The sequence below is a fragment of the Danio rerio genome, chromosome 11, assembly GCF_049306965.1.
Source record: "Danio rerio strain Tuebingen ecotype United States chromosome 11, GRCz12tu, whole genome shotgun sequence".
NCBI classification, from domain to species: domain Eukaryota; kingdom Metazoa; phylum Chordata; class Actinopteri; order Cypriniformes; family Danionidae; genus Danio; species Danio rerio.
Window position 1 is genome coordinate 13513188 of NC_133186.1, and position 144179 is coordinate 13657366.

Here is a 144179-nt window from a genome sequence, read left to right on the forward strand (position 1 = left end):
ATTATAACGTTTTTCCAGAACTGGGTTGTGGCTGGAAGGGCATCCTCTACATAAAACATATGCCTGAGTAAGTTGGCTGTTCATTCCGCTGTGGTGACCCTTGATAAATCAGGAACTAAGCCAAAAGAAAATGAATAATTAAATGAAGCTAAAAGTTTAAAATGTTTACTTCACCCAAAATGAAAATAGCCTTACTCGTCGTTAGGACGTGTACGACTGGTTGGCTTTCAATAAAATTGGAGTCAAATTTAAGCTCTACAATGTCAACAGGTGGGTCTTTCTCTTCAACACCCCAAAGCAATTATGATAAAGTTCATCCATCCACAGTAAAAAAAGTTCCTCATATAGCTGCATGGGATAAATAAAGTTCCCTTGTAGCAGACCGATGTGTTTCTATAAGCAAAATATCCACATTTAAGACTTTATAAACGGTTTTGTAGAACTTCTGCTAGCTGTTGTACTATACGCACATTCACTAAAGACTGAACATAACTACTACTGAGGTTAACATAACTACTGTACACATATTTATCTTACATCATCCACCAGACGTCTTTCAGTAATGTGTGTTTGACAGTTTCACGAATCAGTTGAATCATTGTTTAACGAAAGAAGCAGACAGCAAATCAGTGGATGTTTAAAAATACTTCATTCAATAAAATCAACAAAACAAACAAGCGTTTCTGTTTTCTCATTCTTTACTTTCTTTATTGTCCACAAGTGGAAACTTATCTTTGGCTTCATCACACAACTATTTCTATATTTACATAATACTTTCAGCGTATTATAACAGTTTGTCACCCAGTAATAAGCATAGTAATTTGGCAAAATTAATGTTAAAGTCAGCAGCTTTTTTCTGACAGGTCCATTTGCGATAACACCCTCTCAATGGATATATAAGATGAAATGGCCAAGCATCCAGCCCGAAATATACAACTTTCATGAAACTCCAAGTGATTTTACAAGAGAGAAGTTAAAGGCCTACAAGTCTTTGGATGCTAACAATTTTGTTTGTCTGCGTGGTCATGTGCAAGAAATAATGTTCCATGATTACCAGATTTAAACTTTGTAGTGCTAAAAACGGAGGTTCTGCCTAGCCAAAGTCAAGGAAAGAAGACAGAACAAGGTCTTTGTTTCTGCTGAAATCATTGCTGCAATATGTACGATTCAGCATAGCATGAACTTTCCTGATACGAAATGAGAGTTGAGCATTTTAATTAGGTCCTCACTCCATTCAGCTCTTCTGATGGCTGTTAGCCAAAGACGTCTGCGGTTAAAAGCAGTGTGGTGTACGGTAAATGTAAGTTTTTAAATTTAAAAGTCAAATTTATGCTTTTTTAGAATTAAATGCATTAAAAGCATTGGATGCAGCTCAGATGGCACTGTACTAGATCTGCATCCAGACCCCTCTCCTTTTTTTAACAACCATTGTGCGCGGTTGAACGTGTGTGGCATCATGTGTGACGTAGGTTGGTAATTACCCCATACATAGTTAGAACCCAGTATTTAAAATTGTGATGGCAGTCGGCACAAAGGACATTTTAAACACATTTTTCTTAACTTGAGGTTGCCTAAAAGGTCTTTTTATGGCAAGTTCTGACATTTTATATTTAAAGGACGGGAACAATCTTCAATAATGACATGTGCTTTCTGTTTAATTCTCATTGAATGAATTCATCTGGTTCATTCAATCATTTGGTTGTCTTTGTGCTTTACCTATAATTGCACTGGCAATTTCTTACTATTCTATACACAGTTTTTGCTATTCCTTAATTTGCGATTGTCCATACTATGCAATCATGTTAAAACTCACAACAGTTTCAACAAAGTTTTTGAATACCATCTCCAGAATATCTTTACTAACACCAAAATGTTGTAACCTCCTAATAAGATATAATTTCTGCACTGTATTTTGAAAAATGCACTCTGCATTTGCAGCATGTCAGTCCACTATCAATACATGTTCCTAAATATTTAAAAACATCTAACAGTCTCTATTTCATGTCCCTCAAGACCAGAGGTTTCAAACCTTGACAAAGAACTAGTTTATTTCTACTAATTATCATCTCCTTCCGACCCCATACATCCCCCCTCCAGAAATACCACAGAGCATTGAGTAGAGAAGCAGAAAAACCCAATGAATTATGATGGAAACAGGGCTCAACGGTTGCTGGTCGGCAGTACTAGAGCTTGGAAAAACCAAACACCACAAAAATACTCCATTTTCCCTTTTTTAAAATCGGAACAAAAAGTAATGCAGCACATTTCAGTGTGTACTTTTGCACAGAGATTTTTTCTGACCTGCCCTGACAAAGATGTCCTCGCTACATTACACACTAAAGAGACACGCTCTTCATTCTCACTTACACAACCCGAAGATGTTCAGGTCATAATTCATTTTAGCATTACAAATCTCTGCTAGGGCGCAAGTATATGTTCTCTTTTCAGCCATTATCATAGTGCAAATCTGTGCTAGACATCTTTATTCCAGGGCCAGGGTTTCTTTATTGTCTGATATTCCCAGCCTCTTTTAAATTGACTTATTTATTCTATTTTTAGTCCTCACTGATTTTTTTTTCCTGCAGTCAAGCCAATAATTTACTTTCTTCACTTTCACAAGATTACAGGCCTCCGTATATCATTATATTCTGTTTTGGATTATTTTTCGTACACATTTAGAAGCCTTTTCCATTAAACAATCTGCCACAAGTGAAATGTATTACCCATCCTAACATTTTATATGAGTTTGTCCTTCTTTAAACCCTGGCCTGCTATCTTTATGAAGCCATTAAAACAATTTGCACCACAGGTTCCTCCAGCCTAATCACACAAATTTGGTGCAATTATGTTTTCGATTTTAGACTTTGATTCAGGTTGTTTTCTTTAAAAGCTGAGGTGACACAGACTTGAAGCGTGGGGTTAAACAACTTTGCTTTTTTCATGTGGACAAAATGGTACACGCTGTGTCCGTGGATACACTTGTTGTTCTAGAGGTCACCAAATGACTTTTCAAACATTTGTTCATGTTCTGTTTTTCTTATCTTGAATAAATGAATAGAAAAGGGCTTAAACAACATTTACATTCTCATGATATTGGTAGTAATAAAATAAAAAAGCATTACCTATGGTGGTTGTCTACCTTTCAGACCACTGATTTAAAACCACCAAATGTATAGCTGCAGTATTATGGAACAAAATGAGAAAGAGAAAGAATGAGAAGGGATGATGGCTCAGTGGTTAACACTGTTGCCTCACAGCAAGAAGGTCTCTGGTTTGAGTCCTTGCTGGGCCAGTTGGCATTTCTGTGTGGAGTTTGAATTTTCTCCCCGTGTTCCTGTGGGTTTTCTGTAGGTGCTTCAAATTCCCCCACAGTCCAAAGATATGTGCTATACAGTAGGTGAATTGTGAAACAACATTGGCCGTAGTTTATGTGTGTGAATACAAGAGTGTTTGGGTGTTTCCCAGTACTGGGTTGTGGCTGGAAGGGCACCCCCTGCGTAAAACATATGCTGGAATAGTTCAAATCAAATCAAATCACTTTTATTGTCACATCATCAGCAGCACGTTTTCTGTGATGAGTGAAAAGCTAGGTGTGTACATCCAGCAAGAAAAACGACAAAAATACAAGTAAAACACACAAAACACAACAAAGATTGCTGGGAGCTCGCATCGCGGCGGCCATGCTCAGCGCCATCTTGATGACGTGTTGGTTCATTCCTCTTTGGTGACCTCTGATAAATCTGAGACTAAGGCAAAGGAAAATGAATGAATGAGTAAGAGTACAGAACATTATAAATCCATTTTTTTATTTTGTCTTATTCTGAATTACTACCTTCAAAAATGTAATATTCTTAATTTCTTTAATCTGTCTGATCAATTCCTGCTGCACATTAGCCCAGTACCCAGTAACGCTTCAAACCCCTAAACGATAAGGCTTGTTCTCATTACTATATCAGACACATCAGCCAAAAACATCAGTCAGCGTTCACACTATTCAGTCATAGTTAAATTCAGGGAAATATAATACTTATAATATGAATACATATCAGTTTGGAACCACTTGAGGGTACAGTACACTCTCCGAAAAAGGTACATGGTGGTACAAATAATGTTCCAAAAAGAACAGATATGTACCTTTGTAAAAGTTATACCTTATATGGTACAGAAAAAAAACCTTATATGGTACAGAAAAGATATGGTATATGGTACTCTTATGATGCTGCTCTGTACCTTTTGTGGTACAGTTGAAATGAAGGTACACAATTGTTCTCATGAAAAGGTACATAAGTGTTGGAAAACTGCTTCTTTATTACAATGTCTATGAAAATAAATATGACTGGAAAGGCAAATTAATTTATGAATAATTTCCATATTCAAACATGAATCATCATTTAAAAGCACATGTTTAAGAAATTCATAAACTTTACTGTTAAGTTCTGTAATACAAAATAACAGGTAAAAGAAAACTATATGTATTGTAAACTTAACATTTAAGGCATTTTAATAAACATTTGGAAAGCATTTTTTGATCAATACATTTTCATTATTGATATCCGCAAACCACGTTTGCTTTTCACTACACACGTGAACTGGCAAAAGTCCTGCATATGCAAAGTGTTTGTGCAGACATTTTAATATTGTGAAAGTAATTAAACATTGTGCATATCTCCTTGCAATACTTTTGCATAATTCTATTTCTATTTTAAAAATAAAGTCAATTAAATTAACTTTTAAGTGATTACATAGGTCTTGTGTAAAAATTGGAGAAAACCTTTTTTTTATATGGGTACATGAAAGAATGTATTTAACATTTGTGTAAAAAGTGTTGTTAAATGTTTAGCAAAAAGAGGTGCATTTAAAAAAGATCCATTTACACAAACAGAAACTTTAAAAATATATTTGATGTTTGAAGAATGTAATGAAGCAAAATACATGTAAATAGTTCTTGAAGGAACACATTTTACATTGTTAAGTTACAAAGTGTCTTGTCACTGTAGTGTTACATTTATGAATCAGATTTGTACCTTTGATGAAGGTACAATATTGTATCTGCAGGTTTTAAAAAACAAAAGTACATTTTGGTTTCCCATTATGTCCTTAAATGTACAAACTGCAATGGTACAGCATTGTTTCTTTGTCTTAAGGTACGATTCTCATCTCATTTTCATCCGCTTATCTGGGGCCGGTATAATTCTGTTCCATAAAAAGGTACTGCCCCAGTGACAAGGGTTTGTACATGTTCCTTCTTTGGTGCAACATTGTGCCATTTTTTCTGAGAGTGTAGGTAAATAGTGAGTAAATTGTAAATTTTGGATGATTGGTTGAATAATTTTATTATTCATTTTATTGTTATTGTCAAACTTTTTTTTTACTAAATGCATTTAAGGAGTTTTGTTTTTCTTTTGAACTGAAAAAAGAGTTGTGGAAACCATGTTAGCCAATTACATCCATATAGGAAAAAGACGTGGCTGGAAGTCAGGGGCAACTGGCTTCCAAGGAAGTACTCAATAAGGTCTGAAATAAACGTAAGGTATAAAGGATTTTTTGCGGTGGGTTTCCTCTGGGTGCTCCGATTTCCTCCACAGTCCAAAGACATGCAGTACAGGTGAATTGGGTTAGCTAAATTGTTTGTAGTGTGTGTGTGTGAATGAGTGTGTATGGAAGTTTCCCAGAGATGGGTTGCAGCTGGAAGGGCATCTGCGTAAAACATATGCTGGATAAGTTGGCGGTCCATTCCGCTGTGGCGACCCCAGAATAATAAAGGGACTAAGCCGAAAGGAAAATGAATGAATGAATGAATGAATGAATGAATGAATGAATGAATGAATGAATGAACGAAAATTGGATGAACATTGGTAACACTTTACTTTAGGTCACAATTCATGCTATTAACTACTGGCTTAGTGCCTGCCACTTATTAAGATATTAACTGTTCATTAATAGATATAAAGTAATTAAGATATTAATATTGATTTAACTGACACAAAACAGCTGTATTAATTCATGCGTAATGTTGTTTTTGCATTATAAAGTTTTTTTAAGCTATAACACAATAATATTGTTGTTATTTTTTCATTAAATTAGCTCTCCGTGTTGTCTTTTTTATATCCATTTCACCAGCCAAAAGCATTTTTAGAAGTGTTTGGATGTGCTTAAAATGTGTTGTACATTGTGGACACTGAGTGAAGCCTGCTGCAGCTGCAGGACAGTCTCTACAGCACACAGAACTCCATATTCTGCTCCATTAACACATGATTTTCTGTCTGCACAGTTTATAACTGTCTGTACTTTGTTCTGTATCTTCATTGTTTGTGATTCTTGATTTATTTTAATAAAAGTGTCTGGAACTAAAATGTAATGGAAACAAAGCATTTTCAATATTTTTGAAAACTGAATGTCAATTATTTTTACAGTCAAAGTTATAAAATTAATAGAACAGTAGCAATAGTAATACCAGAATGTAATTGGGCAATGTATTTGGTATATAACCCAATGCATTGAGTTAAAATAGTTGGGAAGGTGTTATGATAACCTATAGTTGGGTTATATGTTGCGGTATTTTTAACTCAACTATTTTAACAGAGTAGTAGTTGGGTTTAGGTCAGTGCTTAATTTGAGCCAGATTCTATTCTAGAAAATATCAGATTTTCTTGTTTTGCTTTCCGGTATTTGTTTTAATCGATTTGGCATTAACTGGAGACTATCTGCGTGTTTGTGAGAATAAGTGCATGTGAAAAACAGCAAGCGAGGCTATATGTTTCGTATGGACATTTAGATATTACGTTTAGCTGTCATATTCAGCATTATATTTTTAATAATCACACAGCATCACTTGCTCTGGATTACTCATGGGATGTTTTTTCTTTATGCGCACATCATTTGTGCCAGTGGCGATAACTGTTTATTCATTCATTCATTCATTTTCTTTTCAGCCTCATCACTTTATTCATTTGGGGTCACCGCAGTGGAATTAACGCTCTCATTCACACATACACTACGGACAATTACCCAATTCACCTATAGTGCATGTCTTTGGACTTGTGGGGGAAACCAGAGTACCCGGAGGAACGTGAACATGAGGAGAACACGCAAACTCCATACAGAAAAACCAACTGACCCTGCTGAGGCTCAAACCAGCGACCTTCTTGCTGGGAGGTGACAGCGCTATACCACAGTGCCACTGCGCCGCCACTGGCAGGTTTTAAACTAGTATTTAATAGTGTGGATTGGTTCTTAAGCTAAAATATTACAACCTGTTGCACCCTAAATAAACAATATTTGCATAACTGGTTGTCGCTGCAGAGTTTTGTTAAGAATATTTAGAATTGTCTCTCCACCAGTACCATCAGAACTGTCTTACATAAAGCTGCACGTTTGTATGTGTCAGTTATAGATACTGACTAAGAACTAAAAAAATGACCATAAAAAATACTTAAATCATTCACATAGATCTATCATTCAAATTGTATTTTTTAACATTCGTTATAATTAAAATAAATTATTTAAGATTACAAATGCCCGTTACTTGTTATTTAATGTGTTTCAAATGCAAATATAATCTGAAATCAATTGTCTAAAACTCAATGATTAGCCTATAAGGCATGGAGACATGGTCAAGAATAGGACAATATGAATACATATCAGTTTGGAACCACTTTAAATTATTAACGCTTAAACAAGGTTTGAGGGGGGAAATGCTCTAATTTTATTAAAATGGCATTGCTTAATGGTTTGATTTCGCATGATGATAGTCTACTGTAATCTGAGTGATGGAGTATGTAATCAGACGAAAAAATCACCCCGCCACCCCCATACCCTCAAAAAATCAAAAAAAAAAAAAAAAAAAAAAAATCATATCTCCAGCAGCTATGCCAGTTTGTTTTGTTGTGGTAATTTTCGAGCGCGCGCATCACAGGCTGATATTCAGCAGTGCAGCAGTCAGTGTTGCTGGATTTCAGTGTTGCTGGATTTTCTCAGCTGCTGTAGGCTAAATCAAACTGTTGGAGCGAATGAACCTGGATTTATAGACTCGTCAGATTGATTACGGTGTCGGTGAGTAAATCTGGAGGAAAATGTTGTTGATGGTTGTAATTTGTATTTGGTTGTGATTATAATTTTGATTGTAAATATGAAAATATTTTCAATATAAATCTGATTCCTGAACTTAATTATGTTAAGGCGAATTTAAAAGGTTTCGTTTCAGTTGCCGAAAGTAAAAAAAAAGTTGTCAAAGTTTCTGGTAAGCTTTAGATTGGTCTTACATTTGTTAAGTTTATTATAGCATGTTTAAGCAGACCATTTTATTCCTTAATAATGCTCGACTGTAAACCTGTAGCTTACATTGCAACACAGTGTTGACTAAACAATGAATATTAATCTTACAGTAATACTCTCTCTCTCTCTCTTACTCTCTCTCTCTCTCTCAATACACTATTAACGAGCCTACTTTTTTCTTCTTAATTTCAACGTCGATATTACTCTTCCTCAAGTGGTTTCCTACCTTTATTTTCCTTTTGCTGTTGAACACAGAAGACATTTTGAAAAACGTTAAAAACCTATAAACTCTTTAATAATAGAAAATAAATATACCATTGAAGTCAATGGTTGCAGGTTACCAACATTTTTCAAAACAACTTATCTTATGAAAAAACTCAAGCAAGTTTGTGAAAGGTGAAGGGTGAATAAATAATGGTAGAATGTTCAGTTTTAGGTGAACTGCCTCTTTTAGATTTGTTTCCCCAGATTGGCTAAGGAAACCACTATTATACACTGACCTGCCTGATCTGACCTGATTAACCTGTTTAAGCCTTTAAATTACACGTTAAGCATTGTAAAATATTATGTACTGGCATCATTTTAAAGACAAAAAAAATTAGTAATTAAAACGTTGCTTAAAAGTGTGTTGAACAATATCTCAGTTAAACAGTACTTGGATATTTGAAAAACAATTTCAATTTAACACAAGGACTAGTGATTTTGAAACTGGAAAATGAAACAGAATGCCTGGTTTTAGATCACAATAATTCATTAGAATGGTGTGGGGCCTCCTTTTGCAGCATCATTTATTCTTGGGAATCACATACAAGTCCTGCACAATGGCCAGAGGGATTTTGAGCCATTCTTTTTGCAGAATAGTGGCCAGGTCACTATATGATGCTGGTGGAGGAAAACATTTCATGACTCCTCCAAAACACCCCAAAGTGGCTCGATAATATTTAGCTCTGGTAACTGAGCAGGTCATGGAAGATGTTCAATTTCACTTTCATGTTCATCAAACTACTATGTCACTAGTCCTGCTGTGTGTTTTGATGCATTATTACTGTATCTTGATTCATGGCATAGCTTTTAGGATACAATGTTTGAACATTTGGGTGCACATGGTCCTCTAGAATGGTTTGGTGGTCTTTGGCAGTAATAACTCTTCTGGATGTGGGAAAGACAGTGAATGTAGACTCATCAGAGAAAAATACTTTTCAGAAAAAAAGATTTCACTGCTGGCACCATTGAATCTGACATTTGGCATTGGCACGAATGACCAATTTTTTTTGCTATAGCGACCCAGCCATGTATACTGACCCTGTGGAGCTCCCGACAAACTGGAAACAGGAAAGTTGAGCTGTACATTTAATTCTGCAGTGAGTTGGCAGCTGGGCGACGCAGTGGCGCAGTAGGTAGTGCTGTCGCCTCGCAGCAAGAAGGTCGCTGGTTCGAGCCTCGGCTGGGTTAGTTGGCGTTTCTTTGTGGAGTTTGCATGTTCTCCCTGCGTTCGCGTGGGTTTTCTTCGGGTGCTCCGGTTTCCCCCACATTCCCAAGACATGTGTATACAGGTGAATTGGGTAGGCTAAATTGACCATAGTGTATGTATGTGTGCGAATGAGTGTGTGTGGGTTTCCCAGTGATGGGTTGCGGCTGGAAGGGCATCCGCTACGTAAAACATATGCTGGTAAAGTTGGCAGTTAATTCCGCTGTCAGATTAATAAACCTCAGATTAATAAAGAGACTAAGCCGAAAAGAAAATGAATGAATGAATGAATGAATGAGTTGGCAGCTGTGATTTTATGTTTTTTTTTTTCTTTGTATATAATCAGTGTTAGCACTTGGACATCCTTTTCAGACAGCTCCCTCTTGCATCAACAGCTACTCCTGTTAGATGTTATTTGTCCATATTGGTGGTATGCTGACATTACCATGGATATCGTGGTTCTTGATACATCACAAAGACTTGCTGTCTTGGTAACAGATGCATCAGCGAGACCAACAATTTGTCCTCATTAAAAAGAAAGAAAGAAAGAAAGAAAAAAAAAAACAGTACTATTGCTCTGCCAATTAAACCTTCACGCCCTGCTCTTAGCGGTGGAATGTGCAATCAATAAATGAAGATTGGCTACCAGGCTGGTCAAATTTAGCCATGAAACCTCCAACACTAAATTGGCCAGAGCTTCTGTTTCATTGTCCAACCCCTTAATATATATATATATATATATATATATATATATATATATATATATATATATATATATATATATATATATATATATATATTTTTTTTTTTTTTTTTTTTTTTTTTTTTTTTTGTGGGAAGCAAAATTTTTATTATTCTTTTATGTTTAATATTGTTCTCTTTTTTTTATGTGCTTTTAGCATTTTATAAAAGTACAAAAAAAACTACAGCAAAATCTCCAATACAATTCAAAAATAATATAAATAACTTTATAATTATTATACATATAAAATGTAATACATAAAAACAGTAATCTATGACAGAACAACAGAACACAAGAGGAACAAATGCACATGAGAGCAAAATATAATTTAGCTGATCAGGAAATGTATAAAACATAAATATGAATTAACATTGTTCTCATATTACAAAAAAAGGCATTATCCTGACCATAGTTTTATTGTCAAACAATAGTTTGGGCACATTTTTAAAAACATTATAGATTATGAATAGAGAATATCGTTTATACTCAATCTTTAATTACGATGTTACTGACAGGGGTGATTGGTTATGCTTGCATTTCTTCCAGTGCATTAGGTGTTCTAATATCTGTCCCCATGTTGTATCAAATATCTTCAATTTATCATTATTGATATATCTCAACCTCTCCAAAGCAAGCTTGTTATCATAACTTTACCCCACATACCAAATTTTGGTACAAATTCAATTTTCCACATTCTCAAAATTACCCTTTTGGCTGTTACCATACGGAATAACATGGCTTGTCTTTCATATTTATTAAACATCTCTAAGTTACTAAATATGCCAAGAACAGCTATAAGTGGACTTGGTTCAAGACTCATCTTCTTTTTTTGTATTTTTTCTTGTTCAATGTTATTCTTGGTTATGGTTGTTTTTTCCTTATATCTTCTGTGTATTGTGCTCATGGTTGGTTATTTTGTAATGTTTAGTGAACTCAAAGACCAGTGCAGAATGAACAAAACTGGTAGTAAAACAGAGAAGCATACAGTGCATTCTGAAAGTATTCATAGCGCTTTACTTTTTTCACTTTTTTTTTTACATTACAGCCTTATTCCAAAATTGATTAAATTAGTGCGCCTCTCAGTGCGCCTCAGAACGGCCTCCTTTTTAGACCAGAACGCCTATGGGCGCACATATGAGCGCTAATGCATTTGCTATTTAAACAGCGTAGCGCAACGCCTCAAAACGACTCTTGCGCCAAGCTGAAACTAGCAAAAGACTATTGCGCCGCGCCTTGCGCCACATTGCACCGGGTGTATGATAGGGTCCTATGTCTTGTTTTTAGCTTGAAAAAATCAGATACTCTTATAGAGGATCAATTAAAATTTCTATAAAATATGGCAGCCCTTTATTGATTATGTTGACCATATTAAGTAATACCCAAAATATTTATGTAAATATAATTTATTTATTTTTATATTTTTTATTATTATTATTGTTAATTTTTTTTACCAATTTATTTTTTTATTATTGTTACTTTTTTGTTTTGTACTTTTGTTTTTATCTTAGTTATTTATTTTATATTATTGTTTTTTTGTTATTATTATTATTATTATTATTATTATTATTATTATTATTATTATTACTAACATTGCTATGTTTCTCCAAACTCTTTTAATTGTAGGTTGAAGAGATTGACAGTTATGTTTTGTTCTATTCTATGTAAGGGTTATAGGGTTTGTAAATGGATATGTTTGAAAATTAATAAAAAATATTTAAACAAAAAGGGAATGGGCAAAAAATCCCAAAGACAGGTGTGCCAAGCTTGTGGCAACATATTCAAAAAGACTCGAGGCTGTAATTGTTGCTAAAGGTGCATCAACACATTATTCAAAGTATTGAGGCTGTGAATCCTTATGTACATGTGATTTTTCAGCTTTTTTATTTTTAATTAATTTTCAACAATTTCAAAAAATCATTATTATCATCATTGTCATTATGGGGTATTGTGTGTAGAATTTTGAGGAAATTAATGAATCCATTTTGCAATAAGACTGTAACAAAAAATGTGGAAAAAGTGAAGCGCTATGAATACTTTCTGGATGCACTACATACACAAAAAGATCACAAAACTGAAAAATTGTTCATCATGATTATTATTATTATGTTATTTCATTTTTTTTTGCAGTACCGAACATGTCTCATAACAGATCAGCTGGATGTTTGATGTCAAGCAATGTGTGTAACGGGAGCTGTCCCAAAAGAGAAGTGTCTGTTACTTCAACTGGCATCTCAATGACAGTGGGCATCGTTTCCAACACACTGGCTCTCTTCATCCTGATCAAAGCCTACCACAGGTTCCGATACAAGTCTAAAGCCGCGTTCCTCCTGTTTGCTAGCGGTCTGGTGATCACCGACTTTTTGGGACACCTGATCAATGGCTCTCTGGCTCTCTACGTGTACGTGTCCCAGAAAGAATGGGAAACATTTGACAATCACAAGTCTTTGTGCGACTTTTTTGGAGTTTGCATGGCTTTTTTCGGCTTGACTCCTCTGCTGCTGGGGTGTCTGATGGCAGTGGAGCGTTGTATCGGAGTGACCCGTCCCCTTTTCCACACCACAGCTCTGGGGTCCCATCATGTCAAGAGGCTGCTGGGTGTCACCTGGCTCCTTGGTCTGCTGGTGGCCCTACTGCCCGTCCTGTTTCAGCGCTCATACCAGGTGCAGCGCTCGAGGAGCTGGTGCTTCTTCCGTTTGCAGGGCCCGCGTGACTGGATGGATACGCTTCTGCCCATATTATTCTCTGCTCTGGGTTTGCTGGCTCTCCTCGTCTCACTATTGTGCAATACTATGACTTTTCTCACTCTCCTGCGGAGTAGGGTACAACTTGACCGAAATAATCATCGCCATAGTCGTAAGGCATCACACCATTCGGAGATGGTCTGTCAGCTTTTGGCAATCATGCTGGTTTCCTGTGTGTGCTGGGGACCAATTTTGGTGAGAAAGCGCTTCTTATTTCGCACACTGGCTGGTAGAATTACTAAAATGAGGAAATAAAGTCATTTACAGTATTTTTTGCAATTAAATTAAAAGGGAGAAAATGTTCTTATTTTCTGGATTCACCTCAGTCAAAGTTAAAGATTTAAAGAGCTTTTTTTAATGGTTATGATTCACAGAGTAGAACAATATATCAATAATGTCTCAAAAGAATTATAATGTTTAGTTACTTACTGGTTTATTAATTTGATTAATTTTGTATATGAATGCTGGATTCATCCTGGGCAGTAGTTCAGAACATGGAAGCACAATTACAGGAAAGATACTGATTTGCCATGGCAACTGCATTTGTCCAGATAATGTTTTGAGATACTGAATTTATTCAAGGATGTAGGTCATAAGATGTAATAATCTATTCAAAGATGATACTGATATTTATTCAATGATGTAATACTGTATAATATAATATAATATAATATAATATAATATAATATAATATAATATAATATAATATAATATAATATAATATAATATAATATGTTCTCCCAGTGTTCGCATGGATTTACTCTGGGTGTTTCAGTTTCCCCCACAAGTCCAAAGACATGCACTATAGGTGAATTGTCCTGTATGTGTGTTAATGAGAGTGTATGGGTGTTTTCCAGTGATGGGTTGTAGCTGGAAGGGCATTCGCTGCGTAAAACATATGCTGGATAAGTTGGCGGTTCATTCTGCTGTGGTGACCCCAGATTAATAAAGGGACAAAGGCGAAAATAAAATAAATGAATGCATGAATAATATAATATGGCACAGTCGTTAGCACTGTCACCTCACAGCAAGAAGGTCACTGGTTCAAGTCCTGGCTGGGTCAATTGACATTCCTGAGTAGAATTTGCATGTTCTGCCCGTGTTTGCGTAAGTTTCCTCCTGAAGTTCCAGTTTTTACCACAGTCCAAAGACACGCACTATACTGTAGGTGAATTAAATAAACTAAATTGTCTATAGTGTATGAGTGTGTCTGTGTGTGTGAGAATGAGAATGAGTGTGTATACAGTAGGTGTTTCCCAACACTGGGTTGCGATTAGAAGGGCATCCACTGTGTAAAACATATGCTGGAATAGTTGGCGATTCATTCAGCTGTACGCCACCTCTAAAATAGAGATTAGCTGAAGGAAAATGAATAAATTAATATAATATAATAATATATATAATATAATATAATATATTATAATATAATATAATATAATATAATATAATATAATATAATATAATATAATATAATATAATATAATATAATATAATATGTCTCTCTGGAATACTTTATTTTGTATCTTGTGACTGAATAATATTACAGTTTATCTCAGTGGCTTTCGTGCATTTCTCACAACAATATTTACATTTGCACAAAAGTTAATCCAACAATTAGTCATTTGTGCACCTCATTAGTAGCAGTGGCAGTTTCTCATTCCTTCCAAATTGCAAACGCTTTTGGACATGCATCATCTGCTTTCATACAACTCTCTGCTGTTTTATAACATTGTCATTTGCTTTTGTATTGTCAGTCAAAATGAACTAAACTTGTGAATGCTGAATAGTCATTCCATATAAAAATAAAAGTCCTTATTTTATTACTTGAGTATTTACATACACAAATGTTGAACTTGTTATCAAAATCTGACAAATGTAAATTTTATAAAAATGTTTCAATCTTTTTTTCCTAAAATGTCTTTTTAATTGAACAATTTTGACAAAGAAAAACTGTAATTTAAGGTATCCGGATAAACGACTTCAAAATTCATTTTACACATATAGTGCTGAAACACCCAATTTCCTCTGATTGGTCAACCAAATCTGAGCTTGTGATGTAGCCCTCAACATAAGAGCCCTCTGTGGACCTGCACCCAGGCTTTTAATTATATATATATATATATATATATATATATATATATATATATATATATATATATATATATATATATATATATATATATATATATATATATATATATATATATATAGTTTATATTCTGTTATTTGATCAGTTAGCAGGCTTACATTCATTTCACATGCATAAATTAAATAAAAAATTAAATTAGCAGTATTATTAGACATTTGTCATTAAAATAAGGTCATAGTTCGCTACCAAATGTCCTGCAGCTGTGCACCTGATACTGAGATAGCCATTTCCGAGCAGCACCTGGTTTGCATGATTGTTTCCGAGCTACTGTAGGCCTAAAAATTATTATTATTAATAATAATAATAACAATATTAATAATAATAATCATCATTCATTCATTTTCTTTTTAGCTTAGTCCCTTTATTGTTTGCTCAGCTGCAACCCATCCCTGGGAAACATCCATACACATTCATTCACACTCATACACTGCGGACAATTTAGCCTACCCAATTTACCTGTAACGCATGTCTTTGGACTGTGGGGGAAACCAGAGCACCCGGAGGAAACCCCACAAACTCCACAACTCCGCCATCTGACCCAGCCGAGGCTCGAACCAGCGACCTTCTTGCTGTGAGGTGAGGTGACAGCACTACCTACTGCGCCACTGTGTTGCCCTAATAATAATAATAGGCTGATATTAATAATAATTCATATTGTTCACGCAATATATATAAAATTTATTAGCCTTGCCCATGGCAGGCTACGCTGAATATTTTATATAAGTGGGTTTAAATAAAATACAATATGATCGGTGGCTGTGCACAAGCAACATCTCCAGGTTGCCAACTTATTTAAGAGCCGAACTAAAAGAAGTTTAAGGGCAAAAAACCTTTACAATGCGGTCAGTCACAATGCCTATTTCTCATGCGTTTACTCAAACAAGACTTGAGACATTGTAAAACACTGGATTATTGAACAAATTTTCAAAGGAACTAATTAAACACATACTTATAATTCATATTGAATAATGTCTTGTAGTTCAGACTAACATATGAGCTGGCTGTCTGTGCGTTGCGCTAACAGTGAACTTGACATTTGCTCTTCGTGAGAAAATTATGTTAAAGTGCTACAGCTGTCCCAGTTCCACATTGCACATATAAATATTGCATATGGGCTACAAATTGGTGCTGCCAACTGTCTGCATTTCATTTTATGCATTTACTACTGCATGAGATGGGTTTGTAAAGCGCGTGATTCCCACAAAAATCCATGCACTATGCCAAATTCAGTTTTCTTTAACCTAATTCTGCTTAAATTGTAGAAAATCTTTAAAATGACAGGCCTTTTTCATTTGGAGAATTACAGTTATTAATAGCTTAGTCTTTATTAATTATCAGTTTATAAAATACATCATTTACAGATCTACTGAAGAATAAAATGAATGTGAAATAACTATAATATTTTTATACTTTATAGCTTTACAGCGTGTGCGTCAAAGATGTAGTTATTGATGCAAGCCTGCTAACTGATCAAACTGTGTGTGTGTGTGCCTGTGTGTGTGTGTGTGTGTGTGTGGTGTGTGTTTGTATGTTTCCCAGAGATGTGTTATGGCTGGAAGGGGATCCGCTGCGTAAAAATGTGCTGGATAAGTTGGCGGGTTATTCCGCTGTGGCGACCCCGACTAAGCCAACAAGAAAATGAATAAATGAAAAGCCAGGATGCTGGTCCACAGAGGGCTATTATTTTGAGGGCTACCTCAAAAGTTCAGATTTGGATGACTAATCAGAGGAAAATGGGTGTTTCAGCACCGCCTACATGTGTAAAATGGATTTTGAAGTTGTTTATAAGTTTTCCTACCCTAAATTAAAAAAAAGAAAATCGAGCCAAAATTTCTATTTTTCGTTTTTTTGTGAGCAAATGAAAAACGGAAAAATGGCTGTTTTCTTTATTTTCCATTTTTTTTGTTTGAAACGGATATGGATTGGACGGAAGATACCCTGATTGTAGTGCTGTCTTGAGCATTTTTAGCAAGTGTCACCAAAATCTGAGTTTTTGCATTGGAAAAAAATTAACAGAGTAAACTATCATAATAAAAAACATGACAAAGCCATTTGACTATCTTGTTCATATACAATGGTGTCAGGACTTTCATCTTGATGACACTGACACTTTCACTGACATGAATACTTGCTTTTGAGCAATGAGCTATCCATTTTGAGCAAGTGACACACTTTTGCAGGTTATCAGCTAGGTTTTGCAGTTTGTACTAATTGTTTTGACAAATGCATTAACTGTTGTGCAAATGTAAATAGTGTTGTGAGAAATGCACCAAAGTGACTGAGAAAAACTGTATTCTGAGGTCGCCACAGCGGAATGAAACGCCAACTTATTCAGCATATGTTTTATGCAGCAGATACCCTTCCAGCTGCAAACCATCTCTGGGAAAAATCCATACACACTCATACACTACATATAATTTAGCCTACCCAATTCACCTGTACCGCATGTCTTTGGACTGTGGGGGAAACCCACGCGAACGCAGGAAGAACATGCAAACTCCACACAGAAATGCCAACTGACCACCCGAGGCTCGAACCAGCGACCTTCTTGCTGTGAGGCGACCGCACTACCTACTGCGCCACTGCGTCACCCGTGTTTATAATAGAAAATAATATAATATAATATAATATAATATAATATAATATAATATAATATAATATAATATAAATCTTATACAATACCTCATACCTTCCCACTAATTCATCCCTTTATATGATTTGTTTCCCAGATAACAGCCATCATTTTCAGCCTGCAGGATCGCGGTGAGGATCAGACATCATACACCCATATGCTGCTGGTTGTACGTATGGCGACATGGAACCAGATTCTCGATCCGTGGGTCTACATCCTTCTACGCAAGGCTGTTTTGAGGAGACTTTTTAAGGTGGCGTTGAGACTTTGCAGTCGTCACTTGAAATTTACATTCCAGTGGCAGAGCAGCAATCTAGGGAGCTCCACCATGGAGGCCAGTAGTTCGGTGATCAGCAGACCAGACTTCACCCCCCTGGATGGAACATTCCTACCAGACACTGCCATTAAGTTAGCTCACCTCCCCCGAGCCTCACTGGGGGATACGAGATCTCAATTCACAGATATTTGATAATTACATTACATTTTGATAATTTATAATTATTAGCAGAAAAAAACCCCCAAAAAACATGCAATGTCTCTTGTGGTGAAATTTTCTATTCATTCTAAAATTCAGAAAGATAAAAAAAAATGAATGGATACCAATCCAAAGCTTACTGACATGCAATAAGTCTAAGACATTTGTTCAAATTAACAACAGTATTTATATGCTTTAAAAGCACCGACGGGGAGACAAAATATGTACTCAATTGAAAGTAGAAGTACTAGAAGTAGAAAATGATACTTAAAAGATACTTGAGTACAAGTAAAAAAGGTATAAGATAAAAACAATACTCAAGTAGCTACTACATTGTAAAAAATTATTTGATCAATTAGTCTAAGTTAATCGTGCTCTAACTTAATTTTATACGTTTTGCAAACTGTTTTTAGTCGGTTTGACAAAATATAAATGGACTGTAATTTATATTATTTTAAATGGAAGTTTAATTTGATTCACCTTAAAAATTAAAGGTGGCAAGAATGTTTTACAGCGTTGTTACATTTAATGTGATGAAGCGAAAACCCATACATTTCAAACTATTTGGCTTAGCTTTTACATACCTCTTTCATGTATAATGGCCACATTAACATCCCATAAGCCAGTCATTTGCAAGAGTCTTTTCTACATTCTCGTCGCAAATTTGTCAAGATCTGCATTTAAACAAGATAAAAGAGAGCAAAGAAGTGTAAATTTGTCTTCGTGTTTGTGCTTTAGTATATTAATATTTATTTGGTTATGTTTTCTTGAACAGTTTTACAGTATTTTACAGTTTAAAGTGATAGTTCACGAAAAACTGAAAATTCTGTCATCATTTCCTCACCCAATTTAAAAAAAAAAACTTTATAAATTTTTTACATCTGTTAAACACAAGAGAAGATATTTTGATATATTTTGAAATAGTGAAAACTTGTAACCATCGAAGTCCATAGTATTTTTTGTCCAACTACGCAAGTCAATGATTACCAGTTTTCAACATTCTATAAAATATCTTCTTTATGTTTAACAGAAGAAAGAAAGACATAAAGGTTTGAAATCCCTTTTGGAATCACTTTCATCGCATACATTTTTGGGTGAAAAATCCCTTTAACTTAATTTGGCTCCTTTTATGAGCATTTCCTTTAAAAACATACAATAAAAAATCCCAAATGCAGCCAAATGTAACAGAGGAAAAGTGATGTTTTTTTTCTAAAAATGTACTTTAAAAAGTACAAGTACACACCTTTAAATGTATTCTTAAAGTACAAGTTACCTAAAATGTTTACTCAAGTAAATGTAACAAAAGGTCATTTGTTATCACCCACTTCTTAAAAAAGGTTTGGTTGTAGTCTTTAAAACTATTGTGTAAAAACAAATAAAAAAATTGTTGCTTATCAGAAAATAAAAAAATGATCATGATTAAAAGCTTTAAACATGTGAAGAGTGCAATTTCCAGGATCTCTAATGTAGAATATACTGTACATAGCCAATTTTGTTAAGTTTTGTTGTTCTGTGATTGTTTAAATGTTGTCAGCAGTGTTGGGGTTAATGCATTAAAAGTAACACAAGTTACATAATAATTACTTTTCTAAGTAATGAGAAAAGTAACACATTACTTTAAAAATTTAATAATATACGAGTTAAACATGCAACATAAGTTACTTTTTAGTTTAATTAATTAGCTTTTAAAAAATGAATTGCTGAATTAAAATTAATGTTCAATGCCGCAATCAATGAGAATTCTCTCCCTGCATAAATAAACAGAAACCATGATGAGGACCTTACATTTCTGCACTATTCTAATTATTCTTAATGCATGGAAGAAAAGTCAAAAGGGTATTGTCTCAATGCTAATTTTACTTCACTAATAAGACAAAAAGTACAAATGCATCAAACACATTGCTTTAAACTTTCATTAATCTGTATATACGGCAAGTAGAGCTGTGGCTCAGGAAGTTCATCAGATAATATTATCCTAAACTATTTTTATTTGATGTGTTACTTATGGGTAAATAAATGTTATACTGTGTGTTGTTGATTGCAGAGCTCCTCTATTGAAAAAAAGCTTTTAAAAAAGGTAAGAAAGAATAACGCAAAAAAGTAACATCACGCACTACTTGCTATAAAAAGTAACTAAGTAACGCAACTAGTTACTTTTTTGGGGAGTAACTCAATATAATGCATTACTTTCAAAAGTAACTTTCCCCAACACTGTGTCAGGTGTTTTCATATGAGTAATATGAACATGTGATATTTGTATTTTATAATAATTAGAATGAATGTGAACATTTTACTTGGTTCCTGTAAATAGTTATAGTTATTGACAAATGTTATTTAAAGCAAATAGTTTGTGTCAAAGCGCTATAGAATATATAAATATCTTAATAAATCTACAGTAACCATGTCTGGGTCATATGACCTATCACTAAATAAAAATTATGATAATGTTTTGCAAGTGAATATGTCATTTGTCACATTTGTGAGCAGTAGGATAAGAAAAATAATATATATTTTATTGTGTTGTCTTTTACTTCATGTACAATAAAAGATGATGTTGTTAAAATATTACTTGATAGTCACATTTTCTATCGACAATATTTTGTCCATGCAGGAAAAAATACATGTTTTAAGGAAGGCATTTTGTTTTCTAGGCCATTCATTAATTCATTTTCTTTTCAGCCATTTATTTTCAGGGGTCGCCACAGCAGAATGAACCAACTTACCTATATGTTTTACGCACGGGATGCCCTTCCAGCTGCAACCCATCACTGTGAAACACCCATACACTCTCATTCGCACATACAGTACAAACAATTAAGCTTACCAAATTCACTTACAGCACGTCTTCGGACTTGTTTGGGAAACCAAGTCACCCGGAGGAACCACGTTAACACGGGGTGAACATGCAACCTCTACACAGAAATGCCAACTGAACAAGACGAGGCTCGAACCAGCGACCATCTTTCTGTGCGGCGACAGCGCTACTCACCGCGCCGCATAGGCTATATTCATCAATAAACATTTTTTCTGCATTCGTACCATCAACAGGTGCATAATTATATGTCTATTTAAGCTCGAGCCGCTTGGTGGCAGTATCACAGTTGTTCACCAAGAAAAGCAACAAAAACAACGTGACGTCTTTCTCCAGTAGTCGGACCACTTCCGCCTTGTTCATTCAACGCATGCTTCTCTGAGCAGCTGTGTTTATCAGGTCAGTAATGGATACCATAACGGGTTCACTTTAAATACATTACAACAATAACAACTCAAATGTAAGCTCGACGCGTGTTGTCGTGGGCTGTGTGTTTGTTATGATGGGATTGTGAGATGTGTGCGCATGTGTGTTATGGTGGAGTGATGCACTCACTCAGATTATGCACCGTCAGGATTTTTGTCTTTATTCTCCATCAATGCATGTGGCTTCACGTCATATGTTATTGAAGAAGCAATATTAAAGACAAAGAAGCCTAATAAAGCGATGACTTGGTAGTTTTAATATGACCCTCCAAATATATGCGGTATTTTCCATCTTATCTGAGGGTTTGTTGGCTCCTGACAGGCGCATCGACAGTGCTTCTGTCTGTGAGGAATGTCACGGTGCAAATCTAAAAGGACATTCAATTTCACAATACATTATGAGAGGGTGTGTGGTTATAGTTAGAATGTAGAGGTTTGTTGTGTAATACCAGACTCAGTTGAGGTACTTATCATATTTATTGAATTGTTGTTAAATATGGTTATTTTCTTAATTTTAAAGTGATGAAAGTAACTATATTGAATCTTCTTTCAATTCCACATATTAAAGGCACAATATGAAATTTTTTTTTTAATAAAAAAAATCAAATCACTATAACCGTGGTTTATGTTTGCTGATTTGCACTTACATTATCTGAAATATTGTAAAGAATGTTCAAACTAGCAGTTTTAAATAGTTAAATGCAAAGTTCCTGTGTCACCATCGAGTCACCATTACTTAAGTAAAAAACAAAAACTTCTCTTTTGAACACAGTATATTTTATTTTGAGAAACGTTTAAAATATTTTGGAGCGATAACGTGTCAGGCTAAATGAATCATTGACTTCTGCTGTCTTCATTTGTTTCGAAAACAGTTTTTTTTTAACTAATTAAAATGGCGTCTTTGCATATGTTTTCTGCTGGAGATACTGATGTCCTAAAAAAAACGTAAATAAAAAATATTACTCATAGGAACATTATTGCAGAAAAGTTTGAGTTTTAAAACCTTGACTTTTGACTTTTCCAAACCACGGTTATCGTATACACACATATATACATTTACACCGCTTCATTAATGAATTACAATACATAATGTTGTATCATTAGTAACCATCATAAATTAATAGTAATCACCATAGTATATTTTAGCCTTTACCACAGTAAATATAAATATCTCCTCCTCCTAAGTCATCTTTCTATCAAGCAAATTTCTCTTGTGTTAGCATAATTGGTTGGTGACGTCACCAACCAGAGCGAGAGGTGGCAGTAACGCTCCAAAAAGTTTGTTGTTGACCACCATAAAACAGGAAGAAGAAGAAATCATTATTGTCACCATCATATGGATTTACTTTCATCGGCTTGACACTGGACTTGCAGCTCTGTGAATGTCAGTGCCGTCACTTATTGATACGCGATCTGTAAATATAGCTTGTGTGGAGGCTACTGCGCTACTGGACAAAAAAAAAATAGCTTCGCTAATGAAAAGCTATTTGATTTAGAATGTAGCGACGCTACTGCCACGCTGCTGAGAAATGAAGTCACTACTTGTAGCGTTGCTACTGCCAACGCCCGTATTACGCTACTTTGAATAATCTAAATGACTTTGGCTCTGTGCACTAAGGCTGGGTGATTGATCTAAATCGACATTCAGAACTATAATCAATCAAATTTTTTTAAATTAATTTCCCTACCGCGTGTGGAGTCACGTGACCCCAATCTGTTAAGGCTGAATTACACGTATTATATTATGATTTATACTTATTATATTATTTTGATATTATACTTCTGCCATAGGCACATGTACAGTCTGGTGCAGCCTTCGCATACCCATGCACCAGTAAAAAAAAATTACTTATTTGTCACAACAACGAGTAGCATAAGCTTTGTGATTGGTCAGTTCGATAGCGGTGACAACAATGGCCATGTGTTTTGATTTCAGTTGTTCAGCTTTGATGTTCAATAAGCATAGATAGTATAGTAATGTGTGTTTACTTCAGTTATTTAAATATAAAGTAACCCATCCTACATTCAAAATTTTTTCAATTGTAATATTTTAGCACATTTACTGTACAAAACTTGTCAGTGAATTATCAGGGCAAAAACATAAAATAAATAAATAAATAAACGTTCATTAGTAGAGTCAAAATGTTCAATTTGTTGAGATTTTGATTTTAGGCCAAATCGCCCAGCCCTAATACTGTACCACAGTTGTACTTTTGATATTCATTGGATGCTAATCTGATTTCACTCTTAAAAATTGGCAAAGAACAGTATTCTGAAATTTATATTATGATGGAGAAAGTCTAAATGTGCAAATATAAAACCAGCAATAACACCATGCTAATGACATCATACATGCTTCATTTCCAGGCTAGGTTTTATAGAAAACGGGGAAATACCAAAGACACTTTAATGTTGTGCATTTTACTAGACTGCGCGTCTTTTCCCCCACTTTTCACAACTGTGGGCTGTGGCATAATAAAAGTTCTGCTGCTTTCGTGAGCCGCCATCCTCATCTCTCATCAGCAATTGCTTTAGATCATTTTGCGGCAATGGCTTTCAGCCTTACTCTGCTTCATTCTACCATAATAAGTTTTGAATAATTTAGCTTATCCTTGAACATGATTCCCTAAGGATGTAATGAAGACGACAGCTCCCATGATTCCAAACTTAGTCACGAAAGATACACACTGTGCCTTTAATTCTAAGTCATTGACATTAAAGTCTTAAAAGTCATAGAGCTTTCCATTAAAAAGTAAAGCTTTTCTGTTTTTGACAAATATGGAACCTGTTTTTCACCATCTGAATAAAAAAATAAAATCCTTTAAAATAGTTATTAAAGATAATTAAGCTTAGTATACATCATTTTCTTTGTGAATGGCTATTATGATTATGTGAAACTTTTTGAGTGAGTGCGAATAAGTTAGGAAATTAGTATTAATATCAAGTGTGCAGATGTCTGGTTAATATGTTTAGCTGAAAATTATTTATTTGAAGGAATCAATAGTTGGTGCTCTTTTCTAGAAAACACATGGTTAAAAAGAGACAAGTAAAATTAATTTAGTATAACTCTATGTATGGTATGTTAGTCTAATGATACTTATTACTAGGTATTTAATAGGGCTGGGTGATTTGGCAAAAAAATTTAAATCTCGATTAATTGAAAACTTGATTACGATTATTTAATTTATTTATTTTATGTTTTTTCACTGATAGTTTACTGACAAGTTTTGTACAGTAAATATGCTCACATATTACAAATGAGAGATTTTTGAATGTAGGGTGCATTGCTTGATTTTAAAATAATTGAAGTAAAGACACACTATTTACTATCTGTGATTATTTATTGAACATCAATGCTGAGCAACTATTAAAACATATTAAAACATTTTTTTAAAAATGAAAACACACATTGCCTAAAACGTGGATCTCCACACCACCCACACTCATCACCGTTACCAAACCGACTAGTCACAAAGCTTATGCTTCGCATCGTTGTGACGTTTAGTTACATTTTTTTGAGTGGTGCGCTGGTATGCGAAGGCTGCATCGGATTGTATGTGTGCGCTTAGCAGGAATAGAATATTAGAATAATATAATAAATTTAAATCAGCCATTCGATAGGGCGTTGCAGGCCGGAGGGGGAGGAGGGCAGGCCATAAATGGAGACTCCTGAATTTGAGACTTCTGACTTACACACTCAACAGCATTGTATATGTATTTTGTTGTGTCGTCCCAAATGGAACACTAATGTTTTTTTTTAAATGAGTGGAAATACAAACCATATCTCTGATAAGGTTTGATGGTTGCTAAATTATTACATTTTATGACCAAAGTACCAAATAATACCGGCTATAAGTATAACCGCATTCACCATCGGGAGGCGCTATAATCACTCTCGTAGGAGAATTTTGATTTCACAATCCAAAATAGCAATCCAACATGTGTGCCCGATAGCTCCGCCCCTTTCGCTATGTGAGCAAAACTGCAGTCGTTGAGTGTGTGAAGTGTCCATCATTCCACACTTCATTTTTACGAGTGAATGAGTGCATCAATTAATTAAAGTGCAATTATTATTTTTAGAGTTTTCAGTGTAAGCGCACTACTTACACTATTTATACTACAAAATGGCATAGAATGGTGCATAAGTATGCGATTTGGGACACACCTTGTGTATTTTATTTGAAGTGATAATTCATCCAAAACTGAAAAGTGCCATCATCTACTCACAATTCACCTATTCCAAACCTATTTGAGTTTCTTTTTTCTGTTTAACATAAAGTTTTTGGTAAAAAAAAAAAAAAAAAGTTGAAATCTATTGACTTTGAGTCAATAGTTACCGGTTTCTAACATTTTTCAAAATATCTTTTTTAGCCTACATCAGAAAAAAATCACTCATAAAGGTTTGGAACCACTTGAGGATGACTATATTGAATACCGTTTTTGGGTAAACCATCCCTTTAATTCTAGTTGTATGGATTCAAAAGTCTTTAAATTAAGAAGCATCTGTTTGTTTCAGAAGTCAATACAGTATGAATCAAGAGAAATTGGCTAAACTGCAAGCGCAGGTCCGGATAGGGGGCAAGGTAAGAACAAGCATAAGTATTATGGATTTTTGATGTTTATTATGGTGTTCCTGTTATAAATGACTTGTATTTGTTTTCATTAGGGCACTGCACGCAGGAAGAAGAAGGTCGTGCACAGAACGGCAACAGCCGATGACAAGAAACTCCAGAGTTCATTAAAAAAACTTGTGGTTAATAACATAGCTGGCATTGAAGAGGTAGACTGGTATCTCTTCAAATGTTTCTTTTTTTTGTCTTATTCTGTTCTTTCTTAGAGGGTGATGAGAATGGGATCTTGTTTTTCAGGTGAATATGATTAAAGATGATGGCACAGTCATTCATTTCAATAACCCCAAAGTTCAGGCATCCTTGTCTGCAAATACGTTTGCCATCACTGGCCACGCAGAGACCAAACAGCTCACGGAAATGCTCCCGGGAATCCTCAGTCAGCTTGGTGCTGACAGTCTCACAAGTCTGCGCAAACTTGCAGAGCAGTTCCCTAGACAGGGTGAGTTGCATGCTTTCAAAATACACGGGAATCAAGCAACGCAATCTCAAAGCAATTTGTATCTTTTTTGATTTAGTGGCTAATTCGTCCTAATCTCATTCGTACATTTTAGTACGTTTTGTTCATCACCCAATTAGGGGTAGGGTTTGGGGTGGACTTTGGGGTCATGCCTTTTAAAAAAATTTGTATACTTTCATACGAATGAAATTGTATGAATTCGCACAAACTAGGCACTTTTTCGGACAACACAAAGTTGTTTCCTCATGAAATCAAGATGTAATATACAGTTCAATGCAATGCAATTCAATGTTGACATTTTATTTATGTAATAATAATAAAAATAATAAGCTTTATAATGAACTTAACAATAAAAATATTTTTATTTATACAACAGTTCTGTCTGGTTCTCGAATCAGATCAGCTGATAGCTGTGTGATATTCTGCAATATCAGAACTCATACAGCTTCCTTACCCTTCTGTATTACTCTGCCCACATAGTGACAGCAGATCAGTAAACTCACTACAGTTTGACAAATATTGCAGCTGTTGGACAACATAATGTACTTTTGAGGCTTTTTAAGCAAATATGTATGTTTTAGATTGCAACTATGCAGTTTATTTATAAGGATAGTGCCTATTTTAAATATTTATAATTGCTGAAATCCAACACATTGGCATCCATTAGCCTGTCATAGAGTTTATGCTGAAGTGTGCTATAGGACTTTGTCAGTAACCTGGGTCAAGTGCTTCAGATGAACTGTATGCCATTACAAAATTGGCACGTTTAAGGTCTGTTTTTAAAAATCAGTTTTCTGTTTTCTTTAAATATTTTAATTACATTACAACATCGATGCTGTAAAAGGAACCTTATAAAATGGAAAAAAGTAACATTAACTGTTTACTGAAAGTTTATCAGTATGAGAATAAACACTAGCTCCTGTTTTCGTTAGTGCAGACTAGTTCAGTAAAAAGAAAGAAAGAAGAAATCCCCGAAATGCAAAAGCGTTTTTCTTTCTCAGACGCAACAGTAATCTGGTAGTGTTTGCGCTGCTTTTGCTTTTTCGGGGTTAATTATTGTGCTCTCCCAATTGCAAAAGAGAAATACTGGGAATTCTATGTAGACTGATGGCATTTCATGCCGTTCAGCCTTATAATCTAAAAATGTCAGCAAAATCTTTGTCTTCACTTTAGACATTATGCTAGAGAATCAATCAAACACTACCTCTAAAGTGACATTGGTAAATTACATGAGTTTTCCGGGTGACAGAACAATATAGGAGATGGGTCTGAAATGCAGGAGACTGCTACAAGAGTGATATTGCTCATATAGCACTTTTAAAAGTAACATCTCTTAGCACTTTACAGACATAAAAAGTGCTGCAGTAAAACATACAAGGATAAATGCAAAAAATTAAAACCAATAAAAAATTTTAAAATACCTAAAATAATAATAATAGTAATACATCTAAAAGTCAAATAGAACAAACGATTAAAGAAATTTTAAGAAATGATTTAACAATACTCAGGGATTCCGCATTGTGAATATTAGAAGGTAAAGAGTTCCACAATTTAGGTGCCAGTGAAGAGAATGCTTGGTCTCCCATAGATTTTAGCTGCGTTGCCTGAGCAGTTAAAAAAACTGCATCAGATGAGCATAAAGCACGTCTAGGAGTGTATGGGATAAAAATCTTAGATAAATATTGTGGCGCTAGACTATTTAAGGCCTTGCATGCAAGCATGAGGATTTTAAAATCAATTTGAAAAACTGACAAAAAGCCAGTGCAGATTTTTCAAAATATGGGTTATGTGCTCTCTTGCACTGGTCCTAGTCAGAATTTTGTATTTTGTTTGGGGTAACTTTAGGAACTCCAGCCAGCAAAGCATTACAATAGTCAATATGGGAAATACATTGTTTTTAATGAATTTGTCAGAAACAGAAAAAAGTTTGGCAGAACTGAAATCAAATGTAAGGTTAGAATCATACCACACCTAGATTTTTTTGTTTTGTTTGAAACTCTAAAGCAGAAAGCTTGGAAGTTACTTCTATAAGTTTACTAAATATCGGTAATGTGACCACACTTTTGCCTAAGCACCATTAGTAGACAGCTACTGCTATGTGAATATTGACATTTGCCACTTCAATAATCTTTGTTTATGATTGTCTTTCAAGTTCTGGACAACAAAGCTCCGAAGGCAGAAGATATCGATGAAGAAGATGATGATGTCCCAGGTATGTCCTTTTAAATGTTTTCTTTTGTACAATCTGTAAAATGTACCATTCACAATTTGTGTTTTTATTTTTTTTCTTCACAGATCTTGTTGAGAACTTCGACGAAGCATCAAAGAACGAGGCCAACTGATCATCAGACCTCCAGTAACGGCTATTCAGGACGAAATCTCCTGCAGTATTTTTAAATTAGAGTGACCAGACATATCATTTCAACACTATTCAGTGAATCCAGAGACTTTTATATCACAAATTGGCTGTTCCAGATCAGATCCATTCCTGAGCTTTCGCCTGCATTTATACAGAAAGAGACGGACGGTTACATTGAATGCTTCACGGTTGTAATTCTTAATCACAGTGCTAGTTGAAATACTAGTTTTGACAACTGCGGCAATGAAGATCAGTCTTAATTTTTTGTTTTCTGTTAATTAAATAAAAATAAAACTCAAACCTTTTATGTATGGTGCTTTGGTTTTTCTGCTATGTGGTCAGAAGTGTAATTAATAAGCGAATATTATATTATAAGAGAATTGATAATTGAGAAATAGTGAAAGATTTAAATGCTAACCAGCTATAAACACTGGTCTGATACAACTTTGGGCTGAAAATAGCAATTTACCATCTATTTAAAACTCATGATTTTGATGACTTTTGGTTTGCATGGCAGACTCCTTCAAACTGAACAAACTTGTCTGTTATCAGGTCTTAAACTGAGAACAAAGATTATTAAAATGACAAATGTCAATATTCACATAATAGTAGCTGTGTGATCACATTACAAGTATTCAGTAAGTCTTGTTTTACACAAGTAACTTCAATCCAAGCTTTTTGCTGCTCAGTGCAAATCATTTGTTTAACTAAACCAAAATTTGTGTGCAGAAATAGTTTACCATTACACAAAATTCCGTATCAGATGGATTCATAAAGAAGTGAATTGATTTTACTAGTGCAAATATACGGAAAGTCTAACTTGGGCTTACTTGCATATCTATTGATTAGTGAGAAATATCTTAATCTTCAGAACATTACAAACTTAAAGGGTTTAGTTCACCTAAAAATGCAAAAAAAAAATAAATAAATAAGTAATCACCCTCATATTGTTACAATCCACTGAGATCTTCATCAGGGTCTCTGCTGGATCTTAAAAGTCTTAAAATGTCTTAAATCTCAAAAACTAAATGTTAGACTTCAAAAAGTCTTAAATTTACTGAAATATTGTGTTGAAGGTCTTAAATCTTTTTAAACGGGTCTTAATTTTCCTTTGGTCATGTATAGCTGCCCAATCTGGCCAACGCTGATCCATTAATTACTGTTAATAATAAAACTTTAAAAGAATTATATATAGGAATGTACTTTTTAGCTCTATATACCATAATGGTTTTACTATTTTCCTTACTATAACATTTGTTCCTGGAAAGATTGCTGTGCATACTTTTAGTTTGTTACAGTTTTTAAAAACCTTTAAATTTTTTATTTTTAAGGAAGGTTATGTTGAAAAAAGTGTTCAGTTAAATAAAAAATATGTTTTTATTTAATATATATAATTATTGAATTATTATTATTGTATTATTAAATTTATTAAACTATTAAAAAAAAGTTTGATAGGGCAAATACTTTTTTTCCAACTGGGACATTCAATAAACTCCCTAGCTTTTAGCCTTGTATGAGTCTAAAATGTCATTCATAATGGTCTTAAAGTCTTAAATTAAACTTGTTGAAACCTGCAGAAATCCTGTTCAGTCATCTTCCTAACACGTATTATCAAAGATATTGATAAAATGAGCGCTCTCTGATTCATCAAAATCCATGAAAAGGAGATATTTTGTGTGACTTAAATGGTTTCAATCATGCAAAACATCAAAAAAAGGCTTTGTTAAGCTTTTGTCTGCTGCGTCAGATTAGGGTGCGTGTTTACTATAGTATACAAGCAATCTAATGCTTCTGTATTGCACTACTGACTCCAATAAAAAAATACTTCATACATCCTGTAGGAAACGTCCACCCTGAGCTGATGGGTAATAGACGAAAAAGGCGAACAAATAATTCTTACAGTTTGCTATTGACGTACAGAAGTTTTCTTGGAGATTTGTATGATTACAGTTGACCCACTAAAGCCACACATAATATTTTGACAATGTTTTTTGGTTCCTTTTCAGGACTTTAAATGTCTTTGAACTGTTGCTGAGTTATTAATAACTGAGGTTTCATTTAGGGGTGAACTAACACCTTTACGTTTTTTCATGACCATTTTTATTGACCAGCTCTATTTTATTTATAATAATCTGAATGCATACTAAGTCTGTGTATATGAATTGGTGATTTGAGATGGGTGGAATCCACAAATATTCGCAATCATTGTAGTTGATGAGATTTCCCTGAAATATTTTACAACCCTCTCAAATGCAGAGGTTCAAGAAACACTGAAATAATGTCTGCAAAATTGTTGAATTTAAACAAACAAATTAAATTTAGTAATGTTCAACTCAGGGACATAGCGGACATTGTAAAAGTGTGGAGGACAGTATGAGATCCAAAAGTTTACGTTCGTATAATTATTAATCATCTGTTTCTAAATGGTCTTTCTCTATAAGTGAGGGGGACATATCCCCCTGTCCCCTGGTAGCTACGCCCATGGTTCAAATTAATTTGTTTGTTTGAATTCAGCCCAAATAAATTTTCAACCACTTAACTTCAGAAAAAATAAATAAATAAATAAATAGTAAATTCAAAGAATCATCTTAAAATCATTAATTTTTCAATAAACACTGAAGTTAACTTGACACATAATAGGACCTTTTTGGTTCCCAAAGAACCGTTTAGTTTTAAAATGTTCTGTAATTATGAAAAATTTAGAAAATATGAAATTTTACGAAAAAGTTTATACTGGGAAGAAACCTATAGCTACAATGATTCTACATAGACCGTCATTGCAACCAAACATATTTAAGACGGAACAAATTCAAGTTGCTCAGGAAATTTGCATACTAACAGAAAGCTATAAAAAGTCCATTTCCAATGCGAAATGACGAAACTTCAATATAGTATACTGTGGCCGCACCTTTTTCAAGATTTACCTGCAAGTAGTGACATGACATAAGATGACAATAATTAAAATGAACTGAGACTTGGTCAGTTAATAAACGTTGACAAGAATTGGTCGTAACATTGTGTCCCTCAGACTTCTCAAGCTACTGCGACGCCCCCGTGAACGCGCGTTCATCTCAAGCGCCGCTGTGCAGCCGCGCGCAGACTCTGATGACGAGCACAAGTCAACAGTGCAGCGGCGAAGATGGGATGCAGAGATCGTGGTAATGTACTTTAATTACATTTATTTATGCAGCATGTCAGTGTCGACGGCAAATTTAATCTTTAATTCCTGAGGGAGTTTTCGGGGGCTTTATTCTCAGTCAATGACTGTATGTGAGGATGCTGTAATTGGCTCTTGTTGACGGTACTCTGTCGCATTGCTGTAGTCACAGCAGCCACAGGCGAGAGTGCTGTGCATCAGCCATATATGAACACACATGTGTTTCCAGCGCAGATGTGATGCTAAACTGGAGTGATGCTGAATCACCACAGGAACGCGTGTCCATGTTAACTGCATATAGCGGTGATGTTTTCTTGTTTGAAGGTTGCGGGAGCTCGTCTGCAATGCAGTGTTGAGATAACCAAACGCTTATTCAGTGAACCCCTGCGGTAACAGATGCTACACTACAAACTTTTGGGTTAACATTTTTGGAATAGACAAAGAATAGAAAATAGCTGTAACGTTTTTACTCTAAAGTGCGACGCTCAGACTTGAACGCTTCGTTACGGGTGCGCGACGCATTCTTTGTCGCGTCGCTGGCATTGGAGATGTGGTGAGGCGACAAACTCGGGCTCTTAATAAGAATCAATCTTCATAAGCACGTTTGTGGATCTATCGTTTGTTTCTGTGCATTTTAATTAGTATGTTTCATAAATAGTTACATGCGTTGTTTGGATCAAATGCACCATTATGATTATTTGCATCTGCATATACACCCATGCAGACGAGTTATTCTGCACACTCAGCAAATCCTCTGTGAAATAGTGATGCTGGACTAGACTCTGTCTAAAACTGTGGCACAGCAGTGATTACAGTTCATATCTCTGAAAAATAGTTAAAATGTTTAAATGAATGTGTATGCTTATTGATTGATTGACTTCTATATGCGTTATATCATGCAACAAATACCATGGTGTACAGAAGATCTGAAATCTCTCCAAGGCAGTGCACCCTATAGATATAGAAATAGAGAAACGGAGCAGCAATTGTAGATTATATTTAAACCTTTAATATAAAAGAAGTTTCTTATAAGATTCAAGATCTCATTTTAAACTTTTATCATTTTACTTTCTTTTTACTATATATTTATTTAGGCTATTAAGTTTAATTGGGAATACAAACCTTAAATTTAGCTGAAATTAACTTAAATTTAAGCTAATATTTATGTTAAGTAAAATGTCATCCCTTCTATCTTCTAAATGCATGACACCTCATATTCAATAATAAACTGTATATAATCTCCATTTTAAAAAGATAAAGGAAGGCAAGTTTATTCATATAGACGTACACAGTGGTAATTCAAAGTGCATTACATAAACAAGAATATAAATTAAGAAAATAAAAATGATTAAAACAGATAAAAATGTGTTAAAACAGGTTATAAAAGAATGAAAAAGAAAAGAAAGACATAATAGTGTGATCTGTCAGACAGCACAGTTCAGCAAAGGCACAGCTAAACAGACATGTTTTAAGTCTTTATTTGAATGTACTTAATGTTGGAGCACATCTGATCATTTCTGGAAACTGATTCCACATTGTTCATAACCTGGAAAAGTCATGGAATTTTGACATGGCATTTTCCAGACCTAGAAAAGTTTTGGAAAAACAGAAAAACCCATGGTTTTGGAAAAGTCATGGAAATTACATTTCCATTAGTCATTTAGCAAAGGTGTTTGTCTAAAGCGACTTAAGCTGCGGTCACACCAGAGCTTGTGCTTGCTAAATTCTGTCGCATGGTGCTGCGAAAAGGTTTGGTAATAAATTATATGATTAGACGTTAATAAAAGTGAGCAATTGCTCCATATTTTAAATTTCTTATTTTAAATGGTCTTCTATTAATCTAACGTAATCACCTGATGCAATTTCGCTGGGAAGAATTCACCAAGCTTGAACTTTCGAATGCAGTGAAATGCGAAACTTGTCGCGCGTGTTTGTGTTTTTGGTCTGCCACATTCCCATGCCTATGAATGGAAGTCTATGGAAAGAAAAGTGCAGTGTGATTGTGGCTTTACAATAGAAGTGTTTTTATCTACTATTACTAGTTTAACAAACTATTAACATCATCTAAAAATAGTTTGCTGGAATACTAGAATGGGCGTTAGATGTTTTTACTTTCTCACACAATTAGTGCTGTGTAAGCATCATCTATTTTACATAGATATAAAAATAAATTGAAACTAAAGAGATTGTTTTGTGTTTTCTCATATGCTGTAATAAATTTCAACTTTCATTGTGTTTCCTATGATTTACCACATGCACGTAGACATTACATGAAACATTAGATCATGATAATTGACTTGAAAGTCCTGGAAAAGTTTTGGAATTTTTGTAGTAAAAATGTGTATGAACCCTGATTCCAGCAGCGAGGGGCACAGTACGATCTAAATATTGTTTAAAAATGTGGATTTGGATCAATTTGACTTGCCTTGAATATTGACTGTTTATTAGCACCTACAAACCCATACGAATGCCTTATTCTGCATGACCGTATTCTACATCCCTTAACCAGAAGATTTTTGTCACTGTGGATATTTAAAAGGCTAAGAAGAAAGATAAACCATAATCTGATTCAGTGATGAACGATGACGTATTTACATTCATTAACTATCAACAGAAATATACCACAATATTGTAGAACTATATTAAACTCTCGCTAAACTGTCAGTTAAACGACACACTGTAAAACCTAACAGTCAAATTTATCACATGAAATGAGGGTAGTTAACTCAAAATTTACTGAAAGTTAAATCCACTCATTTAAAAAGAGTTTTGATCTCAGTTTTGAAGATAATGAGTTAATTAAATACCTCATTACTTCAACTTAAATGAAGTAAGTTCACAGTATTCATATAGATTTTTTTTTTTTTTTTAACTCAGATGGTTTGTTGCATTCAATTTCCTCAAACTGTTTGAATTGCCTTAACTTACTGGGTACTCAACTGGTTTGAGTTCTCTTTATTTATTGGGTTTTACTGTGCTCAAATAGCTTCATTTACTCAAATTGATTAAGTTCACAGTACTTATTAGGATTTGTTTTTAAACTTAAATGGTTTCTTACAATTGGTTTCCTCAAATGGTTTGAGTTACCTTAACTTTTTGGGTTTTACAGTGCAGAACATTCAGCTGAAAATACAGTGGTTTTCTATGCAGAATCTTTTCATTTTTATAACTTATAATTGTGTGCAGGAAATGTGATACAGTAGGCCATTTTGGGTTAAAACAAACACAGCCAAACAGTCCTGACAAATCTACCGGGCTGCTGGGAATTAATATCTGACTCATCTTTTGGCAGGGCTTTGCGTGGGCCATGTTGTGATGGTCTGAAGGTAAAACAAAGCTTAGGCTGGGCTAAAATATGATCAGTAATCCTCTGGCATTGAGCTCTCTCCACTGAGGCAATGAGGCAAGCGGTAACCGCCACTCTGTCAGTGTGGGGCGAGAGGCGTTTCGGCTACTCCACCCTCAAGGACTCCAGCGAATCTCTGCTGGACGAGCGCAAGCTGAGGCCTGGCCTGAAAGAAGACTCTGTTATTGAAGAGAAGGAGAGAGCAGAGAATGAGCAGGAGCAGGTGGAGGCCGTGCTGGGACCTCCATCGTCCCCTGTGGAGGACACCCACCAATCAGGCACCACAGAGCCCTCAGATGCCATGCTGGAGTCATGCCAGGACCAGAAGACGAGTGATGGGATGGAGGCGTCTCTAGTGTCTGGCCCCAAGAACATTGATTCTGGGAGGAAGGGGTCTCTTGGTGCTTTGCCAGTGCAGCGCTGCAGTTCCCTGGGCACTACGGCCCCTCAATGGGTCCCTGATTCCCAGGCACCAGCATGCATGAAATGTGGATCCAAATTCTCCTTCACTAAAAGACGTCATCACTGCAGAGCATGTGGGAAGGTGAGAAATGCGTGTGCTTGTGTTTTATTTCATTTTTTGAAACCACAGTTGTTGTTTTTTAAAGTATGAAATGTTTTTTGTAGGTTTTTTGTGTGGTGTGCTGTGATCTGAGATACAAACTCACTCATCTGGGTGGGAAAGAGGGTCGCGTTTGTGTCACCTGTCATTCAACTTTGATTAATCGTGAGTGTTGTGCTGTATTCACATACACTTTAAAAAAAATGATGGATTGATTTTCATCCTATTTTGGGTACAATATTGGGTGAGTTATATATAAATTACTCACCTTCATGTTGTTCTAAACCCCTGAGACCTTTGTTCATCTTCAGAAAACAAATTTTAGATGAAATCCAAGACCTCCCTCATCCTCCACAAACTTGTTAAAAGTCCAGAAAAATTCAAATCAAAACCCAGATAATATGCCTTCAGTGATTCAATTGGAATATTATCAAACGACAAGAATACTTTTTGGGCTCACATGCTTGTGAAAGCGCGCCCTATACTGACACTGAAGAGAAGAAACGGTTGTTATTTTTTATTGCTAATTATTGTTATTTTATTTATTACTGTCATTTATTGCACGTCTCATAAAAGAGTAGGGGTGTGACCCCGGTGTCCTGGTCAAATTCCCTCCATCGGCTCTTACGATCATGGCATTCCAATCTTCCCCATCTACTGAATTGGCTCTATGACAGTCTCTCCACTCCACCTATAGTTAGTGTGTAATGAGTGCACTGGCGCTGTTGTCCTGTGGCTGCCGTCGCATCATCCAAGTGCATGCTGCACACTGGTGGTGGTGTGAAGAGACCCCCCCTATGATTGTGAAGTATGGCCATACACAATTAATGCGCTATATAAATACACATTACATTGTTAAACGGCAGTCATAATTATTCGATTTAAGCCCTGAAGGCATTCGGTCTGTTTTGGTAGCTTTCTGGTTTTTGAGTGTGTCTGGACAGTTGCTGTCCATGTGGGACAAGTGACCTAAAATAAATCTAAAATATGGGTTATTGACATGACGTTGCATTTTCATTTAAAAATGAATAGAATTACTATTGAAATCTTTTAAAATGCAGTAAATGGTTAAACATTTATTTGTCTTCGACGGACCTCTTGTTATAAAAGCTGCTGTTATTACATTTTGTATACATTTTTAGGCAAATATCCTAATAACACAATGACAAGCAAAAACAGACGCAACAAACTTTTAAATACCAGCCACTGCTCTCCTAATGAAATGGTAAAGGTTTTTAATCTAGTTAATACCTATTAAACTTCCTTAACATAATAGGCAACTGAGTGACTGATGTTGTTGGTTTTCACTGAATCTCAGTTGTGACTTTAATTTTCAAACATCTGCTAGTTATTTTATTTTCAAAATATGGTGAACCATAATATTAATAGTAATAATAATAAATCCTTACATATAGTGCTTTTCTGGACACTCAAAGCGCTTTACACATAGGGGGGAATCTCCTCATCCACCACCAGCGTGCAGCATCCACCTGGATGATGTGACGGCAGCCATTTTGCACCAGACCTCAACCACACACCAGCTGATTGGTGGAGAGGAGACAGAGTGATGAAGCCAATTATGATATGGGGAGGGTTAGTTGGCCATGATTGACAGAGGGCTGTGGGCAGATATGGCCAGGATGCTGGGGTTAAACCCCTACTCTTTTTCGAAGGACATCCTGGGAGTTTTAATTTCCACTAAGAGTCAGGACATCGGTTTAGAGTCCCCGTCACTATACTGGGGCATTAGGGCCCACAAACCGCAGGTTGGGTGCCCCCTGGTGGTCTCACTTATACCACTTCCGGCAGCAACCTAGCTTTCCCATGTGTTGCTGCTTTCAGTACTATGGCAATAAATGTCAAAACTCACATTGGGAGCATTTAACTCTAAATAATGCACATCATCTGTACCTGAAGTGTTCTTTGTCATAGTAGTGTATGCTGTCTGCTGCAATGTCATTGAAATAGAGTTTCTAAAATAGACATTTAATGCATCGCCGTCTCAGATGTTTGGGACAAAAACACCTTTTAACATGGATAAAACAGGATTTATAGCATGTCGCAGAGCCGTGTCGTATGTAGTCAGGACACGCTGTTATAGTGTGACTGTCCCAAATATAGTTCAATAAATTAAAACTCTTACAAATAAAAATCGTGAAAGGACCACATTAAAATTACAATATGTGACTGAAGCACCCTGTGAAACCCATGGCTTGCACTTTAGGTTTTTAACTCTGACTTTTTTGTTAATATTTATTGTTCTTTGGTGTGACACCTTTATATTGAGAATGTCCAATAAGTCATGGAGAAATAAAAATGTTATTCATGATTTCATAAAAGCCACTGTATGAACGTAAGTGTTCAACAATGAAGATAAATCGACATAGGACGTGTAAAACAGTAAAAAAAAGTATTTTTGTATATATACACTTTTTGTTACTGAATATTTGTTAACTACCCAAATCTTAACTTGTGTTCTGAAGATGATTGAATGACTCTGGGTTTGGATCGACATGAGGGTGAATAATTATTGAAAGATTTTTAAGCTCTCTATATTTTGGAAAAAAAGACTAATGATTGTGTTTTTCCCTTGTGTATGTACTGTTTATACACATTAATTATGCAGTTGCAATGATGTGATTCAACAATTTTTAATCTTAAATTTGGTAGTTGATCCTCCTATGTATGTACTTATGTGTTGTTTATTTATTAAACATTGTGTAATAACTAATTATTTATTTAGTATTGTGTGTTACAATCACTATTGTGTGTTACTGTTCAATTATATTATTAATTATAATAAATCTTTAGGCACACTTCGAAAGGACCAAAAGAAGGTTTGGTTTGCAGATAATGTCCTTCCTCAATCTGAAAGTAGAAGTGCCAACAGTTCACCTATACACAGGAGTGTGTCCCACACACAGAGCGCTGGACTCGCTCAGGCGGTATGACGTGAAAACTTTCTGCTTTCTATATTTCATTTTCTCGTTAATCTTTGCAACGTAACTTAAAAACAGTAACACTTTTATATTTACACTGTCCAGAACTTTTTTTGTTTAATTAATTTTGTGCATTTTAGAATATAGAAGATATTTATTTCATTTTGTCATACTTGTTTTTAATTGAGCCTTCTTGTAAAGTTTGTAAAGACTTTATACACACTCGTATGATGAACCCTCTGATAGAATTTATAATACATTTTATTTTAATTTCCGCTTAATCTTGATGAAGTAGATTATGGGAACATTTGTTAATTAATAAGTTAACTCTTTAGTGAAGCTTTTAAATTTAATTTTATTATTATTATTATTATTATTATTATTATTATTATTATTATTATTATTTACTATGGTTTAACATTAAACAAACCATTTAAGACCCTTATAAAGACCTTATTGAGAGGATGTCAGTTCAATTAAAATTTTCCTCTAATATTTAAGTTACCTTTAGGAAAAAAAAACAACCTTTATTACTTAAAGCACAATGACCTTTGTTTTTGTTTTTCTGTAGGATGTGTCTGACCTTAGAGCAGCAGATGAAGTCAGTGGTCTTAGTAGCAACACGAAGCCCACTCCACCAAAGGACCTTCCACCTATTCTGACATCAACAGGGGTCAAAGGAGGTATAAATGTTTTCCCACAATTGTATTAAAGGTGCCATATATTGCATTGGTTTAATAAGTTGTTCTCTGATATCTACATAGTAGGTTTATGGCTTCGGTAAGTTTAAGAAAATCTCTAGAAACGATTTTGTAAGCTCATTTATTACTGCATAAAATAGAATCAGAAGGTCCATAATTGACCATATATGGATTGAGTTGTAAATAATAACGCACTCCACTCTGACCTGCAGCTCTCACACACACATGCACACACACAGAGCATGATGTACACTGAACATGGACATATATACTGTTAATCCAATCAGAATAACGTTAACCTATTTTGCTCACAAGATGTGGATGAAGGCTAATTATAAATAAACTTGACAAAAGAAAGTGATAGAGATGTATTGCTGTATATTTTTAAGCTATAGACGAATTAACAGACGAATTGCAGAGTCGAATTGCAGAGTCCAGCATTTCTAATTAGGTCGTCACTTCATTCAGCTCCCTTTTAGCCAAAGACGACTGCGGTTGGCATTAAAAGCAGTGTGGTGTACAGTAAAAGTTACGTTTTCTATTTTTGAAATTTGGCATCCTACCGCACAACACGACATGTTTGCCATTGCAACCAGACTCTTTTTGCAACCAGAGACCCATGTGATGTCATGTGTAACGTAGGTTGGTAATTCCTCTATAATATCAAAGTAAATACAGCCAGGACTTAATATCATCTGCATGAACAGATGACATATGAGCTGAGTGATTTGACACAATACAGCAGTCTACACGTGTTAAACATACGCTTCAAATTTCACAATAAACATGGTAAATTTACAAAAGACACAACAAAACATACCTTAGATACAATAAAACAAATCTTATACCTCTTTGGAGTGGAGCCAAATAGATGTATAATCTGTAAATTTTGCATTTTGCGTTCTGAAACACGTCTTGCGCATTCGATGCCCAAGTTACACATAGTAAACTATCTGCAGTTGTAAGTTATTTGAACTTAGTAAGTTAAATATAGGCTTTAAAATAACTAATGGAGGGAAACTACCATTATTTTCTCACTGGAAAACTTTGTTGCTTATCAAACACAGCCTGAGGCATGAATTTTAATGATGTAAAAGCTACATGAGTCTAGGTTCTCTTGATGACATCAGGTCTGGATGAATGACCTAAAGTAGTCATAAATGCAAATGCATGGCCCATGAGGCTTGTCACAGTTTGTTTTGTCCTTTAATTGGTCCATTGTCCTTTGGATTTTTACATATTGATTTTACATGATAACGGGTAAACAATGGTCTCGAAGGCTCATAATATGTCCATTTGCATATATTGATCTCTTATTATTCTATCATGCCTTTATATATACCTAGATTTTCTTTATAGGGCACCTTTAAATTAGATTTAAAAGCAAATTCTAATTCACAGCAAAATACATTTCTATAGCATTTTGATTTTATGGTGGTTTTTAACCCTTTAACTGGCACCCGTTTATGCACGTCTAAAGTATCTAAAGTATTTGATTTGTATTTTGTACATAATTACGAGGTATTAAAGACCATTTCTTGTGTGTTTATATTCAGATTATACTCTGGAGGAGAAGAGAACAGAGTCGTCACTCTTAGAGGAGTTGGAGAGAGGTCTTGCTGAGCCTTTAGTGTTTGTGCTTAATGCAAACCTTCTGGCTGTGGTGAAGATCGTCAGCTGTATGTTCCTAATCTCCACAGTTCATGAATGTATGGTTTTTTTGGCATGTGGAACCAGTGTGAACTGGAATGGTATATAATATATTGTGATTGAAGTCAGTTTAGTCAGTCAATATGGGTTTTTAGAAGTCAACTCTTTCACTCCATTTACTTCACATCAAACCAGGCTTAAGAATTATAGACTACAGCTATTATAGCACATTTAATACATTACACAGTGCTCACATTACACAATGCTCATAAAAGCCCCTAGCTATGGTCATTAAGTTACTATGGTTACTACTAATGTTTGAGAGTACTGTAAACTGTATTAAAAATTGATTGGAACTGCCTATGCATTTGTCAGGGTTGGCAAGGAGGAACCAAACGCAGAATAGTCAGAAAAAAAACACCGGGTTTATTTACAGGATGGGAAACAAGGCAATGCAGAAGGACAGTTCACGGAATAGTGCAGGGTGACGGCAAAAGAACAGGCTGGCGAGGCATGATACAGAGGGAAGGGTCTTATGGGGGTGGAACAGGCTGGTCAGGAAAGGAGAAATTCAAAACTTTAGGCCAAGCAGTCAGTGAGTAGCTAGCAGAACCTCAGGTCTGGGGAAGGGGTGGCAAACAGATGGAAGTCAGTGGGATCCAAAACCAGCCGAGACTCAGGAGGCAAGTGACACAAGCAACATAACAAAACTAGAAAGCTGGGGAGACAACAGAATCTAAAAGAAGAGTAAGTAAAATTAAACCAGAACAAAGTAAAATAAGAAATATTAAACAGCTCGATAAATAAAATAAAACAAGTAAAGCCTAGTACTATGATATTTTAGGCCCGCTTTGAGCAAGATTTGGAAGTTATTGAGCTCGCCGATAGATCGGGCTGTGATCAGGGAAAAATCTGCGGGTGCTCGGCAGTGTTTATGTGTGAACTTCTGACCAACGCATCAAAGAGGCTCGCTGATGCATCGCCGACACCTCGCAGACAGATCCAATATCTAGCATGCTGAATATTCCAGAGCTGTTGGCCGACTCAACTCACTTGTGGTTAGATGTAGTGACGAGCTGCAGCCAATGAGAGAGCGTCTGTAATGGGCCAGATTAGGCATCGATTCACTCACTTTATTCTGTGTTAACACAGACACGAGAATAGGGTATATTAACAGTGGAACTAGAATTCTATAACTATTAGAATTACCATACTGTCATTCTGACCGTTCTCAAATAAAATGTCATATTCTCAGGTCATATTTAAATTCAAAGCTTCTTTTGAGATATTAAAATTAAGCTTTGAATGTCTGTCATCATATTTTAAGACACCATTACCCAAGAAATATAATTTTTTGGGTAATACAATCATATGTAGTTAAGACAGTAGAACACCCACAAAGGTCTTGGCCTCGCTTTCATTTTCAAACAAGAGCTATTTCGCGGCACAGAATATGCTGTTTTGATATATATCTGAAGTAAATTTATGGTTTTGCTATCAGAATGTTTACGTTAGCAAGAAGTTGCTAGGCAAATAAAGCATGCATATTTAAAGTCACAGCGAAAAGAAGCAGACAGGCATGCAGTCATTTTGACCTATATAGTTATTAAAGATAGATATACTCAGTTCTTTTCTGTTTTTTAAATCAAAAAATGACAATGTTAGAAAGAAATACACAGATATTTAGGAAACGTCAGGGTGTTATAGATGTATCAGTTTTATTTCAAAGAGATGTAGATGCTCTGTTTAACTGTTTTCTCTCTAGTTTAGTGTTCAGTTTTTCCACTTACAAAGTCACCATGTAAATAGCAGATGTGCTATGGTGCGGTGCAACTGACTCTTAAAGGGAATGGGAGATGAGACTCTGATTGTTTTATTCTCAAAACACACCTATAACTCATTAAGAGAATAAGCTCAACCCTGTAAGGCCATGCGCCACGGCGCAGAGTGGATTTTTCCATCCTTAAAAAAACCAAAAGTGGATTCTGACACGCCCTTAATGCGTTTGCGCCCTGCGCTTTGCACTTTGTGCATGGATCATCAAAATAGAGCCCTACGTCTTGAAATATTAAGTCTTGAACTACAAACAGAAATGAAAATTAAAATAAATAAAAAAATAGAGACAAAATCAAAAGCGTAAATGAACTCAAGCTAAAGGACAAAAAGACTTGAACTAGATTAATAATACTAGACTATATAAAACTTTTCTATTAAGGACTAACAAGACTAGCTAGACAAGCACACAAATAGATAGTGTGACAAACCGATAAGGGGGAAATGAGTACAATAAAAAAGTAAAAGAGTAGAGAGCACAGGGAACAGGTTAACATAATTAGACAAAGCCTATACAAGAGGGTGAGGCATAGGAAAACAAGGGGACAAGGGGAACACATGGCCAACAAAAAAGAGACACACAAAACAATCAATGAGAAATTAAACACTGACAGGAGTGACAGGGCTGGATCCTGACACATTAGGTAATGAACAATTAGTCTGTTATATTATTAGATGATAATGCACACTGGAGGTGTAATGCACTTGTTTTTAAATAATTAAATGGACTGAAGTAAAAAATCTTCTGCTTCTACTTTGGTTACCACATCTAAAGACGCATTCTGAAGTTGTATTTCAAGACATTTGTCAGGTTTTTGTCAAACTCCTGTGTGTAGATGTAGTTCCTTACACATCGCATCCAAATTGTATGTAATATATTTTTTTCTGTGGAAAAACAACTGTGGCCTCGGCTCATTTTATCATGCTGATAAAGTGCACTCAAGAACTATGTACTACATAAGGAACTAGTGAACAAGTTAGTGTCTTCAGATGCTGCAAAAGAGCCGGCAATGAAACTTGATTCCAGTTTTGAAATCATCGCCACCAAATCCATATCGTCACATTGTTGTTGTTTTTTTCGAATGTGTGTGCATGTAATGTACTTCTAAAAACAATATGCTGGTGTGTTCATGTAGATTACTGTGGCGTTTTTGCGTTCCTGTAGATGTGAACCGACGGTGCTGGTGTGTAATGTCGAAGGGCATGCATGCTGTTGGACAGCCTGAGGTGGTCATTCTACTGCAGTGTTTGCCGGAGGAGAAGAGATTCCCGACGGATATTTTCAATCATTTCATTCAGATCTACTGGGACGCCCAAACAGGTGACACTTGATTCAGATGTTCAACATTAGACCAAACATCTGCAAAGGCTTGAAAAAATTCTTAATCTTGCTGTTTCTCCAAGTAGCAGGGAAGCTTCTGAATCACCTCAGTCACTCTTTGGTGTCCCGAGGCTTTCTGGGTAATAATGAGCATGCTGGATTTGTTTACGTGCGCCCGACATTCCAGTCTCTGGAGGGCTTGCCATTACCTGCACCACCATTCCTGTTCGGGTTGCTCATGCTCCGTGCAGAGGTTCCATGGGCCAAAGCCTTTCCCCTGAGACTCATGCTGCGTCTAGGAGCTGAGTATAGATGTAAGAAATTACGATTCATATTCAGTACTGTTCAAAAGTTTGGCATTGGAGTGATTTTTAAAAAGGAGCTACTGCATTTTTGGCTATGGAAACAATGCTGGTCCTAATTAAAAATTCCCAGTTTCCTTGAATAAAAACATAATTTTGTTTTATTCTGTGATGTACTGATGATATTTCCTCAAAATGTTAAATAAAAATGTTTATTTATCTTCTCTCGGCACCTGTGCCTTTGGGTTGGGGATCGGGCTCTCTAGTTTGTGCTTACGGGCCAAACAGCAGTGCAGAGTACCTGTTCTTCTTGGGAGGACTGTTGGAAGGTGCTCCAATTGGAGACTCTATCATTCTACTATGGGGACTTCAATGCCCATGTGGGCAACAACAGTGATTACTGGAGAGACATGATTGGGATTGGCATGATTGGCAATCTGCTCTAATCTGATGCAATGTGAGCTGATCTGATCACACTTTCAGTGGTTTTCTGTTGTTGGATTTCTGCACTAGTCACAGTATGTACATATTGAACATCATTACATTTGCGGTAGTTTCATCTGATTTCCGACTGTTTGTCTTTGACACTTGGGTAAAGAGAAAGGCGGACCTGTCAACTGATCACCATCTGTGACTTGGATCCACTTGCAGAGGAACCTGGACTGATCCTTTAGGCCCAAATATATTATGAGGGTCTGCTGGGAATGTCTGGCTGAACCATAATTTAGAGATTTTCAGCTCTCACCTTTGGAAGAACTTTAGGATTAGATCCTGAGGAAAGCTGGAGACATGAGACTGAGTGGTCCTTGTTCTTTGACTCCAATGTAGAAACGGCTAAAGGGGCTGTAGCTGTAACCCAAAAACCCCTTGCTGGATATCGGAAGTAAGGGAAGATGTCAACCTGAAGTAGGAGTCCTACCAGATCTGGTTGGTATGTAGGACTTCTGAAGCAGATGATCAGTACTGACAGGCCAAGAATGTTGCGGCTTGATCAGTCGCAGAAGAGTTTAGGTAGACCATGGAAGGCTCCTAGGAGTATAGGGGTTTGGAGCACTCTGTTAAGGGCTGTATGACCAGAGCAGGATATTGGTTTGCATTGCCGGTAATAAGTCAGACTTGTTCGTCGTGTATGTTGGAAGTCTTTCAGAGCTGGCTTTTGTCACCGGTTCTGTTCATTATCTTTATGGACAGAATTTCTGGGATCTGGATTGGGGATGATGATGTCCTGTTGGCTTCATTCAACCTGTAGCTTCAGCACCCACAGGAACAGTTTGTTGTCGAATATAAAATGGCAGGTTTAAAAACCTGCACCTCAAGTCTGAGACTATTTCCAGGTTGGAGGAGAGTCCTTGTACCAGGTGAAGGATTTCAAGTATTTGAAATCAAGTTGATTTCAAGTATTGGGATTTGCTCAAGAGTGAAGGAAGGAACATGGGTTTGACACATCTCATTGGTGTAGCAGCAATGTGGTCAATGTACCAGTCTGTTGTGGTAAAGGAGTTGAGTTCAATCAATGATTGATTCAATCTGCATTCCTACTCTCACCTATGGTCTTGAGGTTTGGGTCATGTCTGAAGGCACACAATCTTGAATACAAGTGGCCAAAATTAGTGAGGAGCTCAAGAAATTACACAAAGGTTACATCCTTCAAAAACATCATGCCAATGCCAAACCTTGCAATATTAAAAACCTTAATCTCAATGATCTTTAACAGGGATGGGCAAACTTGGTCTTGAAGGGGCCGGTGTCCTGCAGAGTTTTGCTCCAAAGCTAATTAAACACACCTGAACATGCTAATCAGTGTCTTCAAGATCACGAGACAGCAACAGGCAGGTGTGTTTGATTAGGGTTGGAGCTAAACTCTCCAAGACACTGACCCTCCAGGACTGTTTGCCTATCTTAAATCATTTGAATCATCATATAACTCTTATATCAATGTCTATTTGTTTTATTTGAATGACTAACCTTTACCCCTTGAACCACACCGATTGAGTTTTTTTTCTGTCCTGTAGTCTACCCCTGTCCCCTGTTCAGTGTGCGCTTCAGAGAACCTCTATTTGGACCTGTTAACAACAGTATAATGAGACTCTTAGTGGTAAGACTCATTTCATTTACTCTATCCTGTTGCACTGTTTCCTGTTTAGTTCTTTTTAATTGATTTCCATTCTATATTGACTCTTGTAGGATTTCCGTTTTTACCGTTACACATTGCCGACAGTTCCTGGGCTTGTGGTTGATTTAGAGGCAAGAAGTACCTGTATAAGAATACCTAAAACACATCATCCAGAGGTACCACAACATTACACTAACATATCCATCTTTTTACTATGCATAGCATTATAATCTCCTCACGGTTCATCCATCAAATATTAAAAAGGCTACTTGCTAAAATTATTAGCAAATTACTTTCAGCAGACCATGAATAACCGCATGAGCTCAAGATGAGTCTTTCTGCAGAAATATTATGGGTGTATATTGAATATTACTGTGCTTTAGAGAATACAAAGTGAAAATAATCTGGAGAAACAAAACTCAAAAAGAGATACAGATAGGCTCGTGATATTAATGTCATGCCAAAATGCTAAGCGTAAAGTTATTTTCAGATGAACAGATGAAAATAAAACACAAAGCCAAAATGGACCTCTCATTCAATTTTCAATATATTAATGGATTATTTGTAGTGCAACTTATTTAAAGTGATTTATTTCAGTACATTTAAATAGTAGTTCTTCAAACAGAAAGTGCAACCCACAATTGAAACAAAAAACCCCACAAGTGTTGTCACAATTAAAAATAATGGTGGATGAATAAATCCATAATTTTTTTCGAGATCATGGTATCAAAGTAGACTGTAAAAGCATGATATTTTTGTTGAGCGCGCCTGGAATATCAGAAGAATTATCATTACAGTGAAGTTCAACAGATTAGCAGACCTGAGGTACTGTAAAGAGTCATTCCTTCATTTCTCAAGCTAACGAGGCTCTTGGATGTTTATCTGCTGGTGTTTTAGCTGCTGAAGGCTCTGAATAAGTCTAATGAGAGAGTGCTGGCTCTGGGCGCCTGCTTTAATGAGCAGGCCGACTCTCATCTCATTTGCGTGCAGACGGCAGATGGACAGTACCAGACCCAGGCCATCAGCATTCACAGCCAGCCACGTAGAGGTGAGAACGAACATATGAAAGCTAATGACAGATTGTACAATGTCCTCCACTTTTTTTAGCACCCTTGATGGATATGAGCAAAGAAAGCTGTGGACATTTTGTCATTATTGTTTTTTTTTTGCATGAAAATATTAACTAAAAATCTCCTGTCATTAAGAACAAACCATTGCAAACACAGCACATTTTGTCGAAAACTAATGTCTACCTAAGCAAATCTGTTTCTATTGCTTTTTGTTCTCTCCTAGCCAGGAGGCTAATTCTGGTAAAATCCTCAACTCCAACATTTAATCGCTGAATTAAAGATGTTATCTATAACATACAACTAGAAAAACATAGAAAATAATCATGGAACAGAATCTTTACCAAGCTCATGGGAGTCAAACACAATATTAATTCTTTTTCCACTGCACCATGACTTTATATTCTATATTGTTCATTATTTCTGTTTAGTGACAAGACATTTGTCTAAGCAAAGTCAGACCTTACTGTCCTAATTAAATAAATAAAAATCAAGGCAAGATCATATTTTATTTATGTAAAATAAATGTAATCTAGAGGCCTTTACCTTTCATATAAGCCACGTCTGATAGCAAATGATCAACTAGAATTCAAGTTATTATTTGTTGTTCCTAAAAACTTGGATTGGCGACAAGACTTTTGTCAGGTAGTGTATACATCCACAATTATACCCCTGTGAATTCATGTAAGAAATAATGTCTTGAAGTATATTCTTATTGATATTTTACTTGTTTTAATACACACAGTGATGAGCATCAGAAATTGTTCAACCATGACCACCTGTTTCAGGGATATGAAGAAAAAACTCAACCAGTTATTTACTCAAACTCACTCAGTTATTCAATACAGTGAGAAAAACCAAAGAATAGAGCTGTGAATTGACATAAAAGGTTGTTGAGAATAGGGAAATGGAAATAGGATAGTTTAAGTGGCCACAGTTTAATCACAATTGGAAAGTTTCAAAAGTTAACTGATTTGGGGTCAGAAAGTCCAAATAAAGATTCCAAAAACTAAATGTTTAAAAAACAAACTCAATCAAATTTAATTAAATTGTCATCAAAAGGGTTGAAGAAAAAAAGAGCCATTTTACAGCCTTCTCTGCTCATAGTGTGCTATAAATACTGTTGAAGTCAGAATTATTAGCCCCCCTTTGATTTTTTTTTTCAACAAAGCATGTTTAACAAAGCATGAAAATTTTTAACAGTTGGTCCGATAACATTTTTTCTTCTAGGAAAAATGTTATTTGTTTTATTTAGGCTAGAGTAAAAGCAGTTTCTAATTTTTTAAAAGCCATTTTAAGGTCAAAATTATTAGTCCCTTTAAGATATTTTTCCCCGATTGTGTACAGAACAAACCATCATTATACAATGATTTGCCCAATTACCCTTACCTGCCCAGTTAACCTTGTTATCCTAGTTAAGTATTTAAATTGCCTATTAAGCTGAATACTAGTGTCTTGATAAATATCTAATGAAATACTGTTTACTGTCATCATGACAAAGATAATTAGTGATGAGTTATTATAAGCTATTATATTTAGAAATGTGTTGGAAAAAATCTCTCCGTTAAACAGAAATTGAGGGAAAAAATAAACAGAGGGGCTCATTTTTTCTTTTCTTTTTTATATATTTCCCAAATTATGTTTAACAGAGCAAGGTCATTTTCACAGTATGTTAATGTTTTTTTCTTCTGGAGAACGTCTTATTATTATTTTTTTTTTTTTTAGTAGAATAAAAGCAGTTTTGACCATTTTAAGGTCAAACTTATTAGCCCCATTAAGCTATATATATATATATATATATATATATATATATATATATATATATTGATAGTCTACAGAACAAACCATTGTTATACAATAACTTGCCTAACTACTCTAACCCGCCTAGTTAACCTAATTAACCTAGTTAAGCCTTTAAATGTCACTTTAAGCTGTATAGAAGTGTCTTGAAAAATATCTAGTCAAATATTATTTACTGTCATCATGGCAAAGATAAAAGAAATCAGTTATTAGAGATGAGTTATTAAAGCTATTATGTTTATAAATGTGCTGAAGAAATCTTCTCTCCGTTAAACAGAAATTGAGGGAAAAAATAAACAGGGGTGCTAATAATTCAGGGTAGCTAAAAATTCTGACTTCAACTGTATGTTTTGTTTGTTTTTTACTTGAATGACCACTTGAGGGCGCTGTCTGGCTCTCACACAAAGTTTGTTTGATTCATTGTTGACAGGAATTCTCTCACTCCATCTGAATCTTTGTTTCTGTTCATCTTTCAGTCACCGGCTCATGTTTTTTCGTGTTCAGTGGAGCACTCAAACCTTCTTCAGGGTACTTGGCCAAGTCCAGCATTGTGGAAGGTTAAACATTTGTTATCTGAGCATTTCCATTGATTCATGTCACAGAAATTGAATGTTAATGTCCACAGATGCCACCCAGTTTGTGTACTTCACAAAAAATAAAAATAAATAAAGCTAGCAAATGCTGGGAATGTAAGCTTTGATGCTGGTTAGCTGGTTTAAGCTGGTTCTTCAGCTGGTGACCACCAAGAACCAGCCTAAACCAGTATCAAAAACAAACTTTATCAGTGTATGTTTGTGTTTTTAGCTGGGTTGTGCACTATTATATTCTATTTTTATATAAAAACAGTGCATATAAAAATTAGAGAGCAACATAATTTCTAAGAAGTCAATTTCTTTGAAGTCGTTTTAACCCTAGCAGGAGTAAAAGAGCTGATAATTTACATATTTTCTGAAGAATAGTATATACAACTTAAATAAAATTTTTTTTTAAAACAACTCAATAATCGAACACCTTCAGAATCCTCCTGAAGTGATTTTTGGTCATCTAAACCTGGTGGTAATTCCCTTTACCTTAGAACCCTTAATTCACCAAGCCTTCCAGTTTTCACAAACTTTGCAAGATGCGGAGCCGTTCTAAAGTAAATGAAAGCCTCTGACAGCAGGTTGAGCAGATGAAGACCAAATTGAGGACACTTTCAGTCATAGCAAGAGAACTCAATTTGTTCCAGATCTGTCATTTCTAGAATAATGTATCTTTATGATGTCATTCAGTCCTCCAAAAAGTCCACAAAATAAAATGGGAAAGAATACAAGTTAATGCAGAGAATCACTTTTGTCAGTTGGCTCAACACTGAAGCTGGAATTGCTCACCAGTTCAATAATATATTACATTATTTCTGGGAAAAAATAGTAGAGTATTTACAAATTGTTCTTTAATTTAGATCATGCTGTGGTGTGTTCATTCAAATAATACACTTCAAATACCACTTAATTAGCCAAGGATTAAATAGTTGTGCACTTGTGTTGAAGTATGCACTTGTGTTGTATACAGTATACACTAGACAGTTGAGTTTATGGAAAATACATTAACTTCATAGTTAAAAATACTATAGTAATTTATAGTAAATACTAAATTACTTGAATTAATCTGTTGTGGTAATCCTATTGTGGTAATATAACCATTATAGTAATAATATAATGAGCCTACAACTGTACTAATAATTTCTACAAGTATAGGTTATATTATTCTCAAATACTCCACAATTTACTATAATTCAAATTTCAAGTATACTACAGTATTTATTCAGTTTTTAGTTGACAATACTACAGTATGCTGCCGTATGTTGAAAACACTATAATAATATACCAGGGGTGGCCAACCCTGTTCCTGGAGAGCCACCTTCCTGCAGATTTCAGTTGCAACCCATATCAAACACACCTGATCCAATTAATTAATACCTGAACACCATGGGATAATTACAGGCAGGTGTGTTTGATTATAGGTTGCAACTGAAATCTGCAGGAAGGTGGCTCTCCAGGAGCAGGGTTGGCCACCCATGATATATACAGTATAAATCACTTAACTAGAATATTTGGTTCAAAACACTATAGTATGTGGCTAGTGTATCTTTGGGACACAACTTGTGTGTTTCTAACATGTGATAGAATGTGTGCATGTGCTAAAATTCCATGTATCTGTTCCTCATTACAGATGGTTTGATGGTGCAGATCACCATGGAGACCATGGCTGAGTTACGTCGATGCCTGCGGGACATGAAAGACTTCACAGTGACCTGTGGAAAACTCCACCCAGCAGAGAGACAGGAATATGTGCACATTCAGTGGCAGGATGAAGAGCCGCGCTTTAATAAAGGGTTAGAAACAAACGTACATTCAGTTAGTGTGCTCACCCAAGCAGAATCAAGTTTGAAGGAACACGACTAATTTTACAACTCCTCTAGAGTTTTTTTTACAAGTTAGTTCATCAATTTACAGCTAGCTTGATATTTTACATGTAGAAAATAAAAAAGAGGGAAGAAAAAAAAGACAAACCAGGAAGAAAAAATAATAAAAAGGGACAAAAAGATGTTTAAATGAGTGCCCTTGTCATAGGTCACTTATATATAACAATACTGTATATCTAATTAGGAAATTTGTTTCTTGAAGTTGCAATTCATATGTTATTAATATTCAATCAATGTAATTACAGAGCTCTGGGTGTCAGAGAACAGCAAAACAGGCGGTCTGTGTCAGCTGAGCACACACACACTTCCTCTTCCCCCTCCCATATTTATTACCGTCTCTCTTCAGCCTTGCCCGGGGGCACTTCAGTAAGGCCCAATCCCAATTTTATTTTTGTACCCCTACCCCTTCCCCTTGGCCCTTACAACAGAGGGTTAAGGGGAAGGGCTTCAAAATTTACCCCTAAGAATTGGGACAGCACTACACCACCTGCACACGTCATCATATGTCCTCGCAATCTTGTGCTTCATGTGAGATCAGACGAACGCGACTGCTGTAGTTATTCCAGTTGTGTTATTTATTAGTATTTATCTTCAGGAAATCACTGAAGGCATATATTCTGTTATAATAACAATATAATGTGGCAATATGATCGTAACTGTACTGTGTATTTACACGGTGGCCATATTCATCAATGTAAACACACCAAAAACAACATTAACATTACAGCAGACACTGTAAAAAGCTCATTCCTAGCCACTAGACATTATTGAAAGGGTATTGGAGTGTCTGAATGTTGTGGGACTGCTGTACAGGAGGTATTAATAGGGATTATAGATCGCGAAATGTAGCGTTTTTTTATTTTTATTATTTTTATTTTTTTTTGCGCAAGCATGACGGTTAAACATGAATGCGGTTATGAATATATTAAAACATGTGTTTGTTTGTCGTAAAAATTCATAATAATGACAAAACATACTAATTTGTGAATCTCCTTACTTCCGGGTTTAGCAATACTGTCGTTGTGGCCGGTGTAATCTGGGAAATTTTCTTTTCACTTTTCAAGTGTGGTCCTGAAAAATCTTTAAAAAAGGGGGGCTATTCACCTCTTCCCCTTAGCCCTACACCTTTAAGCTAAAGAAAATTGGGACACCCCTACCCCTTGGCGTGTACGTAAGGTAAGGGGTAAGGGGAAGGGCTAAGGGGTAGAATTGGGATTAGGCCTAAGATAGATCCTCAATCCAGATCAGTTCAATCAAAAGTTATTAGGCAGAAGAGTTAATCTGCACAGAAAAAGCTATGCATACACATAACAGCCCACAAGAGAGTGAACCTGTGCTCCTCCCGTCTGTAATTGTTCCTGTAAACGAGCACACACTCAAAGTAGAGTTGTAACATTTTGGTGATAACAAGTACCGAGGAGTTAACTTCTCGGTTATCAGTCACACAAAGCCACAGCTGTTACGGAGCAAAGTAATATGAAGATAAGTACATCAGTATAAGTTTGTGTAATTAGTTAAAAACAGAATTAAACTATTAATGCAATGATTAGTCTATTAATGCATAGGATAATTTTCATCAAATTTCATCAAAAATTACTTCATAAATTATATTTTTGATCTGCTTTTGAAGCACTCGGGGCATACACCTACTGTAGCAGAGCAACTGTTGGATCTTCAGAGATGTCATAATGGAAGATTTCCTTGAGAGCATCAAATGCATCTTTGAGTTGTACCATTTTTGGATCCATTCAGATGATCTCTGGGTCTTCTGGGAACACTTTTAGCTTAGCTTAGGATAAATCGTTGAATTGGATCAGTGGTTCTCAAAGTGGGGGTCGGGACCCCTCAGGGGGTCGCGAGATAACTAAGAGGGGTCGCTTGGCGATTTCCAAAAATCAACATTTTATTAAACTATAAGAATTACCATAATTTATTCATAACCTACAGGAGAACAAAATAATTAATAGTAACATTGTTAACATGTTAATAATAAACATAAAAAAACAACATGCAACTAAAAAGCCATCAGCCTTTCAAAATGTTTTGTTTTTGCGACCCCAGGGGTGATTGCATTATATTAAAGACACAGCAATAGCGTCAGACATTGATTTTATGGCACCAGGTTAAACTTTCTGACACCTTTACGGCATTAAAATAAATACAGACCACAACTGAACATGGAGGATGGTCTCCGAGTTGCGTTCTCAAAAAATAAACAATGAATAGACCTGGGCCTATTGGTATGTGTGCACTGTTGTGTGCAAGGTTTATATATAACCACTTGAGAGGATATTGGGTGTCGCGAGTAACTGGTATTGTTATTTTGGGGGTCATGGGCTAAAAAGTTTGACAACTACTAAATTAGACCATTAGCATTTCACTTAAATAATAAGTTTAGATACATTTTCTATTTAAAGCTCGACTCTTCTGTTGTAACATCATGTACTAGAACCAATGGAAAATGAAAAGTTGCTATTTTCTATACTGATAAGGCTAGAAACTTTCCTAAACTAGCAACTTTTCATTTTTGTTGGCCTTAATACACGATGTTATTACAGAAGTCAAGCTTTAAATAGGAAAATTACCAAAACTCTAGTCATTTTTGAGTGAGATGCTGATGGTCTAATCCAATTAATTGATTTATTCTAAGCTAAGCTAAAATAGCTCCCTCTAGACCTGAAAATCAACTGAATGGATTTAAAAATGGTAAAAACTGAACTGTTTAACTTGAGGGGAGTTGTAAAATTAGCCTATTCTCAGAAAAGTGAAGTGTTCATCTAAGCCTGTGCTGTTTTTCTCTGATTTTGTTCTGCATCTCACAGCATTGTCAGCCCCATTGATGGCAAGTCTATGGAGTCTCTCACCAACATCAAGACCCATCAGCGCTTAGAATTCAGAGCCAATGGGAAGCTCATACGCTGGACAGAGGTAAACAGATTCACAAACCAACGCATGCAACTTACTATTTAATGTACAGAAATGAAAGATTTGAAATTATTGTTTTGCACTTTCTAGTACTGAATAATCACATTTCCACCTGATGGCTAAAATCAGCGTCAATTGAAGAGTATTTTGCGGACATTTTAAAATATTAATAATTGCATAGCGGCATGTGAAAAACAAAATAATCCACTCTAGCATCATTGCAGCAATGTTTTTACAATCAATTATAATAAAAGAAAAAAACATATGATAACCCCGAAAGGAACCCTCTACTTAAATATGTATTCCCATACATATATTTGTGTATAAAGATACATATATGTTATGCTGTGACATAAAGATGTGTATGACATAGAAAATAGTATTAGGATTTAGTTTGCTTGCTATTATATTATATTATATTATATTATATTATATTATATTATATTATATTATATTATATTATATTATATTATATTATATTATATTATATTTAATTTTATTAGATTAGATTAGATTTTACTATATTATATTATATTACATTATATTTTATTACAATATATCATATTTTATTATATTATAATACTTTATATTTTATTACATTATATTATATTATATTATATTTGATTATATTGTATTGTATTTCATTATATTATATTTTATTTTATTATTTTATAAATAATAACTAGAAAAGTAAAGTTTGTAGACAAACTTTACGGTGTCTTGAGAAAGTTTAGCCTGAAAGTTTAAAGTAGTTTTAAAGTTTAAAATAATAAAGTAGTTTATAAGAAGTTTGAAATAGTTGTAACTACATATAGGTTATCATGTTTCTAGTATGCTGTAAGGTCCACACAGGTTGTGGTCCACTGGTGGATGAAGGTTCACTGCATGTTTGGTCTCTTCAGTGCACAATGTTGATTTACTTTAAATTTGACTCATATCTGACTCCAATTTGAATATGAGGTGGTTTAGAATATCAATATATTTATCTTTTGTTTTATCTGACTCTAATCATAAAACGTTTTTTCATTATAGAATTTAGATAAATGTTTGAACCTTTTATCTTCACTCGTAATTATCACATTTGTTCATTGGGTGCTCATGTCGCTTAGAGAGATCGCCCCGGCCGATGACGTCCCTCACGGTCACACTCTTGAATATTAAACAGAGGTAGATGACTACTACTTTTAGATGGCCGCTCCCATGCTTGCTCATTCATAAAGTATTTTTGATTAGTCCTCCTTAGATGTACACCCTTGAGTAAAGACTCTATATCATTTCCAATCAGAGGTTAGGGCCATTATTATAATATTATTATATTATAAATGTAACGACTACTGTACTCTATAATAATTTTGGTTTCCCCAAGCCCATGGTTTCCCATATGAACCTAATTTAGAATAACATTACTTTCAAACAAGGGTTGGGTACCCTATCTAGGTTAGTCGTGCAACTCCTTGTTGTCTTAGACGGAAGTTCCACCTAAGTCCACTCTTGAATCAATATCAAGAGTCAGTCGGATCCCTAAAATACAGTTAGTGTGCCCAATGCTCCATCTCAACTGGATTTTAGTCCCGTCTACTGACCTGACACAGGAAGTGCAGAAACAAGGATATAGCTTAATCTACTGGAATGAATAATTACAGAGTAAGCAAAATATGTTCAAACATAACAATTTAATAGTCAGGTAAATGTGTATTATGCCAATTCATTCAGTCAATTCATAAACGATCAATACAAAACATCAAATTCTCAAAGATAAATCCAAGATTAAAAGATGCATACCTGACTTCAAAATATACATAACATGGAACATGAAGTTCCACACTATGGGCTGATCTGGATAACAGAATAACGCCGAACATTTAGAAACTTTCCTTTAAGTAGTAAATCCAAGAATCCCCTCAAGGACAGGGGTGTGTGAATAACAAGTCATTTGCATTTAGTGAAAGAGTTTCTGCCTGTAGGAAAGGCACAGCCTTCGCAGTGGTTCAAAAGATACCTGAAGTTATATATCTATTGTTTTGATCATGTCCATTTCTGAGGAAATGAGATCATTGTACCAGTCGCACTGAGACATTTCAAAGGATATCAAACATAATAAATAAAGTCACTCGGGTTGATTTAGAACATTCAGACTTTGAAATGACCATTCTGTATGAGTACAGTATGTAGAGACGGTGGTTAAACAAATGGTTGCAGGGGTGCTTCAAATGTAAATGAAGGTGGGGAGCTGGTTTTTCCCGCATTCCCACCTGCTGGATTGTGGAGCTGATTATTTCTGTGTTTCAGCTCATATTTGAATTGTCAAAGAAATCAAAGTATTTGTGGTATCTCAAGTCTTACAATGCATTGGCATGTTTCTTGGTAGGCTGTTGATAGGGGGTTCTGAGTGGTTGCTACGGTGTTCTGAATGGTTGCTAGGATGTTCTGAGTGGTTGCTAGACGGTTGCTAAGCTGTTGCTAGGGTGTTTTGTCTGGTTAAGGCGTAGCTAGGTGGTTGCTAAGATGTTCTGAGTGGTTGCTAGGGTGTTCTGAGTAGTTGCTAAAGCTTTGCTAGGGTGTTTTATGTGGTTGCTAAGATGTTACTAGGGTGTTCTGTGTTCTGACATTTACTAATTCCCTATGTACCTACTACATACTACAAATAAAATTAAATTTAATGAGTCAAATCAGAGTTTTAAAGAAGTAAACATGTTGAAAAGGTTTTATACAAATGTTTCAGTGGTTCCCTAATTTAGATGTATAGTCATGGATTATGCCATGAGTCTCAAACTCAATTCCCAGAGGGCTGCAGCTCTGACAGTTTTGCTCCAACCGTAATCAAACACAGCTGATCCAATTAATCAAGTTGTTTAAAAGAGTCTTGAACACCTTGATTAGTTGCATCAGCTGTGTTTGACTAGGGTTGAAGCAATACTACAGAGCAGCGGCCCTCCAGGAATCCAGTTTGAGACCTATAAATTAAGTGCTTGCTTCATCTTTATCTGAATGATAATTGATTGAAACTCTACGGCTAAAAAGGCTTTCAAAAACTACTTTATGCAAATCAATATTTTCTGTTTGAACTTGACAGGTGTACTACTTGCTGAAAGACCAGCATCCAAATGGTCTGAATAATCACACCAGCCATAACCGTCTAACAGAACGTCTTGCCCGGGCATTCTGCCTGGCACTGTGCCAGTCTCTCTGTTTGCTGAAGGAGGACGGCATGACCAAACTGGCACTGAGAGTTATCCTGGATGGACAGAAGGTGAGACAGGGCTCTATTTTTTTAACGTCATATAGACACTCACCAGCCACTTTATTAGGTATTCCTTGCTAGTGCTAGGCATAAAATCAATGTGTTGGGAGCATTCCTCAGAGATGTTGACCTGTTTTGACATGATGCTGGACTGAGATCTGGTGTTTGTGAAGGTCATTTGGAATATAGAGTATAGTGAACTCATTATCAGTTTGTTAAGTAACAAATTACAAATACTCAGATTAATGTCATTCAGTAATTTTTCTCAGGAATTGTACTTTACTAAGTAGTACACTTAAGTACATTTTTGTGTAGTTTATTTACTTTCAGTAATGACTTTATTTATTTGTTTATTTTTTATATTTATTTAGCAAAGTAGAATGATTAGTCTTGTGATTTCCATTCAAATTGTATGTAGAAAAATGGCATCATGCTCAAGACACGGGTGCTTTATAAATGCAGCAACCATGTACAGTGTGGAAGCTTTAAAATTGTGCAAGACAACACAAATGGCCTTAAACAATAACTTAATGCACTACAGAATGTTACGTTTTCACACACACATACACACACACACACACACACACACACACACACACACACACGCACACACACACGCACAAATAGCATGCAAGCTTGAGTACTTTTAAAAGTACTACTTTTTACTCATACTTGAAGTAATATTTACAACAGACACATACATCTGATAGACGTCATAGTGGTAACGTTCAGGCAACATCAAGCTGTAACATCATTAGACGGTGATATTTGGTTCACTTTAGGTTGGACGTTGGACATTGACGTCAACCTGATTTTCATTTTCAAACAAAATTCAATGTTCCCACGATGATGACGTCTTGTGTCTGCTGGGTGTTTAGGGACATTTCAGTCATCATACTGTAAACATCTGTCATCTCATCAGAACATGCATCTAAACAGCCTCTGGATCAATGCGTGTAAAGATTTTGGACATCTTCTTGGATATTTCAATGCTTCCAAACAGTTTGCTGCAATTATAAATTGCCCATAACTTGAGGTAGTTTATTATGATGCAATTAACTTTCCATGTGGGGTTTGATTGGACAGGAATCACTGATTCTTCCCTGTTGATCACCCCTGACCTACTTTCTGCTGAATCTGAATTTCACCATCTGAATTTCTGGTTTTGAATTTTAGAATATTGAATCTGATGTTCTGAATTTCTTCATTTTGAATATTTGACACTGTATTTCTACAAACTGGACATCTGCATTCCATGAATTCAGAACACAAAAAGTTTGAAAATACGCCTATAAAAAAATCAGCCTTGAAAAATCCAGCCCTAAATTTCAGATGTTCAATGTTCAAGTTATGAAATTCGAATTCAAATTAAGAAATTCAAACTTAAATTAAGAAATTCTAATTCAAAACAATTTATAACAGCACAAAGATTCAGATTTATTAAATTACAATTGTCAATAATTCAAATGAACACAATTCAAATTCAGATTGTTTTGGCATATTATTAGCTCCATATTACCCTAGCCCTAAAACCTGATAGGAAACCTGTGGCAAATTCTGAATGTCAAAACACCCCATTAAGAATGTTGATTTGTTTTTTTTTTTTATGGATTCAAGCATTTTGAATCACAAGGAGACATGTTCTCATTAACAACCTTTATAGAACACAACTACGTCACATCCATCTCATTTTACAATTTCATGTCCTCGTAAACAGCATAAAACTGTACACATAACAGTACTTCTTCTAGAGACCTTGTGTTGGTTAGGGAAAGATTTGGAAAATTAAAGGGTTAGTTCACACTAAAATGCTGTTATTAATTACTAAAGCTCATGTCGTTCCAAACCCTCAAGTACTTAATTCGTCTTCAAAACACAAATTAAGATGTCCCAACTCATTCAACTTCAGCCTCATTCCCAATGTCCCAACCTCATTCAAGTTAACCAAGCTTTCTGGAATACCCCTGTGGTGTTGAAAAATCTGTTGAAACCTGAAAGGAAACCTGTGGCAAATTCTGAATGTCAAAAGACCCCATTAAGAATGTTTCTTTTAAAACATGGATTCAAGCATTTTGAATCACAAGGGCACAAGACACGTTCTCAAAAACGACCTTAATAGAGCACAGCTAAGTCACATCCTTCTCATTATACAATTTCATGTCCTCGTAAACAACATAAACCTGTACACACAAACACACCACGGATTAAATTTGTTCACATTTTTGTTTTCTTCAAAACAAAAATACTTAATTCCTTGTCACTGTATCTGGTGACTTTTCCACTTCTCCAACTGTTAGTTTAGTACTACAATGTATCGTTTGTACTCATTTTCTGCACTGTATTTTCAATCCAGCATGTGCCCTTGCAGTTGCTTTAATTATCATAGTTGAGTATTTTATAAGGGCAGGTCAGGAGTGAAGCATGTGAGTGCGACATGCCTGACCTTCTACCCAGTGACATTATCGTTCTGCTTCATTAATGCCGTTTGATGAAAGATTTAGAATTGGAGCAAAGGTTATGATCACACCAAAGAACAAACCTTTTCTTATTCCCATTTCTCTGATCTTCAGATGGAGTTTTTGGCAGGCAGTAACGGCCAGCGCCTTCCAGCCCCGTACCAGGACTGTCTGAACCAATCGTTAATGTCTGTGGTGCAGAGTAACTCTCAGTACCAGGGTCTCGCCGCCTGCCAGCTGGAGCTCATCTTCTATATTCTGGAGGACACGTCATAGAGACGGACGGACGGACCACCCACTGTCACATGTGCCAATACTTGCAGAAACCTCATGAGCATAACCTCGGAGTTCAGTATCATTTGAGAGTGGAATGTGGCAGATCTTCCCATGGGGCAGCTTATTTTTAGTAGTTTAGTCAATACCCTACTGCTCACTGTGAATCAGTCTGGGGTTAGAACATCGAAAGGCTTTAAGATCTACTAACAGTCATAACTAGAGGTCGACCAGTCAGTTGTTTTTGCTGATTGATAAACATCTCATTGAACTATCATTTAAAGCTGTGTTTCTCAACCATGTTCCTGGAGGACCACCAACACTGCATGTTTGGGTAGTCTCATTTATCTGTCACATCCATTACAGGTCTTTTAGTCTTTGCTAATGAGCTGATGATGTGAATCAGGGGTGTTTGGTTAAGGAGACATGGAAAATGTGCAGAGCCGGTGGTCCTCCAGGAACATGGTTGAGAAACACTGATTTAAACACTCCACTTTTTGTAAACAGGCTAACTTTACAACTCCACAAGAAATAAACTGTGAAGTGTTACCATTTTTTAATCAATTCAACCAATCTCTGGGTCTGGCAGGAGCACTTTTAGCTTAGCTTAGCTTAGCATAGATCATTGAATCGGATTACATAATTAGATCAAATAGTTTGAGAAGGGTCTGGATGCAGACCTGGTGCAGTGCAATCTGAGCTGCATTCAATGCTTTTTAATGCGCTCGCCTAACCTCACCCCCTACCCTATTCGTCACAGTGACGTCCCTCACTCCATTGGGTGCATTGTGTCTGACATTGCATCGCTGAGTAATGGAATCTCAGCTTGCATCATAAAGGCTGCATCTAGATACTATTGAATAGTTTTGATAATTTTCCTGTTTAAAGCTTGACTTTTCTGTAGAACATTGTGTACTAAGACTGACGGAAAATGAAAAGTTGATATTTTGTAAGCTGGTATGGCTATGAACAATAGCAGGGATCACCAAACTTGTTCCTGGAGGTCCGGTGTCCTGCAGATTTTAGCTCCAACTCTAATCAAACACACCTGAACAAGCTAATCAAGATCTAACTAGGTATACTTGAAACACCCAGGCAGGTGTGTTGAGGCAAGTTGGAGCTAAACCCTGCAGGGCACCGGACCTCCAGGAATGAGATTGGTGACCCCTGAACTATACCAACTCCTGCGTAATAATCAAGGAACTTTGCTGTACTTTGCAGGCACAATATTATACAGCACCTGAAAAATCAGCTAATTTTCGTTAATTTAACCAATGTGACCACCATGGAGACTTTTGTGGGAGATGATTCAGAACTTTTTTCTGACGCTGCATTATATATTTGTGCCTGCTGCAGCTATAGTACGGCAGCAAAGTTGATTATTACAATGGAATGGAATTCATTTGTAAGTCACTTTGGATAAAAGCGTCTGCTGAATGACTAAATGTAAATGAAATGAAACTACAGAAGAGACAAGCTTTAAACTCTTTAATCACTTGAGCAAGATGATGAGTAAATTATGAGTGAACTTTCATTTTTGGGTGAACAATCCCTTTAAGCACTTAATGAAGTTTATTTATAAACTAAGTTCGAGAGGATCACATGATTATGATTGATCAGGGCTGATCCCACATTGGCCAATTCATGATTCACCAATCAGAAAATTCCAAAGTTTCCATAAATAACCGAAGGTCCAGACCACAATCATCTTTGTTTTGAAAAATCCCCCCCTTTCTCCCCTCCTCTCCTTTCCTAGATGTGCAGCACGGCAGCTCATTGATTAGCACTGTCACCCCACAGCAAGAATGTCACTGTTTCTAGTCCTTACCGAGCCAGCTGATGTTTCTGTGCAGAGTTTACATGTTCTCCACGTGCTTGTGTAGGATTCCCCCGGTTTCCACCCACCATTCAAAAACATGCAAATTAAGTGAATTGACTAATACAAATCACCACTATAGACGAGCTCCTATTAACCAGTTATCTCTTCATAACAATCCCTACTTGCTCATTAGCTACAAACAGCAGGGGAGTTATCGAGATCTAACTGAGCTCAAACTCCCCTCTTGCCTTGCAAACTGGAGGGGGCCCTGAGCTGGAGGATCTTATGAGCTCAGGGTTCCCTCCCGGGACAGCATGCCCAACTTGCTTTATAATCACTCATCAGATAAATGTGAACTCTTGAAACTTCAATTACTGTAGTTTAAAATTGATTAAGTATACTAAAAAGTAAGTAAAGCCCTTAAGTTGACTTAACTTCACTGCAAAAAATGCTTTTCTTACTTAGATTTTTTGTCTTGTTTCTAGTCCAAATATCTAAAAGTTCCTAAATCAAGAAGAATTTTCTAAACAAGCAAAACATATTGCCTTGTTTTGAGAAATATTATGCCAATATTAAGTCAATTTTTCCTTAAAACAAGCAAAATAATCTGCCAATGGAGTAAGCAAAATAATCTTACGTCAAAAGAAAAAACAAGATTAATTTGCTTACCCCATTGGCAGATTATTTTGCTTGTTTTAAGGAAAAATTGACTTAATATTGGCATAATATTTCTCAAAACAAGGCAATATGTTTTGCTTGTCTAAAAAATGCTTCTTGATATAAGAAATTTTAGATATTTAGACTAGAAAAAAGACAAAAAATCTCAGCAAGAAAAGCATTTTTTGCATTGTTGGAGTAGCCAAAACCCATTGTTACTTGGAACTGTTAAGTTGACTAAATGTTTATATTTGTGCCTATTAATCATTTATTGAAAGCTTAATGAGTTTACTCACTTTTACCTGACAAAAGTCTTGTCGCCTATCCAAGTTTTAGAACAACAAATAATAACTGGATTTTTAGTTGATCATTTGGTATCAGAAGTGGCTTATATGAAAACCAAAGGCCTATTTAGGCATATTTTACCTAAATAAAATATTATCAAGCCTTGATTTTTAATTATTTAATTAGGACAGAAAGGTCTGGCTTTTGATTAAACAAAAGTCTTGTCACTTAACAGAAATAACGAACAGTATAGAATATCAAATCATGGTGCAGTGGAAAAAGAATTAATGTTGTGTTTGACTCCCATGTGCTTGGATGACTACATCCATACATCTCTGCAGTGACTCAAATACATTATTAATAAAGTCATCTGGAATGACAAAGAAAATGTTCTTGCAGGAGTTCATCAAGATCCTTTAATTTAATCTTCAATACCTCTATCTTACACCAGAAATGCTAAATAATTTTCATGTCTGGTGACTGAGCTGGCCAGTCCTGAAGCATATTGACCTTCATTGCTTTCAGGTTGAACAATTTGCCCTCTCCTGTGGTTTGTAATGTAATGGGAAGCACAAATGTCTTGATACCTCAGGTTGTTGATGTTGCCATCCACTTTGCAGAGCTTTCACATGCCCCCATACTGAATGTAACCCTAAACCATGATTTTCCTAAACCAAACTTGATTGATTACGGTGAGAATCTTGGGTCTATGAATAGACCTTATTATTGGGTCTTATAAATAAATAAAAAAAATCAACCTTTTGTCACTTTTCGAAACAATCAACTAGAAGTCAAGTTATTAATTGTTTCTCTTACAACTGGGATGGATGACAAGACTTTTGTCAGGTATTGTAGTAAACTAATCGCTTTTTAAAAAGGGAGTTAACCTGTTACTTTTAAAACTAATGCATTTTAAAGTGAAGTTATTCACATCAGCAAAACTGTTATCAGTAGACCTCTAGTTATCACCACTGGATCGTCTGTGACAAATCAAAGTAGCAGTCTGTAGTTTACAGTCTGCACTTCTTCTAGAGACCTCGGGTTGGTCAGAGAAAGATTTAGAAAATGTAAAGGTTGGTTCACTCTATAGTGAAAATGCTGTTATTAATTACTCAACCTCATGTCGTTCCAAACCCCCAAAGACCTTCATTTGTGTTCAAAACACAAATTAAGTTTTCCCGACTCATTCAAGATCCAGAAAAACACCATAAATCATCTTCGAAACAGACCAATAGTGGTTCAATCGAAGTGTGGTTTATTCATAAACTAATTTCGAGAGGATCACGTGCTTATAATCAACACGGCTGGCTCCTTGTTAGCTCCGTAATCAGCCCTATTAGATGATTACGGAAGCATTATAAATAACCTGAGTTTTCCACTCCAGTTATCTTTGTCTTGAAGCTCCCCCCCTTCCACCCCTACATCCTCCCACTTTTTCTGATCGGGCGACACGGTGGCCCAGTGGCTAGCACTGTTGCCTCACAGCAAGAACACCGCTAGTCCAACCCATCGGGCTGGTTGGTGTTTCTGTGTGGAGTTTGCATGTTCTCCCCGTGTTCGCGTGGGTTTTCCCCGGGTTCCCCGGTTTCCTCCCACCTTCCAAAAACATAAACCATAGCAATCGACTAAAACAAATTATCACCCAATACAACCTGAGTTTACACTTCTCACGGGGACAAGCAGGGGAGTTCTCGAGACCTACCTGACCTCGAATTCCCCTCTCGCCCTTCTAACGGGAGGGAGCCCCGGGCTCGAGGATATTACGAGCTCAGGGCTCTCTCCCGGGACAGCATGCCAAATACGCTTTATTGATTATCAGCTAAGTGTGAACTCTTGAAATGTTATTAAGCTACAAGAATACATCGGTGCACACTTGAGGACTTCAACATCCAGTGAACAATTTTGGTTAATAGACATTTAAATGCGGACAGCTTGGCTAAAACAAGTCTAATCTTGGCCTGTCAGTGAAAATCTAATAGCCATCTAAGACTAGCCCAAAATTAGACTAGTCATCAAATAGACAGACTTTATATGTGTAGTCATTCATTTCTGTTTATTTGATGACTGGTGTAATTTTGGCATATAATTTGATTTTCACCGACAGCCTAAATTTAGGGTTGTTTTAGCCAAGCTGACTTTATTTTGACATCTATTAGACATCTTTTAGAAAAAAAAAAAAAAAGGTTGCTGGGCAGTTTCTTCTCCTCAGTGTCAGTATAGGGTGCATGTTGACCTGTCATGCTGCTTATCAGATGCACTTGTGTTTGGTTTCATGCAAAGGAAGTCAAACACAGGCATCCAGGGTATACATCAGTGCACAATATACTGACACTGATCTATAAAGTCATTATTTTTGTTTTATACGCACACAAATGTATTCTTGTAGCTTGATGATAATCTGATTGAACCACTAAAGGCATATGATTGTTTTAGGGTGTTTTTAGGTACCTTTCTGGACTCTGAACAAGTCGGGAACACCTGAGCGAGTTCTCAGATTTCACCTAAAATATTTTCATTCATGTTCTGAAGATTTGAAACGACACAAAAGAGAGTAGTTAATAACACAATTTCGATTTTTTAGGTGAACTAACCCTTTAAGGCCAGACTTCTGGACATTACTGATAAACGAGGACCAAAGTGTGATGATTAGCATGCGCTAATATTGGAAAGAGACTCGGATTCTGTTCCTGAATTTTCAGTCTTCCACATTTAGAACTCATTGTAGCCATAGCAATCTCTGTTGTACTAGCTGAAATAGGCACAACGCTGATTTCTCCCGAGTCACTGTACAAATCCCATAACGCCCTGTTCTCCCAGCTTGTCCTGACCTCTGCCCTACATTAATGCACACCTGCTGGAAAAAAAAGGCACCAGGAATTCAGCAAAACAAAGGCGACGCTTGAATAAACAGGAGTGTGAATTATACGCACAAACTCTCGTGCACTGTGAGCTTGAAGTCATTTGCTCCTACGCGACCTCTGTGAACTTGGTTTGTCCTCGTTTCCTCCCTCACACACACACACGGCGTAGGATGCTTGCTCATCTGGTCTTCCTCTGTTGCATTTCAGGAACTGAATGGACTTTTTGTTTACATCCAACATGCTGCACATTCTTGAGGACTGTTGCAGATTGTGAAGGAGAAGCGCGGCATGCACCAGCTGCAGATTTCTTGACTGAAGCCTAAAACATGAGAAATAATCAGAGCAGACACCACTGCATTCTGGTAGACGACCGTGTTATTCAAAAAGTATTTTAATAATTCAGCCGTTTACATCGGAGAGATGCCAAAAGAACGTGTTGAAATGTCAGACCGAATTGTAGGTCATTGATTTTATTGAAGAAGGGAACTACAATGTGCCATCAAACAGCATCTTACATGGAATAAACAGATAACTGTATTTTAAAACGGGATTTATTTTTTTGCATTTTATTCGAGTGACTTTTTTTTCCTCTATCAATCGCGTTAGTTTGTAAGGTAAAACTATTTACATGTGTAATTCAAGTTTACTGATGTTGGCTGTACAGTGTCTGCTATAGGGGGAGAATGAAAGACACGCATATATACATGCGTGTGTGTTCGTGCCCATCTTTAAATTCAATCTGTTTAGATGAACGTCGAGCAACATCAGCGGAGGAATGCATCCGGTCAGTACTCTTTTCCTCTTCATACATTATGCTCAATAATTATTCTTTCGATTAATTTATGACGACAAAAAATATACAAACAGGACTTCATATCCTCGTGTACTTATTATAAAACAACAAAACGAAGATTTGCAAAAAAAAAAAAAGAAGTGTCCCAAAACACTCTTTGGACTCCATATAGTGCTTAGTGCAGGTTTTCCTGGTCATCCGTTTTGGGTCTTCTCTTCCTGAGCTCTCAGGCTTTCTTCATCTTGCCGTTGAGAGCGTTTCCGTTCTCGTGGTGTTTCTTTCCATTGCTCAGGCCGTTTTCATGGATGGCGTGGCCGTTTGAAACCCCTGAGGAGCCGTTGGTGACGATGGTGGATCCGTTGGTCTTGGTGGTCTCTTGGGTGTTTTTCGGAAGCCTCTTACCCTTAATGTATGCCTGGTACCAGAAGTTGGAGAACAGCACGAAGAAGAAGGTTCCGTAGAGCCAGATGAGGTGGATGATCACAGGAACCTGGAAGTCGCAGCTCTCCATGAAGTACCACTGAGACACGTGTAGAGACACCAACACAAACTGAGTCTGTGGAGAAAGAGTAAGAAAGAATTTGAATGTTGATTTATGGAAAGTTCATATAGTGCCAATGCCTGTGAAAACCACACAAAAAGATTATTTTACCAGTTGAATGTTTAGGACTTTGATATTTAGGGTAACGAATCAACAAAACTATTTTTTTATTGAGATGTTGACAGTCATATACGTGTCCCACAATACTAAAAACTGTATTAGGAAACATATTTCACTAACAAGTGGAAATTGGTTGTTTTTCCGTTGTTTTGAGCAAATTCGTTCTTCCGGCTTAAAATGAAGTTTTGAATTCCAGCATGGAGAATGGCTGTCTGTACCAGCTGGTACAAAGTGACGTCATCAAGTTTTCAGCATTAATTCATGAGAAAGACTTGGTACAAACTAATCAGAGCGCTCTATTGTGAACAAGATGCAACTTCATTAATATGCATGATATGTCTTCAAAGACTCTTTTTACCTATTACAGTGCTCAGAGAGATGCCACCTTGTGTTGCCAACTAAAATTAAAACAAGTAGTAGAAGAAGAATTGTTCAGAGCTTTGGGTCGTAAGTGTTGAATTCATAAATGTGCCGCAACGAAGGTTTTGTTTCTATTTCCCCACGATGAGAGCATTGCTCACGTGTGGACACGTGAGCTCTGCTAACACAGGATAAAAGTATGTTTGTAAAGAACAGTTTTTACCCAAGAGCTTTTTGAATCTGGAAATGGTGGAATACAGATTTGCCACTCATCTCCTTTAAAAAAAAAAAAGAAAAAAAAGACGCAGTTCCAGTTGGTGTTATGGATTTAGTGTTTAATCAATATTCTTTGTTTTTGTTTATTCAGATGGCAAAGTTAGTATCCTCAGCACTTTTTAAAGACATACAAAAGTCAAAATGATTCAGTTACTAAGTTCACAGTAATATCACTACAATATTATGGACTGAAAACTTTCCCACACAGCTCTCAGATGCGCTGTAAGTGCTGCTCTATGAATCACTTTCTATCTCCCTTGGGTCTCTATTGCCTTTTTGAAAACTAGCATGTGCACATAATGAAACTCCACTTTTCATGCAAATACTTCCCTCTTTCAACACTTAACTGCCACCTAAATAAAGGGAAGGGTGGAAAAATAATGGGTGGCTGGAATCACCCACTTTTTTTAAACTAGAAAAACTGCGGGTTCATGTCCCTTTAATGCACAGGTGTCAAACTCAGTTCCAAAAGGGCCGCAGCTCTGCACAGTTTAGTTCCAACCCTAATTAAACACACCCGATCAAACTAATTGAGTCCTTCAGGCTTGTTTGAAACCTACAGGTAAGTGTGTTGGAGCAGGGTTGGAACTAAACTGTGCAGGGCTTCGGCCCTCCAGGAATTGAGTTTGACACCCCTGCTTTAAAGGAATAGTTCACTCAAAAGTACTGGGTCATCCTTTACTAGTTTTAAACCTTTATTAGTTTCTATCTTCTGTTGAACACTGAAGATGTTGAAAAATCATGGAATCCTATAACCGGTTGTATTTTTAAAGTCACTTTAAATCACAGATTTTCTTCAAAAGTATCTCATGCTCAACAGAAAACTCGAATGTTTGGAACTACTTTCAGCATCATTATTCCAGCCATCAAGGTCAAATGGTCCTTCAAGAAACATGCTAATCTGTTGATTTGATGCAAACAATTATGCCTTTAGTCATATTCGAACAATTTAATATGTCGTGAATGAATAAAAGTATTATTTAAAAGCTAAATAATCAATAAATCAAAGCAATACATTTCTGAGGGATCATGCAACTCTTAATAATGACTGCTGGAAATCACAGGAATAGACAACAGTTTAACCCGTATACAGGGTTTTCACTCTTTCACGAACAGCAGATATACTATTTAAAAGCACTATTAGTTTCAAACCAAGCACCTTTCTCAGTTGGCCCAACATGTGAAGCACCATGAAACTCCTTACTTAATTAAAATCAAACATTTCCTAGGAAGTGCTTGAAATCAAATGTAAGTAATTTTCAGGCATTGAATCCATGTGTCTGACATTCAAGTACGTTCAAGAAGTGTGAGAACCCTGTATATATTTAATACCATTTTACTACATCACGATTATTATTGTATTTTTAATCAAACACATGCAGCCTTGGTGAGCAGAAGAGACTGCCTTCAAAACATGATAAGATTGTGTGTGTGAAACTTCTACCCAAAAAAACAAAACAAAAAACAACATACTTTCAGAATTTACTCACATGTCTTTAAAAAACAAACAAAACAGCCATAACACATCGAAACAAATATTTTCAAGGTATTTTTGTACATCAACCGCATTCTTTTTCTAAGAACAAATATTATTGTTTTTTCTGCATGTTTAATTCACATTGATTAATTTTATGACGCCTTTACTATTATTTTAGGATGTTCAGTTGAAGGACAGAAGCTTCTAATGTCATTAAAATATCCGAACTGATTGAAAATAACTGGAAGTTAAAATTTGAGCAACATGACAATTAGTAACACGACAATAATTATTTTTTTTTTGTGTGAACTATCCAGATCAAGGACTTCACTGATTTAATTCCCTTCCAAAGGGTTGTGAATTGAATCAACTAAACACTAAAAGCAATAGAGTCAATACCTTTCCATCCACCTATTTATATGCACATTTTAGATATGCGGAAAAAAAAAAACGGCTGATAGAAACGCCAAGATGCACATAAATTTGGAAAATGAGCATAAAAAACATGGCATAACAGAGTAGGATAAACTTTTTATTCGATTAGAAAAGATGCGCATAGACTGCGATGGAAACACTTTTACTGAACAAATTCCAGTAAGTGCATTAAAAAGGTCAAGTGATTTTGTTTTAAGAGATCGTGTGATGATAAATATGTGTGAATGGACAAAATCACCAGTCTGAGCACATTGTAAAACATCTGAAATGTTGTTTTGGCCATTCTAAAACGCATTAACCATTTCACTATCAGTTTTATTATATTATTAATGACCTCCAAAGTCAAGTGCATCTGACACCTTCAAATGCCACCGCGCGTTCACTCCATTTAAGGATTGTCTTCTGAGTCATTTATTAAATGAAGAAAAAAAATGACACAGCTTCTCGTACCGCAGCAAATTCCGTTTTTACTGTTGATATGTGGCGCCAGTTGATCAGAAAGTGACAACTTTGTTCGCTTTTACTCACTGGATGGAAGCGCTGCTTTATTCGCACATATTTTATGCGATAATTTAGTTTCGTGAATTAAGTTAATTCACATTTTTGGATGGAAACAAAGCTAGCGTAAAAGCGATTAGTTATTTAAAGCGATTAAACCAATTGCCTTATAACTTTATGTCAGTAAACCCACTGTAACTTGAAACTGTTGTTGACTTAAATTTGTGCAATTATATGATTTTACTCACTTTTTTTTAAACACAGTTAACTAATCGCTTTGAAGTATTATTTAAGATAGTACCTTACATCCTAAAATGTGCATAAAAACACTGTATGTGGATTACTTGCAATAAAAATGTAAGTATTTCTGTTGTATCTTAGAACTGTTCAGATTATTTAACTTAATTGTTTAGAATTACACAGATTTTCAAAGGTAAGGTTAGCTAAACAATTTTTACAGTGAAATAATCATCCTTTTATTCAGTAAAGTCTCACAGTCCAACTCACCGGCCAAGAATTTGGCTGTAGTGTATTTTGTGTCAACAACTCAATTTGAATGGATTATGAGTGAATAATTACTTAAATGTTTGTTTGTTTGTTTCTAATAACTTGGTAAATGTTCTATTAAGTTCTTGGGAAAAAAATGTGGGTTTTTGGTATCCAATTATTTGGTCAATCCAAATTCAACTTATGATGTCTTGCGTAACAAAAACATGGGTTTACATGAGCACAATTAGTAGATTTTGGGTAAATGGTCCTTGTTTAATAATACTGTGGAAGAGTTTTATACTCCTCAACAAATCAAATTAACATACCAGCTGAATTGCAGTCATGTACTTCTTCCACCATAGGAACTTCTGGAAGCGAGGACCGGCAGCAGAAAGACCGTAGTAAAAGTACATGATCACATGAACACAAGAGTTGACCATGGCGTGGAAGGAGCCCATTCCACCTGCAGGAGAACATAGAAGAAAACGAAAAAAAAAGCCTTTAGATTTCGATTCTGGTGCTTTAGGAGTTTACTTACACAACAACGTCTTTTAGGAGCCGGAAAATGCAAAGCTTTTAGTGTTTTTTTAAAACATTACATTTATAATACTACTAGTGTGACCTACAAAATGTTATTTTGGGAAAAATGGTTGGGGACTTAATTTAGTGACTTAATAAAACTCTCATAAATGAGTAAAATATTAGCAATATTGAAGACAACTGAAAACGATCCTAAAATAACTGTTGCTGGCAATCTGCTATGGAAAGAAAACATTGTAAAAAAACACTCGACTACAATGAACTTTTAACAAGTGGTCACCTTAATCTTGACTCAAGTCTTAGCAATATGGTAAAAATATATTTTTACATGCATTTCAAAATACACAAAAATGGGCAAAAACATTTTTTTTTATATATATTTATGTTCTAAATACATAACACTTTAAATAGTTTATTTGCTTAATTATTGTCTAAGAAATACATTTAACACTGGAGGAAAATCTTTAAGTCTTAAAATGTACAATACTTGCTTTAAATGTTTAAGTTCCCAGGAATTCATTTCTGACAGAGTCGCCTCCCTAGTGAGCCAATCACTGTGCACATAGTTACTAATCATGCTGACATCCACCCCACCATAGCATAAAAGGACACCCAAAAACGTTAATTTTTATCCCTTAAGGACTTCTCTCTATTCTCTCTCAGATGCAGAAAAGCTTGTTCATGCTTTTATGACCTCAAGGCTGGATTACTGTAATACTCTTTTCCCTGGTTGTAATGCATCATCTATTAATAAACTTTAGTTTATTAAATGCAGCTGCCAGAGTTCTTACCAGGTCAAGAAAAAATAGATCATATCACCTCAGTTTTATCCTCCCTACACTGGCTGCCTGTTAAGTTCTGTATTGATTATAAAATATTGCTTCTTACCTAGAAGGCTCTAAATAGTCTAGCTCTTTATCCAACCAAACTTCTGCCTAGCCACAATCCAACCTGCTCTCAAAAATCTCAAATCTTACCCAAAAAAAGTACCCAGAACAGCAAAGTCCACAGCTTTCATATATGGCTCTAAAAACTCTAAATAGTGTCTGATAATAGCAGAGGCTCAGACAAACTCTCTCAGCTGAAAAACTAATCGTTTTAGTATCACATAACTGGAGGATACAGTTTTAATCAACTTGTCAAATCTTTCACATTACATTATTATCTCTTGTGCAAATAAATTATGAACAGCAGCTACGCTAATTCTTTTCTTAATTCCCCATCTCCACCATGGGATACCCATTCTGAGGCCTCTAGATTGTGGAGTGCCACTCGATCAAGTCCAAGACTTGTAAAGAGGTGATGCCAACCCTACAAGGACTTGAAGAGATGATGCCAACCATCTAAGATCTCCAAGGGCAACAAACACTTAATACATTTCACTGAACATGTACTATTATTACTACACGTAAATATTAGATTAGTTCTTTTGGATATACACTGTACAACTACAGGTAACCTATGTTTATATACTGACAACCCTTTAGACAACTCATAAACCTTTCTAATTTTGAATAAATAATGATGTTTACCTTTTGTGAAGCTGCTTTGTAATGATAAGTATTTTGAAAAGTACTATACAAGTAAGCAAGCATGTAGCGTGACAAAGTAACACCACCAACTATTGACCTGGCATGCATAATACAGCATCTCTAGACAGTTTACACAGATTCATGGAACTATTTCACTAATGTAATTTAATGTATGCAAAAGGAAAAACATTTCCCCTTTAAGTAAATCGTTGTTGTGTAAACGGACCCTGCAAGTCACATGTATTATGCTGTAGGCAGTTTAACAACAATCAGTCTATGATGATCATCCACACCAAAAGCTTTGTATACAATATGCTTTAGCTCATGCAAAAATTCTTGGCTGGGTGATGAGCAAAACCCATGTTTCAGAAGTTTGCCAGGGTCCATTGGCAGGACACGTCGCTGACATGATGTGCTGTTTATGTAAATTTCTACTGACTGACCCAGATTGGAAAGCAGATTGACTCACCTGGCACAATACTCACGCCCCACCACCATGTCCAGGGCATGAAGGAATGATGGAAGATGTGCAGGAACGTGATCTGACTGTGTTTCTTGCGCAACACAAAAAACACCTGAAGAAAAACAACAAGAACCAACCTGCTCTTTAAAGGTTCAGGACACCCTGGAGAACTTTTTTTTTAATTAACAGATTTGTGTGTGTTGAGCATCAGTTAAGACAATGTTAGTACCTGTCAGCTTTAATTGTGGGGAAAACTGGATAATTTTGAGCTTTTGTCAGCAAATTTTAGCTTCCGGGTTTAAAATGATTTTTGGGGCGGGATCAAAATCGGCGACGTAGCGCAGTACTGCAAGTGCAATGATGACGCGTCGGTTTCTCATTATTATTCATAGCGGAGTTTTTTATCCTATGAGAAGAGCCGGCTGCTTAATTATTCATGAGACCTGCCAGAGTCAAGCCCGAGCTGTGAGACACGTCACGGACCCACGGCACGGGCACACAGTATTTAGCCGTTCATGAAGGCTCACATGCGTTTGTTTCCATGATCCACGGGGTTTGTTGCATGTTTTCCCCCGCGATCTTGTCAGGGCCGATCATACAGCAAAGCTGTGTGTGCTGCTAGCATTTTTGTCGGGAGAGCAACACGAGAATTAGAGAATGTTCGTTTACATTTAGACACATCACTGTGCTGCTGTGTTTGCCTAAATCCTCCAGATTACCAGCAGGGCTAATGGTTAAAATAGACGGGTCAGGAGACCTGCTGCATTGAGTCTGCTGGATACGGGGATTGAGGGAGAAGTCCTCATTTATAGGGTTTACATGAACACACTTATCTTTACAATGATATAAATTGTGGTTATGTGTATATGAAATTACGAATAACAAATGTAGCAGGGCATTAAATCACTGTTCATTTCTTTGCATTTTAATTTTGTAAACTATAAACTCATGCATCTCCTCACGGTTTGTCTCATTTTGTGAGCTAGCTTTGTTCGCTCACATTCTCCCCTGCTGGCCACGCCCACCCCTACCCGATGCTCGCAGAGCTCCACGCCCATTAATCATGCATCTTTTGAAAAAATCTTGAAGTAGACTTTAACCGAAAGTGGGGGGTGTCATGGCCCTTTAAAGGGCTCATATGACATCCATTTAAAAAAATAATAGATTTTGTTTATTTAATGTAATGCAATGCATTATTTCAATTCAATTCAATTCAGCTTTATTTGTAAAGCGCTTTTACAATGTAGATTGTGTCAAAGCAGCTTCACATAAATGGTCATAGTAACTGGAACAGTGTGGTTCAGGTTTTAGTATTTAAGTTCAGTTCAGTTTAGCTCAGTTCAGTGTGATTTAATCATTACTGAGAGTTCAAACACTGAAGAGCAAATTCATCGATGCGTAGCTCTACCAATCCTGAACCATGCGAGGCAGTGGCGACAGCGGAGAGGGAAAAAACTGATGGGAGTGAAGAAAAAAAACCTTGAGAGAACCAGACTCAGTTGGACACGACCATTTTAATTTCTCCGCTGGCCAAAAGTCTTGTGCAGAGCTTCAGTCGCCGTGGAGGTTTAGTGTGGTTTAATGATTAATCTGGACTAAATGCATGCAAAATAAAAGTTTGCGTTTACATAATTTTGTATAGATATATATTCATGTTTACATATAATGTATATAACTGTATGTGTCCATTTATATATACACATAATAAATATACACATACATTATTTATATTACTTCAATCATTTTTTTTTATTAATGGACAATGCACAGATATTGATGTTTCACTATGTTTTTACACAACATTGTTTGAAACGGTTTACATTGCTCTACTAGCATTAAATCCAAATCCCAACATCCGAAATGACAACAGATTGTTAAGATTTAATTAATGTGATTTTTAATGTTATTGATTAATGCACTTGACAGGTTTCATTTATTCATTAATTTTCCTTCTGCTTAGTCCCTGGTTTATCAAGGGTTACCACAATGGAATGAACTGCCACTTACTTGACAGATTATTATATTTTTAATTTCAGGTGGTTTGTATTTGTTTTATGTTTGGTAAAATAATCTATAATAATCTCTAATCTTTGATGATTTTAAACTAATTACAAGGTCTTGTCCCAATAAGGGGATTTAGAGGGTTTTGCATAAAAAGCAGAAGTGGATTTAACTGATTGACGCAAAAGAAAATTTACATTGTTAACAATTCACATATTCACATACAGTATTTATATACCAGCTTTATATACATGCATTCAAATTGCTGTCTTTGATGATAAGCTAATTACAATGTTACAGGATATACAGTGAATTTTCAAAAAAACATGACCTTAGTTGGATAGTAATTATAATATAATAGTACATTTACTATTAGTTAGAACACAGTAGTTTACAATGGTATACCTTGAAACCATGTGAAATTTGAGATCTTAATTCGCAAAGAGCTTGTAACAAACACACACCAAAAAATGCATCATATGACCCTTTTAAAACTACTAGTCTGTGCAATGTATTCCAAACTTACTGTGTCCATAAGCTCAATGAACTTTGAAAACAGGAATAACCAAGCAACTCTTGCCATCTGTCAAAAAAATACAGCTTTAATACATAGATTTGGACTGGAATTGCACACAAACTATAGCAATATTCAGTTTTATTACAGGAAATGGAAAGCCAATCTTACTCTGAGTCCTTGAGGGCTGTTGGAATAATCGCATGGGTCGCATCTCCAAGTGTATCCCGTCGCCCAACCAGACATCAAGAACTACACGTCAAAGCGGAAAAGATGATTAACTCATGAATGTATCTTCAAGAACTGGTTTTAATTAGCTATTCAAACCAGAATAGTGTCTTCGTAATGATTCAAAAATACAACACGCCTCTCTCCGAGTCAATACGGAGAGTCAGACAATGTATATTTAAGTTTAGGCACATTTGTTTCAGTCACACCACCTGATATCTCCCGATACTCACCTCATATACGATATATGCAGACAGGCCGACTAAGGACAGGTTGTAGATGATCATGGCTTCTTTCAGCTGAAAGGGTTTACGGTTGGCCATGAATTTTGGGCCGGCGTACAGTACAAAGAAAAGATAAGCGAGAAGAATAGCAGTCATACTGAATGGGCTTTCCATTAGTGGGTAATCCTTCAACCGCGGGTCTAAAATGAGAAACACACACAAACAAAACAGCTTTTTTACACACTGCAACAGATAACAAGAATTTGACTGTGTTATGAATTGGTAAGAGAGAAATCTAATCAACCAATCAAATGAGATGCCCAATATTAAACTTATTTTGATGTTTTAGCTGGAAATTAATTAGCTTTCTCATACTTGAAATGCCAACTGACCCATCTGAGGCTCGAACCAGTGACCTTCTTGCTGTGAGGTGATTGTGCTACCAACTGCACCACCGTGACCCCCACAACTCAAGTTTGCAACTGTTTTGCTACTAGTCAGCTTTTACTTTAACTAATATAATGAGGGAGGAGAATGTTATAAACTTTTATTAGATAGTATTCAGCTAGCATGTATTGTTATTAAGTCATTTTCTTTTCTAACATGATAGAAGCAATAATTTATTAGCAATTTCATGCTATTTAATGTGGTGTTTTAATAATAATACTAAAAAAACTAATATGATTATTAGCAGCGCTTATTTTATGGTCAGTTTATGTAATGACTGATAATGCAAACATAATAAACAGGGCAATAACTATACTGTCCTTAAACCTACCCAAATCCAATTGAATTTAATTCATTACAATAAGCTAAGCTGAAAGTGACCCTGAAAGAAGATAAGAGCCTTTTCCTAGTCATTGTAAGATGAGCCTTTTCCTTAAAAAGATGGAGTATTGCTTTTTATTGTAAGTGCATTTTAAATGAACATATTGTAAAACAAAGTGTAACTGTTACTATATATACAAATACTATATAAATAAATTAATTAGACTACTTATAATAGTCTAAATAAAACCTAAATTATTATTTCTATGAAACAGGAACGTAAAATAAAGCGCTACCAATAAGAATTATCATTATTATCTAAAGCAAAATTATCTAGTATATAAAAAAACACATCATATATATGTGTATTATATGTGTAAAATCACAGTTGAACTTTAATTTTACAGTATGTGCACTTAACATGCACTTGTAAACGTACTTGAGAAACTGGGTTATGCAAGGTTTCTTGGGTTACGGTTGGGTTCAGGAGTAGATTTAAGGATCGTGCCCAGTTATTGGCCAGTTTATGTAATGACTGAAAGGTACATTACATACATCTAAAAACTAAGTACAAAGTACAAACATTTGAATATTGGTAGCACTTGCATATTTCACATCTTTATACTATGTATTTTTCAGTTAGAACATAAACTCAGGTATACTGTATGTGCACGTTACAGTAAGTCCCTTTTAACTGACAAAAAAAACAACAAAAAAAAACAACGGTAACACTTTACTTTGATGGTCCATTTGAGTATTAGTAGACTGTCTGCTTAATATCTGTTGATACAGACATTCAACAGACATTTAACTGACTATAAAATACTTTGCATGTACATGTCAACTTACACTAACCCTAACAGCAACCCTAACCCGAACCCCAACCTAACAGTCAACTTATAATCTACTGAGAATCAGTTGGCATGTAGATGCAATGAAACTTAATTCAACAAACGGACCATCAAAATAAAGTGACAAAAAAAAAAAAAAACACCCACTTTATATTCAGTAGCTTTAACTACTAGGTACATCAAAAATACAGCATAAAGTATAATAAAGTAGAAGTACAAAAAATAAGTGCAGCGTTATGAATTGTGTTCATATTTTATTGCACAACATATGCTTTTATTGCAATAGGATATGGGATCGGTTTGGTGGTATGGGTGGTTTTAAAAGTAGGTTGAGGTGTAAGGGTTGGATCAACAGGGGAATTATAAATGTAAACTAATTATTACAGATGTACATACATGCAGATAATTTCCAAAATCTAAATATAATGTAAAAACTTGTCTGTATAGAAGTGCTTTGTACCAAATGGTTAGTTTATATTGTAGTTTAGAGTAATTTCATAATAAGTGAGACTGAAGGTTTTACTAAATTTAAAATACTGTCAATTATTAAATCAACAAATAAATTGATTTCACAATACATAATATTCATATACAGCTGAAGTCAGAACTATTAGCCCTCCTATATATTTTCTCCAAGTTCTCTTTAACGGAGAGAAGATTTTTTCCAACACATTTTTAAACATAATAGTTTTGATAACTCATTTCTAATAACCGATTTATTTTATATTTGTCGTGATGACAGTAAGTAATATTTAACTAGATATTGTTCAAGATAATATAGCTTAACGTGCAATTTAAAGCCTTAGCTAGGTTAAATAAGTTAATTAGGCAAGTTAGGGTAATTAGGCAAGTCATTGTGTAACAGTGGTTTCGGTAGACAATCAGAAAAAATAAAGCTTAAGGGGGCTAAAAACCTGACTTTAAAATGGTTTAAAAAAAAATTTAAACTGCTTTTATTCTAGCACAATTAAAACAAATAAGACTTTTTCTAGAAGAAAAAATATTATAGGAAATTCTGTGAAAATTTCCTTGCTCTGTTAAACATCATTTGGAAAATATCTGAAAATGGCTAATAATTTTGACTTACAACTGTACTGTATATATACAACTGTATATAACATATACACACTTAGGCCCCGTTTACATTAGTGCGTTTTAGTTTTAAAACGGCGTTGTAGAATGAAAACGATCCGCGTCCACACTCGCGTTTTACCCAGCGTTTCTGAACTGCTCTCCGTCCACACCAAAACGCTGAAAACGCACATCACGTGACCACACACAAACTCACGGGCAAGCGCTCCAGCATTTCTACCCAGATGAGAGCTCTGCTTGTCGGACTGCTCATCACGCATCTCCCGCTGGATCTAATCTCACTATATTTGCTAAACGTGATATTTCATTCATGTTGTTGTCTTTATCTAACGACATAGGCCAATTCCCTGACTTTGGTCATTGGAATCTATTAAGTTACTTGTTCACGGGTAACATGTTTTGGTTAAGCGCAAAGATAAGTTAATGATTAATCCAGGTACATTGACTGATCGCTTGCCTTTATTTCCTACAATGTATAAACTTATTGTATGTTATACTTTTATAATTATCGATTATTAAAACTGATTTTCAGCAAAAGAGAGGGTGCGTTTCGTATTTTCACTGAAATTGAAAAGAGGCAGTTATAGGCTCCGTTTTGTTATAAATATCCCCACAGTGAAGATGACGCTCATATATGCAGCACGACGCCTCAACATTTCTGCTGTCTGTTAAGTTGCTAATATTAAAAAGAAAATAGGCAGTTCCTTAAATCATGTTTACATTTTATTGTTGAGAAAGTGAAACAACGTAGCCAGGGTGATGTGAATGAAGTTATAAAGTACACTGTTCCCTTTGAAGATTTACGCGTGTCCTCGGTATGTTTTCCATATCAAGAGAAGGGGGAGACTGCAGCCTTGATCAAACTTGCGAAGTCTTAACTTACAAGAAGAGGATGCGAGACTGAACTGTGTGGGCTACTTAATATTGAGGAAAAGCCCCAATCAGATAGGCGAACGTTTGCAGCCTCGCCTCCGTTTTCAGATGTCTCCGTCTTTCCCCATCCACACTGAGACGGAGCAGCAGCGTTTTAGAATGAAAACGGCCTCTCCAGCGTTTTCAAAAAGCTCCGTTTTCGGCGCTCGAGAACTCCGGCGTAGTGTGGACGGATGGCGTAACCGTAGCAAAACGTATGCGTTTTCAAACTAAAACGCACTAGTGTAAACGGGGCCTTAGTAGTGCAAATGCCAGGACAGTCTAGGAGATAACTTCAGGAATCTGCATATTTACCTCTGGCTGCTAAGAGGCTGCCATAGGCCTCCAGTACTCTGTCTTTCACAGTCTCCAGCATTTTTGCTGACGTCAACTTCACGCCTGACTGCACAAAAGCACCTGAGAAAGCAAAAAGAGAGATGTTATCAGCTCAGAGTACAAGGTGTCACAAAACTTTCATGACAGTGTGATTCCTACATTAGTACTGGATCTCCACCCTGGGTTTCCTACAAGCTGCTGTCTTATTGAATTAAATGCCAAACAAGAAATGCAGTTAGTGCATCAGGCGAGCTCAACAGCTGAGGCAGTGAAAATGAAAGAGCTTTCAAACCGCATTCACACAGGAAACATGTGATACTCATCTCATGCCCATTTAACATCCCTAAAGCCAGATTAGCTAAACTACTAATGTCAATTACAAGACTACTGCTAAATTCAACTCTCATCAACTATGACACACGCACATGCACACACGTTAAAAGCTTGATCAGAAAAAAATCATAAATATAAAAAATGTTTTCTGTTCAACAAAGGTGCATTTACGTTGTCAAAAATAGAGTTAAAACCGTAAAATGATGAAATGGTATTAAAATTTTAAATAAAAAAAATGGTGAATGTAGTTTAAAATTTAATTAATTCCCATGATTCAGAAATCAGAATGTGAGCATCATTACTCCAAGTCTTCAGGGTAACAAGATGTTTTAGAAATTATAGTATGCTTATTTGCGGTTCAGTTAAATTTACATTTAGTCTTTTAGCAGATGCTTTTTGTCCAAAGTGACTCAGAATTGAGAAGGTATTCAGCGATTCAACAAGAAGAGGCAAAACACAATTAAACAAAAGGAGCTGGTGGTGTTCAGAGAATTTAGTGCTAGAGTAAAGGAGGGGAGGAGGTTGGGGTTGGTTATAAAGAGAATAGGGGTTCTACAGTTGCTATGTCAAGCCCACTGACCTTCAATATATTTTTTAAAATAATCAATTATTATGATCAATTATTATTTAGGAATTTTAATACTATTAGTACTTAAATCATTAATAATGATTCTAAATTATTTTTTTTAATTGTGATATATTTGACTTTTTAGGAAAGAAAGCAGGAAGGAAAGAAGATGAAAAAAATGATAAAAAAAAGAAAACAACAAGACAAATGACAAGAAAAAAATTTTATAACAAAAATTAAAAATAATACAAAAAGAATAAAAAGAAAGAAAAATGATAAAACAAAATAACTAAATTGAAGAAAACTAATAAGGGAAAAATAATAAAAGAAAGAAACAATAAAAAATAAAGAAAGAATTTTAAAAAGAAAGAAGGAATAATAAATAAAAAAAGAAGAAAGAAAAAATAGAAAACATAAGAAAAAATGAAAAAAAATAATAAAAGACAAATAAATTAAAATAATAATAAAAAATAAGTAATAAAAAGAAAGAAAGAATGAATAAGAAATAATAAAAAAGAAAGAATAAGACAATAAAAAAGACAAAATAATAAAAGAATAATAAAAATAATAATAAAAAGAAAGAAATAATAATTTAAAATTGAATAAAAGAAAGAATAATAAAAAGAAAGAAAAAATAATAAAGAAAAAAATGAAGAAAAAAAATTAAAGAAAGAAAGAAATAATAATAAAAAATAATTTAAAACTCAACTCAACCCACTTTATTTCTATAGCACTTTCACAAATCACAATGATTACCAAAGTGCTGTACATAAAACACATAAAACGCATGTAAATTATACATAAAACCAAAATACATAAACTCACATCACATGATTAAAAGCTAAAGAAACTAAGTGTGTTTTCAGTGACCTCTGAAAAGGCTCAAAAGTTTGAGCTGTTCTTAAAGAGAGTGGGAGATCATTCCAGAGTCTTGGAGCTGCTACCGAGAAAGCTCTATCACCTCGACATTTTAAGCATGATCTAGGAACTTGCAAATAGAGACGATCCATAGAGCGAAGAGATCTCACAGGTTGGTGCATAATAATTAGCTCAGAAATATACTCAGGGGCCAGGCCATGGAGGGATTTATAAACATACAACAGAACTTTGTACTGAATTGGCAGCCAGTGAAGAGAAACAAGTACAGGTGTAATGTGTTCTCATTTTTTTGTGCCTGTTAAAAGCCTAGCAGCTGCGTTCTGGACTAGCTGAAGTCGCGAGAGAGAGGCCTGACTCACACCCAGATACAATGCGTTGCAATAGTCTAGACGAGAAGAAATAAAAGCATGAACAACTTTCTCCAAATCACTGAAAGAGAGGATAGACTTCAGCTTGGCAATATATCTAAAATAGAAAAAACTATTTTTGACAACCGCATTAATTTGCCGATCAAATTTTAGCTCAGAGTCAAAGATGACACCAAGACTCTTTACTGAGGAATGTATTTTCCCAAGAAGCCATCAGAATCTGAACCTTTTTGGCCAAAAACAATGAATTTGCACTTGTCTTCATTCAGTTGGAGAAAGTTATTTGCCAACCAACACTTCACATCAGCCAAACAATTAAGCAAAGCCTGAAGGGAGGATTGATCCCTAGATTTTATAGGGAAGTAGATTTGAAAGTCATCAGCATATAGATGGTATATTATGGCATGCTTTTCAAAAATTTTTCCTAATGAAAGTAAGTAAAGTGAGAACAAAACAGGACCCAGTATTGAGCCTTGCAGAACCCCACACATTAATTGCATGACAGATGAAGAGGAGTTGCCCAAACTGACTGATATAGTTCTATCCTTCAGATATGAGGAGAACCAATCTAAGGCCAGACCCTGGATAACAGCGTGTTCTCTATCAGTGAGAATGTCATGATCCACTGTATCAAAAGCAGCAGTGAGATCCAACAGTACAAGAACAACAGGGCTACCTGAATCAACCTCCAACAAAATATCGTTTGAAACCCTCGATAGAGCGGACTCTGTGCTATGACGAGCTCTAAAACCAGACTGAAACTCATCAAAAATATTATTATTAGCCAGAAACTCATTTAGTTGTACAGACACAACCTTCTCTAAAATCTTTGAGATAAAAGGCAATTTAGAAATAGGGCAAAAATTCTTCATGTCTGAGGCATCAAGATTCGCTTTCTTTAGCAGGGGTTGAATAACAGCATGTTTAAAACTACTAGGAACGATACCAGTAGAGAGACTACTATTTACAATTGAAAGCACACTAGGACCAATTGAGTGCATCGCCTCCTTAAATAAGGTGGCAGGGATGACATCACAGGCTGAACCAGAAGGCTTCATATGTGCAAAAATGTCATTAGGTTGTGACAAAGACACAGGATTAAAGCTGGCTAGATTTTTTTAAGGGGGCAACAGAAATTGTAGAAACACTGACTACAGGTGAAATCTGTGAACGAATTCCAACAATCTTATCAGCAAAAAAATGCAGAAATTTTTCACAGGTGTCAACAGATGAAGAAATTGATGGAGAACCAACAGGCTAAAGTATGGTGTTAATAGTGGAGAACAGTACTTTTGAATTATGACAGTTCTTTGAAATTATGTTAGATAAATAATTTGATCTAGCTGCTTTCACTGCCCTTTGAAAAGTTGTCAAGCAATCTATCAATGATTCATATGAAACTTGTAGTTTGTCTTTAAGGCATTTGCGCTCAGCTCTTCTACACTTCTGCCTAAGGGCGCTAATATTGCTGCTCACCCAAGGCTGGGGCTTAACTTTCTTTTTCTTAATTTTTAATGGAGCTACGGAATTCAGAATATTAGAGCATATTAAGTTAAACTGGATAATAAACTCCTCTGGTCCCATATCAGAAGACGGAAACTCCATAAGTGATCTTGATGAACCCATATCAAAAGCAGATGAAAAATTACTAGCAGTGGAGGCGGAGAGCACACGAGTCTCAACAGCAACAGAACTATCATCAGCTTGACAATTAAAAATAAAATAAGAATTAAATAGAACAGCCTTGTGGTCCACATGACCATGCTCATATGTTGGGCCCACAACACATTGTAATAGACCAAAAGAGTCTAATAAATTATTAAACTCATTAACAAAAGGTCTGTTTGGACAGCAAACATTTTTATTATTTTTTATTATTAAAAAATAATAAAAGAAAGGAATATTAAAATGAAAAAATATAATAATAATAATAATACAAAATTATCAAAAAATAAAGAAAGATAAAAAAGGAAAGAAGAAATAATAAAGGACAGCATTTATTTTAAATGAAATCATTATCCATGATTTTTTACATTATAATGTAAAAAAGTATGTAAAATTTTCATAATGTATTTGAACTTTCATTTTATTTCAGCTATTTAACATGTCCTTGATTATTAAATGAAGATAAATTTACACAAAGATCAACACAGCTGCCATATATAATCAACTTTTCAACATCAAAGTTGTCCTCAAACTATTGAACCTCCATTTTTCTCTTAGGACAATATTTAAAAACCTTTTAGATCTGCAATATAATCACTAACATCAGTCAGAAAGCCAAACATTGCGCTCCTATTTTTTAAAATTTCCTTATCTACTCCAAACTCAGTGTATTTGTCATTTTCCCTCAGTCTACTTCCCGCCTCCCTGTGTTTTTCCTCCTGAAGTCCTATGTGGTATGATGTGTGGGGGTGTGGCTACAGGAGGAGTAATCAGGTCATACTTCCTTCACCTTCATCAAACACTCGGTCACCTCCACCAATGAATACATCAATGCTTGAGCTTTGACGCTATAAACAGATCAAATAATGGATTCATCCACAGAGAGAGGAAGTGCAGTCTGCTCTTATCAGACATCTGTGTCCCAACTGAACTCTGGGTAAACACAGGAGGGGTTCAGGTGTGTCGCGCGCTGGGTGTTTGAACTCTTTCTTTTCAATAAAACAAAGGAACTTCCTAAAGAAAAGCTATGAAGGGACAGATTTCACATGGAGCACAATAACTGAAGCAAACTCCCAACACATTCTTGGAGTATTCACTAATCGTATGTTAAAGATTAACACAGAATCAAAAGAGCTGTAAAAAATTCACCATGGCTCTTTTCTCACTGAACAGACATAAGGGGCACATTTAGTTCATTAAATAAATGAAAAAAATATATATTAAATAAAAAGTAAACAAAAAGCAAATTAAAAAACAAAAACTTAAAAATATAATAAAATGTTAAATAAATTAGAAAAAAACATATAAAACAAATGAAAAAAATTTAATGCAAAATGAAAAATTAAATAAAATATAAAAACAACAAAATAAAAAACAATTAAATGAAAAAATTGATAAACACAAAACAATTCAAATAAAATATAAAACAAATAAGAAATTAAATTATATATATATATATATATATATATATATATATATATATATATATATATATATATATATATATATATATATATATATATATATATATAACATTTTGTTTATTAAAATGACAAATTAAATAAAATATAAAACAACAAATTAAAAATAAAATAAAAATAGCCAACTATGGAGAAACTGGGTATATGGTCAAATATTAATGATAACAATAAACATAATGATTATAATATAAATAAATGTTATGCAACATAAAATACTGATAGGCTATAGAGGCTCAATTCTAAATAAACAATGATAGATATTTTACATAAAATTTCTAGAATGAACTTACCAAAAATAAAAAAATTAGGCCAAACAAATAAAATGCATGTATTCTGATGCAAGTACAATTAGTATTTATTTGGCTTGCATACTTTTAACATAACTGAGCTAAAAACTTTGTGATTGATATTTGTTAGTTAAACAAACAAAACAAATAAGAACAAGATGTAATAATATCAATGAATACAATGTGCTTCAAATGCTAATTATTAATTCATTTAGTGTGTGGAGTAAGGAGCAGTGTCAGTTTTTTAATATACATAAATATATCTCATGGAATTTAACATATAGCATCTGGATTTTTCTACAGCTCAATGCAGTTCAAGGTTCACAATTTTCCCAAAACAATTTTTATTTTTCAAACTTATTTTACAAACAAAGAGAATTTAATACCAACAAAGCATACAGTGATTGAATGTACGAACTATAAAACATGAACATGAGTGATTTGTCTATATTAAAAGATCTCAATTTCTGTAAACAGTATAATCTTTGTTGCCCCTTCTTACACAACAAATCTGCTTAGTATTAGCAGAAAAGGTTAATTTATTATCTAAATCAAACTGTAAAATGTACTTAAAGACAAACGTATTAACATCATATGTTTTGTAAAGATTAAAATCATAAATATGTTTGTTTCAACAATTAGATCATTTGTATTGAATTATACTTCAATATTTAATTTTATTTAATTCTATAAAATTTAAATTAAATAAAACATTTCTAAAAAATATTTGAAAAAACAGTTATGTATCATAAAATAGCCATTATAGCACAATCAATAATCATAATAAAAAAGAATATAATACAAACATGAAACACTTTTATTATTGCTCAATTACAAACAATAATACAAACTTTTACATACAAACTCTAAAATGTATTTATAGATAAACATATTAATTTATATATTTTTTAAAAAATAAAACAATATTCAAAATTATAAATAATTATGTTTTAAACAATTATATAGAAATGTTTAATCTAAATAAATATAGAACAAATATTTTAAGAAAATTACGTATTAGAAATAATTACATAACTGATTCATAAAACTCAGACAATATAATGTCAAACATTTAGAGCTTTAAGGTCAAAAGTAGTACACCACCCCATTCAGTAGTCATGAATAGAAGTATATAGTTTTATAACCGTGAATTTAGATAAGATTAGCAGTAAATTACTCATTTACAACAGAGTGAAACAATGATGTGCCCATATCAGTTGGAAAAAATATGACCCAACGACTCCACTGTCCTTCTGATATCTAAAATACACAAGCAGACGCGACTCTCATTGGCCAAAATAATGACTTCATCTAAAGGAAAACTATAGCAACAAGAAGGAGCCATTTATTAAAGGTCAATAAATGCCATCTTTACCTTTCAAGGGATTTGCTCACTTGCCAACAATCAACATCTGCTCAAAAGCCATGCCGGAAACTTCTCTTAAGCTCCACCAAAAATGTCCTCACCACTTCAAAAGATGGTAATGATAGAGGACGGCACAGACTGATGGGTTTCTACTGATGCTGATTGGAATCACACAGCGTGTTTCGTCACACACGGAGACGTTTTCAGAAAATGCACTGTGGCCTTCAGGTTAAACTGCCTTCTGGTTGCTATCGCAGTCTGTGTGATTGTAAAAAATAAAAAAGGAGATAACATTCTTGTTCTTTTTGAGTAAAATCTAAGAATTCAAACTACTGCATCATATTGATCTGCAAATGGAAGTCAGGAGACTGAAGATAAGATTAGAGAAACACTGAGTTCAGTAAAGGGAAACGACAACTGAATATGCACACAAATGCCTGAGAAAAGAGACCAAGCGTTATTGTAAATATTCCTTTCTTTTAGACTTTGTATTATAAAATGTATACAAAAAAAAAATGTTTAATTAATTAATAATAATAATACATGGTGGCTCGGTGGTTAGCATTGTTGCCTCACAGCAAGAAGGTCGCTGATTCGAGTCCCAGCAGGGTCAGTTGGCATTTCTGTATGGAGTTTGCATGTTCCTCCCATGTTGGCATGGGCTTCCTCTGGGTGCTCCGGTTTCCCCCAGAAGTCCAAAGACATGCGCTATAGGTGAATTGAATAAATTAAATTGGCCGTAGTGTATGAGTGTGTATGCGTGTTGCAGCTGAAAAGGCATTCGCTGTGTAAAACATAAGCTGGATAAGTTGGCACTTAATTCCGCTGTGGCGACCCCTGATGAATAAAGTGACAAAGCCGAAGAGATAAATGAAGGGATCAATGAATAATAACAATAATAATAATAATAATAATAATTAAATATAAACTTATTAAAATAACATTTACAATCATCAAGAACCAGTTGGAGTTTGTTATCTCAGAGTGTTCAAGCCTTCAAACTAGGTGTGGAAGATGTTGAACATTCAGTTCATCCACTGACCTTTTGAGATCTTCTTCTAAAAAAGATCAGTTAAAGATCAAAGGAATGGAATACAAGGCAAACTGGATTTGGACACAAAAAATGACATCATATATTTCCTTGCGCATTTAGTCCAATAAAACAAAGAATCTCCAGACCACTCCACTCACACTCAAAAACATTGGAATGTAACAAACGGAAAACTTTTTTATTATTATTCAATTTAAATTGCACTTTTTAACCCAACAGTTGGGTTTGTCCATTTCATCCCAAAACATTATTATTATTATTATTACTTTAAATAATAATCAATTAACTTAATGGGTTTGAAAAAAAACTTTTTTTCACAACCCATAATTTTTAAGAGCAGACAATTGATTGGTTTAAAAGAGTCACTTAAGTTTAATTGAAAAAAAATAAATAAATCTTTTAAACAATTGGTTGGGTTTTTCCAAATTTGGACTGATATTACAATAATCCATCATTCTTAAGAGCGTGCAATTGGTCAACAAGTTCAAACTTCCATCTTAACATATAAAACAAAAAATAAAAATAAAGTCCCACTGAGCTCCAAATCAGAAAATAACTTGTATGTTTGCATTAATTTTGTTTTTTCTAGATGAATTAGATGCTTTGTTTCCAGTAAAAACTTGCTCATGCTTTTATCAGCAGCAGGGTGGATTACTGTAACGGCCTCCTCACTGGCCCCCCAAAAAGACAGTCAGGCAGTTGCAGATCATCCAGAACGCTGCGGCCAGGATTCTGAACAGAACCAGGAAATCAGAGCACATCACACCTGTCCTCGGGTCTTTACACTGGCTCCCAGTAACATTCAGAATAGATTTCAAGTATTACTACTAGTTTATAAACCACTAAATGGCCTTGGACCTCAATAAATTACAGATATGCTGACTGAATACAAACCTAACAGATCACTCAGATCTTTAGGATCATATAAACTAGAAATTCCAAGAGTTCAGTTAAAGCAGGGAGGATTGGCTTTCAGCAATTATGCGCACCGCTAGTGGAATCAGCTTCCAGAAATGATCAGATGTGCTCCAACATTAGGCACGTTTAAATAAAAACTGAAAACACGTCTGCTAGCTGAACAAGCACTGTACTACGTCCGACAGATCACACTATTGTGTCTTTCTTTTCTTTTTCATTTTGAACACATTTTAATCTGTTTTTAATCATTATTATTATTTTTTATGATTATTATTTTCTTATACTTGCTTCTTTTATTTCTGTTTATGTAAAGCACTTTGAATTGCCACCGTGTATGAAATGTGCTATTTAAATAAACTTGCCTTGCCTAGTAACGTATCCATTTTGACTGTCTGTGTCACAGTTAAAATAGATTTTTCTGAATTTCAACATGCTTTAAATAATGCAAGTACTGTACTTACAGTAAGTCAGCAAAATGTTTTAGCAGTGTTCTAGTGACTTTGGGATATTTTAACTGAAAATGTCTTACATGTAGCATTAAACTATTTCAGAGACACACTGTCAACTAACCACCTAGACAGAATGTGCAAATGCCACTCAAACGCTAGCTTCCACACCCAAAGATAAAAGTTTTTACTGTAAATAAAAGGCTTTGCTGGATTGTAAACACAAATCAATGATTGATAGTTTAATAGAGCCATTTAATGATTCAGTGTAATGACTAATATAAAACATGTCAGTAAAAATGTCACAAGTGCACACACTTTTTTTTTTTACTGTAAGCATTTACTCATGGTAAAAACATACACAATTTGGTAGGGCTGCATGGGAGATTAAATCAAAGAATTTTTTTTTTTTTTTTAAATGATCGTCATCCACATCTTGTCAGGGAAGCACGGTTGTGTGATACAGGTAAGTAGTAAATCTCAGAGGGCGCTCTTATGTGGAAACTCTAAACACGCGGGAAATACCCATTGTTGCCTACTAAATCATCTCACATAGGAATTTATTTTAAACACTCAACTAATATTATAAAGTGATTTCGGGGTAAAAACATGTTTTATAGGAGACATTTTTATATACAGCATTTTTTTTTCACAACCATAGTTCAATACCATAGAATGATATCAATATCATAGAACAATTATATCAATGTCATAATCCAATTAAATCAATTTCGAATGCCATTTTCAATAGCTGGTCAGTAAACTAAGACTCTGTGTATTGTTGCTTTGCCTGAAAGCAAATGCTGAAGATTTACTAGAACCAGCTTTACTGACAAAATGCACATAAAAACCTTTAATTAAGCCCATTTCATGTCTTTACACACTTTACTCTAACGGATAATATTTCTTTTTCTTATATTTACATGTTACATGCTCATAAGCTAAATGCACCAATTGAGTTAGATCATATACCAACTAATTTCAGAAGATTTATTGAGCTGTCCCCAATCAACAACTCTGAATGATAAACTAATGCCAGTTCCATTTCTCCAAACATAATACCATAGAGTTTTTAATAACCCTGCTCAATAATGACACCTAATCTGAATCAACCATCAAGAAGATGTGTCGATTAAAAGGTCCCGTGAAATGAAAATATTGTTTTTTAAATGTTATTATCAGTTTTTTTTTGTTTAAGATATCTATAAGCTAGTGCACTCCAACAGTGACAAAATTCGCATTTTGAAGATATAAAACTAATATAAACATGTAAAGCTTGCAGGTTGTCACTTCTGGATTAACAGTTTTATTCACATCACTTTACACTACAGTTTCTCATCACATCATTAGCAATCCATTGATTTCTAGTGTCTGACATGCCCCGCCCTTTTCAAGATGCTTCTCATTTGCTTTCCATTTGATGCCATAGAGCTCAACCACTCTTACTAGCAGAGCGGTGATAATACAACACTATTGGCTGTTATTTAAAAAAAAAAAAAGAGAGAGAGAAGGAGCTACAGAATTTCCAACCCTCTCATTTTGTTTCGGTTGAAATTGTCAAACATCAAATAAAAATGCATATTTCAAAGCACTTCATGGGACCCTTAAGCCATTATAGGGCACCCATTGAAAAATCCCTGTGGTGCTACTGTGGCTACTACAAGACTTCTAAACTTCTATCACTTAAAAACAATTAAATAAATCTTGGAATCAATTTTGATTAATTAAAATGGCTCATTTGAATTGTGCCAAAGGCATTTAGAATATGTCTGCTACCCAAATCATGACTAAAAGTATGTCATTGAGAACAGGTTTTTCAAGCCAGGTGGAGCATTAGACCAGGGGCTCACCTCCTGTTTCCATTATGCAACACAAACTGCTTCAGAACCTGATCTACTATGATAGTTGGTGATGAAAACAAATTATGTTCAATAAGATGTACTCGTGTTTACTAACTGTTTATTCAGTTAAACATGAATTTTGTACTGTAGACCTACATAAGCTCGAAACAGCGATTTTTGATGACCTTAATCCGACTAATGTCATAACTGAACTAAACAGAAATTTAATTAAGACATGTAGAGTATGCACATATTAGTGACATTATTAAAAGGTCACGAAACACCAAAACACATTTTTTGAGCTGTTGACAGTCATATATGTGTCCCATGCTGCTAAAAACACTATTAGGACACATATATTTCACAAAAAAGTGAAAATTGGTTGTTTTTGCGTTATTTCGAGCAAATTTGTACTACCGGTTTGAAACAAATTTTTGAAGCTGTTTTGATCTTAGCATGTATTCCGGCGTGTAGACTGGACGTCTGTCCTGAGTACCTTTTTACGTCTCTGAGTGTGCTGCATTCATTCATGAGTAAGACTTGGTTCAAACCAATCAGCGCGCTCTATTGTGTATGCGGTGCAACCACATTTATATGCATGATAGCTTCGAAGACTGTTTTACCTGTTACAGTGTTTAGACGGCAGAGAGACGCCACGTTGTGTTGGCAAACGGGAGAACAAGAATTGTTTGGAGATTACCGGGAGATCATCACTCGTTTACGGGCATCCAGAGACTCGCAAAACTTCCCGCCCTACTCATAATTCTCTCTTCATATAGCCGTATGCTTATTACATATCCATAAAACACTGTGATATAACCGCGCTCGGATCAGATCACTTTCTTACTGCAATCGAACCGCTCCAGGGTTAGTTTCAATCGAGCCAAGACTACCTCACTCAGGCGGTCTCGGAGCGATTTCTTTGGAGTGTGCAGAGTGCGATTGCCCTGTTCACATTTGCCAAACGAACCGCGCTAACTGGGCAAACGAGGTTCTGAAACAAAAGTGTAGGTGTAAAAGCACCCTAAGGAACATTGTTTACTCGAGAGCTTTTCTCATCTGGAAATGGTAAAATCCGGATTTGCTGCTCTTCTCCTTTTAATAAAGACGTGATTCAAGATGGTGTTTATTGTCTTGTTTCTACAGACTTCGTAAGTGAGTGATAAGAGGTCTTTGTTTGTTTATTCAGAGGCAAAGTTAGTTCGTATCGTCAGCAGAACTCTTTAAGTGTTTAAAGACGGACCTTAGTCAAATGATTTCTAAGTTAATAAAGTTTACCGTACGTTAATATCACAACAGTATTCTGGACTGAAAAATCTACCGTAAATACTGCTCTCCGAGTGTAAACATGTAAGCACAACAATCAAACTTACCGCTGTGTATGATTTTCACCGCATTTTGTGACAGGAATAACACGCACGGCTTTCTGACGCTACCTACTAAGTGCATCTAAGTTACCAAGAAATGCAGAGGGTTTTTATTCTCTCATTCGTTTCTTGTAACAAACATTGCATGAAAAATACATGCTTCAGACAATTTCTCGAATCAAATATCTCATTTGTCACGAGGGGCATGAATGAAATTCCTAAATGAAAGAGCCAAACTGCAGTTAGTCCACCATTTAATAATTTGGCAAATAATTTGATTACTGATGTCCATGTAAACACAGTCACTGTCTTTCTCTGCGTCCGTATTTGTTTTGCCTCTGTGAAAATCAGTGCGTGCCCAAATCAACACTCCCATTTTTATGCAAATGTTTTACGAACCTTCCCTTGTTCTTTCCTCCGACACTCCACCCCCTAAACCAAGCTGGACACGCCCACTTTCCTGAAATTTTCCAAAGTAGAGGTGTGAAAACCCCCTGCTGAAACAAAGGGGTTTCATGGCCATTTAAAGTAAACAGCGTGATAAAACTACTACTACTACGACTCGACTTTTCGGCATATTTCCCAACAAGATCCACACTGTCAGTAAAGAACCGCGCACACCACACACATCGCGAAATACAGACGTTTTTTTCTTTCCTTTCGCGGTGACTTATTAAATTACATAACACTCTCACCCGTCCTTACTCCTTATTTGCGTCTAATACCCCAGTTTGTCACAGTGGCATAAATGAAATGTTTAGGAGTGAAGTGCCGAACTGCAGTTAGTCACCCAATTTGATGTGGTAAACTTACAGTAAGAATACACACAGGTTTGAAGGCTCGTTCTCCCCCTATAGAGCAATTTGCAAGATGATTCTGTTAATTATAAAATGAGCTGCAATTTTTTAAAATAAAAGAAACTAATTTCATCGGATCCAGAAGCCTGAATCAGAGTCAGTTTGACAACCTTCTCAGAGAGAAAGACCACTTCTATACCCTTTCATACCACACTGAGGTGTTCTCACGAGGAAATATAACTATTGTACTTTTGTCAGTTTAGTGGCTAATTTGTACGAGTTTAGTCTTAACCACCCAGCAACACCCCTAAACCAAACCGCCATTGGTGGATACGTAAATTGTACAAAATTGTATGAATAAGATCATACGAATTCATACAAATTAGCCACTGTCTTTGATGAACCACATATTTTTGTGAGCAAGTTTTCTTTGTAATGAGCATAAAAAAAGAAAACTCATGCACAAACACTTAAATCACATCCTGAAGTTGGCTTTCACTCAGGATGTGACGCCTGACATTGATGTGCTGGTGAAAGCTGAAAGATGCCAGGTTTCAGAAGTCAAATAAACTAAGCAACCTTACCATGCCCATGACAAATACCATGATTTGACCAGTCCGGCTCACTTGTGAACAAATTTAACTTCATGTGGCCTCTGAGCTATAATGAGTTTGACACCCCTGGGTTAAAGGATTATAATAATAATAAAAAAAAGACATTACAAGTCTATCGCAAACAATTTCTGTTAAAGTTTTTTTTTTAACTGATGTCAGACTTCAACAGCGAAAAGAGAAGATTTAAAATTTTTAGAAGGAGAAAATGACATAGAAAAATAGGTGGATGGAAACGTAGCTATTGAGAAAATGTGTTCATTATTTTGAACGCATAGAAAGGAAGACCGTCTCAATGGAAAGTTATTTTACTAAAGACAAATAGTACAATAGTAGCAAACACATTGCTTAAGCTCTCAATAATCTGTATATATGGCATGTAGAGCTCTGCGATCAGGAAGTACTCCGATAACATTATCCAAAATTATTATTATTTGATTCGTTTTTAAAAGTAAATGTAGGTGTAGGTTATCCAGTGTGTTGTTACACACTGCTCCTCTGTTAAAAAAAAAAAGAAAGATAAAAAAAAAGTTTTCAAAGACATCAAGCCTCGGGTAATAAAAAAGCAACGCAAAAGTAACTCAATATTGTAATGCATTACTTTCAAAAGTAACTTTCCCTGATGATCACTACAGCTATTTTAGAGGTTAAAATTCTGGTAGTTCCAGTGTTAAGTGCAAATAAGATTGATTTGATACTGTAAGTTTGAATTCCTCTGCATATGAAGCAAAACTCTCAATGCATGTCTGATCATGATTGTCAGTGTGAGTAAATCTAATTGTGCGAGATATGAGAGGCATCTGCAAGACGTGTCAGGATTGCGAATAGCTGTGTGGATGTATTGTGGGGTTTTGGCATGGCTGCTGGAACACATGCCTCAGGAACTAAATTCTTCAACAGTGGAAACTCACGGAAACCACAACTAGACACACAAAAGCTCTTTGACTGGACCAGGTCTGATTGGTGTTTATGTCACGGTGGGCCTTATTTGGATTTGCCTCTAGATTGACGGTCTTGATGAATCTTTACACAAACATTTTCTTAGAAGCGAATCGCAGCTTAGATTGACGACATATGAACGTCACAATGTACACAGTATCAAACCTAAGAGTCAACTTTTTCAAATGAAATGAGTGTAGTTAACTCAAATTTACTGAAAGTTAATTTTACTCATTTGAAAAGAACTCAGTGTTGAAGGTAATAAGTTAATTAAATACCTCATTACTTCAACTTAAATGGAGTAAGTTTACAGTACTCTTATACATTGTTTTTTTTTTTTTAACTCAAATGGTTTGTAACAATTGGTTTCCTCAAATGGTTTGAGTTGCCTTAACTTATTGGGTTATACAATACTCAGTTGGTTTGAGTTCTCTTTATTTATTAGGTTTCACTGTTCTCAATTGGCCTCAATTAATCAAATGGATTTTTTTTTTTTCAAATTAGTTTTTGAACTTAACCTGTTTGTTGAAATCAGTTTCCTCAATTGGTTTGAGCTACCTTAACTTTTTGGGTTTTACAGTGTAGAAAACATCTAATTTACACCACAAGCAAAAGATGGGGAGTATTTATGTTTTATAAAAACACAAACATACAATTCTGTGAATGGCGTGATTTCGTCTTTACACAAAATATCAAGTTCTGTCATAAATCTCAAGATTTTTCGTCAACAATACCCAGTAAAAATACAGTTATTCTTTGAAAAAAAGACAGATGTAATATTCATCCAAAAACATTCTTGTCCAAAAATGTTTATCCAAAAACATTGTTCATCCAAAAACCTTATGATCACTCAAAATATATAAATGGATTATTCTCACATGCGACTTGTAGGTAAAACAATAATGTAAATATACACTGTAAAAAAAAAAGCTGCCGTCTTAAATTTGTTTAGTTAAATCAAATTAACTTTTCTAGTCATCGCAACTTACAATCAAACTGGCTAAACATATGAATATCAATACAAAGACAAGTGGACGATTATAATTTTTAATTACAATATAAAAATGTACCCATGCTCTATTTTTAAGAAAACTGAAACATTGTTTATTGATTAACACCGAGATGCCAATTAAAAATGTAAAAATATATAGAACATTTCAATGTGGTCATGTCACTGGCCCATGAACATTTCCTGCATGTTATCAAACGATTTCATAACTGTAACAAGAGGCAATTCAATAATAATGTTCAAACTTAATGTTAAAACAGCTATCATCACAATATGAATATGTGGCTCTTTTGGATTGTCTGAGGCTTTAAAATAAAAAAATGTAAAACAGGAACAGGACTTTTACTATCAGTCAGCCAGCCCAGTCAGGGCTTCCGGTAAATTGTCAATTCATACAAATTTGCCGCATTTAAGGTGTGATTTCTTTAAAATAAAAACAGTGATCTTCACTGACTGATATATATATATATATATATATACACATGTACACATACACATATACACACACACACACTCGGGTATTTAAAGCGGGTATCAGACCAAACAAGAAGCACGACAATAAATTACATATTTCTGCACCAGGTCTTTTATTCAAAAAAAAAAAAGAAGAAAAAAAAAGGAAATTAATTTTACCCAAGTATTTAATTTAATGGAGTGCTGCTAACGGCTCCTGTATTTAAACGTCTCTTTTAATCATCTCTTTTTATGCGTTAACAACAAAATAGAGACTTAAGTCTTTTTAACAGATTATATTTGAATTACATTACAACATCGATGCTGTAAAAGGAACCTTATGAAATTGAAACAGTCACATAAACTTTCACCGGAAGTTCATCAATGGCTGAAAAACAGTAGCATATAGCCCATAAAACTCATATTAATAGCCATAGATTGGGCTCTTTTTAGCATCCTTTGCTTAATCGTTATTTTATTCTTTAGGTTTTGAAAGAATAACCTAAAAACTTTCATAAAGTGTTTGAGCAGGAAACTGTTCACTTCTAAACAAATGACCAACAATATATCGTTTCAGCATCAATAATGCGTACATCCTCAGTAGTGACATCGCAAGATATGCAATGTTGTGTCTGGATTATAGTTGCTCAGGAGCTAAAGAATTGTATGTAAATACTGTATATGGACTTTATATGATGCAACAACAACAACAACAAAAACAACAACAACAAAAACTCTTACAAGACTATTTTACTCCACTGGTGAATACTTTTTCTTGTTTGAAGGAAAACACTCTTAATCTTGCATTTTTTCTTCTGAAGTTGATCCAAGTATATTTACGATATTTGGACTAGAAAGTAAAACAAAGATAAAGTAAAAGCTCTATTTAATTTCTGAAAATGTTTACTATTAAGACTTCCCAGAAAACTGCCAAATACTGTATTTATATCGCAATATTTATAGCAGTGAAATGAAATATCACAATATCAGATTTTTCCAATTTCATTCACCAGTCAAAATCAGATTTATCCAATAACCCAGTCTCATCCTGCCTGTCATTCAATAAACTGAGGCTAAATAAAGAAAAAAAAATCTGATTTAAAAGCAGTGAAATATAGACCTGAACAACGTCACAATGCAGCTATGGCCTCGAAAGATTAAACAGGAAAAAGAAACCAACACAACACAATGACCATTTATGGTAACGATACCCTCATCAAAAGCACTTCAAACAGAAAAATAAATCATGCCACCGCATGTTAGCGTTTACTTTCCAAGAGGTTTCTAATTTACTCACACTTACTCCACTCCCTCAATCTCTTGACATAAGGAAAACATAAAGCACATCCGGCCCTTTAAAAGTCTGCTCAGGGAGAATTAGCGGGCAGGCGTAAAATGACACGGTTGCTAACAGAGACAGGGGAACCACCCTGCTCTCAGCTCACCCGTCATGTGACCAGAACTCATCAGGTCAAAATCCACAAGCAAAAAAAAAAGACCTCAGAATATATGATCATTACAAGCTCTTACCTTTCAGCAAAAGAAACAACACTAAACAGTCTCCAAGCAACAATTATGACTCCCAAACAAGTCTAAATAACTCCCATTCAGAGGATTTATGGAAAGTTTTGAGAGCTCAGAGTGAAGCTGCCGAATGTTAAGGGTGGGGTTACAAACAAGCTGCGGCAACAGGCATCCTGTGAGTGAATCATGTGGTAAGAAAAAAAAAAAGGGGAACATAAGTATATTTTAGAGAAGAGAATCACGCCATTAATGCTGCTTACACAGACCATCTCATCGGATCTCAACTCCATACGTAACCCAGCCTGTTTAGAAACAATAAAAGTTGACACGAAGTCTAATTAAAAAGAATGGCTCACCTTATAAACTCCTGCCTCCTCTTGAGTCCTGATCTGTGCCGGTGGGCCGACTCTTATCTTCTCCTTCAGCGTTTGCCCTCTCACTGCTGATAGAGAAAGAAACCAGGACAGCGGCAGTGGTGGAGAGTGGGAGAGGCAGAGAGAGAGAGAGAGAGGGCAGGAAAAGAGAAGGAGAAGTGGAAGGAAAAAGAGACAGTGTAAGTGTGTTGGAGAAATGACGGTGTGACTGGTACGGCTGGCCTCCTGGTCCCTCCCACCCTGACTCACTCTGTGGATGAATAACTGGCTCTGAGACAGCAAACCAAACTGGAGGAGAGACACAGAGTATGAGAGAGAGAGAGAGAGAGAGAGAGAGAGAGAGAGAGAGAGAGAGAGAGAGAGAGAGAGAGAGAGAGAGAGAGAGAGAGAGAGAGAGAGAGAGAGAGAGAGAGAGAGAGAGAAGAGAGAGAGAGAGAGAGAGAGAGAGAGAGAGATAGAGAGAGATAGAGAGAGAGAGAGAGAGAGAGAGAGAGAGAGAGAGAAAGAGAGAGAGAGAGAGAGAGCGAGAGAGAGAGAGAGAGAGAGAGARAGAGAGAGAGAGAGAGAGAGAGAGAGAGATAGAGAGAGATAGAGAGAGAGAGAGTTTCTGTTTATGTTTGACTTCATGGCCAGCAAGGTAGTACTTTTAACCTGTAGTTTAGCAGTGACAGTTAATGACCAGCGAGATACAAGAGTCTTCTTATGAAAGTTTTTTTTCTACATAATTAGCTTAAAGGGCACCTATTTTACCCCTTTTTCAATATTTAAGTCTTTGGTGTCTCCAGAACGTGTCTGTAAAGTTTCAGCTCAAAGCACCCATCAGATTATTTTTTAGACCTTTCAGAGTGTAGGAATTTTCTGCTTTAAACACATTGTGGTTGTTTTTGTTGCCTGTGTCTTTAATGCTAGCTCTCCCCGCCCACCGTTCCCTTGTGCCTATCAGGCCCCATTTACACCAATACATTTTCGTTTTAAAAAGCATACGTTTTGCTAAGGTTAAGCCATCTATACCACACTACGCCCCAGTTTTCGAGCGCCAACACTGAGCTTTTTGTAAATGCTGAAGAGGCTGTTTTCATTCTAGAAAACACTGCTGCTCCGTCTCAGTGTGGTTGGGGAAAACAGAGACATCTGAAAACGGAGGCGGGGCTGCAGACATTTGCAGGGGTTAAAGTAAAAAGAAAATCCTGCGCCTGAACGTTTCATGAAAAGAAAATAAGAAGTGCGGTGCTCCTTTTTTTAGGTCCCTAGGAAACGACTGAATCAGCTGGTCTATTGTGCGCGAGTCATTTTACTGTCATTGTTATAATTGTAATTTTTAATAAAATAGTGGACAAGTGGTCTCTGTTTCAAGTTATCCAGAGCTGTATGACTTTACAGATCTTGAAAAATCACATATTCGAGATCTGTAAAGTCATACAGCTCTGGATTATTCGAAAGAGCGACCACTAGTCTTTCCTCCATCATTAAAAGTTTGCTGTAGTCGCCTTGACAACACAAACCCTGCTGCCACCACAACAGAATCCCTGCAGTGCTTTCATTTGATTGAAGAATGAAAAAGAGGCGACTGATGTAACAAGCTTTTTTTGCTCGAGCACACAGTGCGCAGCGGCAAAACGTGAGGTGCGCATGGCGCATAAGCAGCGTGAGTGTAAAACACTCGCAGCCGTTAGTAAACCATTTAAAAGATGCCCCGCCTCAACGGGAAAAACGCATTCGCTATGATCGGTCCCTCATGCAGCCAAACTTTAAAAATATATAAAATAATATTTTTAATTGTTTAACTGATACCATTAATAGGTTACAAACGCACCCTTTCGGTTAACGGTTAATCGATTATTTTGAGCATCCCTAATTAAACTGCATGCACTGGCTCTAAAATATTATTATTTTTTCCCTCACGGCCGCAAGCCGGAGATCCAGCACAGTGTTGGAATACTTTAAGCCCTGCATTCGGGGCTGATTGGGGCTTTTTTCAATATTAAGTAGCCTACACACAGTTCAGTCTTGCATCCTTTCCTTGTAAGTCCAGACTACGCAAGTTTTGATTTGGAAAACTTTTTTGACATTGAGATGAAATTGTACATTTTTACATTGTTGAAATAGAAACGGTTATTAAAAGTGTAATATTTTTAAATGTGAAATTTTTATTTGTGTGTATATATAGTCAGTGAAACATTTTTCAGTGTTTATTAAACTAACTTGCTCATCGTCTGTTTTCTTTTAAAGTCTTTCAATTTTATATTAAGCCTTGAAGGGCAAATAATTTATTTCATAGGGCATATAATCGATAATTCTATTAAAGTAATTTATATATAATTTAAGAAATATCACTATATTAATTACAGGTGACGCGGTGGCGCGGTAGGCAGTGCTGTTGCCTCACAGCAAGAAGGTCGCTAGTTCGAGTCTCGGCTGGGTCAGATGGCATTACTGTGTGGAGTTTGCATGTTCTCCTCGCGTTCGCATGGGTTTCTTTCACAGACCAAAGACATGTGATACAGGTGAATTGGGTAGGCTAAATTGTCCGTAGTGTATGAGTGTGAATGAGTGTGTATGAATGTTTTCCAGTGATGGGTTGTGGCTGCAAGGGCATTCGCTGCGTAAAATATGTGCTGGATAAGTTGGCGGTTCATTCCGCTGTGGCGACCCCGGAATAATAAAGGGACTAAGACAAAAATAAAATGAATGAATGAATGAATAAATGAATGAATTATTATTAATTACATATATTAACAGCTGCACTGGACAAAATATTTAGCACAGCCTTGTATGCCTTGATTTGAACAAGAAAAAATATTTAATCTAAAACATTAAAAAAATGTTATAGAAAGGAAATATTTATCTTTCTCAAGCATCAACATATCATTACAACACCATTTTGTTTTATTGTTATGATAAGCAGACATATTTGTTGAAAAGTAATGCTTCAATTGATGATCTGCCAGATAGAACCTTACAGTTCCAAGTGGAAAATGACTTTGCCAATGGTCTGCATTTGCCCTGTTTATATTATGCCAATTAGCAAATTTAAGGAAATGTTGATAATTTACACAGAGTACATTTAGGGTCTCTGTCATGTTAACGTATGAAAGAGAACTGTTACACACATGTTGTTTGCTATATGGAATGCAAAAACTTTGAACCTCAATATCTCAATATCATTTAGAATGCAGACAGAACCTTATAATTGAAATAAAAAAAAATATATATATAAATAAAAAAGTGACGATATTTCAGCCAATTGTAAAATACATTTTTAATTAATTCCCCCTCAGACCATCCAATATCTAGGCGACTTAATCTAGAACATTAAAGAAGATTTTAGCAGACCCCAGCGTCTTTAGTAATTCATAATATGCAAGCAAAAGTGTTCAAGCTGTGACTAATAAAAATTTACAATAAAACCTTTCTTTTAACACAAAGCAAGATATTTTAAAGAATGTCAGAAACTGGTAACCATGGACCATTCCATTTGAATGGTATTTGTTTTTTCTACCATGGATGTCAATGGTTACAGGTTCCTAACATTCTTTAAAATATTTATGTAAAGAATAAAAATAAAAAGTCAAGAGTAAATGAATGAAAATGACTATTTTCATTTTGGGTGAACTATCCCCTTAAGTTTCAGTAAGTGTTAGGTATTTTAAAAGAATTCAAAGACCACAAAGCTAGCCATATCACCCGTTTTGTAGAAAAGCAAACACTGTGCATTCAAACAAACAAAAGAAATCTTATTATTGCTTCTATAGTTGTCAATTATACATATGTTTTTTAATTTTTTTTTTATTTTAAATTTAGCTTTTTTTAAATTAATACAGAATCTAAGCAACAAACTAACTAAAGTAAAACATACACACAGTATATACAAATAAATAAATAAATAAATACAAATAAATAAATGCATAAATAAATAAATGCATAAATAAGTAAATAAATAAATAGGGAGGACATACAGTACAAGCCAAAGGGGATGAACCATTTCGTCATACAATTCAAAAATGGATTCTGATTCTTTTCAAATAATTCACCCTTTCCTCTTAAAAAACATGTGATCTTCTCCAGTGATATACAGTTACAAACTTCTGAGATCCATAGTCCAATTGATAATGTCTGTTTACCATTTAATAGCAATAAACTTTTTTTTAGCTATCATCAATAACATTTCAGTATGCTTAACAGCAAGATTATGCAGTATAACACGTTTAATCTGGTAGCAAAAATTAAACTGCAAGTGGCCTGGTTCAGTTTCCCCCCACAGCCTGCGCCTATAATATTATTCACAAGCCGAGGCGAGAAATCAGTGCAACTCTGTAAAGATGAAGGGGGCTATTGTTGAACACCACCCGCTCCAACCAGAAAGACAACAGAGAAACACACCCTGCAACACAAAGCCAGCATCTATAACATCCCTAACCCTCCGAGATACAACAACTCCTCCAGGCCAACGAGAGCAAGGCCATCAGTAACACACACACACACACACACACACACATTATTAAAAACACCCTGTGTCCTTTTTGCATAACGTAAATCTAAAAGCTATGCTGTGATGTTCATGCAAATGATATGAACTATACGCTCAGCCGAATGGAAATCTGCATAAACTGACACTGATGGTTTAAGGAGATTGATAGAAAATGCCACACATACTTTTTTTTAAGTTCATGCAAATATTTATAAACTGGTGGGATTTTTCATTTGAATACAGAAAAAGCAAAGAGGATGCATTTTTTTTATTAATAAATAACTCAAAGATTCTGAATATGGGTTTCAAAACCAAAGTGAATTACACATAAATTGGCTTGATAGATTTGCATGTATACACTACTGGTTAAAAGTTTAGGGCAGTTTTAAAATATTTAAAAATAAGCTTATCCTGCTCACCAAAGCTGCATTTATTTAATCAAAATTACAGTACAAATTGTGAAATGTTATTGCACTATAAAATAACTGTTTAAATGTAGTTAATAATTTAATTTAATAATTTATTCTAGTGATTTTAAAGATGAATTTTCAGCTTCATTATGCCAGTCTTCGGAGTCACATGATCCTTCAGAAATCACTCTAATATTAATTATTATATTAATGGTAATAATAATAATAAAGAAATATTTACTGGAGTAATCATTTTATTTGAAACTATGTTAATGGATATTTAACAATTTAACAATTTACATTTATTTTTACATTTTATAAATGTCACCTTGATGAACAGAATAATTTTAACAAAATTAATAAAAAAAAATACCGGTACTATATATACACACACATTTATATTAATAATTCATATTATATAAATTATATATATATACATACATACATACATACATACATACATACATACATACATACATACATACATACATACATACATACATACATACATACACACACACACACGCACAAGCACACGCACAAGCAAACATTCCTTACAGAAATGTAATGAAACATTTTTCTAAAATTAATACAAGCACCTATTTAACACAAAAATACTAAGTACAAGCTAACGTATTACGCAAGCACAAACTTTTATTTTAAATGCAAGTACTCATTTAACAACACTAGTTACAGCCTCTATAAATAGCATCTGTAAAAAGTGAAATTTCAAGAGATAGCGCTCAAAAAAATGATAATTTATGCAGCCTGCCTAGTCTCAAACCGTTTTTAAATTTTTTTCTTCTGTTAATTACGAAAGTTATTTTGAAAACTTTAATACTGACTTCCATAGCAGGGAAAATAAATATCAGAATATAAATAAAACAGAACAGAAGTCAATGGTTACAGGTTTCCAACGTTTTGCAAAGAAATCTTCTTTAGTGGTGTTCAACAGAATAAAGAAAGGTTTGATAAAAGTAACGAGTGCATAAATGATGATACTTTTCATTTTTGGGTGAACTGTCAAGGGGCAAGTTTAAACAGATTTTATTTTGGTCATGTCCAATCATGTTGGATGAGAGGAAAAAAATATCCAAGAAAAGTTCTTAAATGCTGATTTCATATCTCTAACAAAATCATTATTCAGCAATTGTAAACAATACAAAATGTAAAAAACTCATTATTAGCATATTTTAGAAAAATGATTTTTATCTTTGTAGACTCGATTGACTTGTTGCATGTTCAGACTACTTATTATTATTATTTTTTTTTATGTAGAAGAAAATTTACAGTGTTCCACACAATCACTACTATTAGCTTTCCACCATTTCCATGCCTCCAACAGCACATTGATGGAGATGATGGTCACTTAAAGAGATCCTTTTCAGTTTTAGGTGAACTACAGTTAAATCAGAATTATTAGCCCCCCTTTGAATTTTGTTTTCTTTTTTTAAATATTCCCTAAATTATGTCTAACAGAAAAAAGAAATTTTCAAAGTATGTCTGATAATTTGTTTTCCTTCTTAAAAAAGTATTCTTTGTTTTATTTTGGCTAGAATAAAAGTAGTTTTTAGTTAAAAAAAAAAACAAAAACATTTTAAGGTCAATATTATTAGCCACTTCAATAGCCCCTTTAGCTATATATTTTTTTCAATAGTCTACAGAATAAACCATCATTATACAGTAACTTGCCTAATTATCCGAACCTGCCTAGTTAACCTAATTAACCTAGTTAAGCCTTTTAAAATGTAACTTCAAGCTGTATAGAAGTGTCTTGAAGAATATCTAGTCAAATATCATTTACTGTCATCATGGATGACAAAGATAAAATAAATCAGTTATTAGAGATAAGCTATTAAAACTATAATGTTTAGAAATGTGTTGACAAAATCATCTGTTAAACAGAAATTGAGGGAAAAAAAATAAACAGGGGTCTGTGGAGAGGTAAGCGTGATCGAACACCCAATAAGGGGGGAGAACATGCTAGGAGCCCGGCGGCTAATCAGCGGGTCAATCAGAAATGATAAATAACACCTCTTTCTAGTGATTGGGCCGGAGAGACTCCCTTTTTAAGGAGAACGAGAGGAGCAGTCAGGAGAGGAAAGAGTACACACACACACAGACACAGCCTGCAAGTGCTGTGCATAAATATAATAAAATATATTGCTTACCTGATATCGCCGACCCCTTCTTCTTCTTCCCACACAACAACGAACTTTACTACAGGGTCTAATAATTCTGACTCATGTCAAGTGTATGTCGTCATTTTCTCACCTATAAGCTTGTTTGTTGAACACAAAAGACGACATTTGGAAAAAGCTGGAAAATGGTAACCGTTGACATTCATAATAGAAAAAAATACTCTGATAGTCAATAGTTACCATTTTTTTGCTTTCTCCAATTGTTATCATTTGAGTTCAACAACAGAACACCGATCATAAAGGTCATTTTGTGTGAACTATCCCTTTAAATAAAGCAGTGTTCCAGTCCCTTTACTGACTCCCAACTCAATAATACTATAGCAACCGATGCAGCCACACAGCAGAAGGTAAACACACTAATCTGATTTGATGACTAGCAATGTGAACACGAGGCTTAAAAAGCACTGCTGCAACTACCTCAGGATTTCCACACGTTATTTGACCAAAGAAGCAGTGTTGAAACAAACTTGTGATTCACTGCTGAGAGACCACGCCAAATATGAAAATCTGTGAGGCAACTGCGGATTAAACAATTAAATGTATGCAGACTAACTCAGGTTTGGTCATGTTCCACTGGTCTAAGGCGAGAGAGTAATCATTAACAGATTAAACAAACCACACAGAATGGTCTACTAAAAAAAAATCTATATAATTTTAAATCTACAAATGTTGTCTTTCCTGGTGACCACAACTGCTTTTAAAAATGTGAAGACCATGGTTGGGTGAAAAGATGAAATGCTCGAAGAAAAGTGTTCTTAGGCTTTGAGAGAAGCTCATTAGTACAATACAAATACCTCAATACTCATTGTAAACGGGAGATCGCTGTATCCGATTTTCAAGCTTGCCGGACCGGTCTATCTGCTTTCTTAAGCATAAGCTCTCTGCGCGCACGTGTGTGTGTAGTTGGACATAACAAGAGTAAGACTGTGGTTATGTTCGGAATGAAATGCTAGCTTGGTAATTACAGAAAATTATGAAAATGAAAGTATACACTACTTAGTATACAAACTATTTAAAAAACTATTTCAAAAAGGAAGTTAAAAAGGGAGAAGCAGTGTAATGTTATGTAAATGTAATGTAATGTGTATTTATATAGCGCATTTATTGTGTATGGCCATACACCCAAAGCGCTTCACAATCATGAGGGGGGTCTCTCCACACCACCACCAGTGTGCAGCATCCACTTGGATGATGCGACGGCTGCCACAGGACAACGGCGCCAGTGCGCTCACCACACACCAGCTATTGGTGGAGTGGAGAGACAGTGATAGAGCCAATTCAGTGGACGGGGATGATTGGGAGGCCATGATCGTAAGGGCCGATAGAGGGACTTTGGCCAGGACACCGGGGTTACACCCCTACTCTTTTCACAAGAAGTGCCATGGGATTTTTAATGACCACAGAGAGTCAGGACCTCGGTTTAACGTCTCATCCGAAAGACGGCGCCCACTGACAGTGTAGTGTCCCCTTCACTTTTACTGGGGCATTAGGACTCACTTAGACCTCAGGTTGAGCGCCCCCTGCTGGCCTCACTAACACCACTTCCAACAGCAACCTAGTGTTCCCTAGTGGTCTCCCATCCAGGTACTAACCAGGCTCAGCCCTGCTTAGCTTTAGTGAGTAACCGGTCTTGGGCTGCAGGGTGATATGGCTGTGGCGCAGTAGGTAGTGCTGTTGCCTCACAGCAAGAAGGTCACTGGGTGACTGGTTCGATTCTCAGCTCAGTTGGCGTTTCTATGTGGAGTTTGCATGTTCTCCCCGTGTTCGCGCAGGTTTCCTTCCGGGTGCTTCCGTTTCCCCCACAGTCCAAAGACATGCGGTACATGTGAATTGGGTAGTCTAAATTGTCCGTAGTGTATGAGTGTGTGTGTTTGTGGATGTTTCCCCGAGATGGGTTGTCGCTGTAAGGGTATCTGCTGCGTAAAAATGTGCTGGATAAGTTGGCGGTTCATTCCACTTTGGCGACCCCAGGTTAATAAAGGGACTAAACCGACAAGAAAATAAATGAATGAATTAAGTTAAAAAGAAAAGGATTTTTTTAGGAAAGCTGTTAATTATTAAATACAGAACTAGAGGATTACTTGATATTTAATACTTTATATTTATAATTTCAATATGTTGTCTCTAAAGTGTGCGAAATTTAAATTTATAAATGTTTATTTTGCTATGGCGAATAACAGAAATTAAATCCTGTAATGTTGTTCTGTTGGCTTCATCGAACATGGACATTCAGCATGCACTTGGGCGGTTTGCTGCCGAGTGTGATGCGGCTTGGATGAGAATCAGCACCTCCAAGTTCAAGGCCATGGTGCTCCACCAGAAAAAGATGGTTGGCCATCTTCAGGTTGGAGGAAAGTCCTTACCCCAGGAGGAGGAGTTCTAGTATCTCAGGGTTTTGTTCATGAGTGAGGGAAGGATGAAACGGCCGATTGGTGCAGCAGCAGCAGTAATGCGGCCGATGTACCAGTCTGTTGTGGTAAAGAAGGAGCTGTGCCGAAAGGCAAAGCTTTCAATTTATCGGTCAATCTACGTTCCTACTCTCACCTATGGTCACAAGCTTTGGGTCATGACCGAAAGGACAAAATCTCTGATACAAGCGGCTGAAATGAATTTACTTCGAAGGGTTGCAGGGCGCACTCTTATAGATAGGGTGAGGAGCTCTGACACATTTGGGAGGAGCTCGGAGTAGAGCCGCTGCTCCTCCACATCGAGAGAAGTCAGCGGAGGTGGCTCGGGCATCTGTTTCGGAAGCCTCCTGGACGCCTACCTTGGGAGGTCTTCTAGGTATGTCCCACCGGGAAGAGGCCTCGTTGAAGACCGAGGACACACTGGAGAGACCATGTCTCTCGGCTGGCCTGGGAATGCCATCGGGATCCCCCCCGGAGAAACTGGAGAAAGTGTCTAGGGAGAGGGAAGTCCGGGGTAGCGCTCCTCCTCATACTTTAGCCTCCACATCAATTTTCCTGCAAGCAAAGAAGGTCAAGGTGCTCCAGGATAGGCCAGCCTAATCACTAGATACAAACGTTATTGAACTTGTCTGGGGTAAAATAAATCCAGAGAATCTGGATGAACTCTGGGAGACCTACAAGAGTGCTTTCTTTGCCATTCCAGATGACTTAAGTTATTGAGTCATAACAGAGATGTATGCAGCCAGTTCTCCAAGCTCATGAGAGTCAAACACAATACTCATTCTTTTTCCACTGCACCATGACTTTATATTCTATACTGGACATTATTTCTGTTAAGCGACAAAACCTTTGTCTAAGCCAAGTCAGACCTTACTGTTCTAATTAAATAATTAAAAATCAAGGCATGATCATATTTTATTTATGTAAAATAAGCGTAATCTAGAGACCTTTGCCTTTCATATAAGCCACTTCTGATACCAAATGATCAACTAGAAGTCAAATTATTATTTGTTGTGGTTGGATAGGTGACATGTTTTTTGCTCAGTGAGTGCCCCTTTTTCAGATGAGATGTTAAACCGAGGTCCTGACTATGTGGTCGTTAAAAATTCCATCATGGCCTCCTAACCATACCCATATCATAGTTGGCTTCATCACTCTCTCTCCTCTCCACCAATCAGATGTGTGTGGTGTGTGATCTGGCGCAATATGGCTGCCGTCACATCATCTAGGTGGATGCTGCACACTAGTGGTGGATGAGAAGATTTCCCCCAAAATTTGTAAAGCCATTTGGGTGTCCAGAAAAGCACTATGTAATTGTAAGGCATTATTCATTATTATTATTATTATTATTATTATTATTATTATTATTATTATTATTATTATTATATAAAACCCAATAAAAAGTAAGTAAAGTAAAAAGTCTCTTTTAGTTCTTCAAAATAGCAACGCACCAGCAGTGTGCCTCAACACACCTCTTTTTTTAAGACCAGAACTCCTATGGGCGCACATATAAGCGCAAATGCATTTGCTATTTAAACAACGTGGTGCAAAACATCAAAATTACTCTTGCATCGAGCTGAAACTAGCAAATAACATTTGCGTTGCACCTTGCGCCAGGTGTATGATAGGGCCATTAAAATAAATTAGTTTTAAATTCAGTTTTACATGAGTTACTTGATTTTGTAATATGACTGGCAAAAAAATGAGATGATTGAAATTAACTAATTTTACAGACTACATTAGTACTCACCATATACTGTACCGAGGTAGTGAGTATGCTATTATAACAGCGTTTCAGAGAGAAAAAAACATAATTAACAATTAAATCTCTGCACCTCCTGCTGGCCGAACAAGCCGTACAGGAAATCTTCAATGGCAGTAAAATGTAAAAAATGTGGCCCAAGTACCAGAAACAGTCAAAAGCTGATGATAGAAGAGACAAATACAGTAGACAGAATTTAAACACCCCCGCACCTCCACTGATGTTTCATTGAGAGTCAACCGAATACAGAGTGATGAAAGACGGTCCACAGAAGTGTGTGAATACAAGCGGCTCTGACACAGAACTAGGCCACAAGAAGAATGATCAGGTTAAAGTACTTAATTTGATCTCTTTTTTAGGGTACGTCCTGATTTCTTTAGACCCTATTTTTATATCTACTGTAACTGGCACACAAACAGAGACACACTCACACTAGTGAGCACTCTGCACCTTACCTTGCATTAGAGATTGATTCATGTAACATCATATTCATGTCATCTCGAATACAAGCCACCTGAAATGTAATTCACTAGATGCTGCAGCTGATCTTTCCCATATAGATTTATTTTGTGCTCCAAAATACAGAATTATTGGAATGGAATTTTTGAAGTGCTTTCTGGGCTGCAATTACAGCCAGACCCAATGCTTTTAATTCTAGGATTTTCTGAACAAACACATTTGTTGTTAAACACACAACACAAACTGCTCTCATACAGCTTATCTACAGCCAAGATGTTACTGCTACTGTTTTGGAAAAAAAATAATAAAAAAGTCCTCTACATGTAAACTGTGGCTTGGAGAAATGACTTCTACATTGCATTTGGACTGAATTAGGTACTGTTTGAAAAGAAAACTTCAAAATCTGGAATCCTTTTATCTGTTACCTTAACAAAAACCTTGTGGACTAATGCAACATTTTAATATTCAATTTTATCATATTCTGTTGTTCAAACAGTTTACAGTCTTTGTAAACAATTTCTAGGAATGATTTGTTATGTTGCTGGGTTTTTATTTATTAATAGTATTAGTATTATCTTCTTAAACTTTTTCCCCCTTTTCTTTGCGTATGTAATATATAGACAACAAAACGAAGAATCCTTTTTCCTGAATCTTTGTCTTCAATAATAAATCTTATTAAAAAAAAAAAAAACACACCTGCAACTGTGGTGGCACATCAATATTACGCATTGGCAATCTTAATATTAGTATACAGTATATTCAGGCCCCAAGAGGCCAAAGTGTAAATTAAAATTGAATTGGTTTGATCGGAGAAATGTGAATTTTCTTGTTGATCATGATAAACTATACATCATACACTGTATACATTAGTCGTGTATATTTAAAAAAAAAAATTTTGCTATTTGGTCTGTCACCGACCAATCATTCCCCTTGCTGGCCAGCAGAGGTCATCATCACCGGACTATTGACATTACGTCATCCATTTACACTGATTGCAGACACACCTGACACGCATCCAGCAATCACTCTCCACACACATATAAGCAGCACACACATGCTGCTTCATTGCAAAGTCTTGTTCTGGCTAACACTACTGAGCGTTCTCATCCTTGCCTGCTTTCCCATTGTGATCCTGCTTCATTTACTGACCCAGTCTAGCCTGCCGCCTGCCTTGTATTTTAGCCTGAATCCCGACTTTGATCCTAGCTGCCTGCCTTTGAACTCTAGCCTGCTTACAGACTCTGATACTAGCCGCCTGCCTCTGACCCATGCCTGCATACTTATCCTGTGTTTACCTGCCGCCAGCTCAACGACTACCTACTACTGTGTTTGATGAGAGTTTGCGCACGCACAACATCTGTGTGCTATTGTTTATTAAACTGTGTTTAATAAAAAGACTGCAAATGGATCCCTCTGTGTCAGCCACTTCGTTACATGGTCAGACTTTGGTCTCTGCTAATATTAAGCAGATATTCTCTGCTTTTCACAGATACCAAACATTTACTTGTGTACATATATTGTAAAATCAATGGTCAAATTGAGCTGTTTTTCAGTGCAATAGCAGTTTATTTATAACTCTGGCAATTCTTCTATTTTTAATAAATTACCATAATTGTAAAGCACATATTCTCTGCTTTGCAAATATATCATTTACCTGAAACGTTTACAAATTGTAAAATCAATGGTCGAATATTTATTTATTTATTTTTTATTTTTTGGTGCATGTTGGTTAGGAATGCACTGATCCCGATACTCGGGAATCAGCCAGCTGGTACGGATCCAAATATAATCTTGCACGTGCGCTATATCTGTGTTTATGAGCCAACTAAGCCATTAAGGTAGCCTATTATAGGGTACTAGAACGTTGTTATGGAGGCCTACTATATCCCAAATGTTTTGAAGCCATTCCATAGTTTAATGTAAAGTGCAGCTGAATATTCACATGGTTAAATTCATGTTTACTTCAGTGCTTCCTGCCACAGCGCCTGTCAGTCATTCTCCATTTATTCACAATTCAAGCTGCGTGCTGTTTGTATGGCAATACGAAAAACTCTCAAAGTCTATTTGTATCAATTAGTTTTAATAATCATTAGAGAAATGCATTTCGTTTTGCATTAAATGGGTTCATTTTGACCTGCAACAAGGAGTTCATTGCTGTTTCTAAATCATGTTACGCCGTGTTTGTTAGACAGCAGATCGCATTCACAACACAAACTCTTCACACACAAAGTAGGTTAACCAGAAATTTTAATTAAAAAAGGCTAAACAATACATTGGACAGATCCGCAATACACTGATTTCTTCCCTTTTTGCTGCTCAGTTTTGAAAGTGTCAGCAGATATACCACAGGGCTGCGCGATGTGTCTCAGTGCTTCATTCATGCATCCAGCTGCGCAGACGTGGTGTGCGCCGCTCTGTAAGATTCTCACAATGAGTTTCTGTTTTCTCATCCATCTGACAGTTTATTCTTCCAAGGTGACTACTTTAAGTGCTGCGAATAGTTTGTAAAGCCTGGCTCATTGTGGTCAAAGTAGTTTATTATATTAATAAAAGTAAAACTAACGAGCGCAATATAATTTGTATTAACAGAAAAATGATTTAGCCTAATATAAGCTACTCTGAAACTGTGAAGATTTCACTGTTATTTTATTAGCATTAATATTTCATTTGACAGACTAGTTTGTGTTTTGGTGCTGAAGCATAAACGGACCTGGTTTTGAACTTTCTCTGTCTCACTCATGGCAAGATTTGGCGAGGGATTATTAAGTAAAACTGGCCTCAGTCAGTTTAGTTTAGTCTGTGTCAAACCTGCAGGAAAATATCAGGGTTTGCTAGGGATGGGCGAATCACTCTTAATATCAATCCCAGAGTGGGTATTGGAATCAGATCGTTGCAAGCCTGAAAATACTGATATTTGATGTAAAACTTCTAAAATGTACACTAACATAGACTGCCCCCCTTTTAAAGTGAAGACAAGTCTAGAAATGCAGCATGCATCACATATCGTTCGCTCATGTTGCTCCTTAGTTGTTTTTTCATCATGTGTCCAAGCAGCGCTTTTGGCTACAGTGAATGAGAAATAAAAGAATAACAGACAAAAAAATGTATTTTTTTAGATTATTTTTAATGCATGTTTTTTTTTTTTTTTTTTTTAAGACAGAAGTGTTAAGAAAAAATAAATAAATAAATAAATAAATATATATAAATATAAATATATATATATATATATATATATATATATATATATATATATATATATATATATATATATATATATATATATATAAACACCACTATTACATACTAGATTTTAAAACTCTGCCTGTTCATCTGACAGAAAATAATCATATAAACTAAGAATAGTTTGAGTAGATAGTGAGCAAATTGTGTATAGTTAACCATAATTTATTTGTTATATTATTAACCATAATTTATTTGTTATAATATTATAGTATATAATCTTTTTTAATTATTAAAGTATATTTTACATTTTTATAGTTAATATTCTTTAACTTTACAATTTCTTACTTCTGTTAAACACAAAACAAGAAAATCTGAAGAATATTACCAAAAAAAGCAGTCAATGACATCTATATTAAGAAACAAACAACATCTATTCTGTACGTGTATATGGATATTAATGGCTGCTTTTCCCTACATTCTTTGGTATATCTTCCTGTGTGTTCAACAGAAAAAAAAACTCAGAGGTTTGTTTAAAAAAAAAAAAAAAAAAAAGGCTGATGAGTAAATGATGACAAAATTTTCAACGGTCTCTTTAAACAAGCTTATATTTTGTTAATCAACAGCAGGAAGTAACTAAGTTTCATTCTTTTGAAACAATCCATCAAATTACTCTATTAAGCAGGAACAAGACGGTACAGCTCTCCTTCAAAGAAGTAAATCAAGAGCTTCTGCAGGAAACACACAAAGACAAGAAAATGACTCTCATTCCAGCAAGTCCTAACCAAAAACTTGAAAAGCTTGACAGAAAAGGCATCACTCACAGGTGAGTTTAGTTTATTGCTGCCGTTAAACGACAAGTGTCATCCAAAAATCTTTTTTCCAGCTCGACTAGTCTTTACAGGAGAAACTTTTTTTCCTACACAAACTGTCCAAACAACAAAAACTCCTGCAACTGCACTAATGCCCTCACCGTAGAAGTGGAAATCTGAGACTATCCCATAACAAGTGGCCTCTGTGTAGGTGTTGAGGGTGCGGTTATGACTGAACTTCATTGGCTTCAAACTCAAGCTGCGTTTACCCTAGTAAACTTGATACAGAATGTAATACAGGTTTCCGTTAGGAAAAATAAAAAACATAGGTCCTGTCATCATTAAGCCATAATACATCGTCAAGAGTACTTAAAGGAATAGTTCAGCCACAAATTAAAGATTTACACCATTTACTCACCCTCAAGGTGTTCCAAACCTTAGAGTTCCTTGATACTGCTGAACACAAAACTAAATAACAGTATCCATTTACATCTTTATATATATATATATATATATATATATATATATATATATATATATAAATGAAAGTCTATAATTACTTATCTGCAGCTTTCTTCAAAGTACTTTATTTTTTGTTAAGGTGCACCTATGATACAAATGATCTTTTGGAAGCTGTTTGGAGAGGTGTGTATGCACTGTATAGTGTGTCCATAGATATACTGGAGTGATAGAAAGACAACAAATCGCTTTCTTACTTTCTTGACATTAAAATAGGATCCAAATCCTATTTTATAATAGGATCCTAATCTTATTTTGAGACCCAACGCAATGTGAGGTAGAGGTGCGGTTTCTCTAAACACCAAATTGATTGACAGTCGCGCATTAACATGTGTCCGTATTAACGCATATAATCATATCAACAAGACAGGACATGCAGAAATCTAATGGGATTGAAAGATCTGTTCAGCTTTCTGTGGTCATCATCATCAAATCAAGAATGGGTTTTACAAGTTTGAAAATGTTTTTAAAACGGTGCATGTTTGTAATGAATTACAGCAATTTTACCCTCCCCTAAGGGACATCTTCGTCTTTCTTGTCTGTCACTGTGCTGTTTACCTACACGAAGGCTACACGCATCAGTGAGCAATCTCTTTGGCTCTGACACGCTTGTGAGAATGGTGGGCAGGGAGGAACCAGGTAATTTTCATTAAAGGCATAGGCAACAGCAACAAAGTACACAAAGGTATAATATATAATGATGTTCTGAGCTGAAAATTTACAAACACATTCAGGGAACAAAAAAGACTTATTTTAAATCTTGAAAAGGGGGTAAAACAGGTGCCCTTTAAAGAAAAAGAAAAAAAAAAACTCAAACAGGTTGGTCCCTTTATCACTTTACAGTGGCTTCAAACTTCATTTAAAAACTGGCTGCAATTTAATTAATATATGCACTGCCAGTCTAAAAACACAGTGCAGTACTGTGTTGTTGATATATCATCTTCTTACTTCTTAGTAGATTCAGCAGCTTTGTTCACAATAAATGCAACAAACTCATTTCACAACAGAGTCTGGATTGCTATAAATACACATGATAAGTGCACAACATGCACCAACCATCATTCCAAACTGGGAGGGAGATAAACCAGTTCTTGCATAGAAAGGAGAAAGAAAATAGAATGTTTTTTTTTCAATAGTTTAATGCTAATTAAGTGCCTGGAGTAAGTATTTATAATCATTTTTCTTAGTTTTTCCTCATTTATGACCTTGGACCACAAAACCAGTCATAAGAGTCAATGTTTGAAATTGAGCTCCGTATATACACATCATCTTAAAGCTGATTAAATAAGCTTTCCATTGACATAAACTTTGCTAGGATAGAGCCAAAATCTGGAATTTTAAATTGATATTCAGTTGTTGTTTTTTTCCTTTACTTAAATTGATGGAACCCCACTGACTTCAATTGAATGGCTATGGTTCCATTTAAAAATCTACTTTACTATTCTGATAAAGGGGGGGGGGGGGGGGGTCACATATCTTGGATGGAATTTTTCCAAAACTAAAAGTAAATATTTATGACCTAATGTTTCTCTATAGTGGCTCAGTGGTTACCACTGTTGTCTCACAGCAAGAAGAGTCCTGGGCTAAGAGGCCTTTCTGTGTGGAATTTGGATGCTCCAGCAACTAGATTAACTGAATAAACTAAATTGGCCATAGTGTATGAGTATGTGTGTGTTTCCCCAGCACTGGGGGTTTATGAGTTGGTTTACTCCAAGTGATATTTGCCTGCCATTCTCTGCAATTGTGAAAGAACAATGAAATTTTCATTTTGCACAAACCGGGTGAACAATAATGCCTCATTCACATTAGCAGTGACATTATAGCTTTATAGCTGCCTGTCACTCAAATCTGTGGCGATTGAAACCATTAGTGGGCATTCCCACCTTGAGGTTGCTTGGGTAACGTTTACGATGATATTCACAGAGACCGAATGAGTTTACATGCTGCTGAAAGTAAACATTGTTCAGAGAAAGCACTACATAGGAATGGAATCAGTGCATAAAATGCTTGATTACAAAGATGATTTTGGAAAAAAAAAAAAAAAAAGTGTGTTCTCTGTCATTGTGGCTATTTATCTGCTGCAAACAAATGTTTACAGCACAGAGAATACAACCGGGCTTTGCAGAAGTTGAGAGAAGAACACGTGAGCTCTACTTTGCCTTTACGCTTGACATACCCACTTTGTCGCCAACGGTCAATGTCGCTTGTATAGTCGCCATACCTTACTACTGACAATTTGTGTTTAATTTCTGAAAATTTATAAACAAATTTGAATAAATAAAATTTTTATCTAAATAAATAAAAAAACGCAAATCAAAATCACAATATCTGTTAAAAAAATTAATAAAAATTGCAATTAGATATTTTCCCTAAATCGCATAACCCTACTAGAAACTACTGTTTGTTCGTTTCTACAGCGCCATCTGCTGTTAGAAACTAAGCTCGGAATCCACTAATAAGCATTTTGAAATTCTCCAAATGGATTTTTTACCACAGCTTTACAAAATTCAAAAACTAGAAAAAAAAGAAAAAAAAATTATATATATAATATTTACATATATATATAAATATATTAATATATATTTACACACACTGTAAAATGTCAGAAATTCATGCACATTTACATACAATAACATTATTATATATCATAAAATATAGTCTATATGACATTATCGATGTCACAATCAAATACTGTTTAAATAGTTGCTCTCCCTGAAAGAGAAACCAAATTCCACACTGGAAGAGACTGATATAAAAAAAATTTGAAAAAGTGTGCGAGCTGTCACATTAGTTAAGTGCTTTGATTACCTTACTCAGTGCTGTATTATGATAGGAATGAATGATGAACGAATGTGTCAGAGGAATGTGTCTTTTCAGGAATGAAAAGAATCAAACTAATGTTATTGTTTGATCCAGCAAGCCTGAATAACGTGTCTGAAGTGTGATGTACCAGTTTTACACCTCATGCACCGAAACAACATTAAATGATACATGCTTTCTCATTGCTCCATTAAGTATTTCTTCATCATTACAAATGATGTTGATGTCACAGTGACAAACAAATCAGATATGAAATCGATTCAACTTTTCAAAAAACACAGTGAATTTCTATGGTATGATATCATAACTCAAACTGCTACACTGATGTTAAAACAATACTACAAAAAAACAGACAAATAAATACATGAATAATAAATACATAATATGAATTTTAAAAAAAGAAAAAAACTTTTTTTTTTTTAATGAGTTATGATAAAATATTTGAAATTTTTGCCATCAAATGGAGCCTTATTATCTTTATCCCTACCGCTGCTTCTTAGTCGGTGCTGTTTCACTATAGGCTAGAGCACCCGAGAGGTGAACCCAGAGCTGAAAATACAAACAGCTGATAACAATCAGATTACCTGCAGTGGTTTCAGTCATTCACAGGTGGTTTAATGTTGGTTTTAAAAAAATCTGCCTAAATATTAAATTAGCTCAAAATGCATAAATAAATGCTTTTTTTTATTGCTGATAGAATTTTTTTCTTGGGAACTGGTACATCACAAGAAATACTGTAATCGAAACAATTTTTCTTATATTTGTGTAGCCCTAATTAATCAATTTAAAAAAAATTAATGAATGAAGTTATCGAAACACTAAGCAACAACATTGCATATTAGATTTTTTCTCATATTTTCTGAATATTTGTACAGCCCTATTAAATAAATAAAACTATTTTTAATGAATAAATGAATGAAGTTAACCAAAACACTAAACAAGAATATAGATTTTTGACCATATCTTCCAAATATTTGTGAGGCCCTAAATATAAATATAATATTTTTTTATGAATGAAAGAAGTTAAATTGAAACACTAAATATTTTCAGAGTATTTATGTGGCCCTAATAAATAAAAAAAAAAAAAAACTTGAATGAATGAATAAAAGAATGAACAAATGAATAAAGTCAATCGAAACACTAAACAACAACATTACAAAATAGATTTTTTTACCATGTTTTCTAAATATTTGTGCGACCCTAATAATTAAATAAACTATTTTTTAAATGAATGAGTGAATGAATCAAGAAAGTTAATCGAAACACTAAACAAAAATAATGTATACCAGATTTCTGAATATTCATGCAGCCCTAATAAACAAATAAAAATGGAATGAATGAATTAATGAATAAATGAAGGTAAGAAATAAAGCTAATCGAAAGAATATTGTATAACAGATATGGGGCTCTATTTTGACGGCGTGTCAAAAACCCGCTTTGCGCTGTGGCGCATAGTCTAAAAGGGTTGATTTTATTTTTTTAATGAGTTATAGGTGTGTTTTGAGAATAAACCAATCAGAGTCTCATCTCCCATTCCCTTTAAGAGTCAGTTGCATCTCGACAAGTGGAAAAACTGAGCATTTCACTAGCAAGAAAACAGTGAAACAGAGCATCTGCAGCGCGAGAATGACAGATAAATTAACTTTAACTTTCGCTCTCATGGATAGGGAAACCTTGTACGCACAGACATCAATTAGCTTATAAATAATTCATTTAGTTTGTTAAGCACAAATATTAGTTTCAAAACTATTTCTAAATTCAGTTCTAATTTCCAGCAAACGAATAAATGAACAATAATAACAAAGTGTGGTGAAAAACCTGAGTTATATCCCAATACACATGCTGTGCCCCATATGGTCTAAAACCTGACAGGTGGACAAATCTAAGCTTAAAATAAAATAATATAAATACGCATATAATAAATAATACTGCTAATAATAATAATAATAACACTATACAAAAGCAAATTATCATGAATGAACTGAAAAGGCCCCCCGAGATGAAGAAGGCATTAGGCATTAAGGCAGTGGTTTTTATATTTATGTAGACTAGAAAATAATATATTTTTTAATATTTCATTCCTTTATATTTATGTCCTATATATATCCTTAAAGTTTTAATTCTTTTTCACATGTAAAGATATTTGCGTATTGCTCTACATCTTGTGTGTATTAAGCAGTGTGTAAGGGAGGCGCACAACTAACTTAATTTTAATTAAATTAATAAATAAAACAAAAAAACGAAATTAATTAAGTTAATTTCTGTTGAACTACATGAGCTCCAAGAGATTTCCGTGCAATTCAAAGAGACAAAAATAGTTGATCTATAAATTGTTCAGAATCTTTAATATTTCTTGAATATGTTGACACATTATCAGTAAAACCTTTTTAAAACCTTTTGCCTCTTTTTGTGCAACTTAAAAAACTTCCCTATTTCAATGTTTAAATATCATTTTGTATCACATAAAACCAACCAAAAAATCTCACTCAGACCTTACAAACCAAAACTTTCCTGTCTCTTACAGTAAACAACTGCCAAGAAAAAAAGAGAAGTGGGCTTTTTACATTTATGTAACGAAGAAAAAGAGGTAGCAACAGATCCTATCAACTGCAATGTGTGTGTAACAGATATCACCCAAATTATATTTTTCTTCGAAATAAAATTAAGATGAATGAAACTGATGCATGGATGAACAGCTCACAATAAGTAAATAATAAAAAAATAGGAGTAATTGTCAATTTGATGTCAACTTTATGAAAAACAAGATATAACAATTTATTATAATAAGACCTTCAAGTTAAACCCTAGCTAGCAAATTTATCAAAAGCAACTTTGCGAGTATGACTTCAGTACATGATAGAAAATTAAACAAGCACACACTGTAATACATCCAGGAACAGTGAAACTTGACTAATATAAACATTACTGGGCAATCTTTTGTCTCTTAATAACAGCGCCTACCAGTCCACAAAAGTAGAACGTAAAAGGTTAATGGGTGTAACAAACTTGGCAAGGTCTCATTCATCCCTTCGGCGGAAACTAACTGAACTGTGAGGGAACTTACAAAAGCACTTAGCAAGCGAAATCTTTCACCACATTAACAGTAGAGACGAAGCTCTCCTCTAAGGTTCAGTTAAAACATTATCTGTGGCTCCAAAAGTCCATTCATTTAGCAATTGAAGAGTAAACTTGCACTGTAAAAAATGCTGGGTGCCACACAATTCCTTCATGTAGTCCCGAAGTTAAATTAATGGTTTTTACAAATTTAAATGGATTGAACATATACCAATTCAGTTGTGCCAAAAAATACTTTAGAATTGAGTTGATTCAGCTCATTTTAAATAAGTAGTTTGATCAAGCAGCAATTTTCACAATACATGCTGCCATTAGTTTGAACAAGCAGCAATCATTATTATTATTATTATTATTATTGAGTATACTTTCAATACAAAACACAGCAACTGTACAGTAAACACCATTTAAACGTTAGGCTAAATAACATTTCCAAAAAGGGAGGGTCACCTTCACTCAAGGTCAAAAACTTCTGAAAGCAAGATCACTGACAGTCAGCTACACAAAAAAATGTAAACCAGAGTAAAAATCCACTGCCTCTCCAAATGTAGAATTAAATCAATCACCTATTACAATTTAAAGTATAACTTGTCAACTGGTTTGTGGTAAATAACTAGACAATTGAAAGAAGTTTGAGAAAGGCCCTAGCTACCAAGTTTTTCTAAAGCAACTTAATGCAGTTTGTGAGTGTGACTTCGGCTTATTAAGGAAAATTAAACAAGCACACACTGAAAAATATCTATGAACAGCATAAACAGACATGAAAGCATTAGTTAGAGTTGATTTTTCATTATGATCAACCACACCGCTCTTAAATTAAATGAATATGCCGTTTAAGATGCCCTGGACAAAGTAAGTGGCTTTGACTTCCCATTATAATGTATACAGTACACTTTAAAGAGACAGTTCACCCAAAAATGAAAATTCGGTCATCACTCACTCACCCTTCACCTGGTCCAAACCTGTTTGGCTTTCTTTTGAACTCAAGTTAATATATTTTGAGGACAGCAGGAAACATGTAACCATTGACTTCCATAATATTTGTTTTTAATACTAAATAAGTCAATGATTATCGGTTTTCACCTTTCTATGCGAAAAAAGAAACTAGTAAAAGTTTTAAAACCACATGAGTAAACAGTGAGTTAATTTTCAATATTTGGGTGAACTATCACGTTGTGTCACTTCAGATAACTAATTACAGCAACAGGAAAGAATGGCCAACACAGGAAGACAGCTTTTGTCGACACAGAGATCACTGCACAACATACACAGAATGTCTTTCATTTTAAAATACAAAAGGTTTCAGGAAGAACATTTTAACACCAACCAAACCATTCAACTATACATTAAGGTACTATACACATTAAACGTTCCTGACACAAGCCAATAAATGAACAATAAAAATAGTTCTTCAATATAACTGCTGTGAAAACCCAGTGTTAAACCATCCTTTTTAGGAGTGCAGCAAAAATTATGATAACTGAAGCAGATCTACTATGTAGCCTACTTAATGTAGAGTCTAAAAACAGAAAGGATGGTAAATAAATGTGTTAAGGTAAAGCTGGTCCTATATTCACACATTCAGACTTTCTCCTTAATAATTTCTTTTGAGGAAAATATTATTTGCAAATTCCAAATATCGAAAGCATAGCAGCAAAGCACTATTAAAAGTACAACATTGTTCACAGTCAAATAGACAGAGGTAATGTTGTTTTGAAATCATACTAGCATGTGATTCCAGTACCATGGTAAACAATATAGGGAGCATTGCCACTAATTTAATCAGTACAAAAATGTAAAACTACTTTTACCTCAATAATAAATGTTTGGCTACATGATCCCTTTCTAGTACCTTTAGTCTTCTCTTAATCGTCAACCATCCTCTCATTTTGTATACGTTTGTTGGTGTATCAAATGTACATCATGCAATTTCCTTTATTTGTAAACATTACAAAACATACAGCTTCCATTTACAAAGTCATAGGATACTTATTATGCTTTGGCAATACAAATGTAGTTTTGTAGAAAAAGAACTATGGAAAGACTCACCAAGAAAAAAAATGAGTGCTCGTGCTCTGTCAGAAATTCTTTCAAACGGTTTTGGCACCTTCAGATTCCGACTACCAGGACACACCTGAACAAAAGACAGGAAACGCACGCGATGAGCGTTCAACCAATCGCAGCCTTTTAGGGGCGGGGCCAACAACAGTATAACGTTATTCCTTCATGTCACTTTTCTGATCAAAACCACGTGTGTACATTTTTAATTGCGTAAATTTTACAGTCATCAAACCCAATAAACGACTTTAAAGTCTAACTATTCATCACATAAAACAACGATTTGATTTTCTAAACTATTCACAGCACATTTCTATGTAAGCTACTTTATCTTTTCGAGACGCACCGACCTGTAAAAATGATGCAGCGGGGCTCCTCTGAGCTCTTCAGGTGGGAATGATGTTCTCTCGTCCTGCCCTTCTCCCGAAAACCGACTGTACTTTCGTGTTTCCCCTCAGGTGTTTTGTAGGCTTAACCCAGCCCTCTGAAACAAAGAGTAGGCGCAGGCTGTGTCTCCAAACAAACTGACATGCTTACTTTTTGTATTTGTTTCACATGGTAGGGGCAGTGGGTGTGCCGCTCGTTCTAAGTAGGCAGCACTACGTTTTGAGACACAGCCAGATGACGAGACATCCAGGTAAGCCACTGCTCATTGGACGTGCCTTTTAACCATTTTATGAACGAAAAAACGAAAGAAGTATATAGGTGTATTTATATTGTAATTTTATAGGAACAGTTCACTCAAATATATATTTACTATTTGCCTCAACATCAAATTGCCTCAGTTTCAAAACTATGAGTTTACTTTTTCTGTTGAACAGTTTTTTAATGTTAGAAATCTGTAACCATTGACTTTTTAACATGAAAAACAAATACAATGGAAGTAAACGGTTAAAGGTTTTACAGGTTTTTACGAAAAGTTCAAATAAGTTTGTCTATCTATCTTTCTATCTATCTATCTATCTATCTATCTATCTATCTATCTATCTATCTATCTATCTATCTATCTATCTATCTATCTGTCTGTCTGTCTGTCTGTCTGTCTGTCTCTGTCTGTCTGTCTGTCTGTCCGTCCGTCCGTCCGTCCGTCCGTCCGTCCGTCCATCCACCTACCTACCTACCTACCTACCTAATTACCTACCTGCATACCTACCAAATGAGTTTGATATTGAAGTAAATGATAGTTGATAGTGAATGATTTTTTTGACCAATGAACTAAGAACCAAGTCTTCCGTATTGGAAATCATGTTTCCAGAACAAAAAAACAATATTCAACCCCAAATATGAAACAATATGCTGCGTTGTTTTATTGTTTTTTTTTTCTTTCTTGTAAAATAGATATTTCTATGGGCAATATGTAATATTATGAAACTGTGGTGGGTTGCAAATTTAATGTAATAGTTTAGTTATTTTCACTGTAATTATACTGACTTGTGTAATATTGCATTCAATTACCACTCTAAAATAATTCTGTTATATGACAGCTCAACAACACCAGAGGGCAAACTCACCATTTCCCAAGCCTCAGAGTCGTGTTTAAAGAGTGAATGTGTAAGTTCTACTGAAACTCGTTTCTAATAGTCTGGGTTTTTGTCCTCGGCAGTTCTGTAGAGAACAGCAGCAACATATTTAGCACATTTTTTTGTATTACAGTTTTTCTCCATTCGTTTGGCTCATTTCTCGAAACAGGAATTACATTCTCAAAATTTTAAGATCATCTGGCAAAACAGTGTTGCAGTTAAGCACAACACTATAGCTCACTTGCAAAAGCTCATATCTCTCCAAAAACAATTAATGCATCAAAAATAAATTCCTTTCCCTTTCCCTTTCCTTTATAAAAAGTCAGTGCCACATAAATGGCAAATATCCTTCTCAATTGCTTTGGCTCATTTCTTGAAACTGACCGGACATTCTCAACACTCTTGGTGCTTTTGCCAAAATAATGTGAATGGTTCGACACAACACCATGGTTCACCTGCAACAGCTCATACCTTTCCCAAAACAGTTCACTCATGTGTCAAAACTAAATTTCCTTCTCATTTAAACAGTCAGTGCCCCCAAAATGCTTCGTCCCTTTGGCAGTGTGTAAGCACTGCAAGTCAAAATGTTTAGATGTTTTGTCATTATGACAAAGGACCACTAAAATATCCCTCATGTCCACCTTACAGTCTTGGCACAGTCCTTCATTGGCAATGGTTACTGTACGGTTTTTGTCTAGCTAACAGAATACATTTTTATATAAAACTGAAAAAAAAAGAAATAGGATTTTAGGGTAAGAGTATAGCCTCCAAGGTTTGACGTCACACATTGCAATCATACTGCCAAAGAAATGGTTACTCCTTTTTTTATTGTAATGATCAACCACACACAAAGTAACTTCCACATATCAGAGCAAAAAGAAACTGTATACAGCATTATAAACTGTAATATAAACACACAAACAAAAGCTAGAATGCTATAAATAAAGCTGGAGTTTCATAACAGTTCTTCACTGCCTTCCGTCCTCACCCTCCTGACCATCCAAACGCTGCAGTCTATGTGGCCACAGATTCTCGTCCACATCACAGCGTATATTCTCCCTTGCGATGCAACAAGGAAAGAAACGCTGTGGATGTCGCAACCATCCCCTATAATGATCAAATGTTCCAAGGATTCACCTACTGTATGGTATTCATGATATTATGGTCTTGACTAATTTTGACAATTGAACAGACTATTGTGCATGTAATGACACACAATGAAATGACGCTGACACATTTTGAAGAGAAAGACCATTAGACTGATAATTAACAATCAGTTTAGATCAACAAGATCTATTCACTTGGAAATTGTGCTAAATGTAGGCTATCTGTACTTAATCATTTGCAAAGATGTACTTAGACATTTGCAATTTGATGAAATGAATGGGAAGTTCGATTCTGTTGTGAACAATTGCAAAGTGGTTTGGAGGTTTGTCCATGTTGTTTTGAGAATGTAACTTCTGTTTAAAGAAATGAGTCAAACCAATGGAGAAAAACTGTAATAGAAGAAAGAAACTCAAACAGGTTAGGTACGAATGAATAATGTGCAAATGATGACACATTTTCGGGTTTTGGGTTAACTATCCATTTATTATTGTCTGTCTATTATTAATTTCCATTCATCCATCTTTTCATCCATCCATTCATCCATCCATCCATCAGTCCGTCCATCTGTCTGTCTGTCTGTCTGTCTGTCTGTCTGTCTGTCTATCTATCTATCTATGTATCTATCATCTATCTGTTATATCAGTTTGCTCAGTCAGTTGTTTCTCTCTGTTTGTTCTGTATCTGTTCTGTCCATCACTCCATTTATTAAGGCACCTATAGGCACATTCTTGAAAAGTTTTGTTCTTACTAAAAGCTGTAAAAGAAATGAAAATGAAAATGAAAGAGAAAGAAAACCCAAAAACGACACTACAGCTGCGGAAACACTGACCGTTCACAATTCCATTAATAAATTGTGTCAATCAGTTATTCAGCACCAAATGAAAGTTTGAAGAAATTAGAATTTTGAAGAATGTTGCAATGGCTTCCATAGTGTATAGTCGTTTCGCTTGTGCAAGAAATTACGAGAAGCATCCTCAAATGTAAGACAAGTGCAGCACAGATAAGACACTAGAAGTGATGTCAGGGAAATAGCTGAAATAGTTGAACAGGATTACACAGTAATCAGACATCATTCAGAAGCCTGCTTAACAAAAAGCAACAATATACAGAATGCTTGAAAAAGGATCAAATTTTTTGGCTGAAACAAATATGGATTTTATATATTATATTTACATGTTTTAAAGAAATATTTGTTTAGTATATCTTCATTGCTGATGTTGCAGAATCTGCAAATTTCAAGGCTGAAATATATTAAAGGACTATATATTAATTAGATGCTCAATAACAGGCATTTATTTGAAAAATATATTTTTACACTTTATAAATTTCTTCTGGGACTACTGAGATGATGATGATGAGTAAATAAAATGTATAATTTAACAATTTAATAAATACCTTATGTAATAAATGAGTATACACTTTATAGCTTTAAACAGGTTTTTGACTGATTCCTAATTTAATTTCCTACATTTGTGTTTTTCTTATGACCCAACAAATGGGTTAAATAGCATAATTAGATTTAATGGAAAATGATTTGCCCAAGGTTGAGTTTGTCCACATCTGACCCAACTTGCATTTTTTGTGCTTATTTTCTAGTCGTTACTGATAGTAATTATAATTTCATTGGTATACTTATTAGTGTTTTTATTTCATTTATTTTTCTGAGTCCTGTTTAGGCTATTTTCGTTTACAAAAAAAAAAAAAAAAAAATTGTGTGATTATATTTAAATTTACAAAAATTTGGACACAAATTTAGTAGCTCAAGTTAGTTACTGTAGTACTATGAACACTTTCTCTGTAGCAAGGTTGGTAAAGTTGTCACCCTGAGGCTCTCTCAGTTTTGCGAACCATACACTTCCATCTAGTGGTTACTAATAGCAATTACACTTGTTTAAAGCTTTCTGAATGTTACTGTAACTGTCTAATTTCCCTTATTATTCAGTGTTAGGTTTAAACTGTTTTTTTTTTTTTTCATTCATTAACAGCATTTTCATATGTCATCTAATTTGGATTCATATTTTCTCTGCAATAAGTTTGATAGTATGTCAAATTAATTATAGATATTAAATAGCAAACCTTTTAAATATATATTTTTTATGTTTTTTTACTTATTAACTTTTCAGAACAATGTTAAAGAGTTACAAAGTTTGTGAAAAATATGTGTAACAAACTTTAGTTAACATCAACAAACAAAGAGCAATACTTTTACAGCATTTACAGGTAAAGCAGAAGTATTTTTTCATTGTTTACTCAAACTAATAGTTAAAGGAATAGTTTGTCCATAAATGTAAATTCTGTCATCATTAACTCATCCAGTTTAGAATTTGAAATTGTTGAACACAAAGGAAGAATGTTGGAAACCTGTAACTATTCACTTCTATATTTGTATTTTCCAGAAGTCAATGGTTACAGGTTTTCAGCATTTTTCAAAATATCTTCATTTGTGTTCAACAGAACAGAAAAAAACAACTACTCTGTCTGGTTTGGAACAACGAGTGAGTTAATTATAGCATATTATTTTAAACAGTAAAACACAATACCCTTCACTCAAAAAAACAAAACAAAAAAAAAAAACGATTTTTGTTGGTTGTTCAAGGCACTTATTTGAAATTAGCTGATTCAGCACAAATATTGTGTTTATGGGGACAACCTTGTTTAATTTTCAATCCACTTAATTATGTTTAATTATGTTACCTTAATCAATTTTGTGTTCGGATACTTTTAAAAAAATGCGTGGAACTTAATGTAATATCTACTTAATATAATTGAGGCAACAGATTACCAGCAATATTCATACATCCATTTTGTTTTGGCTTAGTCACTTTTTTAATCTGGCCAATTTATCCAGCACAACAAACATCCACACACTCATTCACACACATACACTACAGACAATTTAACTTACCCAATACACCTATACAGCATGTTTTTGGACTTGTAGGGGAAATCGGTGCACCCAGAGGGAAACCCACTTGATCATAGGGAGAAAATACAAACTCTGCACAGAAATGCCGACTGATCCAGCCGGGGTTCGAACCAGCAGCCTTATTGCTGTGAGGCAATTGTGCTCACTGCGCCACCGTGACGCCCTACAAGCAACATCATCAATTAAATTAATCAAGTATGGATTGAGTTTGAATTAATTAAATTAGCTTACTTATAATGCAATTCAGTTAGCTCGTTTAAAAATAACAGCCAACAGTCTTTAAAATATTAAGTACATTTTAAGCATTGTGATAATTGTTAAAAAAACAAAACAATGTTAATGAAAACTATTTTTAATAATGTTTTTATTTTGATTTAACAAATTTAAATAAAAATATTCTCTGTTTAAACTATTTGTTTAAAACAAGCTAAAACAACACAATTCTTGAGTTTTTTTAGACAACTTAATTGTTTTATGTTCAACCCACTTAAATTTGTAAAATCTCAACTTAATTCCTTCATGTTGTCCCAAAATAAATCGATTGTGTGGAACCCAGCATTTTTTTACTCAATGAATTTGAAACACAAGATTACAAGCAATATTTTTGTATTAAATTCAGCAAGTACGAATTGAGTTAGAATGAATTAAATTTGATCGAATTTGCGCCATCTGTTCAGCAGCATGGAGCCACAAAAAGTAGTCTATAACAATCTGATAAAAGTGTTGCATGCAGAACTGTTGCATACAATTTATTTGTGTTGAATTTAAACAAACAAATTAAATGTAATAATGTTCAACTTAATTTGTTTGTTTAAATTCAGCCCAAATAAATGGTTTACAACCACTTAACGTAAAAAAAAATGAGTAAATCCAAGGAATAATCTTTGAATAATTTTTTCAGTGGCAATACATCATCATATAATACACATTAAATAGTGTACATTCAAACAAATGGACTTTGATCATCTTCTTGAAATAGTGTGAATTCAAACAATTAACCTTTGTAAAAAAAAAGTTTTAAAAGCTCAAATCATAAACTTACAAAAGGAAATGTTTGTGATTGAATTTTGTTATTAATTTGTTATTCATTGAACCAACATTGTAAATGCTGGGTTACACACAATTCCTTCTTGTTGTCCCAACAAACAGTTATTGTTTTTACAAATTTAGGTGTATTGAAAAAGCAACAATTAAGTTGTCCCCAAAAAAACTGAAGAATTATGTTGATAGAACTTATTTTGAATAAGTAGTTTGAAAGAGCAGCAAAAAAAGCAAAGTGGTGTACAGCTGTTCCTGGGAATACTGCCATTGCATGTGCGAACATTTACCCCCACTAATATTTTTATATATTTTTCGGCTTAGTCCCTTTATTAATCAGGGGTCGCCACAGCAGAATGAACCGCCAACTTATCCAGCATATGTTTTACTGGTAGATGTCCTTCCATCCGCAACTCAACAATGGGAAACAAACTAATATTTAAAATAACTAATATCAGATATATACAGTTAAAGTCAGAATTATTTGCCCCCCCCCCCCCCATTTTTTTCCCAAGTTTAATGGAGAGATTTTATTTCTACACATTTCTAAACATAATAGTTTTAATACCTCATTTCTAATAACTGACTTATTTTAATCTTTTCCATGATGATAAATAATATTAGACAAGATGTTTTTCAAGACACTTCTATACAGCTCAAAAAGACATTTAAAGGCTTAACTAGGTTAATTAGGTTAACTAGGCATTTTAGGGTAATAAGGCAAGATATTGTATAGGGTGGGCCATTTATATGGGTACACCTTAATAAAACTTATCGGGAATTTCACAAGAAAAACAATGGTGTGCTTGGTTTTATCATAACTTTATTCTTTCATGAGTTATTTACAAGCCCCCCCCCCCCCCCCCACATATACTAATGTGCCACAAACAGGATGTTAATATCACCAACCATTCCCATTTTATTAAGGTCTATCCATATAAATGGCCCACCCTGTATAATGATGTTCTGTGGACTATCGATAAAACAGTATAGCTTAAAGGGGCTTATAATTTTGTCCTTTAAATGGTGTTAAAACAATTAAAATTACTTTTATTCTAGCCGAAATAAAACAAATAAGACTTTCACCAGAAGAAAAAAACATTACTTGACATACTGTGAACATTTCCTTGCTCTGTTAACTTTATTTGGGTAATAATTAAATAAGAAAAAAAAAAGAATCAAAGGGGGGCTAATAATTTTGACTTCATCTGTATATAATATAACACATATCTAATATACATTTAATATCCAGTATCCATAGGCTGTCACTTGTAAAAAAAAAAAAAAAAAAAACAGCTTCTATTGTCACAGTTAAAATGCATATAATTATTCTCTAACTAATTTTACCAAAGGAATCTATGAAGTGCTACCACTTATTCTTAAGAGATTCAGATGAAAGGGTGAATCTGGAGAGATTAGCCTGAGATTGAAGTTTATCTTCATAGAAGAAGCCCAAGCGCACTGGAGTTGAGGAGGTGTGGTTTGATGTGGTGGTGCTGGGCTGGGCAGTGGGTGTGGGTTTGGCTTAAAGTAGGGCTGGACTTCACAGACTCAAGCTCCTCCTCTCACCAATGAAATCTTCCCTTTCAACTTCATACAACATGACACGCACACACAGGCACACAAAAACAGAGCAGACAAAATCAGGATATGACATCACACACAGGAAGAGAAGCCAAGTAACTTTTCAGCTTGTTTTTTTACTGTATGGGTTTTATAGAGTTGATGAGTAGGAGAGAGAAAGGATTCTCACGAGGCAGTTTGGATTTGTTTTTGTTTTTGTTTTCTTCCCCTCTTGGAGAGCACAGGAATTATTCTCAGGTTTCCCACAACATTCCAGGAGTCTACAGTGGGACTAAAGCCAGGCACTTTAGGTAGGGACCACCAATATACTTTGATACGTTTATAGCATCTGTTTGGACTGATTTTATTCTACTTTTGTTCTTTAAATGTGTGTTGATGCAGTAAGGTCAGAGCTCATGTGTCATGGGGTCTCAGGAAGAAAGTGTGATCAGACACGTCAATGTTTGGGGGACGGACAAATAACTCCTCTGTTCTTTGATTTCACACATGTTGAATGAACCAAGTTAAAGTTAACCTCTACAACTTTCTGATTTATGTTTAAATATAGTATTTAGTTATGTTGAAGTAGGAGATAAGTGATTCTTATTTTGCATGGGTATATATGGGCAAACAAAATACATTGTATGGATTAAAAATATATAGAGATTTTCTTTTATGCCAAAAAATCTTTAGCCCTAAAAAAAAGAAAAGAAAAAAAAGAAAAAAAGTTTGGATTGCATTTCATAACTCCTAAAAAAATCCTTAATTTTAAGGTTAATTTCCGGTAGCTGGGGTGCCGGGAAAAAAACGTAAAATAACGGCTGTTAAATTACAGAAATTTAAAATAAAATTACGGACATTAAATTACAGAAATTTACCATAAAATTACAGATGTTAAATTACAGAAATTTACCATAAAATTAACGATATTAAATTACAGAAATTTACCAGAAATTTGCAGATTTTAAATTACAGAAATTTACCATAAAACTATGTATATTAAATTACAGAAATTTAAATTTAAGAAAATTTCTGTAATTTAATATCTGTTATTTTACGGTATATTTCTGTAATTCAACAGCCGTTATTTTACTTATAGGGTGCCGGAAATAAATCGTAAAATTACGGATTTTTTTCACAGTGCAGATAACACTCAATGCATTTTTTTTTTTTCAACACATCATATAATTTCTAAAATATCAGCTTCTAGCAAACGGTCAGTTTACAAGTAAAAGTACCTAATACATCTACTATGAAAAATCTGAAAATATGAAGTGTGAGACCAATTTATTTGAAAAAAGATTCAAAATAAAACATTTTTGAATACTAAAATCACCTTTTTTAAGTATGCCGTAAAATATTTCAGATTCTCATTTAACATGCTTTCTTCTTATTATTATTTTTTTTACAATAAAACCAAAATCAAGTGTAGTAATGCAACAGGATGTTTGTTTGATTTATTTTTTAGTAAATCAACAATGCTGTGTGTGTAAGCCATTATTTAAAACATTCATTCTTTAAATTACTTTAACAGTCATTTAAAACAGTAAAAACATAGTCAACCATTTAATAGAGGGGCAGTCAAAGGGTTAGAATATTATTTAAAGATCCTGTCCCATGAAGATGTTTTGTTCATTTTCTACTGTAAATATATCAATACGTACACTGTAAAAAAATATTTGTTTTCATATGTGTGATTCACAAGCGTTTTCTGTTTATTAATGGTTGTGAATTGCATTATTGGGTGTTGATCTCTGCTCTGTCAACTTTTGATGTCGAAAATTCAACACTACAGTTTAACAATGTGACTTTTATTGACAATTTAGTAGTTTTAAATCATTTAATGTTAGAAATAATATATAAAGAAATAAGTCTGTAAAAAAGAAAATGTACTGGCTGTTTATTACAAGGTTTTTGTACCATAAACAACCCTGACAATATATTACTTGAAACTATTAAAAATGTTTATAAAAGTCACTTTTTCAAACTTTTCAAGGTTAAAAGTTAATGGAAAAAAAGAGCAAAGTTCCATAATGCAATTCAAAAGCATAAATAAACAGTCAAATAAAAATATAAAAACATAAATCACTAAATACTGAAAATAGCTAATTTACAGATAGTGTTTACAGTATAGTTTTTGAACAGTAATGGAAATTCTTAGGCATGTAATTTGGACAACTGTAAAGGTGAATTTCTCAATATTTCTATTTTTTAGAACAGAATTTTCAAATTTCAAAAGTTTTATCTTGACCAAATGTTATCACGTATTAACAAAATGTACATCAATGCAAGGCTTATTTATTAAGCTTTCAGATTATGTAAAAATATCCTAAAAATAAAAACAAATATGGCTGATTGTCTGGTCCAGGGTCATATATGTAAAACTTTAATTGGAAAGCGAAGTGATATATATATATACACACACAGTTGAAGTCAGAATTATTAGCCCTCCTAAATTATTAGCGCCCCTGTTTATTTTTTTCACCAATTTCTGTTTAATGGAGGGAAGATTGTTTCAGCACATTTCTAAGCATAATAGTTTTAAAAACTTATTTCTAATAACTGATTTATTTTATCTTTGTCATGATGACAGTAAATAATATTTTACTTGATATTTTTTAAGGCACTTCTATACAGCTTAAAGTGACATTTAAAGGCTTAACTAGGTTAATAAGGTGAACTAGGCAGGTTAGGGTAATTAGGCAAGTTATTGTATAACGATGATTTGTTCTGTAGATTATTGAGAAAAAAAAATTTGCTTAAAGGGGCTAATAATTTTGTCCCAAAAATGTTTTTTAAAAAATTAATAACTGCTTTTATTCTAGCCGAATTAAAACAAATAAGACTTTCTCCAGAAGAAAAAATGTTAACTGTGAAAGCTTCCTTGCTCTGTTAAAAATCATTTAGGAAATATTTTAAAAAATAAAATAAAATCAATAGGGGGCTAATAATTCTGACTTCAACTGTATATATATATATATATATATATATATATATATATATATATATATATATATATATATATATATATATATATACTGTATTAAACAACGTAAGTGAATCTTAATGTATTAACTTAATCAGTTTTTCAAGTAAACTATCCCTTTAATTTATTTCTGATTGAAAAAAGAAGAAATGTACTCTTGGATGACAAGGGGTGAGTATAAATGATCTGAAAATGTTAATTTTGAAAGTGAACAAATCCTTTAATGAGATGAACAGGTTAAAAAAAGATTTAAGAGAAAAATTATTGCTTTTTGTTATAATTTATCTTAATATTTCCAAAGAGGTCAGGGAAATCTGTGAATTTATTATGTGGTTTGGGTCAGTAAGCAGCGATTCTGTGAGTACGTTTATGGAAGGAGAGAGAAACTGAGAGAGGAAAGAAAAACAAAACTTATCAAAGAGACTAGGAAAGGATGGACTCAGACACTGATACACTGCCAGGATGGTAAATGAAAACAGAGGAAGAGTTTGAGTTTTACAGCTGAAGAGACGCTCTGAAATCCCCCTCAAAAATGTTATCTCATTCTGTCCACTTCAAACAATCACAGGAAGTTATGAAAATGGTGATGCAGATTAAACAACACAATGAGAAAGCAAATGCATGAATATGAAATGAATTTGTTGTGTTTGCTTGTGTTGGTCTGTTTATAGAGTTTATGAGCAAAAGTTTGCAGTTTTGTAAAAAAAAGAAAGAAAAAATGCAATGAACCTAGTGTCAGATGTTGCAGTAAAGGCTTATGTTATAAAAAATAGAAATAAATGATGCTCTTTTTAACTTTGTTAATCAAAGCATTCTGAAAAAGCTGCAGAAAATCATTCATATTAACCAAAAAAAAAAAACATTTTTTGAACATTAAGTTAGCAAATAAGAAGTGTTTTGAAGGATTACTGGAGTACGAATGATTGCTGAAAATTCAGCTTTGTCAGCAAAGGAATAAATTTAGTTTTAAAACTTATAAAATATAAAACATGCATTCATTCATTTTCTTTTAACTTAGTCCTCTATTTATAAGGGGTTGTCACTGTAGAATGAACCGCCAACTATTCCAGCATATGTTTTATGCAGTGGATCCCCAGTGGACTGCCGCAACCCAGTACTGGGAAGCAAACACTGTCACATTCACACACACACATTTATACACTACTGCCGATTTATATCATGTGTCAATTTCTTTGGACTGTGGGGGAAACCGGAGCACCTGGAGGAAACCCACCCGAACACAGGGAGAAAAATGCAAACTCCACACAGAAATGCTAACTGGCCCAGCCGGGACTCTTCTTCAATCTTCAATCAGCAATCTTCTTGCTGTGAGGCAACAGTGCTAACCACTGAGCCACCATGTCACCAATATAAACCATCTATATTTAAGATTATAAATAGTTTTTATTAAAAAGAAATGTACCTGAACAGGATTAAAAAACTTTTGTGTGTATGTGTATGTGTGTGTGTGTGTGTGTGTGTGTGTGTGTGTGTGTGTGTGTGTGTGTGTGTGTGTGTTATTTCTTGGTTTCATTGTAAGAGTGTGTTTTGTGAATATTTATATCAGGCGACTTTATCTCATTGGAGGCATATAAAATTGTGAAAAAATACTCCGCCTAATAGTTGTTCTAATTCACATTTAAGTATTTTGGAAGACTTGACTTGCTTGTTTAAAACATTGTTCAGCATCTATTTAAAGAGTAATCTGATACAATATTAATTTTAATATCCAAAGATTTTTTTTCTTCAACTTTATTTAAAACAATTAAATATGTAAACATTTATACTCCTGTACATAAGGAATATCATTTATTCATATATTCATCCAAATTGTCAAAATTATTTTTATTTACATTTTGTTAGTTTTTTAAATAAATAAAAGCTATTAAAATTGGTGTCATATTGAGGACTGACAAAAAAAAATCTTGGCACGTTCCTTTAAAAGAGTAAATAGTTAAAGTTACTACTCACAAATAGTAACTAGCTTACATTAGTATTAGTATTAAGTAATTAAAAAATAGGGAAAAGTAATGCTTATATTTCCAGTTTGTTAAAGCTACTTGTTGGATTTGCAATCGTTCTGACTCTTGGTCATTGATGTGGGTGACTGACTGTGCGTGTGCTTGTGTCCTCAGCACTCAACACACAACCCCATGCCATAAAAAAAGAGGTCCTACTGAGAAAGACGCTCCTTGCATGAAAACCGCTTAACGGTTCTTAATTATTGTAATGCGCATTTTATTGTCAGTTATAGCAACGATGTTGGGAAAAAGTAATTTGTTTAATAAATTGTTTTAATTTTTATTAATTGTATTAATTTTTGGTGTCTGAATTAATTTGTTACTGGAAAAAAAGTCGCCGTTAGTACACTGTAAACAAAATTAAATTACAGAAATTTACTGTAAAATAACAGAGGTTGAATCACAAAAAATTACCAGAAATTTAAATAAAAGTTAATTTCTGTAATTTAATATCCATTGTTTTACAGTAATTTTTTAATTTTTTTTAAATAAATTTTTGTAATTCACCGGCCGGAAATAAACCATAAAATTACAGATTTTTTTACAGTGTAACCTTAAGTCATTTACTTTTCCGTTATTCCTATCACTGGTCCTCATTCACATAGTTAATACAGATTCAAGTACAAATTTGCACACGTACATATGTGCGCACACACGCAGATATAGAAAAACACACATCCTTAACATCACGTCCAAATCTGAAAATTTAAATGTACATTTTTGTAAGTATTTTTGTATTGTCTATATATTTTAGATATACAATCAAACCAAAAATGATTCAAACACATCAACATTTTTCAAAGTATCAAAGTTTATTTGAAATAGTTTCGAATATGGTAATAAAATATGACAAGAACTTTTTTCAGTTAAATCGTGTCGGAACAAATGGAGCAATGGATAATCAATCCCGCCAAAATCTAACATATTATATTATGAAAATATTTTCACAACTATCAGAACTTTGTTACTTCATTCTGATCCTGAGGATCAGTCTCTAGTCTCTGCTGTCATCCAGATTTGATCAAACCTGAACTTCAGTATTTTATCAGACTCACTTTATCAGCTCCTTTACTTCATGCAGGAGGATGGTTTAATCCACTGTATGAAGGATTTTTGGGTGAAATATTTATTTTTGACTCAGTTTACTCTATTTTGCTAACTTTATTCCACATTCTCTCATGCATAAATGATACACTACATTATCCTCACCCATTAGTAAAAAAAAACAATCAAAAAATGTCTTTGGTGTCTGAATAATTGTTGGTTTGACTTTAAAGATAGGTTAAAGAAATGTAATGATCTGTATTCTGAGGTATTGTTTTTCTGCTCTTTAGCTGTTTCTCTGTTGGACGGGACAAGAGCCCAGGGAATCATAATAGTAAAAAGTCAGAGCGATCCGGATCCTGAGCGGATCGGAATCCTCCATCGCCCTGCTCAGCTCAGCGATGGCTCTATGCTTGGGTCAGGTGTTCAGCAAAGACAAGACGTTTCGGCCTCGAAAGCGATTCGAACCTGGGACCCAACGTTTCGAGCTATACAAAAGAGCCCAGGCGTCTCTGAAATCAGGCCTGGACCTGAGAAAAGTGGTGCAGCTGCCAGAAGGAGAGAGCATTAATGACTGGATCGCTGTACATGTTGTGGATTTCTTCAATCGGATCAACCTAATCTACGGGACAGTGAGCGAGTTCTGCACTGAGAAGAGCTGTCCCATCATGTCTGGAGGACCACGTTATGAATACAGGTGGCAGGATGGGGAACAATACAAGAGGCCCACCAAACTGCCTGCTCTAATATACATGAACCTCCTGATGAACTGGATCGAGTCGCTTATCAACAATGAGGACATCTTTCCTACACGAGTAGGTGTGTGACATCAAGAATGGTTTCCAGATTTGCTGCTATGGAGGGATATAGTGTAGAATGTCAATGATACAATGATGTCATTCATATCAGTGTTATGATGTTTACAGAGGGATAGAGCATGATGTACTCTCAAATACACAGATGCAAAATAATCTTATTTCAGTTATCAAAAATAATTTCACAAATTAGTAGATTTCTTCTTTAATCTCTTCAACTTAATTGGTAGAAAGGTTTATTTTAGACAGGAGTGAGTATATGAAAATACAATCTCAATTCCCGCATAAACAGATGACCTTTTTAAGTATACCAGCATCCTTTTGCTCTAGACAAATCACAGTCAGAGCTGAGCTATATGACACAATGCATAAACATGCATTTATATTCAGCCGTTTACATGTGTTCGTTGCCTCATTACAAACATACACAGCACATTTCACAATATACATGTTAAAAGAAACCTTTAGGATGGCATTGAATAAATTTGTAAGCAGTATATTGCACATTTTAAAATAAAATTAAATATATTGAGTAAAATTTACTCAGCAGCAGAGTTAAGCAGAGTTAATAAGCAGAACAAACTGCCATGTTTAACTATCATCATCGCGTATTAGACTATTATGAACTCGAAATGGAGGAATTACTCTCTAACAGAGGCTACATGTGCTGCTAAAGATTAAAGATGCAGATGAGAGGTTTGCACTGACTGTGGGCTATAAGTTTCGTCTTGTTTTTGAACCCAAATAGGGACTAAATGTATGCTGTGTGTAATTTTTTCTGTGATTGGTAACATATCAGAGACTGTAAGGGTCTGTATGTGTGTTCATATCAAGTGTGCCGCAAGCCTTCATTTGAGTGAAGGTCTCGGCCGTTAGATCGCCCCCTGGGGGCTGGCTGCAGTACAAATTATAAAGCCCGCCTCCTCCGTGTTAATGAAGGAGACTTGAGCCCAAATAAAAAAAATTATTACACTTGCAATAAAATGTCCCGAAAGATGGTTCTGGTCGATTAAGGCACTGATTATTGTGCTGAAATAGTTGCAGATCTTCATTTTTGTAAACAGTTTGTTTTTAGCAGTAATTTAATGCTGTGCGTGTCATCGTGATTGACAGCTGTGATTGACAGTTTCTCAAAACAGCGCGTCTGAGCTTCGGCAGGAGACTGAAGTGTTATTATTTGATTTCTGTGTTCAGCAGTAAACTATAGTTTCTGACATACATGATCCTGGTGGAACACTGTTTATTCGCTAAGGTCAGGGCTTTTTTTGGGCTTTATTAGTTTGCTGAGCCACGCCTAACCACCCATATAGCAAAATACACTCGGGCCAGTTCCGGCTAGATTCTCGCCTGCCGGAGACTTACCCCTCAGAGCTCAGACTGACTACCTCTGCTGGACCTACTCCGGATGCCTGGACTCACTGCCCGATTCCAGCCCGAGTCAATCGAGCCAGATGTGGTGGCCGAGCAAGCCGGAATCAGCTTGCGACGCCGCGAGTAGGTTATGCGTTGCGGCCCGGAGCTGGCGCGATTGAATATATAAAACCCTCATATTTGTTAACGTTATTACATCCATTTGTGTTGATATGACAGCAAACGCATGCTGAGAAGTTCGGGGGGTGTGGTTGATTTTACATAAAGCGTTTGGTTGGAAGCTCGACTCGCATCATTTTCGCGGCTCCTCCTCTGGCTCCATCAGACAGTCCTTCTGCGCATGTCAAGGCTCCAATTTCAGCAGTCTTTTGCGACAGTTTGTGCCCGTCAAGCAGGCGTTTTGCCCTTAAGGTGTTCAATGGGAAAAGGGGCTGTAGCGTCGTCCATATTTTTTACAGTCTTTGGCAGAAACAGAAGAGAAGCAGCAGCAGCAGCTTCACTCATTGCTTACCTGTTTGGCTTTATTTCTGTCAGATGTTTACAAAAGTCCATATGAGATTTATTGAGAAATAACTGTTTTAGTTATTTACATTTTACAAAATAACATCAAAAAGAAAATGGATTTTTTTACTGATTTGACCATTGACTAATTCACCACGGAACAATTATCCAGAGCACAATTGCTGTCTTAATACAATATTTGCCATCATACACTATTTGGCAAACAAGGAGAAACTACCATTAGAAATAGAATCCAAGTAAAGCAATACTGTTCTCCTCAATGGTGACAGCTTAAAACACTAAAAGCTGTGTTTTTTTATTGTTGTTGTAAAAAATTACTTATAATTAAAATTCTTTAAATTATCACTATATGGATTTTTATAGAAGTGTGGCGGAAATAAGGCCAAACAGGTTGTTAACAAATAAAGCTGTTGTTTGTGCAGTTGCTTAATGATCCTCTGCTGAAATTTTTCTCTGTTTCTGTATATTAACAACAGGTGTTCATCATCAGTGTTTAATCAACACTTAATCAATCCCTTCATTGTCTCATTAACTTTAACTCTGCTACTGAGTAAATTTTACTCAATTTAGAGAGGGACCAAATATACTGAACTATAAGTAAATTTTACTTTTTTTTTTTTTTTTTACTAATTTTGCTGTGTACCTTGTGGATGCTGTTCTCTCATTAGCTGTAGGTAATCGCCTGTTATTTTCAATCAGAACACGTTGCACACGGCATATCTCAGACAGGTCCAGATATTAAGCAACCCAAATCTCACAGGTGTCAGCGACTTATCGCCGATTCTCTCAGATCGCGTCTTTGATGGTTTACACTGTGATTGATTCTCACATGAACAAGCACCGATTTGCCTGTGATTTCAGCATTTGTCTGCGATTTCTCAAAATCGGGGGTAAAATCATGCAGTCTGGACTCTGCATTAAGTTCTGTCCAGTTTTCTAAGAGTCCCAGTTACACACTGTAAAAAACCCTGTAATTTTATCGTTAATTTCCAGCAGCTGGGGTGCCTGAAAAAGCCCGGAAAATAACGGCCGTTGAATTACAAATATTTACCGTAAAATAACATATTAATTTAAAGAAATTTTCCAGAAATCAAAATTTAAGGAAATTTCTGTAATGTAATATCCGTTATTTTACAGTATGTTTCTGTAATTTAACGGACGTTTTTTGTTTTTTACAGTGTAGTAAATATACAAACTTAAACTTCAAAAATGGGTGGGGGTGTGATCACTGTTGTAATCTCGTTAAGAAACATTGTATCCAATCAAACTGCTGTGGCCATGCAATTGTGTGGATTGTCAGAGTCTGTGTTTTGTTCTGAATGACCAGTTTTTTTTTACACTGACTGACTAACTCTAATTTTTCAGCCATGCCTAGTAAAGTATATCCAGATTTTCATTCTATGCCTCCTTTAATGTTTTATTTAGTAAGTCTAATATAAAATCTTAAATGTTTTAGTAAAAAAATGTGAAATAGTTTTAAATATTTGCTAATCAAAGTAATTTAGTGCAATCAATATGCAGGCAAAAAATGAATAAATTTAAAAAGTACCTTAAACGATCACATTATTTGTTATGACGAAAAAAATTTATGAACATTTTTAATGAATAGTATGTGTATACACACAAATTACAGGGGGAAAAATGGAATTATGTTATACTTTATGGCTACACAACATTATATTTTTGTCATAATCCAATATGATTACAAAGAGATTATTTACTACAACTTGGCACATTTGTTATAAACTGGATATTTTCAAATTCAGTCAATTAAATACATTTTTTATTTCCTTTTTACAAGAAATAGCTTTTAATAGCTTACCCTATTAATAAACGAGCAAAGAAAGCAAATGGAAGGAAGTAGTACAAAAATAGTTACATATAAAAATGAGAAACTACACAGTTAAGATTCTCAGCAATTGCTATACAGTTTGCAGGCCAGGGAATGCTAGACATACTTCTGTCTGAGAAATGTGACTGAATAGTGTTACCGAAGCCATACTTAAGCTTTGCCAACAATTCATACTTCCACAGGCTGAACTATTTGCTGAAACTCTTGAGACTTATTCTCAGTAGCCATTCTCTCTATAAACGTCATAAACATTTTCTCATGAAAGAAAATCACCAGTATCTAGTTAACTATTAGTTTTCACAAATGTAAATGGATTGAATATAAAACAATAAGTTGTCCCTCCAAAAAAACTCAGGAGTTGTGTTGTTTCAACTCATATTAAATACGTAGTTGGAACAAACAGCAAATGTCCTTTTTTAAGTGTTCTATGATTTAAAAATGTGTACTAGCATTATGTGATATAAGAATGACTCTGGTATTTTTTTGTTTTTGTTTTTAGGAGTCCCTTTTCCAAAGAACTTTCAGCAGGTGTGCAAGAAGATTTTAAGTCGCTTGTTTCGGGTGTTTGTGCACGTGTACATCCATCACTTTGACATGATCTGCAGTATAGGAGCTGAGGCTCACATCAACACCTGTTACAAACACTACTACTACTTCATCTCGGAGTTCAGCCTCATTGACCACTCTGAGCTGGTGCCGCTGGTGAGAGAGCTGTGCTTTATTACTGTTATAAAGAAGAATGGAGTGCCGATTATTATTGCTACACCAAGTGGTTTCCCTGCCCCTCTCTCTCCTCTACTCTTTAAAACGAGCTGAGGATCTGAATCAGGTGTCTTAAACAAAGAAGAAAATACAGAATATGCAGGGGTGAGGGGTTGTGGGGGGCCAAGGACTGGAGTTGGGAACCAGTATAACACTGAAAATGACAAATAGTGATATAAAAGATAGAAATAAGTACACTGTAAAAAAAGAATTAAGTTAATCATGTTCTAAATTAATTTCATAATGTACGCAAACTGTTTTAAGTCAGTTTAATATGCATTAAAGACTTATTTGATTCAGTTTAAAAATTTAAGACAACCAGTACTTTTTACAAAATAGAGTTTACGTACTACTTAGATTAACCTGCAAGTTTTTTATGATTAAAACAGTGGAGATCAATAGTAGAGAATGATTGGGAACACTTGATTTTTTTCAGAAATAATGTAATTCTCGTTGTTCAGAATTTGAAGCAGTTATAATTATAGCTAATTCATGCTGTAGTACAAGGCACTTAACTAAACAAATTATCAACACTACCTGACAAAAGTCTTGTCATCTTTCCAAGTTTTAGGAATAACAAACAATAACTTGACTTTAAGTTGATCATTTGGTATCAGAAATGGCTTATATGAAAGGCAAAGGCCTCTACATTACGCTTATTTTCCCAAAATAAAATATGATCATGCCTTGATTTTTAATTGTTTAATTAGAACAGTAAGGTCTGCTTTAGAGTTTTAAGTTTTGCTTTAACAAAAGTCATTTAACAGAAATAATGTACAATATAGAATATAAAGTCATGGTACAGAGGAAGGACTGAAT

General features: G+C 35.0%; 5 protein-coding genes and 1 long non-coding RNA gene across 21 annotated transcripts in view; 4 read left to right on the forward strand and 2 right to left on the reverse strand.

Annotated features, from left to right (window-relative positions):
• The first annotated feature begins 7825 nt into the window (after positions 1 to 7825).
• Positions 7826 to 21048, forward strand: ptgfr (prostaglandin F receptor (FP)). 2 transcript variants are annotated; one of them, XM_073916069.1, is made up of 3 exons: positions 7826 to 8052; positions 12612 to 13420; positions 18104 to 21048. In XM_073916069.1, exons 2-3 carry the CDS (start codon positions 12620 to 12622, stop codon positions 18473 to 18475), a joined length of 1173 nt encoding a protein of 390 aa, XP_073772170.1. In that variant the 5' UTR covers positions 7826 to 8052; positions 12612 to 12619; the 3' UTR covers positions 18476 to 21048. The 2 variants fall into 2 exon arrangements, with proteins under 2 accessions (XP_073772170.1, NP_001172000.1); NM_001185071.1 differs by lacking the exon at positions 7826 to 8052 and having other exon boundaries at positions 12611 to 13420; positions 18104 to 18475.
• Positions 21049 to 21630: 582 nt separating this feature from the next.
• btf3l4 (basic transcription factor 3-like 4) lies at positions 21631 to 29470 on the forward strand. Of its 6 annotated transcripts, none has more exons than XM_068224128.2 (7): positions 21631 to 21692; positions 26090 to 26162; positions 26235 to 26301; positions 26385 to 26498; positions 26587 to 26788; positions 28959 to 29018; positions 29102 to 29470. In XM_068224128.2, exons 2-7 carry the CDS (start codon positions 26137 to 26139, stop codon positions 29146 to 29148), a joined length of 516 nt encoding a protein of 171 aa, XP_068080229.2. In that variant the 5' UTR covers positions 21631 to 21692; positions 26090 to 26136; the 3' UTR covers positions 29149 to 29470. The 6 variants fall into 6 exon arrangements, with proteins under 6 accessions (XP_068080229.2, XP_021335239.2, XP_009304161.1 ...); XM_021479564.3 differs by having other exon boundaries at positions 26238 to 26301; XM_009305886.4 differs by having other exon boundaries at positions 26090 to 26118.
• A 2790-nt stretch (positions 29471 to 32260) lies between these two features.
• On the forward strand, positions 32261 to 64788 carry zfyve9b (zinc finger, FYVE domain containing 9b). 3 transcript variants are annotated; one of them, XM_073916545.1, is made up of 18 exons: positions 32261 to 32323; positions 35615 to 36212; positions 36296 to 36395; positions 39042 to 39175; positions 39741 to 39852; positions 41427 to 41549; positions 44519 to 44674; positions 44761 to 44988; positions 46989 to 47071; positions 47161 to 47265; positions 47987 to 48137; positions 50433 to 50513; positions 52168 to 52330; positions 55243 to 55348; positions 58419 to 58595; positions 61157 to 62536; positions 62672 to 63558; positions 63962 to 64788. In XM_073916545.1, the coding sequence occupies exons 2-16, from the start codon at positions 35721 to 35723 to the stop codon at positions 61316 to 61318; spliced, it is 2373 nt and encodes a 790-aa protein (XP_073772646.1). In that variant the 5' UTR covers positions 32261 to 32323; positions 35615 to 35720; the 3' UTR covers positions 61319 to 62536; positions 62672 to 63558; positions 63962 to 64788. The 3 variants fall into 3 exon arrangements, with proteins under 3 accessions (XP_073772646.1, XP_009304190.2, XP_068080400.2); XM_009305915.5 differs by having other exon boundaries at positions 61157 to 63558; XM_068224299.2 differs by lacking the exon at positions 50433 to 50513 and having other exon boundaries at positions 61157 to 63558.
• On the reverse strand, positions 39982 to 61302 carry LOC141376564 (uncharacterized). The gene is made up of 3 exons (XR_012387072.1): positions 61126 to 61302; positions 46942 to 47039; positions 39982 to 44976 (listed from the first exon to the last, which is right to left on the reverse strand). It is a non-coding gene; the product is annotated as an uncharacterized lncRNA (long non-coding RNA).
• Positions 64789 to 67311: 2523 nt separating the features above from the next.
• elovl1b (ELOVL fatty acid elongase 1b) lies at positions 67312 to 124350 on the reverse strand. Of its 7 annotated transcripts, XM_009305889.5 has the most exons (11): positions 124184 to 124271; positions 123825 to 123909; positions 99914 to 99952; positions 99647 to 99732; positions 81367 to 81468; positions 77438 to 77628; positions 77148 to 77228; positions 76989 to 77045; positions 74468 to 74573; positions 72253 to 72389; positions 67374 to 68286 (listed from the first exon to the last, which is right to left on the reverse strand). In XM_009305889.5, exons 5-11 carry the CDS (start codon positions 81425 to 81427, stop codon positions 67957 to 67959), a joined length of 963 nt encoding a protein of 320 aa, XP_009304164.1. In that variant the 5' UTR covers positions 81428 to 81468; positions 99647 to 99732; positions 99914 to 99952; positions 123825 to 123909; positions 124184 to 124271; the 3' UTR covers positions 67374 to 67956.
• A 7655-nt stretch (positions 124351 to 132005) lies between these two features.
• Positions 132006 to 144179, forward strand: part of mob3c (MOB kinase activator 3C) — a 14346-nt gene continuing 2172 nt past the window's right edge. The window contains exons 1-3 of one of the 2 annotated variants that reach the window (XM_005155947.6): positions 132006 to 132298; positions 138329 to 138857; positions 143098 to 143300. In XM_005155947.6, coding sequence (XP_005156004.1) covers positions 138440 to 138857; positions 143098 to 143300 — 621 coding nt within the window. In that variant the 5' untranslated portion in view covers positions 132006 to 132298; positions 138329 to 138439. Of the gene's footprint in view, positions 132299 to 138328; positions 138858 to 143097; positions 143301 to 144179 lie in introns of those variants that run through there. The other variant, NM_001002191.1, reaches the window with a different exon arrangement.

Coding starts and splice junctions, on each gene's coding strand:
- ptgfr (XM_073916069.1), top strand. CDS start 12,620: ATGTCTCATAACAGATCAGCTGGATGTTTGATGTCAAGCAATGTGTGT. Junction 13,421..18,103: donor TGTGCTGGGGACCAATTTTG/GTGAGAAAGCGC, acceptor TTTGTTTCCCAG/ATAACAGCCATCATTTTCAG.
- btf3l4 (XM_068224128.2), top strand. CDS start 26,137: ATGACTATATTGAATACCGTTTTTGG. Junction 26,163..26,234: donor ATATTGAATACCGTTTTTGG/GTAAACCATCCC, acceptor TGTTTGTTTCAG/AAGTCAATACAGTATGAATC. Junction 26,789..28,958: donor AGAGCAGTTCCCTAGACAGG/GTGAGTTGCATG, acceptor TTGTCTTTCAAG/TTCTGGACAACAAAGCTCCG.
- zfyve9b (XM_009305915.5), top strand. CDS start 35,721: ATGAGGCAAGCGGTAACCGCCACTCTGTCAGTGTGGGGCGAGAGGCGT. Junction 36,396..39,041: donor TCATTCAACTTTGATTAATC/GTGAGTGTTGTG, acceptor ATAAATCTTTAG/GCACACTTCGAAAGGACCAA. Junction 55,349..58,418: donor AGCTCATACGCTGGACAGAG/GTAAACAGATTC, acceptor TGAACTTGACAG/GTGTACTACTTGCTGAAAGA.
- elovl1b (XM_073915702.1), bottom strand. CDS start 81,427: ATGCTGGAGACTGTGAAAGACAGAGTACTGGAGGCCTATGGCAGCCTC. Junction 77,046..77,147: donor ACAGCCCTCAAGGACTCAGA/GTAAGATTGGCT, acceptor TTTTTTTGACAG/ATGGCAAGAGTTGCTTGGTT. Junction 68,287..72,252: donor ACATGACTGCAATTCAGCTG/GTATGTTAATTT, acceptor CTTTCTCCACAG/ACTCAGTTTGTGTTGGTGTC.